Source organism: Ochotona princeps, chromosome 26 (genome assembly GCF_030435755.1).
Source record: "Ochotona princeps isolate mOchPri1 chromosome 26, mOchPri1.hap1, whole genome shotgun sequence".
In the NCBI taxonomy this organism is placed as follows: domain Eukaryota; kingdom Metazoa; phylum Chordata; class Mammalia; order Lagomorpha; family Ochotonidae; genus Ochotona; species Ochotona princeps.
The window spans coordinates 6,035,068-6,179,246 of NC_080857.1; the positions used below are offsets into that span (position 1 = coordinate 6,035,068).

The 144,179-nt window shown below is 46.5% G+C and overlaps 4 protein-coding genes across 8 annotated transcripts; 1 reads left to right on the forward strand and 3 right to left on the reverse strand.

Annotated features, from left to right (window-relative positions):
• Positions 1 to 9,360: 9,360 nt before the first annotated feature.
• Positions 9,361 to 15,600, forward strand: LOC101530772 (corticosteroid-binding globulin). Its single transcript, XM_012926773.2, has 4 exons — positions 9,361 to 9,973; positions 13,028 to 13,298; positions 13,925 to 14,072; positions 15,294 to 15,600. The coding sequence occupies exons 1-4, from the start codon at positions 9,361 to 9,363 to the stop codon at positions 15,477 to 15,479; spliced, it is 1,218 nt and encodes a 405-aa protein (XP_012782227.2). The 3' UTR covers positions 15,480 to 15,600.
• Positions 15,601 to 20,756: 5,156 nt separating this feature from the next.
• Positions 20,757 to 102,883, reverse strand: PPP4R4 (protein phosphatase 4 regulatory subunit 4). 5 transcript variants are annotated; one of them, XM_058655274.1, is made up of 26 exons: positions 102,629 to 102,883; positions 101,332 to 101,405; positions 77,960 to 78,062; positions 65,462 to 65,609; positions 64,721 to 64,794; positions 61,376 to 61,482; positions 60,284 to 60,391; positions 57,467 to 57,588; positions 55,277 to 55,399; positions 54,149 to 54,318; positions 53,703 to 53,822; positions 52,694 to 52,771; positions 51,861 to 51,944; positions 51,077 to 51,259; positions 43,574 to 43,679; positions 37,933 to 38,080; positions 34,172 to 34,316; positions 31,705 to 31,746; positions 31,534 to 31,608; positions 27,827 to 27,896; positions 27,269 to 27,355; positions 26,905 to 26,998; positions 25,776 to 25,846; positions 23,886 to 24,033; positions 21,366 to 21,432; positions 20,757 to 21,174 (listed from the first exon to the last, which is right to left on the reverse strand). In XM_058655274.1, the coding sequence occupies exons 1-25, from the start codon at positions 102,740 to 102,742 to the stop codon at positions 21,408 to 21,410; spliced, it is 2,619 nt and encodes an 872-aa protein (XP_058511257.1). In that variant the 5' UTR covers positions 102,743 to 102,883; the 3' UTR covers positions 20,757 to 21,174; positions 21,366 to 21,407. The 5 variants fall into 5 exon arrangements, with proteins under 5 accessions (XP_058511257.1, XP_058511255.1, XP_058511258.1 ...); XM_058655272.1 differs by having other exon boundaries at positions 20,757 to 21,432; XM_058655275.1 differs by lacking the exon at positions 31,705 to 31,746 and having other exon boundaries at positions 20,757 to 21,432.
• Positions 102,884 to 123,872: 20,989 nt separating this feature from the next.
• Positions 123,873 to 124,557, reverse strand: LOC101527052 (interferon alpha-inducible protein 27-like protein 2A). Its single transcript, XM_012926789.2, has 3 exons — positions 124,518 to 124,557; positions 124,144 to 124,305; positions 123,873 to 124,051 (listed from the first exon to the last, which is right to left on the reverse strand). The coding sequence occupies exons 2-3, from the start codon at positions 124,280 to 124,282 to the stop codon at positions 123,873 to 123,875; spliced, it is 318 nt and encodes a 105-aa protein (XP_012782243.2). The 5' UTR covers positions 124,283 to 124,305; positions 124,518 to 124,557.
• Positions 124,558 to 128,417: 3,860 nt separating this feature from the next.
• LOC131478035 (interferon alpha-inducible protein 27-like protein 2) lies at positions 128,418 to 129,018 on the reverse strand. The gene is made up of 2 exons (XM_058655338.1): positions 128,857 to 129,018; positions 128,418 to 128,764 (listed from the first exon to the last, which is right to left on the reverse strand). Exons 1-2 carry the CDS (start codon positions 128,993 to 128,995, stop codon positions 128,433 to 128,435), a joined length of 471 nt encoding a protein of 156 aa, XP_058511321.1. The 5' UTR covers positions 128,996 to 129,018; the 3' UTR covers positions 128,418 to 128,432.
• Positions 129,019 to 144,179: the final 15,161 nt, after the last annotated feature.

Sequence of the window (144,179 nt, forward strand, 5' to 3'; positions counted from 1 at the left end):
ATAAACAAGGTGTGAAGAATTGGATAGCTGTCCACAGACGTGAGTACACACCTGTCGTGGATAGCAGATAGAATAAACACAGGGATCACTTACAAAGGCTGGAAGTCATTCAGAAAGTCTCAATGACAACCAAACGTTCAAGATCATCTTTGACAACACACTTCAACCAAAATGAAACAAAATTAGAATCTAATATCACAAGCGTTGCTGCTGGGGTTCACACCCAGGAGTGCGGGGCGGGTGGTGCAATCGTCAAGGGGTGGGGCCAGTGGGAGCGCACGAGGTCATGGGAGTGCTCCTTTGGAGGGTGTTCAGGTGGTTTTCGAAAGAGCTGCCATTTATAAGAACAAGTCCCGAGCTCCAGCCTGTACCTGAGTCGCTCCCTGGAGCCGGGTCCTGTTCCCTGGAGCCGGGTCCGGTTCCCTGGAGCTGGGTCCCGTGGTGGGTTCCCATCCTCCTGTACTTGGTCTCACAGGGAGACCCACCTCTACAAGGACCTCGTGGGAGGCTTGTCAATGAGACTGCTGAATCTTGATTTTCAGCCTCCAGCACCACAAGCTAAGTGAACTGCTTTTCTTCATGAAGACACAGTGTCAGGCTCTTCATCATAGTAACAGAATTCTAAATATATTAGATGACATAGCACTAAATTATCATCGGGTTAGAAAGGGAATTGGGGGTGGGGAGGGCCAGTACGATTGACTAATCTTCTGCCTTTCAAATGGGCATTGGTTTGTGTTCCAACTGCTCCACTTTCCATTCAGCTCTCTGCTTATGGTCAGAGAAACCAGTAGAAGGTGGCCCAAAGCCTTGGGACCCAGCACCCACACGGAAGACTTGGAAAAAGCTCTTGGCTCCTGGCTGCAGATTGGCTCAGTTCTAGCCATTGCGAACATTAGGGGAGTGAACCAGCAAATGAAACATCTTTCTGTCTCTCCTTCTCACCATAAATCTGCCTTTCCAATAAAAACAAATCTTTTTTTTTAAAGGGGAGAAAGGGATGGGAAACACAGCAAAAATAGTAGTTGTCAAATATATTTCTAAGATGTGGCAAATCAGTAGATGAGGATCCCAAATGCATTTATAAGGAGATTGGAAATGCTAAAACATAAGGAAGCTAGGCATTAATCTCAATAAAATATCAAAAGAGCCACACATCAAAACTCAGAGAATGTTTTTAAGTGGTAAAAACACAAAGATAAAAATAGAAATTAATGAAATATAATTTTTTAAAGTAACTATGACACAGAAATCTGTGCCTCTGGAAAAAAATTAACTAGCTGGACAGATTTTCCTTACAAGACTTATCAAAGAGGAAAGAAAGAGAAAATGTATAAACACAACATAGAGCCCAAAATAGAGAAACATATTAGGTTAAAATTAGAATGAGGAGGAGTTACAAATACCCTTTGAGGTTCTGTTAGAAAGCTTACATTGAAATAGACACACCTCTGGATAAAAATTGCAGAATCTGCTGCAGGAATAGAAAAGTAAGCCTATGTTGCGCAGACAGCACGGCAGGGCACGCCAAACTGCAGGCCTTCTCGCTGCAGCCCCTCTGCAGCCCCTCTACTCCCCTCTGCTTCCCTGGTGATGCCAGCCAGGCTGAGCACAGGCCTCAGGGCTGCGTCCTCCTGGCCTTTCTCCTCAGGCCAAGGATGGACCAGGAGGCAGCATCTGGTGGGAGGCTGGCGTGAACACTGAGACAGAGGCTGTGTTTCCTTCAACAGCAAATCACCAAGTGGAATGAATCAGCCTGGAGACGCAGCAAAGAAAGCAGGAGAGAAGAAACCGGGCGACAGAAAAGAGGGAGCAGCTAGGGCGTCCCTGGTTCCAGCTGTTCCTGAAACCCATCCCACCCGCTGAGACCCAGAAAGTCCTTTAGGTTTGAGAGCCCTTTGGGCTTGATTTCTGTCCCTTAAGATCAGGAGAACTGACAGATAAAACCATGGGGAAGTGGGGCAGGTGTGAGACCTCAGAGTGGAGTAAAGTTCAGCTGGGAGAGCAGGCTTGTCACCTCCAGGGCACTAGGCTGCTCGGTTTCCTCAGCTACAGAGGCCCATTGTGGGAGCGCTCTCACTAAGTTGGGCCCAAGCTTCTGCCAGCTAGAGGTCAGCCACATCTCTCTCTCCCTCCAAACGGGGGCCTCCTGAAGACAGCCCCCAGCAGCTTCACCCCCAGCTGGAGCTGAGAATCTAGGTGGATGCTGATGAAGGGCTCCCAGGACTTCTCTGCCAGTTGCTACCAGGCACCCTGCAAACAGTGATGCAACATCAACCTGGACTGATGTCAAAAATAGCATTCCAAGGAACTGCCTGCAGAGAGATGTTAATTTACAGTAGAAGCACCTTATTGACTCAAGTTGCCTGCCTCCCATTGGTTAATGGCTGGGGGAGGGGGCCAGTGAATGGTAAAGGCCATGGCCCCCTCTAACCATTAACCAGCAGGGGATTTAGCAGCTGCATCCTGTCTCCTGGGGCTTTTACTGTATGCACCCTGGGCTCCAGGACTCAGCCTCGATCCAGCAGAAGAGCCCCAGTGCCTGCACACAGTGAGTAACACCAAGAAGCAGGTGCTTCCTGCTTCCACCCACCCCTCAGAACCATCCTGTGAGTAGCGCTTGCTTGTTTGTTTCAGCTGGGTGTTTTTATCAGGGGGGTTGAACATCAGAGGAGCCAGCAGTGAGTATGAGGCAATCCCAGGGACGGTGTCTCAAATCCCAGACTCTGTGGGTCGTGCGTGGGCTCCCGCCTCACAGCCAGGAGTCAGGGCCACAGGCCTCCACAGCCAGTGCTGCAAAGCCCTGGCTGAACAGTGACTGCAGCTGCAGAGCAGGGGTGGGAAGGCAGGGCTGAGCCAGTGCCAGGCAGGACCCCTGACGGAGGGGGAGGATGGCCCACTAGCACAGCATGAGGCATCTATAGATTTCACTCCTGCCTGTCACAGCTCTTGGCTCAGTGACCTGGGGCAAGGATAACACGCACAGCAGAACCAGCCATGTCACTAAATCCAGCAAAGTCCAGGACTACACCTGCTTGCAAGTCCACCTGCAAGAACCGAGGACACAGTCGGCATTTTCTCATGAGCAACTTCAGGGATAGTGGACTGGGAGGATGTGGTTGAAATCGCAGCACCTGCTTTCTTAGAAGCCTCGGAACTTCTAAGAGCTGTTGGATTCATCATTGTGCTTTCTGTAGAGAGGCAGTAGCCACGGGCTCTGAGATCAGATGACTGGATCCTTAGCTCTGTCAGGGTTACTCTGTCTCCTCGGGCCTCAGTTTTCTCATCTGTGAAATGGCCCCTAAGATGACCAATGAAGGGAGAGCACAGAAGCCAAGCATTGACCAGCACAGCCATGACCAACCCTCATGACAGTCACATAAAACGGGTAGCGTTTCATCCTCTGATGCTGCAGGAGTCAGGTGCACCACCTCCCCAGAGCCTGCAGGAAGGAGGGGTGGGAAGGCCTCCCTGCTCTGGGCCCAGGAGTTGTATGGGGCCAAGGGTAGGAGGCCTTGCCCAGTAGGGGCTCACAGTATGGCATTGACCCCTGCCTCAGCACAGATTAGGGGGCAGGGGAGAATGGGGTTGGAGAAGGACAGAGGACTTCCTGGAGGCGGGGACCTGTGACCAGAGTATCAAAGGCCAGGCACAGCAGACAGGCTCACATGATAGGCCTGGGGCAGATGCATTTTCCCCCCAGCTCTCAGTAGACAGCTGTTCTCAGCAAATACAGGGGAATGCCCTGCCCTGCCCTGCCTGCTCTGGCCCACTCAGCCACAGCTGGGAGGAGCCTCTGATACCAACAGCTGCTGGGAGTCTGGGGAGCCAGATTTGAGGCTGGTGGCTGGGATTGTCAGCAGAGATCGGGCCACAAGGACCTCCTAGGCTGTGTTAGTGACATGCAGCCTCTTCCGCGGGCAGCGGGCAGCCATCGGACGCTCACCAGCCCCAGGCTGCCAAGGGGAGACAGGGACCCTGCTCAGCCCTGGTCCACTTAGGCTGCACCCTGGGACAGGGGACAGGACGCTGAGCCAGGCAAGCGGGTAAGCCTAGAGGTTGGTATCGGCTCTAATATTTTTAATGTATTTATTTTTTATTAGAAAAGCAGATATACAGAGAGAAGGAGAGACGGGGAAATTTTTCCATCTGCTAGTTCAATCTCCAGCCTCAACAGTTGGAGCTGAGCTGATCTGAAGCCAGCAGCCAGAAGCTTCTTCTGGGTCTCCCACGTGGGTGTAGAGGCCCAAAGACCTGGGCTATCCTCTGCTGCTTTCACAGGCCACAGGCAGGGGGCTGGATTGAAACTAGAGCAGCCAGGACCCAAATGGGATGCTGGCACTGGGCAGGCAGAGGGTTAGCTGATTGAGCCATTGTGTCAGCCCCTCAGCTCTATTTTATACCAAAGAAACTGAGTTTCAACAGTCCTACTTCCCCCTCCCGGTCTCAGATTCTGACTGTGGGTTGCTCTTACCATACTCCTTCTATGGGAATAGTGTGGACATTTTCCCCAGACTTATTGCAGCGAAACGTCTTAACTTTTACCATTTTAAGCACACGATACTAAAGCTCTAAGTAATTCATGTCGCTATGAAGTCTTACTATTATCCATTTCCAGAATGTTTGCAGCACCCCAGATGGAAACTCCATATCCGCTAATAACATGACCCTCCGTCCCCTCCGCCCCAGCAGCCCGTCACCTCTCCTCCACTTTCTGGCCCCATGTATTCTGCTTGTCTGGGTGTGGAACTACACTTCATTTGTGCTTTTGCATCTGGCTTATTTTACTCGGCACAATGTCTTCAGGGTTCACCCGTTTGTCCCATGGTCCCAATCTCGCCTTGCATGCGATGTCACATTTGCTGTGTTCATTCCATGAACATCTGGGTGCAAGATGTTAAGGAAGGCTGCTGTGACATTTGTGTCAAATACCTGTTCGAGCCTCTGCTGCTGGTTCTTTAGTGAATCAAAATAATGTTACTGGTTCAACTGCAATGCTAGGTCTAACTTTTAAAATTTATTTATTTACTTTTTAAAGATTTATTTGTTTTTATTGAAAAGGCAGATTTACAGAGAGAAGGAGAGACACAGAGAAAGATTTTCTACTCACTGGTTCACTTCCCAAATGACCACAATGCCCAGAGCTGAGGCAATCCCACGCAGGTGCAGGGTCCAAGGCTTTGGGCCATCCTCCATAGCTTTCCCACTCCATAAGCAGAGAGCTGCATGGGAAGTGGAGCAGCTGGGACACAAACTAGTGCCCATATGGGATGCCATTGCTTGCAAACAGAGCCAATTGAGCCATCAGACTAGTCTCAGATTTGTTTGAATGGCAAAGTAACAGAGAGAGACAGGAGAGAGTGAGTGAGAGAGAGAGATCTTCCATCTGCTGGGTCCCTCCCTAAAGGAGCACAACAGGTAGGCCAGGGCAAGGCCAGGAGCCAGAAACCCCTTCCTGGTCTCCTATGTGGGCGGCAGGAGCCCAAGTGCTTGGGCCAGTTTCCAGTGACTTCTCAGCTGCATTAGCAGGCAGCCTGATGGGAAGTGGAATAACCAACATGAGCTGCAATGGTTGCAAGCAATGCACTTAACCTGCTGTCCCACACACTGGTCTAGGTTTAAGTGGGTTTTTTGTTTTGTGTTTTAAATGCATGTTAGTGTCCAAATTCCTGCCAGTTTCTCTTTTGCCCACATTCATGCTCAGGGGGTTTCTTTTGTCCACATCCATGTCAACACTGCTGCTTGCTTGCTTGTAGTAGCCATCCTCACAGGAGGGAGTGGTCTCTCACTATGGGTTTGACTTGCGTTTGTCTAATCATTGAGCAACCTCTCCTGTTCTGCTCACAGGATTTTTATAGCAACTCTGGGTCCATTCTTGAATTAGTTTCTTTGCTTGGGTTTGGTTTGGGTCTTCAGTTGTAGTTTTTCCAGTTTTGGGGCACAGCTGTGGTTTCAGCTGGGGAATGTGTGAATGTCTTCCTCATTTTTGAAGGATAGTTTTGCAGAATGTAGCATTCTTGGTTGGCAGTGCTCATTGAGCAGATATTTGACATAAATTCAGATCAAATATCTTTTTTTTAAATTTTTATTGTTTTTTTATTTTATTGTATTGTTGTTGACAATCTTTACATAGTTAATTGTGGTTTTAAAAAAAAGGTTCAGAGGGTATAGGGAAGTGGGTAATACTATTATGTCCATATTGTTTCCATCATGTATCTGAGGTAAAGGGGGATATTGAGGGAGAAGCCCCACCCGGTTTCCCGCCCACCCCAAGTCCCGGATGTGGGGCATGCTCTGAGATATTTGCTCAAGTGGTTTTAACAGTTCTCCAGTTATGAATCGCTGCCAGTTTCGCTCGATGAGGTCGTCCACTGATTGATATGGTCCATCATAAAGTCTCCGTTTACCCCATATTTCGCTGCCAACATATAGCTGAGATGAATGATTGACCTGTTCTGTCTTCTGTCTTTTCTTGGTTAGAGTTCTGAGTCCAGCAGTTCGATTGGGGAGCTCTCCAAAGAAACCTTGAGGTATTCCCAGACCAGATTATTGTATGTTCTAGCAAGTACAGGGCCCGGCACAGTCCATCACCCCGATCAGCTGGTGGTTGCAATTGCTGGGTTGGTTCTGTTTTCAGTCCCGAGTTGCACTGGAACCAATGGGTGTTGCAGTCCAGTCTGGTTCTGCCCAGCACATACTCGGCCTTTACATCAACCAGTGGGAGCTGCAGCCTAGTTGGGGCGACCCACAATAACCCCCATCAGGCCCACCCCCTACCCTGGTTTGCCAGTATGTGTAGCAGTAGACCAGTCTGTCCCCCATCCCATTTGGCTCTTGTACTTGTCAATGGGTATTAAAGCTTAGTTCCATCTAACCAACTCAACCATCCAGCCCTCACGGGTGTTGTTGAGTGCCTCTCTATCTAGCCATCCCAGCCCCCATCCTAGTTTTCATGCCCTCCCGCAGGACTAGTGACCCAGGAAGGGGGAACCCACTTTTTCCCTCCCAGGTCTCTCTCAGTCCCGGTTTATGCACTCTTTAGGTGGTTCTGTGATTTGACTTGACAGAATTAGTCCCCAGTGCCAGCTTTTGCCAGCTGATGCTGCGGCCAAGCCCAAACATCCCTCACCCACTCTAATTTATGCTTGCATCCATAGGAATAATCAGCCCAGCCTGGCTTTTCCCTGATCTAGTCCACATGCAGCGCACAGGTGTTGTAGCCTTGCTTAGTCTGGCCTGTCCCCATCCCAGCCCATGCTATCCAGTGGGAGTAGCTGTCCGGCGAGGGGACCAGCCCCTTAATCCCCCTGCCAGCTCTGTCCCTCCCTCCCTGGATCTCACGTGTGCTGGTTGGGTGCTGCAGTCAAATCCAGTACAGGCAACCTCACCCTGGCATTCCATAATGTGTACTGGTTTTGTCGCAACCAAACCCGGCTCAACCCACACTCTGTTCTGGTGTTCGGATTTGCCAGAGGATGACATGAACTGATTCAGCCTGGTCTGCCCCTGACCCATGCCAAATGTGTGCCAGTGGGAAACTTTCCATGGCCTATTCTGGGCTGTTTCCTATCATGCTTCTTGCGCTTACCTGCAGGGACTGTGTCCTGCCAGAGGAGTTGCCCAGGCTCCTCCATCAGAACCCCTCCCAATGCCAGATTTTGCGCCTACCAGGGGGTCCTTGAGCCAACCCTACTCAGTTCACCTCCTGTCCTAGCAGGAACAGTGGCTTTTCCCGGCTGGCTTTCACCCCATTCTGGTTCTTGTTGTTGGATGTTTCAGCCCAGCCATGGCTCGTCCATACCCATGTATAGCTCACACATGGCTCAGTAGGGGGTTGAGACCCAGCCTAGTCAGTCCCACATCTATCCTGGTTCTCCATGACACCAGATGGTGTTGGGGTCTGAACTGGCCTGGTGCATCCAATCCCAGCCCACACTAGTGCCTCGGGTGACTACAACTGTTTCCTAGATAGAACGCATCCCCCATTCCAGCACACGCACCCCTTGGTGGGAACCTCAACCCTGTTAGGGTGTCCAACTAGGGAAACTTGTATTTCCACAGGGTTGGGCCCACACAACCCTATAGAGTCTACCCCCAGACCAAGTTCTCTCGCGTGCTGGATACAGTCTTGACCCTGCCAAATGTGACCACTCCACCACTCCGCCAAACAGTTGGGTAATGGTACCCATCACTGCCAAAGAGGCCCCCATCCATAGTATTGGTGTGGGCTGGTGTGTGGTGATCAGTGATGTTCTAGGCAAACAGGCCGTTTCTGCATTCCAAATTGGGTTGGTGTATCTGACTAACCGTAATTGTCTCCTGGGTACTTCCCTCCAAACCACCAGGTCTCAGTCCCCGCGCATGCCTAAAACTTCCATGACGCTGTCACTGGGAATCACCCAAGATTCACTACTCACCTACACTAAAATTGGACTTAGTCATGGGTGTCCCCAGAAAGCAAACATATCTTAAAAAACCCCAGAGCAGGCCGCCGGATGGCCAGCAGGCAAAGCCTGGCACCACATGGTGCACTGGCTGCCCTGGGTGAGGCCAAGGACTCATTCACTGCCTTGCAGCAGTGTCTTTGGCATGAGCCCCCAGCATTGGGTCTGACCAGCAGGGGCACCCCCCACAGCTGCCACACTGTGAGGAGCGGTACTTGCCCCCAAACCCAAGGCCCGAGCCCCTCCCAAACTCACCCTGCCACAAGATATTAGCAGCTGGGCGGAGTTAGGAATTTTAACCCAGTTCCCAAGTTCCCTCATGGCGTACTTACCCTGAGGGAAGAGCTCTCTTGGGTCCTGGGGGAGGCCGAGGACTCGTTCACTGCCTTGCAGCAGTGTCTTTGGCATGAGCCCCCAGCATTGGGTCCGACCCAGCAGGGGCACCCCCCACAGCCGCCACACTGTGAGGAGCGGCACTTTCCCCCAAACCCCAGATCAAATATCTTCTTCCTGCCTAAAATCATGTCAACAATTTTTAAAATTGTTTTGTTTTACGATACAGTTTAATAGGCTCTGGGGTCTCTCCTCCCCCTCCTCAAGTTCACCCCCCTCCCCACTCTTCTCCCCTCCAGTTTCACAATGGGTGTCTTTCGTGAACTTTGGTATTTTGGTGAGGATTAAATAAAAGAATGTAGGTAAAATAAGATCAGGGCTGGGTGTCTAGTAGGCAATGAGTCACAACGGGTCCTCAAATGAGGACACTGAGGCTATCCCGGCTGGGCTTGGTCCCAGTGGAGGAAGGAACTCCAGGAGGGTTTCTTGCAAGCCTCCTAGGACACCAGCTCCCATTGAATCAGGGGCTACCACGTCTCCTAACAAGTATTTCTGATTTGGCAGGGCCTGGCCACACTGGACAATGCCTCTTGCCGCATACACCTGTCTCCTCTGGCTGTTAACCAACGGCCTCTGGACCACTCAGGCTGAAGACCCCTCAGATGACGGCATCTATACCAGGAGCCCGCACCGGGGCCTGGCTCCAGCCAATGTAGACTTCGCCTTCAGCCTCTTTCGGCAGCTCGTGGCCTCAGCTCCAGACAAGAACATGTTCATCTCCCCCGTGAGCATCTCCATGGCCTTGGCCATGCTGTCCTTGGGTGCCTCTGGCCACACCCGGACCCAGCTTCTCCAGGGCCTGGGCTTTAACCTCACGGAGATCCCTGAGGCTGAAATCCTCCAGGGCTTCCAGCACCTGCACCGTCTCCTTGGGGAGTTGGGTACCAGCTTGGACATGACCCTGGGCAATGCCTTGTTCTTTGACCACCGCCTGGAGCTGCTGGAGTCATTCTCAGTGGATATCAAGCGTTACTATGAGTCCAAGTCCTTGGCCACAGATTTCCAGGACTGGGACGGAGCCAGCAGGCAGATCAACAAGTACATAGAGAATAAGACACAGGGGAAGATTGTGCACGTATTCTCGGGCGTGGAGAGCCCTGCCACCCTCATTCTGGTCAACTACATCTTCTTCAAAGGTAGCCCTCCCCTCCCTGCTCTGCCGGGACCCCTCCACCATTGCCAAGGATAGCACCAGCTGTCCATGGTGTGTAGTCCAGCTGGGGTTTCCATTTCACGTCTGGGAGACCTGGTCTTCACCACGGTCCTGCCAGGATGGTGGAATTGCTAAAGTTCATAAAAAGCAAAATGATGCCCAACAGTGCTGAGGGCTTTGCCCATATCCTAGTAGGTTAGCTCAAGGCCTGTCCCATCACTGTGGCCAGTCTGGCTGCCTTATGGTCTAGAATATTGACCAGGCACTGGCACATGGCACTAGAGACTAGACACAGTCAAGAACCTGCAAGCCCTGCTTGCATCCATGGGGCACACGCTACCCGAGATGTCCCACTCAGCTCTGACCAGTCTCTGTCCCATCCCACTCCAGTCCCACTCACCCCAGACCCACTGAAAGTCCTAGAATTTGTGTTTTTAAAAGCAATTTTATTTGAAAGACAGAGAGAGACAGCAGTCATCCACTGGTTCATCCCCTCAAAATCTACAACAGCTTGATGTCTACATCAAGCCATCTATAACAGCCAAAAGTCTAGAACATAATCTGAGCCTTCTGTGGTGAGTGATGGGACCCAGTTACTTGGGCCCTCACCTGTTACCTCCCAGAGTATGTTATCCAGAAGCAGGAATCCGTAACATGGCCAGGACTCAATCCTAATCATTCCATCATGGACTATTGGACACTCCAGCAGGTGGCTTAACTGCTATGCCAAGCACTACACCCACCAGTACTATCACCACCCCCCAGTGTCACTAGGGCCACCCACAATCTGGCTACCCCCTACCACCTGCCCTCCTGCAGCCCCCACCTGCCCCCCCCCCAGGCCCTCCTAGCACCTGTTAGTGCTCTTCCACCTTACCTGTCTCAGGCACCAGGCAGCGACTGCCCTCTGGGAAGGTGTGTTAACTTCACACTCTTATTTCCAGCATCCGTGTCCCTCTGAGGGCCCAGGACCTTTGCATGGTGCTTGGTGCCTGGCAGGAGCCCAGGATGGGTTCCAGAGGTTTTGGCAGCATAGCTTTGTGTCCCAGGAGCAGGAGACAGGGGAGAGTGAGCCTGCTGAGAATGAGGGAAGCCTGCGCCCTGCTAGGCAGGCCGGTGGCACAGGGGAAGGCAGGTGTGGCTCTACACACATTTTCTTAGCCCTCTCAGCACCACAGCAGGTCTCTTTGTCAGACCAAAGAAACTTGGCAGATCTGAACATGGTACCAGTCACCGGCAGTGGGGAGGGACCTCACTGCACACAGATCTATGGAACCACAGAACTCTGCAGCAAGGCCTCGGTTCAACTGGGGGAGATAGCAATATCTCCCACAAGCCAGGAGTGATGTCACCACAGTCCCTGGAGTTAGAACATGTAACATCATGGCCCAGGCATGTTCCTTATTTAAATACATACATTTGAAAGGCAAAGTGACCGAAAGGGAGAGAGAGACAGAGATTTTTCCACATGCTATCCCACTCCCCAGGTGGTGGCAGTAGCTCCCTAGAGTTCCTTCCTAGTCTCCCTTGCAGTTGCAGGGGCCTAAGCACTTGGGACGTCTTCATCTGCCTTTCTAGGTGCATTAGTAGGGGGCTGGATTAAAAGTAGAGCAGCCAGCACTCAATCAGCACCCCAACATGGGATGCTGGCAACACAAGCAACAGTTTAACACACTTCACTAGTGTCAGCCCGAGGGTTCATTCCTTAGTGGACTCTCTCAACAACTCCTTTTTAACAGAACACTAAAATCTTGCTAAAAGATTGTCCAGAGGAATCAACTTTGCTCTCTTCAACTCCCTCCTCTCCCCTAAATGCTTCCATTTCTCTGCCACCATATTCCTAAGAATGTTCAAAAAGGTGTCCTGGAGTGGTTACTAACTATGCTATGCCTTGTTTTATGCTGAGCTCTTTTTTGGTGGGCACAATAGCTCAAGCTGCTAATTTGCATGAGCTGGCATCCCATATGGGCACCGGTTCAAGTCCCGGCTGCTCTAATTCCAATCCTGCTCCGTTTGTAGCCTAGAAAAGCAATGGATAACCTGCAGGTGACTCCAGCTCATGTGCCGTGGGGAGGCAGAGGCAGGGAGTTCACGCTCAGCACCTGCAGGCACCAAGGGTGAAGGTGTCCAGGGCTGCCGAGGCCCGAGGCCCGCTTCTAGACTTTCTTCAGCCCTTCCCCATCATCAGTGGACAGGACAGGGATTCTTACGCTGTGACCCACAGATCCTGCAGGCAGTTGCCTAGGCAAGGGTCTCCCAGAACCTCTGTCCTGGCCACTTGCCAACAGCCACACAAGGGCTTCTGGGCTCAAGGTCAAGGATAACTGGCACCTGGAGGGGCCTCCGTCCTCTGCAGACCTAGGGCAACTTAGAGCAGAGGAGAACCTGGGCTTTTCTGGGATCAGCCCAGAGGCAGAGAAGGGCTCTGTGGGAGGCATAGCCATCAGAAGATTGACTCGACCTGAAGGGCTAGCAGCAAAGTTTTCCCTGTCCTCAGGCAAGCACACAAACTGGCTGATACCATTGGTGAGCTGAGTTGTAGGGAAAATCCTGGCTCCCTCTAGGGCATCCTGAAATCTCACAGCGACTCTATATTGGGACATGGGATTGGAATGCAGGACCATGGAAGGCAGGACAGTGAGCAATTTCCACTGGGCCTGCCAGGCCGCCAGGTGGAGATGGACAAAATGCTCCAGCCCCCAAACTGGCCCTCCTCGCCCCCAACCAGGGACCTAGGGTTTGGCAGCCAAAACTGCCAAATCGTGGTCCAGAGCCATGACCCAGCTCCCTCCTGCCCCTGCCCCCTTCCCTGGACAGAAGCCAAGCTCGGAACAGGATACATCCTCTGCCACCCTGACAGGCGAGGACCAGAGCAGCCTTTAAGGCTCTGGGAGCTTTCCCTTCTTCCTGGAAAACCCTGGCAGTCAATGCAGGACCTGCCTGGTGACCAGCTACACCCGGCACCCTGCTGCCCCTCTCCCCACCCGCAGCATGAGATCACCTGCCCTACCAGGCTATGTCCTGCTTTCCCTCACAGGCACATGGGCACACTCTTTTGACCCAGAAGGCACCAGGGAAAAGAACTTTTATGTGAACGAGACGACCACAGTATTGGTGCCCATGATGTTCCAGTCCAGCGTCATCAAATACCTGCACGACTCAGTGCTGCCCTGCCGGCTGGTCCAGCTGGACTACATGGGCAACGGCACTGCATTCTTCATCCTTCCTGATGAAGGCAAGATGGACACGGTGATCGCTGCCCTGAGCCGGGACACCATTCAGCGGTGGTCCAACTTCTTGACCAGCAGGTAAGCCTGGGCAGCTGCAGCAGCTTCTCAATTCATGTGACTTCAGAAAAGGAAGGGCGGCTGACCCTCCTGCCGTCCCCTCGGCCTCAGTTTCAGGCACTCTCACTCCTTCTGGGATGTTTAAGAACGAAACTCTTCATCTGGTGACAAGTATAGATTCCCAGCCCGGCTGTGGAGTCCGTCCCCCTTCACCTTTCTAGAAAAACATTGGTACTAGCCCAAGCCAGGCGCCGACTGCATCAGCCCGAACATGTGCTAATTTCCTGCAGGATCCCAGAGCTTAGCCCCAGAGGCCCTGAGCAGCCGTGACCCACTCACTGCCTTGTTCGCAAGGGTACGTGGCTCACAGAACGCAGTGGTATCTGCCAGGCTGGCCAGCTGCTCCTTCTACTCCTCTGCTGCTGGTGGGGGCTGACTGGTCTTTGGGGGCACATCCAACCCTGAATGCCCCCTTGGTCCAGCTGTGTCACAGGTAGTATCAGCTTGGAGGCCTGAAGAGGAAGCTGTCTGTGTGCTACCTCCTGCCCATCCGCTCCCCTGGGCCCAGGAACACATCCGTGTAGGAGGTGGGAGCAGGAAGGATCCCAGTGGCCTGGGGACTGAGTCCACCTGCCTGTCCCATGCAGCTGGGTGCACCTGTACATCCCGAAGGTCTCCATCACCGGGGACCATAAGTTCAGAGGTGTGCTGGCGGCCATGGGCATCTCAGACCTGTTCACCAACCAGGCGAATTTCTCCAACCTTGCCCAGGAGGCCCAGCTGAAGGTATCAGAGGTAAGCATCTTGGGAACCCAGCTTTATTTTTTGCCTCCAAATTTCACCATGAAAAAGATAACAGCCAGTGCTGAGCCCATTCATGTACAGCTTCCTAGTTCTGAGGCTAAGAGCCCAGGGTCTGCCCGGGCTCTTCATCGCACAACAGGGTAGAGAGGCTTGGCAAAATAGTGTGTTGTCCCCCAGATCACCCAAGAAGATATCAACGAGGGTGGCAGTCACAGCCCAGGCACCTGCCAGCCCTGCTCCCCACCAAAGGGCCCTGTGGTTTCAGGGCAAAGTGCAAACAGTCCCTGGCCAGAAGGATGAGGGAACATGGTGACTGTCCAACCGGGCTTACACTGAGCCTCCTCGCCAGTGCACCCTGCACCCTCGCTCTCAGCTTGATGTTGCTTCTTTCATCGATTCCAAACACTTGGACACAGCGCCTCCTCCTGCCAGCAGCTGTGCAGAGCTCTGGGTCTCCATGACGGGTGCCCTGCTGTCTCTGGGCCCCGTGTGGGGCTGTGTAAACAGGCTGGTTTGTGGATATTGTCCAGTTTCGTCAAGGGGAACCTCTCATCCAGAAGCACAAAGAGCTCACCAGTGCTCACTGAGCTGATAAAGGGTGAGGTGACATTGAACCTCACATCTGTTGACTCACAACTGTGTACCGTCAGCACAGCTGCCCTCGGCTGTAGCTGTAACACCAGATGTCACCGGTTGCTTCATTAGCCAGGTAGCAGGTTGCCAAAGGCTTCTGTGTGAGCCAACAGATCTTTTATTCATTTCAGAATTTCTTATTTTGAAACCAACCAGGGGATGCACTAAGAAAAATTCACCTGTTAGCTAGTGGGCTTTGCTGGACAGAGCAGGGGTGTCTTACATAAATCCCATCCCAGTATCTCCCTAGCAGAGAGAAAGGTGGGGACTGTTGGGGATGAAGTCTCCCTCTACTAACCCCAGATCCAGAAGCCGAGTTCTATCCACGGAGCCTTAAGCTCTGCATGTGTGCTCATGCTGCCTTTTCTGGAAGGAGGTAACAAAGATGCAGCTGGGTTCTGGAGGGCAACAGCGCTGTGCTCTACACCTAGGGCTGCTGCTTAGATAAGGAGGCAGCAAGGGACTCTCTGAGCCTCAGCTTCCCCATCCATCAAGCAAAGGATGTAAGCAATCCTTTGCCATGGGAAGTGCCTGACATGCAGAAGGTACCCACCATCATCCCTGGCGCACTCCTAACAGGTGGTCCATAAAGCTGTTCTACAACTGGACGAGAAGGGAGCGGAGGCTGCTGTCAGCCCTGGAAGGACTCTGCAGCTGGTGTCTGAACCCCTCACCATCAGTTTCAACCGGCCCTTCCTCATCATGATCTTCGACCACTTCACCTGGAGTAGCCTGTTCCTGGGCAAGATTGTGAGCCCAGCCTAAGGATGGGCCCAGCCTGGGGCCACTGCTCCGTCTGACTTTGGACACCTGCAGGAGTAGGTTTCTGCCGATTTCTCTCAGTTCTCCTCCCACAAGCCAGAGTTGCCCACCTCTGTGCATCTTGTAATAAATACCCATCACTGTGAGTCTGCCCACAAGTACAGCAGAAGGAGATGTGGGGACATAGAGGACAAACCCCCGGACCCTGTGTCTCAGACTCTCCAGGTTATTCTAACAAATCCCACAGGCAAGGTAGCTGATAGACAACAGGGATTAGCGTCTCACCATTGAGGAAGTTGGAAGCCCAGCGGGAGGGCACCTGCCTGGCCAGGTTCTGATGACAGTCAGCTTGCCGGCTTGCACACAGTTGACTCCTTGGTGTGTCCTCACACATAAAATAGAGTTCAGATCTGGACAGGACTCTTCAATGAGGGCACGAAACCTGTCACCAGCCTCCACTGTGGCCTCATGATCTCCCATTTCTTCATGTTTTCATCTGGGGTTGAGTGTCAGTGGAGGAGTTTGGGGGATGGGAGGACACAGACCTTCAGGTCATGATATCTTGGCTCCCGTAAGATCCCAGCCCTCATGGCACTTGTCACACTGTCTGCTTGGCAGGTGATAGAATTCAATCGGTTGGGTTTTGCTTTGGTAGTATGGTTTTTATGGTGCTCATTTTTACAAGGCAAACAACATGGCATTTATCAGCTCCCCTACTCTGGTTCCTCTCTGCTGAAAACAATCCACATCTTAGTATTGGATGTGTGTGTTTCCAAATATAAGAGTATTTCCAAAAGTTTGTGGAAAATGTACATTATGACTCCAAACCACCCTCTTTGTTGCCTCCAGCTCCTGGAGAAGGAGACCTGTCCTTGCCCCTCTGGGAGAGATCAGAACAGATAGGAAACCGGAGACCATGAGCTATCCAGGCCTGGAAGGACTAGGGGATGGAGGCTGACCTGCTCTGGAGCCCAATGGGACACTGCTTGTTGCAGGTCTTGCTGGGGCTGAGCTCAGCCACAGCAGGTCCCCCCACCTGGGTGACTGGTGCAATGTGGACGGTTGGGAGGACAGGGCTGAGGGGTAAAGTTTATCGGGTTTCCTTACCTTTCTGTCGCATCTCTGCATCTCCATGGTAACTGATGTCATGGTAACCAACAGGCTCACTGACTTGGCTAGCTGCCCCTACCATTGTCTATGAGCTTGTGTAAGTAACTGGGGGACATGGTTAGGGCAGCTGTGGGTGGCTGTGCAGATGTATGCCTGTTGGCAGATGGACGTGGTATCTCCAAGAGGTGCCACAGCAATGCAGTCTTCTCCCTGCTTGGTGTGTCCTTGGCCATGGCAGGCTCAGTGCTGGGCACCAGAGGGCAGGCAGAAGCCCCCAGCTTGAGAGCTGCTCCACCCACAGGCCAAGAACCCATCCAAGTCCCACTCCCTTGCTGGTGCTTTTTAAGCCACTCTGGGCTGCACCAGGAGTGAGGATTCCAAGGCTGGAGATCTTGATCAATCTCACCAAGAGCTATTTGGACAGTGTGTGCACCTGCCTATGGGTGCTTGGAATACCTCACACACCAAAGCATGCATGAATCATTGCATTAAGAGATGTCAGAGAGAACCAAGCTCTTTGATGAGCTTGACCCCAAAGCTGATTAGCTCTCACAGATTCCACTCTGTTCAACAACACTCTAATCACCCCAAGCCAATCCCCTCCACCACCACCACCACCACCTCACTCTTCCTCCCCTCCCACTTGGTCAGCATGGGCCTAGTGCTTGTAGATTTTCTAGACACCCCTCACCAGGTTCCATCCACAGATGGAATCAGGTACCGAGAAGGGCTGGTCAGGTTCCCTTAAGGCCCAGCCATGCAGCCCCGTGGAGTTTTTAAAGGGCAGCCATGCAGCCCCTTAGAGTTTTGAGATTGCACCATCCTCTTTCAACCCCTGGGGGAGGTGGCAGTATCAGAAATTCTCCAGACACATGTGCATTCTCTGAGGATAGGGCTGCATCAAAGCTCTTCTATTCTCCATTTTTGTGACCTGGGACAAGTGACGTCTCTGCCCTTGGATCCTTAGCATGGAAAATGGGGACACTCCCACCTGCTGTATAGTTAGGAGGCTAAATGACATAACAAACATATGCTGTCTGGTGGTGTTTGGCACACTGCTATCTAACATGTGCATTGGGTAGAGAAGAAGTGGCTGTGACCCGTCTAAAGGAGACGAGAATGAAACATAGAGGGGTGCTTGATCCATGTCACAGTGACAGAGGCCAGACACAAGCATCACCTGACTCTTGATCCGAGTTCCTCCTGGCCCAGCACCGTAAGCTAAGCTTCAGCTTGTGGTGTCAGCACCCCACAACGGCACCAATTTAACTCCCGGCTGCTGTACCTTTGAGCCAGCTCTCTGCTAGTGTGCCTGGGAATGCTGCAGAGGATGGTGCACCTTGCATATCCCAAGTCGGAAAGCATCTTTGTGGGCACTTGAAGCATCATGGCTGGCAGCCCTGCCTCTGCACCGACCAGCTCAGTTGTACCTTCCACTTCTGGGCAGGGAGATGCTTATCCAGGGCCACCCCAGATGGCAAAGATGGAGAGTTAGAGACTGGCCTCTCCTGCATCCGCTCCCCAGGCCCGCTTCTCTCATCCTTTGCCTTGTCTGAGACAGCCAATGGCATATTCTTACACAGGCAGCATCGCTCACCCAACCACCATGGTAACACAGAATTTAACATGCATCTCATCATATGGAAAAGCAGCAAATGCACCTGACACATCCTTGGGCAGCCAATTTCTGACACAGGGAAGAGCAATTAGGAGTGAACTCACAGAATCATGAGAACTAACTGGTCGTGGGAGGTCAAGTGTGCAGACTGCATGCCTAACTAGATTCTGATCGAGCTACTAAGTGCATCTAACATCATTTATTGATTAGTTCACTTGAATACTTGATGTTAATTCCCTCCTGCATTCTCTCCAAGACAACCAACTGATGCCTATGAAGGGCCAGCCTATCCTCAGCTCCTGGGGAAGAGAAGCAAACTCCACATGACACCATCAGTGGCTCGTTGTGTTTATTTTGTCAGATATGTTTGTGAAAAAACAGTGGAAAAAGGAATAAAAGAGGGTCTAAATTCCCCACTTAGAAAAGGTAAAATCTCAGGAACAAAGTCTAGGAGAACACAATGTCCCTTAAATGAAGCAGGGTCAAACCCAGCTATGACAAGACTTATGATGGAAAGGCATACAGCACCAAGCATGCAAAGCCACAGCATGACGACTCAATCTCACAGTACTCCGTGGGTCTCTTCTTGAAGAGAGATTTAGTGTATCCTCACATTCTCTTCAAGTTCCCAAGACACTGGGTTTTGCACTTTCCCAGGTACACACCAATGGTGAAAAAATGCAGAAGGGTGACACACATAGTTGACGTCTCTCACACATAAATCAAGAGTTCCGACTGAGTGGGGGATCTGAACACGGCACGAGGCCTGAGTGTCACGTGTTAGAAGTTATGACTACACAGACACACTCACTCATACACGCACAGAATCATGCCAGGGTGATTGGGAGCAGGTGACTAGATTCATCTTGCCATAAAATTCCTACTCAAGCTGAAGAGACCATTTCAGTTTGGTTCAGACACTGCCCAACGGCTCACCAACTGCAAGACCAAATGGGCTCATGCTTTCAGAACACAATCCTCAGAGAAAGAGAGGATCTTTGAAATGTTTGTGAGGTCACAGGGGAAAAATTCTGCACATGCCTCGCTTTACCACTACCAGATAAAACTCTTCTTTGCTCTGCCTCCACTTCCGCCATAAATTTGAGCTCTCTGGGCCTGGTTTTGATTTACTGAAATTCTAAACTTAACTATGCAAAGTTTTAATCATTCACAGAAAAATGAAGGCGAAGTCTGCTTGTGGCTACAGATGGAGAGAAACTGTTATCATCCAACCATTAAAGGATCCATTTGATAAGCTGTTAAACTGGAAAATCCTGAAAGACTGGCAGTCTAGTTTCTGATATGACTTGACAGAATGGGTGGAACTTCACAGCTATCCCCAGCTTCTATTAATTAGACATGTATGCTCTTGGAAGTATAATTTTAATAAGTATTTAAAAAATCCTAGAAATTATGTTTTGTGGAAAAAAAAAAAGGCTCCCAGAGGAACTCATCCAGCTTGTTTCACTGGTAAGTTGGCACCTAGAATAAGACCATCACACAAGTCTCAGCACACCTGATTTTTGTAAGCATCAGGTAGGTTTCCCCAAGTCACTTTCACCATCTCCCAGTGCATCATGGGAAAATAAAAGCTTCTAACTACTGAGGATGTTTACTTAACAAGTGACTGGAAAGCAACAGAGTCAGGAGTGTGAGTCAACGGGGGAGAACCTAGGAGGCCTCCTGTGTGCCATCGCAGACAGATCTAACATGCCAGATTCCACCACATGGAGGCTGCTGGGATACATGATCCAAACAGTGCCATGAAATCCACAAAGAATGAACTGGGTAGCTCATGACGCTTCTCCTATCTACTGGATTTTCACAACTGACAGAATGAGTTGAACAATTCCATTTACCTGTCTGTCATTTGAGGAAGGATATTAAGAATAATTTGATAGCCACAAAGAGCCTATGTGGAAGGAGAAGGGGAAAGAGACAGCTTAAGGAAGTCTCGTACTGCGCACTGTGCCCTGAGTCATTTACAGGAGACACTGGGATCCTTTTCTTACTCAGTGCTTAAAAAGGAACTGCTTTACTCATCAGTCACAGAAGAAAAACTGCAAGAAAGTGTTTAAAACTTTTTTCACCAGCACAGGTATCTCATTGACCTATGTTTTATTTTGCTTAAACTCATTATTTATTATTTCACATTATAAAAAGTAACCGCACACGCATATGCATTCACAAATTAGATCATCTTTATCACACATCAATATATTTTAAAAAACAAATGTTCTCTAATATCAATATAGATATATGCTGATTGCATCTTAAAATATAGAAGCTGACAATAGCTTCATACAGTATTATCTCAAGAACTGACATTTTTTAAATTAAGAACTGCATATGTTCCACAGGCAAATTGTGATGGACATATTTGTATTAATACAAATAAATGCTGTTGACATAGCTTAAGCATGATGGCTTGGAATAACAGCTGATTCAAACTAGACTCATCATTTTAAATTAAATGAGGACAAATACAACCTAAAGTGCAAACAAATTATTTATAAAATAAATTCTAAGAAATAAAGAAAATCACCCGTCTATCATTTTTAAGGTATTTATAGCTCAAAGTTTTCAGAAATCCTGGTAGAATTTTCATTGTCAAATTCAAGTTTGGGAATGGCCAGGTACAATAGGTCATGACAATGGCAGGGCTGATCATATCACACTCATCGCTTGCACCCCTTTTAGGGAGGACTTTCCCAGTGAGCTTGGAGGGTCCTGAGAAAACACAGTACCTTTCCGACCTCCTCCGTGCCAAGACCCCCTTCAAATGATTATCCTGTCACAGTAATTTCAGCTAACTGGGACTTTTATACAATCGTTAAAAGGCAAAAACTACAGGACTGTTGTTAACTGGCTGGTTTCCTGCACAGGTAGAGACCACTTGTCTCTTCTGTGGCCGTAGTAAGCACAAACTTGAAACTGTTTCACACTGCATTTCACTCTGACGTGGGAATTCTGTAACTACATTATTTTTTGAGAAATGTATATTACACCTCCTAGGGAATCTAATGTCAAAAATGGAAAGTTTAACATCAGATGCCATTCTTTTTCCATTCATTAAAAAAAGAAAGAAAGAAATGTTAAAGAAAATAAAGAACAAGAAAACAGAGGGTCCCGCATCATTTCAGTTTTAGTCCTTCAGTCACCTCGTCAGCTCTTGGATTCGCCTCCTTCATCGAGCAGCTGATCTAAGGGTTGGATTTTCTGGATTTTCTTCAGGAAGGAAGGACAGGCAGTGGGGGAGGAGGGAGAGAAAGAACAAGAAAATGGAGAAATATGGAAAGAATTGGTGGGGGAGGAGACAGGAAAAGAGAAAGAAAAAAGAAAACAATAAATTTTACACATTTTATGTTTACAAAGTAAATAAGCACAGACATATGCTTTGAAGAAATCTAGTATCTGACAATGATGATCGAGGGAAAAATAAATTACACATGAAAACAACATGAAATGACCTTGAATTACCAAAAAGCCTGTGTGCTCCTTAGCATTTAATTCATAGAATTTTCCTACAATTTTAACTTTTTATAACCACAACAGAAATGACACAGGCCTAAGATATATCACCTGTCCAATCCTAGGGTAATGTCCACCTGTACTTTTACTTGGAGACCCCAGCATTTACTTCTAAGTACCAGATGTGTCCTTCTCCAAAGCTGCAGAAGGCGCTGCACACAATTTCCCTGATTAGCAACAACTAACATGATACTCTCTGAAATCACATCAGAAATTGATTTGTGATAAGACTGGGCATTTTCATCTGGACATGGCATAGCTGGGAACTGTGGAGAAGGCTTTGCACAACAAAAGGCCATGTCTCACGGCTCAGGGGCAGGGCACACTCAGGAGGGACCGGATGAGAGCCGCAGCAGAGGGACATGTGGTCAGACACTGGCATCTCCAGGCCCAGGGGTGAACCACAGGGATTGTGGAATACTCAGAAAATAAGAAGCAAGCCAGGGGCGATTTGCTATCAGATCAGGTTGATTCATTTTTTAACCATCAATTACACATACCCCTCAGATTATATATTTATATTGAGAAAGAACAATTTTGTCTTAAAAAAAATAAAGTTGGGGGGTGGCAAGAGGCAGACACCCTCCTGGTTCCAGCTGTTGGGGCAGCAGATGGGAGCTGTCTGATCCCTTTCCCTCCCTGCCTCTCTATCTTTTAAAACACATGAAGTAACATAAAAAGGAAACCCATCTTCAACAATGAAAACAGATCAAGAGAGTAAGCAGAAAAGAGAAGCTACAAACTACATTCTTTGGCCCAGACATCGCAGGGCAAGGCTGAGAGCAGGAGGGTTCCAGGCGGCAGAGGGGGTGTTCAGGATGGGGAGCCCCACATTTCCACATCTCCTCAGAAGAGAAACCTTGAGCTGGGTGCACACACGAGGCCCCAGTGCTGAACTGAACGATAGCAGCTCCTCAGCGGCTGCTGGAAGAGGGGCTCGAGGATCAAGCTCAGAGCTCCCCAGACCACTGCCAAGTCCTCACTCAGAACACAGAACTTCATAGGATAACCACCACAGCAGTAACTGTGCGAAGAAAGGAGACCTCGCAGTACCCTCCTCGGGCACCCCTCCAGGACCTCCGTGCCCTTCTCTGTTCACATGCTAACAGAAGGCTCTTGGCAGGCTCAGATCTTTACAGACTTCCAGGCTTGGTCTCTGGACCCCCAAGCTGCCCTGGCTGTCACTTCCAGCACAGCACACTCTCCCTGTTCTGGCTTCCTGTTCCAATATTTAACACAGAAGGAAAAGCATGCCCTGTACGGTCAGCAAGTTTTATTCTGTTACTGCTACTTTTTCCCATAATACAGTCCACTCTTTCTTCAAGAAGCATATTCCTAAATCTGGAAAATACCCATCTATGCTTGCACACCTGCAGTGGCAAATTAAAAGTGGGAATTATAATCCAATTGGGTGCTTATACGAAGTTCCAATACAAAAAATACATCTGAGCAAATTTATTTGAAAATGTTCATGTAGTAAGTGAGATAAGATTAAAAGAATTCTGAATTTTTATTCTGTTTGGTCAGAAGATGCAGTGTCCTACATGAGGAGCAAGCCTGTCACAACAGGTGTCTTCACAGGTCAGTCACTCATGTAGAGTCTCTCAACGGTGCTTTTTAAGCAAAACCACATGCTTCAATCCCAACAAGATGCAAACAACATGTGTGAAGGAAGACAGGAAGACAAGGACAGAGGTCCCCCAGAACCTCAACTCAAAGACACACAGGTTTTGCTGTAAATCACCTCAGCATGCAGCACCCCAACCTGGAGTTCAAGAGACACAGCTGTACCCATGGTTCTGAGCAGTGGGCAGTTAGACACCATGTTCAAGAGACACAGCTGTACCCATGGTTCTGAGCAGTGGGCAGTTAGACACCATGTTCAAGCCGGTGTTTGAAGGGATGTCATGATAAGCAGCATCTTCACAGAGATAAAAAGTCTCTGCCTACAGACAAGTACTTCCCAAGAGAACAAAACAGATCTCACATATTAGTGGGAGCCAGTGAAAGGTTTCGTGCTGATTCCCTAACATCAGAGTGTCCTATATAAACCATCCTGCCCGGCACCGTGACAGCCCCTTGCTTCAGACGTCTCATGGGAAGGCAAGGACACTGAGCGAAGGGTGGGGCACCAGCACCTCACTACTTACAAGGTGGCCTTCCGCGCCTGCGTGTCTTTACTTCCAGTGCTTTTTGGGTCAACCGGGTTAGCTGTCCCACGGGAGGTACTTGGTAGGGGAGGATTGGGAGAAAAGGAACTTGGAACAGTACTGGCATTACGAGTCCGGAATGAATCATCTGGAAGAAAAGCAAGTAGTCAGACCTGGCGGGAACGCCAAGATGCTAACTGAAGAAGGAAAAGATTAATGACAGCCAAGTGCTTCTCACTGAAAATCTGTTCTGCGACAGACTAATTCATACAGAGGAAACTGCCCAGAGTTAAGGCTTTGAAAACTGTCAACCCTATGAAGCCATCAGCATAGCTCCCAGGAAGGGACCCATCATCATCTAACAAGTCCTCACAACCCTGACCTCTCCAGTCCCCTCCAGCCTTCTCCAAACCATCTGCTTGTTCCTGTCACTATAGGCTAATTTGCATTTTCTAGAATTTTATGTAAATGAATGATACAAGTATATGCTCTTTTTTTTTAGCAGTCTTCCTTCTTTCTGTATAATTACTTTGAGGTTCATTCATGTTGCATACATCAAGACTCCATCCCTTTTATTTCTGTCTGATACTGAATGAATATGCCGAAGTTACTGACAGCTATAACTATATGCCCATTAGCTCCAAGTTGAGCTGACTGAAACTCATTCTGCACACACACTTACAATTTTTAAAGGAACTCTGTATCAAAGATCTCAAATGCTGAATGTTTCTTAGTCCTTCCTAAAAATTCATTCCTTTGTTGAAATCAAATAAACAGTTTTTGTATTTTTGCCCTAACTACATCTTGACTCTGGTTCAGCAACTTTGTTGCTGTCTCACTATGCTTTATCTTGTCATGTTAGATGTCTCATAATAATCAGTCTGCTTTGTAGAGCTACTGTACATACTGTATGTGGATGGCAGTGATTTCATTTTAGAAAGATTACTTTGGAAAATAATTTTGGAAATTTGGAAAAAGATTATTTTCAAAATCCTGTTTACAGTATGGCCAAATATACAAATGTGTTTTTTGATAATAATAAGAAGAACAAAGTAATTAATAATAAGAGGATAGCAATTCTCAAAATGTAACCTAACAAAGGAAAAAGTAACTAAGCTTTTGAAATATTCAGCTCTTTTATCAGATTCCTTTATACATATTTTTAACTTACCATTAATCAATACTATCATTCTCACCGAATATTCCCAAAGCAGAAAGTTAAAAATAGAGCCACTGGTAAATTTTTTTAGCAACATTCCTAGTAAAGTTGTCTGTTCTATTCAGTAGGAGAACCTGGCCTGCGGGTGAGTCCTCCCTGCTACCTGATTGTGGAAATTAAGTCCTGCCACAGGGGGCTACTTCCCCTAGCTGCATGCCAGCAATTGTGTCCTGCCAGAGGCTGGCCACACCCACTGGCTGCTCCCCACCTGTGGCCCTGGACCCCTCCACAGCACACATGAGTAACTGTAACAGCCTGGCCAGGGACAAAGACCCGCAGGACAAAGCTTATTTACTTTGTCACTTCACAGCTTGCTGGCCCCTGGAACAAACCTTCCGATATGTAACACCAAACCCCTGCTGTTTTTCACATTCTTAAACCTTAACGGTAAAAACTTTCTGTTACTCAACAGGCCCTCAGACTATGAAAAACCCGTCCCATCATTTTGTCTTTTAGCTCTTTCCAAATGATTAAATTCTGGTTGTTAACACAGTGAAGACAAAGCAGTATCATCAAACATTTTCTCAAAAGCTAAAAAAAGTGTAATTTCACAGAGATTTGACAAATTTGGTGGGGAGGGAACCACTGATTCTATGAGTAAATAGGCCATTTTTATAAAATCTTATTTTATTAAGTTCAGTGACTTTTGTTTGTTTTGTTTTGTTACTTACCAGTTAAGGAAAGTATAGCAGTTTTTGCTAGCCCTGAGGCAGAAGGTGTGTAAGCTGCTGGAGAACTCTTACTGGAAGAGAACACAACTTAGATGAACACCAAGAACAAGCTCCTCTGGATGCTGCCCGTCTGGCACCTGTACCCTCTGGATGCTGCCCATCTAGCACCTGGTACCCTCTGGATGCTGCCCGTCTGGCACCTGGCACATGAGTCTCGGTAAAGCCTTCTTCCCCGTCTGGAGAACATGCCCACTCCCTTTCTCCTCCCTTGTCTGTTCACGCCATGCCTCAGGACACTTCATGTGTCTAAAACGTAAAAGCGTTTCCTAGAATTTTCATGTCATCAGAATTACGGTTTTTCCTTCGATGCTCAGCAGATCTTCATTGTCGGGAGAATTCTGCTGTGCCCACTTGGCCATGTGACTGTGCGAGGGGCAGCTTTGCCCCATGGGACCAGCACAGTAGCTGCCCACATCCCCTGAGCACGGGCACGTTCACCTGGCAGCGAGGCAGTGTTGGACCCGTGGCCCTCCCCACAGGATGACACGTGGACTCTGTGAGACAGTGTAGACACTGTGCTTCCAAGAATGCCAGGCCACCAATTGTTACGCAAACCAGATTTCTTTTAAAAAAAAAACCAAAGTTTTACAAGAAAAGAAAATGACAAATTATCACCCTCTCACAAAACTCAACATTAATTCTAAATTTGATAACTATGTAACTATTTCACATAACAAAGTTTGATTGCAAAATTAAAAATGTAGGGCCCGGCGGCGTGGCCTAGCGGCTAAAGTCCTCGCCTTGAAAGCCCCGGGATCCCATATGGGCGCCGGTTCTAATCCCGGCAGCTCCACTTCCCATCCAGCTCCCTGCTTGTGGCCTGGGAAAGCAGTTGAGGACGGCCCAATGCATTGGGACACTGCACCCGCGTGGGAGACCCGGAGGAGGTTCCAGGTTCCCGGCTTCGGATCGGTGCGCATCGGCCCGTTGCGGCTCACTTGGGGAGTGAATCATCGGATGGAAGATCTTCCTCTCTGTCTCTCCTCCTCTGTATATCTGACTGTAATAAAATGAATAAATCTTTAAAAAAAAAAATTAAAAATGTAGTTAAAAAGCTGACAGATCATACCTAGCACACTTGTCTAAGTTGCCATATTTTGCCTGAAAAGCTTGATTATTAAAAGACTGGCTTCGAATCAATTTGGATTTCTTGATTTCTTTGCCTAGAGAAGCAAAAGAAAAAATTAGAACATGTAGTTGTTTGGTTGATCCATCCCCTGTGCTCCCCAACTACCACCATAGTCAGCTCAGCAGAGGCAGGTCTGGGTGCACTGTCTCTTCCTGATGGGAGCTACCTGGCATCTCACCACACGGTCCATTAACAACCCAGAAAAACTCTGGTAAAGGGCCACAGAGACGTCCGTGTAAGACATCTCATCTAACAGAGAGGGCTTTGGCTGGAGTGTTTGCAAGACACGAAAAGAAGCTCTTACTTGTTGATGGGTTGCCAGAAGAAGGTCCAGGCACAGAAACTGGGATGCTCTTGGGCAGATTTGGCATGGGTGTTTTAGTGTCTCTACCTAAAATAAACTCTGTTTTAGGAAGGGTCATTTTCTCTGAGTCCCTATTCATGTGCAAAGAAATCCACAGTAAGGCTGAGAACACCTCTCCCTGCCTCAGCACTCTGCAGATAGCCTTACCCTGCTCCCATATTTCAGCCGCTGCTACACACTGGACTCTCCACCGGCTCCCACTGCCCCACACACTGGCCCCTCCACCGGCTCCCACTGCCCCACACACTGGCCCCTCCACCGGCTCCCACTGCCCTACACACTAAGCTTTCCTTCTGAAAGCTCTGACCCTCCCCATTCCCAACAAGTGTACCACACAATTCTCAAAAACAACCTTGGAAACATAAAAAAAAAGTGAAGCAATTTGAAAATGAAGCAATTTTAAATACCAAATTACAAACTCAGCATAGTCTTTGAGAATACTAAGGGGAAGCATTAATTAATAGAAGTAAGTGGTAAAAGCAGAGGAAAGCTGCTTACGTTTCTTTTCAAAGATTTGATCACTCACAGGCCTTCCATCATTCTGTTGCTTCTCTTTTTCCAACTGTTCCTGTTATTAGAATATCAGCTTAGTATTTAGATTCAGGAAACTGTTCCAATGAGACACTATGCTTAGCTTTAGAAATAAATACAAGCACAGTTCACAAAAAATGTCTAAAGAAAGTATGCCTTTCCCCAGCAGCGTCCACAGAATTCAGACTGGGTTCAGACCTGTGCTCTTTGAAAAGCTGCACGATAGTGCGGGGATGGGTCAGACTTAAAGAATGAATGTGGTATCTTTGTCACAGAGGACCTTTAAGTTCTGTTCATTGATTCTCATCAGAAAAATATTTTGTTGCCACTGGTTATTTTGATTTCTGCTTGGTAAAAGGCAAAATGCTATTTTTCTGTTAAAAGAGAAAACGGTGTATTGGATTTCTGGGTCTTACTGATATAAAATACATAAAAAAGAAATTTGTAAGTGTTTTAACTCGATGAATTTTCCTAAACTAAACCAGCTTAACTATGGTAAAATATAACATCACCAAAATTTGGAGGCCCATTTTCCCTCAGGTTAAAAAAGAAATCAGTGGATAAAATACATTCTGACCAAATCTGCCATAAGTGACATGGACGCAAATGGAGAACATTCTTACAAGAGCTCATGGAAAAAAGAGAAAATTGACAAGGTAGAATTTCCACAAAGACCTGGACTACATAAACGCATAAATTAGAAAATGTTTAGGTGGGCTTAGCAAGGAATCTGTTTTCTCCAGCTTTTCCCCTATTAGCTTCATCCTATTAATTACAGTTATCTTTAAGTCCCTGCTTACTAATTCCTGTAGTAAAATCAGCCTGATTTCTACCTTGTGTTTAGGTCATTCAGTCCTAAAGATGTCTGAGTTCTTCTTCTCACCCCCTTCCAACACTGGCATTGTGAACTCTAACTTCGCCCTAGGATGCACCTTGCCTCTCAGAGGATTTCCACTAGTCTTTTCAATCTCACAGCACATGGATTCTCAGTAGAGGAATAAAGATACACAACATGTAACTGGACCACGTGAAAATCTGAGAAGCAAGAAGTACCACATGGAAGATATAAGTCCCTGGAGAGGCTCAGCAGACAAATGCAGGGGATAGAGAAAGACCTGGAGACACTGAACATGGCACAACAGACATGACTCACTTCAACACAGGTGCTATTGCTTTTTTAAGTTTTCACTTATTTTTCAAAGATATATATTTTTTACTTGAAAGTCAGAGCTGCAAGGAGAGAGAGAGAGAGAATATAAGAGTTCTCCTATCAATGGATCACTCTCCAAATTGTCACAACAGTGGCAGCAGGAGTTGGGCCAATCCAAAGCCAGGAGCCAGGAGCCTCCTCTTGGTCTCCCATGTGGGTGCAGAGGTCTAATACTCTGCGCCATCCTCCACTGCTTTTCCAGGCCATAGCTGGGGGAGCTGGATGAGAAGTGAACATGAACCAGTGCCCATATGGGATGCCAGCACCACAGACTGGAGAATTTGCAAACTATACCACTGCGCCAGCCACAGAGAGGCATAGGCTTTAAAACATTGGCCTGAGGGATAATGACAGAGGATCTAACATGAGTTAAGAGAGAGAAATCAGAACAGGACATGCATTTAAATAGCAATGGCTCAAATCTTTCCAAATTTGGGGGTGAGGTGGGATGAGGAATATTTATAGATTTAATAAAATCAGCAAAGCCACAACAGTACAAACTAGTCAGTCATGCCAACACACATCCAAGTAAATTGCTCAAAGTAAAAGAGAGAAGAAAAAAATCCTGAAGAAAGCCAGAAAAAACCTCCATGTACAAAAGAGCAACACATTCAAATGCCAGCAGATTTTCTACTGGGTTCAACTGCGCAGGAAGAAAAAGCTGCCAGCCCAGAATTTTATATCCAATAAAGATATTCTTCAAGAATGTAGGTAAAAACAAAATATTTTTAGATAAAGGAAAATGAAAAGAATCAGTCACCAGAAAACCCGCACTTGAAAATTTCCTAAGGAGAATTCTTCAGCCTGAAGGGGAAAAGATGTGGCTCTTCCGCAGCGCAGGGAGAGGGCCGAGACTAACAAGCACCGAGTAAAACAGCAACGCTTACTCTACTGCATGCCGCTCAACACACACAGCAAATCAGCAGAAAACACTGAGCGCTGTGTGACACATGTGCAATGCAGGTGGAGCCCATCTGACTACTGTAACACGGAGCAAGGTGTGGAGTGGGGACAGGGACCTACGTCACTGCTAAGGGAGGCGGTACGAGATTAACAATCATTTGAGAGACCGTCAAAAATAATTCCTCAAAAAACTACAAATCGTTATTATAAGAATCAGAAAGAGGTTATTACCTTACATTCAAAAGATAATATGAGGGGCCCGGTGGCATGGCCTAGCGGCTAAAGTCCTCGCCTTGAAAGCCCCGGGATCCCATATGGGCGCCGGTTCTAATCCCGGCAGCTCCACTTCCCATCCAGCTCCCTGCTTGTGGCCTGGGAAAGCAGTCGAGGACGGCCCAAACCTTTGGGACCCTGCACCCGCATGGGAGACCCAGAAGAGGTTCCTGGCTCCTGGCATCGGATCGGCGCGCACCGGCCCGTTGCGGCTCACTTGGGGAGTGAAAACATCAGATGGAAGATCTTCCTCTCTGTCTCTCCTCCTCTCTGTATATCTGGCTTTCCAATAATAATAATAAAATCTTAAAAAAAAAAAATAAAAAGATAATATGAGAATATCACAAACAACTTTAGACCAACATATTTGACAGCTTGGATAGAATGGATATGTCTATTAGGAGGTGACAGATAAACAAGTTATGATATATCCACAATATGAATATTATTCAAAAATAAAAAGGAGTGACCTAATGACATATGTAACAACAGAGATGAGTCTTTAATTATACTGATGGAAAGAAGCATTAAAAAAGACAGAGCTCCTTTATATAAAAAAATAAAGGAAAGATGCAAATCTACAGTGACAGAAACGAGATCAGTGGATGTTGGGCCTGGAGAAGACAATACAGGGAACTTTCAGAAGAGTGAAAATGTTTGATATTTTGATTGTGGTGATGGGTCCATGAATACGTTCCAGTGTCAGAAGCCATCCAATTGAGGTTTGGATGGCAGCACGGTGCTGAGCAAGCCTACAGCCCATACCACGGTGCCTGGGTTTGGGTACTGGCTCTGCTTCTAAATCTTTCTTCCTACTAACGCGCACCTGTGAGGCAGCAAGTGATCCGCGCACCTGATCTGGCCCAAGGTCTTGGATCATTGATACCCCTGTGGCAGACCCAGAGAAAGTTCTAGAACTCTGACTGGCTCGAGCCAACCCTGGCTGTTGAGGACATTTCAGGAGTAAAACAGCTGATGAAACTATCCCTCTCTCTGTCTCTCTCCACCTTTCAAACAGATAAAAATAAATTTAAACTAATTACACTGTACATTTAAAATGTAGTTCATTTTCTATTAATTTTACTTTAGCATATCAGGTTTTTTTCAGTGATGTTTTCAAACGCAGTTTTTATTCTTGTTCATATCAAATTGCAGAAATCAGTACTCTTTAGTCATTTAAGAAGAAATACAGGGATGCAGACTTGTAAAGGGTTTTAAGTTTAACAGCAGAGCACAGCTACTTGTGGTCAGAAAAAAGAATTTGTGTGTGCATGTGAAAGCAACATACCATTTCCAAAAGAAGTAGTTCTTCTCTTTCTTTCTCTTGGTCCAACAAATCTTTTTCATAAAACTTTTTTTGAAACTGTTTAAAATTTAGAACAAAAGTTGTGACATATTAATGATGAGTTTCTGCCAACTTTTAAGTACCTCTTCAATGCCAGGTAGAGAGTCTACTCACAGCATCCATAGACATTTCCATTCTGTCCAATTCTAAGACGGTCTACAAAGAAAAATGTTTCCATCACTCAATCAAATCAGCCAGTAATTGCTAAAGGAGATACTTTTCCAGAGGGAAGTGCAAGGAAGACTACATCAGACAACTCTCCGGCTTTGCCCCATGGTAGATTACACTGGTGCTCAACCTCTACAGATCAGCACCAGGATCCATTTTAACTTCCTAGGCGTGAAAGCAGCAAGCCCAGAAATAACGGCAAATATGTGACACACGTAATTTAACTCCCAATAATCTCAGTGCCAATATTTCTGACTTTTTAAAATTTTCAATTTTAAAATTCTTAATTTAACAATACAAATGGAGCAAGCTATGATTTGGCTTAAAATCCAGCTGTGCTAAAATCCCACTTTATTCTCCTGCACTGTCCTTTTACAGTAACAGCTTCTTCCATCTTGACATGTTGGCTCCACCCCTTCTCTGCACCCTCCCTTCGAAGTAACAGTAAGGTCTATGAAAAATGTATAATGTATGCCATGAAATATTCTCTTTAAAAAATCACTTTTCATATTGAAAAACTGATTAGGTCAGCTATTCTATTTTTTAAAGATTTTGTTCACTTGAAAGACAGAACTGCAGAGAGAGGGAGAAAGAGAGAGACAGACAGATCTTCCACTCACTGTGCACTCCCCGGACAGTTCAAGAGCCAGGACTGGACCAAGCCAAAGCCAGGAGTCAGACGCCTCATCCAGGTCTCCCACGTGAGCGCAAGGGCCAAGCACTTGGTCCATTCTCTGCTTCTTTTTCATGCACATTAGCAGGGAGGTAAATAAGAAGTGAGACTCAAACCTGCACCAACATGGCATCACAAGGCAGCAGCTTAATGTGCTATACCACACAATGCTCACACCAGCTGTTCCATTTTAATCTGAGATTTGTACAGCTTCCTCATGAGTCCCTGTACTGACACCTCAGTTTGGTAATCATACTACAGAATTCTTACGGGACACATGGACATCATTATGGGAAACATACTTGAGAGCTGTACTCCAGAGCCTGGTGTGATGACTCAATGGCTAAATCCTCACTTTACAAGTGCTGGCATCCCATATGGGTGCCAGTTCATGCCCTGGCAGTTCCACTTTCCATCCAGATCCCTGCTTGTGGTCTGGGAAAACAGCAGAGCATGGCCCAAGGCCTTGGCACCCTGCACTTGCGTTGGAGACCCTGAAGAAGCTCCTGGCTCCTGGCTTTGGATTGTCTGAGCTCCAGCCATTGCAGCCATTTGGGAAGTGAACCAGCACAGCAGATGAAAGATCTTTGTCTCTCCTTGGTGTAAATCAGACCTTTACTTTCCAGTAAAAGCAAATAGATACTTTTTTTTAAAAAAAGCTATACTCCACAATATCCCATTGCAGATTAACAATCCAATAATTTAATTGTATCGTGTTAGATCTATTTATTGTGCTAGTCTGTATTATATCTTGAATTAACAAATTGTCTTTAGAAAAGCAAATAAGCTTGTGATTATTATCTTAACAACTAAACTATTACCTAAATTTCTTATTTAAAAACAATAACAGAAATATTTGATAAAAACAATTGTATGTGAGTGATGGGATGTGGCAGGGGCGGGGTGGTGTTTAGATTCAAACGGATGTCCAGCACTGAGCATTTCTGGATATTTCATCCATGAAAGAGGAATTCATATTTCAGGAAAATAAAATCATACTAATTAGTACCAAGTTATCAAGTCAATTAAATTTTTTTTCAGGGCATATGACAATGATCTGTAGGGAAAAAAATTAATGCTAATTTATATAACATAATTAATCTCTCACTAGAAGTAAATGTTCAAAGACTATTCTGAAATTCAGATATTTACAAAAGTGATCACTTTTAAGTGACCTGCTCTTATAAAAATATTAATTATAGCTCCACTGTAGCAGCTTTTGAAGGCTATAAAGCATATTAAGATTTGATCTCACGAACCCAAATTTTTACTGTTTTCAGTTTTCCATGATTCCCAAAAAGTCATATAACATCTCATGCTAAAACAAAACAAAACCATAAAGCACAATGTCATATCACTATAGAAGACTGTGCTCTGGGCTAGGAAAGAGATCTTTACCCCAGTTCAGACTCTGCTCCATGATGAGCCCCCTAAGAGCTGTATTACTAGGCCCTGCAGCAAAGCTTTCCTGGGGTGCAGTGACCTGTGAACAGAGCCTGGTGAACACAGCCCGAAGATCATTACAGAACACTTCCCACCCCATGCCAGCTAGTCCTGGTGGGCATTAGACTTGGACCAGTAACACCTTAGGGTCCTTTGAAAGCAGCTTCCACATCCACTCATATACTGGTACAGCTCCAGCAAGCACTGCCCCACACTGCTGTCCCTCGGCTGAGGCAGGAAAGCAAGGATGAATCCCATCTCGCAAGCAATGAGGCTCCATGGCAATGGGCTACTTACCCGCTTCACAATAGCCAGGACATCTTTGTCTTTCTCTTGACACAGGAGCTTCCTCACACACATTTCTAGCTGCTGAAGGAGATGCTTGTCTGCAGGGATCTTCAGAGTAGATTTCACTTTGGGCAACAGGTAGCAAAGCTTCATTCTATAACAAATCATTAACTTTTGAGTAAATTCAATAACTATGAACAATGGTAACAAAAAGCTAAAAAAAAAAAAAAAAGTTTTAGGTAGCCTTCAAGTTCATTTACTCCCATTACAGATATTTCTGGAATGCCTATGATGTGTCAAGCTGCCACCACAGGGAATCCTCTCTGCACAGGGAGCTCATGCTCTTTCATGGGACCAGGGACTTGAGCATAAGTAAGTAAAATGTCACCATGTGGGGGCAAGCGCTGTGGGGAGGAAGATGAGAGAGTGCTAGAGGAGAAGGATTCAACCATTTCAAAGTAGGTGGTCAGAGAGGGCCAATGAAGGTTCCACCAAGTCAGCCTTGAAGTGGCAACCCAAAGACAGGAAACGAGTAGTGTGGATACCAGGAAAGGAAGAGCATAGGCAGAGGGGGTTTGCCTCCAGTGACACCTCGCCTGCGATGGACTGCTGTCTGCACAGTCCTAAGCACAGTTAGCACACGGTGCTGCACTGGCAGATGCCTAGCCTGGACAGTGAGAACTGAGACAAACTGGGGTACAACGGTCTCAGAGCCTTTCTAATCCCCAAAATTCATGGTGTGATATCCAGTTAATCTTCACTGGATTTCTCTGTGTAGCTACTCAGATGGATCAGAGTAGAAATGACTTCATCTTCTTCTAGTTACTTCTGTCAACTACTCAGCAAGTGATGATCCACCACACTAGAAGTATCTCAACAGCAGCAGCGGGAAGCCACACTAGCTCACCGCCTCACCAACTACTCCGACTTAAAAATATCAAAGTGTTTTACATATTGCCTGCCACTCATGCCAGTCATCTAGAAAAGATGAACATATGCTACATGTACAAACAACTAGATATGGCTAACATGGGAAGACGGCAGGGAGCGCTAGAAGGTTGCCAAAGAAAGGCATTAGCCAACTCAATCTAACTGTTGCAGATCTGACTTCAAGTTCAGAATGGAGTCATCAAGCTTCAAACACAAACTAACAGCTGGGGGTTTAGAATTCCCACTACCAAAGGTATAAGTATTAGTACACATGTACTTAATGCTATTGAACTACACATCTAAAAAGCACTAAAACATTAAATTTTATGTTAAAATTATTTTACAATTTAAAAAAAGGAAACAATATGCTTGTTTGGAGGAAAAGAAAGGCAATACATATATATATTTTTTTAATTTCTAAGCAATTTATTTTATAAATCATACACACAACTAGAAAAGAGAAACTGGAAAGCTTCCAACATGAATAAATAAGGAAAGAGAAATATTAATTATCCCGATTTGAACAGTATACATTAAATACAGGTAATAAGTTATACTATACTTCATAAACATGTATAATTATTATGTGGCAATTTTTTAAAATACTATTTACTAAGAATTTCAAAGCAACTATAAATGTTTCACCTGATTTTTTTAATTGATTAAGAAACATTTTAAAAGAAGTTACTATAGAGGATATAGAAGACCCACCTGCCAGGTAGCCACGGTGGGAAGACCCAAGTCGGGCCTGGCCTGGGAACTTCTGACCAGCCTGCCTTGGCACCTGGGCCACACCCTCAGACTGCCCAGTGGCAAAGCTCTGCGGACTTGGGGACGTGGGCTTACAGGGGGCCTGAGAGATGGCACAAGTGGGTGTGAGCAGGGACCTGAGGGTTCATGTCCGGGTAAGGAATGACTGTTGAGGAACTTCCATGGACAGGGTCACTGTACCTGCAGGTAAGCAAGGGGGCTGAGACTGAGCAAGTAGGAGGGGAGAACGGGAAGACATTTAAGGGTCAGATCAAATACCAGCACATGTGGGAGACCTGAGCCGGGGTAGTTAGCATCAACCATCATCAAATACCACTCACTGGCACACACTAAAGCTAGGGCTGGGGGGGCTTACCTGACAAGACCACATCACAGCACTCACCAGTAAGAGTCGGAACAGAGGGCATGCTAGACTGGGCCGTGACACTAACCAGCACATGAGATAATCAGGTCTGGGGGAAGAATCTTGGGGGGTGGTATGTGGATCCACCCCTATGGAATTCAATCTCTACTGATATACACAAGATCTATGGCTGGGAACAGATCTTGTTGGGGAGCTAAGAGGATGTCCCAGCTGGATTGTGGTTCCCATGGGGAGTGCGAGAGCTGGAATGAGGCCAGCAGGCTGGGCTGGACATGGCTGCAGTCTCCCTTGGTATGGGTGTGGACTGGGTCTGGGAAGCACCAGACTGACCTAGACTAGCACCCACTGGTACTTGTGAGAGACAGGTTGGGTGTAGAACAGACTGGGCTGGGTCTTGGCTCCCACTGAACCAAGTGAGAGTGTCTGGGTGCAGACCAGGTATGGCTGGGTTGTTAACACCCAACAGTAAGAAATGGTTGGGCAAAGCCACTGGCTACTGGCTACTGTTCCTGCCAGAACAAGAGGTGGACAGTCAACCTGGGCCAAGGACCCTCTGGTGTATGCAAGATCTGCTACTGGGAGGAGATCTGATAGAGGAGCTTAGAGAATTCCTTTGTCCGGCACAGTCCCTGCAGGTGAGCTCAAGAATCAAGGCAAGGAGCAGCCCAGACTAGGCCAGGTTACAGAATCCATTGGTTTTCATGTGGATAAGGTCTGGGGGCGGGCCAGGCTGAACCAGTTCTTAATACCCACAGGCAGATCTGAAAACCAGGATGGGGTGGTAGGAGGGGCTGGGTGGGGCTGCAACACCAGTTCGCATTAGTGCCAAAACTGGAGGCCAACTGGGTTGGGCTGCGCTAGGCTGCAGCACCCACCAGCAGGAGCTGGGAACAGGGGCAGGCTGGACCAAGCCAGGCCACAGCACTCTCTGGTGAATGCCAGGGTGAGGCGAGCTATGCCAATCAGCGGACAGTGGGTGCCAGGTTCATAAACCCCAGGGGCAGGGCTGCCTGACTGTGGTCCTTGGGCCTGCCTGTGTGGTGGGTGCCAGGTTCATGGGTTATGGGTCTGGTGGGTCCCAGGTGACCTGGCTCGGGCCCTTAGGCCCACCTATGAGAACCAGTCCCCTCAGTGGAAAAAATGGAGCAGTGGGTGTCAGGCCCTGATGTACATGGAGGTTATGGCAGCCTACTGGGGCCTGCAGAGCACATCTGGTACCACAGCAGAGGAAGTAGAACAGAACAAGTTGGACAACTGCCCCAGCAAAACATTGACAGCAAATATCTGGGCAAATGGACACTCTAAGGTCAACTATGTCAGGGAACAGATATTGGCAGGGTTTCCTTATCCTTGGATCGGCCAAGATTGACAGCTTTTCAGAACCATCAAAACCACCAGGGCAAAACACTTGCAGCATGCACCACATCAGGACCCTGGGTTGATACTGGGTGGCTGTTCCCCATTCCAGGGTACTTGGCAGTTGGGAGGCTGGGTATGGCTTCTCCCCTTATCTCCCCCCTTCCTCCAGAAACAGGAAGGCGAAATAGAAAAGTTGAAAACAATGATTACACCCACTTTACCCTAACCTTTGATCTGTCCCACCCTGATTAACTGTGTAAACATCATCTAAAATAAAGCCAAAAAATTTTTATAAAAGAAGATATATAAGAAATGGTTTCAAGTGTTTATTTAGACCAATACATACCTCACATTTGCTACTGGATCATGTGTCAGTTCAATAGCAGGTAGAAAGAAATATTTACAGAAAAATGATTTGGAAAAGATCTCTATAATAAATTCACAGGTGTCCAAAAATCGAAGTCTATTCCAATAACTTTTTCCTTGACCCAGTTCTAGAAACAATTACAAAAATTATCAAGTTAAATTTTCCTACATGAAACTACATGTGAGAAAATTAAATATACAAAGTCAATGGCAAGTTTCTTTATATGAACATAAATAAAAGAAAAAAGAATATGATACTCCAGTTGGCAACTCCAAAATGATTAGCATCTTTTAAAAAACAACAAAAAGTTTTAGTAACATCTGTTGGTTCCATATAAATTTATTAACTATTGAATGGCTATACCTTGTACTTTCAGTAATTCACTATATATGGTAAGTGCTTAACACGTAAAATCTCATTTAATGGTAAAAGGCAATCTAAGCAAATAGACACATTTATCCCTCCTAAGAGAGAAGCCTGGGATTCTAGGGTGGGAGCCAAGAGGCTGGCAAAGCACAGAGACAGAATTCAAAGGCAGAGATGCATCACTCCAAAACAGCTTAATCAATTTGTAGTGGACAAAGTCATAAGCAAACAGTATTATGACAATATTTCACTAAATACTTGAAGGATAATTTTCTCCTTTTCATATAAGCAATCAAAAGCAAACTTCTTAATATTTTAAACCACACAGAATCTTTTTCCAATACAAAACTTATTCTGAATGTGAGGTCCTACCATCAGAAAATGAAAAACTCAGAGTAGCTTACAAAAAGCAATACAGTTAAGTCTAGTGAACATAATTTTTCTTCAATGGATTTTTTAAAGCACTCTGATTTTTTGAAAGTGGCAATCCAAACTTAAAAGGCTAAATTCCAGTAACAAGAAAATCTGATTATCTGCTATGCTGGGTAACAGAGTCCAGTGAAAAGTTACATTCAAAAAGTTGTATTCAAAACAACTGTGTAAAATTAACAAATTTACTAAGTACAAGGTTCTTCAAAAGTTAGTGGAAAATGGAATTAAAAGACAACGTGCATCTTCCACAAAGTTTTTGAAGTTTACAGTATGCCACTACTTCTGAAATTAAACCTTAATTTGTTATGAATCACGTTTTTGCCTTCCTGCTCCTGCAGAGCTTGGGAAGGCCTGCTGAGGAGTCCTAGACAACATTTCTGGCTGCCATCCTGGGAGAGAACTCACAAATGGGAGTATTTTTTCTTTCTTTCTGTTTCTCAAATAAATAAACAATTCAAAATAAGAAAAAATGCTTGGGGTGGTGTGTCTGCCTATGATGCCAGAATAGATCTCTCTAAATAAATAAATCTGCCTCTCTGATAAAAATACATAAATTTTAAAATCAAGACAATACCAATATCCATATAAGCACTTCATATTTGGGAACTGAGCAGTAACCCTGTTTTCTTAATAGGACTTAAGACACTAAATGGTGGTAAAATAAACGAATGTATGATGTTTAATAACGTTTTTAGAATCCTAAAAAAAAAAGTTTCGAATGACACTAGTATATCCTTTTCACAAACAAAAAGGTTATGTTAAACCAGCAAGGAATTGAAGGTAACCTGGGACTTAGTTTAAGAAAAAAACATTTCCATTATACTATTGGGTGAATAATGAGTATCTGAGTTAAATTTACATACTTATTTATAAAGGTTATCTTATTAAAAGCAATAATCTTTAATTTGTATACTTGCCATTAAACAAAAAAGTACTCACTAATGAAGTTTCTCTTGAGGGTAAACTGTATGTCTCAAAGATTCTTTAACCTATTTGGGCAGCTTATTTTAAAAACAAAAGTACCCTATTGGATTCCTTTGGCCCAACTCTGTGAGAGGAGCAGAGACTATGGACGACAGGAGTATCAGGAAATGAACTTTTCCAGTGCAGAAGAGTAGGAAGTGGCCATGATGCCTTTGGATAGAATTAACTCTGGACAAAATTGGTTTCTTTCATTTCCACAGTGCAGAGTAGGAGACTGATTTATTAATGTTATGTTGCAATTACATCTTTTCATTGCTCCCCAACTTACTTCCCTGAATCACAGACAATGTAAATATTTTTGAAATAATGGCCATGCTTCATGATAAGTCCCATGGAAAACAAAGATGTTAATCTTGTATTCTGCTGGAAAAAAAAAAAAAACTACTTCCTTTCGAAGTGCAGTTACCCTCAAAACTGTTTACAGTTGTGTTCCTTTTGGGTGATAAAACAATGTTTTCATACTCTGGGAGGCCAAATCCTACCCTGTGGTTTATATGCATAATCACCTCTCATTTGATCCAGGCAATAAAGGCACAAAATATCAACCTCGGGTCTTAGAGAAACACTCACTACTACCTCCATCCATCCGTGAGTCCTCTCCTTGTCTGAAGTTAGATAAATACCTAGCTGGTCAGCACTCACATTCCTTGCCAGGGGGCTTGAAATGTTTAATATAGAAATAACTTTAGGTTGGAGATAAAGAACTAAAGCACATGCTACAACAACCAGGAAAATATTTTTAAGAAAGATTGGATTTTCTTACCTATAGAGAATTGAAGTCATTCAACGTAAAAAAAAATCATTTTGTGATGATATTTATCACTAGTTCAGATGAGTGGTTAAGGGAGGGGGCCTCCTTGTCATTTTCATTATAACTCAATTCCCTTTTACTTGATCCTTTAGTTGAGTCATAAATTTATAATAATTTATGAATTATCACAGTAAGCCAACACTAGAAACTATCCACCTTCTGACACCCTGTCAAATATCAAATAATGGTAAGATGGAAAAAATAACTTATTTTAAAATGGGTTATAACTTTTAAAATTCTAAATTTATTTAACTTTCTAAAACATAAAAATAAATATATAGATGAGGGCGAACCGGGAGCTGGACTAAACTAGCTCCGTTCTGCCGCCACGGTGGCAGGACCAATCAGGGCGGATTCCTTTCTTAGGGCTGGGACGGACTGAACCACTCTGCAGGTTGGCAGCTGCGCGGTGGCATCTTGGCTAAGCGGGATCCGGCTAAGGGCTCTAGCCAAAAACACCCCGCAAGGAGGTGGAAGCTCTGCCTGCTGGCCGCCTGGCGGCGAGCTCTGGGTTTTTTTAAATTGTAAAAGCTGCTCAGGGAGTCTCATGAATTAGACCAACTTTTGTATAGGTGAAACATGAATTCAAGGCGATTACCAGTGATGGGGCATGTAACTTTGTGCTTACACCGGCAAGTCTACTTAAGTCAGGGATGCTGGGCCACAGTGTCTTGGGCAGAGGCCAGGACAAGTGTGGGAATGAGATAAGCTGAGTCAGAGCAGCCACTGTCAGATGCAGGATCTGCAGTTAGGAACAGGCCAATTTGGGGAGCTGGGGGGACACCCTAAATGGGATGAGGTTCCCACTAAGGAGCAAGTGTGCTGGAATGGGGGCTGCGTTCTGGCTAGGCAACAGTTGTACTCTCCCGTGGCACTAGTGTGGCTGGGATTGGTTGCGCCAGGCCGGGCCAAACACCAACACCAACTGGTGTCCTGGGGAACCAGGGTAGACGTGGGACTGACTAGGCAAGGTCTCAATCCCCTACTGAGCCATCTGTGAGCTATACATGGGTATGGACGAGCCATGGCCAGGCCAATACGTCCAACAAGAACCAGAACGGGGTGAAAGCCAGCCAGAAAAACCACTGTCCCTGCTAGGACAGAAGGTGAACTGAGTAGGGCTGGCTCATGGACCCCCTGGTTTGTGCAAAAGAAGCACAAGAAGCAGGATAGGAAACTGCCCAGAATAGGCCATGGAAAGTTTCCCACCGACATACATTTGGCATGGGTCAGGGGTGGACCAGGCTGAAACGGTTCATGTCATCCACTGGCAAACCCAGGCGCCAGAACAGAGTGTGGGTCGGGCCGGGTTTGGTTGCGACAAGAACTACACAAGACAGCAAGCCAAGGTGAGGTTACCTGTACTAGATTTGAATGCAGCACCCAACCAGCACATGTGAGAACCAGGAAGGGAGAGGGCTGGTCCCCTCGCCGGATAGCTACTCCCACTAGATAGCATGGGCAGGGATGGCGACAGACCAGACTAGGGAAGTGGTGGGTTCCCCCCTCTTGGGTCACTACTCCCACGAGAGGACATCAGAACTAGGGCAAAGGCTGGGGTGGCTAGATGGAGAGGCACTCAGCAACATCCGTGAGGGCTAGATGGTTGAGTTGGTTAGAAGGAACTAAGCTTTAATACCCATTCCATTGATAGGTATAGGAGCCAAATGGGAGGCGGGACAGACTGGACTAGTCGGCTATGCACATTGGCAGGCCAGGGTGGGAGGTGTGGCTGGAGGGGGTTATTGTGGGTCGCCCCCACTGGGCTGCAGCTCCCACTAGTTGATAAAAGGGTCGAGTACGTGCTGGGCAGAATCAGGTTGGACTACAACACCCATTGGTTCCAGTGCAAGTCGGGACTGAGAACAGAACCAACCCAGCAACTGCAACCACCAGCTGATCGTGGAGATGGACTGTGCCAGGCCCTGTGCTTACTAGAACATACGGGAATCTGATCTGGGAATACCTCAAAGTTTCTTTGAAGATCTCCCCAACCGAACTGCTGGACTCAGAACCCTAGCCAAGAAAAGACAGAGGACAGAACAAGTCAATCAACCACCTCAACTATATGTTGGCAGCGAAATACTGGGCGGATAAAGACTTTATGATGGACTATGACAATCAATGGATTCTTCAATGACCTCATTGAGCTGGAAGTGGCGAGATTGGCAGCGATTCACAACTGGAGAACTATTACAACCACTTGAGCAGGTATCTCAGAGCATGCCCCAAATCCGGGACTTTGGGCGGGTGGGAAACTGGGTGGGGCTTCTCCCTCAATATCCCCCTTTACCTCAGATACATGAAGGAAACAATATGGACATGAAAATCTTACCCACGTCCCTCTAGCCCCTAAACCTTTACACCGTACTTAATTATGTAAGATTGTTAACAATAAAAAATAAATAAATATATAACTGAATCATTCATTGGACTGTTTCCAAATCTTCCCTCACATTTCTTAAGGGGTAGTTTTCCTCTATTTATTTTCTTTAAAGCAACAGTTTCCAACCTGTGACGTTGAAGATAGACTCACAAAACCAACACAGCAGCAGAGGTATGAAGCAACTTTCCCAAAAGTTGCTTGGGATGTGTATGTAAGCTGTGAGTTTTATTGAATTTGTAGGATACAAGTTTTGTTTTTAAATTGCATTTCCAACTGTTTCACAAAAATGTTTTTCAAATAGAGCAAAATATTCCAGGATAAAGGCTGTGTCAGTTGTACTTGACACATTAAATGCACAAATGAACAATGTATACTATCGGCTGTACATTAACTTACATGTACAACTTTTGGCATCTGTGTGCACAAATGTATGTTTTTATAAATCACTTTTATTTATAAGTGACAGTAAGTTAACGATACAAAGAAACCAGCACTTGTAGTCCAGACAACTGGTCTATCATACAATGTATGGAAATGTGAAGGACAATTTTGTGTATTTGTTTGCTACTAACTCAGATTATTAAAATGAAAACAATTTTTAAACAATGAAATAAATAATATTTACAACAATAATTACTTACGTTCAATTAACTTTTGAATGACCTCATGTCTCTGTTCCTGCTTGCGGTTATAACGTAGAAAAATACATAGAGTTCGTGAAGCTGCCTTCTGGACAGGTAAGACATTCTTAGAGAAACAGAAAGGAAAAGCAATTACAACCAAATATTACGTGTTTTGGGAAAACTGGCCCAACCAAACCAACTGTGTTGGTTAAAAATAGAATTTTGTTGCTCATCAATCTCTGAACTTAGATCCTTCAAGAACTGTCTTCATAACTTAATGTCAATGTCATCCTGACAAATGAACACATCACGTTACACAGTAACCTGGTGCAGTCATGCTCACATCATCTAGACTTGTCATCTCCTTGTAGGTGGCATTATCCTCAAGTAAACTTCAGCATCCAACCTTTCAGCCATTCCTGGGACTCTGTCACAGTCAATAAACACTTACTAGAACACACCACATTATCAAGTGAATCATCAAAATCATACCACTTCTAAAATACAAATTGGGAGACCCCACTCCTGAGGTTCTCTGGCTTAAATCTGACCCTTCAACCTCAGTGTTATCGCTGAGATCTTTGTCTAAGACAGTTTGGAATGCAAAGAAAACCATGCCAAAAATTCTCACCAAGATTCCAAACCTGTTTGTCCCTTGAATTTCTGCAATAAACTGGACAGAACCTTAATTCTAAATCAATTATATCATTTACCTTTACCGAATCTCAGTTCAAACCATGTACTGGGTAAAAAATCTCTCAACTAAATACATTGTATCTACTATAAAAAGTACATTGTATGGTTCGGGCCTTGGGATTCGGGGGCAACTGCCGCTCCTCACAGTGTGGCGGCTGTGGGGGGTGCCCCTGCCGGGTCGGACCCAATGCTGGGGGCTCACGCCAAAGACACTGCCGCAAGGCAGTGAACGAGTCCTCGGCCTCATCCAGGACCCAAGAGAGCTCAGTCCTCAGGGTAAGTGCACCATGTGGGAACTTGGGAACTGGCTTAAAATTCCTAGCTCCACCCAGCCGCTAATATCTGGCAGCTAGGTGAGTCTGGGAGGGGTTCGGGCCTTGGGATTCGGGGGCAACTGCCGCTCCTCACAGTGTGGCGGCTGTGGGGGGTGCCCCTGCCGGGTCGGACCCAATGCTGGGGGCTCACGCCAAAGACACTGCCGCAAGGCAGTGAACGAGTCCTCGGCCTCATCCAGGACCCAAGAGAGCTCAGTCCTCAGGGTAAGTGCACCATGTGGGAACTTGGGAACTGGCTTAAAATTCCTAGCTCCACCCAGCCGCCAATATCTGGCAGCTAGGTGAGTCTGGGAGGGGTTCGGGCCTTGGGATTCGGGGGCAACTGCCGCTCCTCACAGTGTGGCGGCTGTGGGGGGTGCCCCTGCCGGGTCGGACCCAATGCTGGGGGCTCACGCCAAAGACACTGCCGCAAGGCAGTGAACGAGTCCTCGGCCTCATCCAGGACCCAAGAGAGCTCAGTCCTCAGGGTAAGTGCACCATGTGGGAACTTGGGAACTGGCTTAAAATTCCTAGCTCCACCCAGCCGCCAATATCTGGCAGCTAGGTGAGTCTGGGAGGGGTTCGGGCCTTGGGATTTGGGGGCAACTGCCGCTCCTCACAGTGTGGCGGCTGTGGGGGGTGCCCCTGCCGGGTCGGACCCAATGCTGGGGGCTCACGCCAAAGACACTGCCACAAGACAGTGAACGAGTCCTCGGCCTCATCCAGGGCGGCCAGTGCACCATGTGGTGCCAGGCTTTGCCTGCTGGCCGCCCAGCCGGGAAGCTCTGGGGTAATGGATGTCCGAATTGCTGCTTAGATAGCTCTAGGGTGACCCCACTGTTTCTGGGTTCTGAGTCAATCCTAAAGATTCCCAACGCCAGTAACTCTTCTTTTGGAGAACTTCTAATCACTCAATAATGCTGAGCTTTGAACACCTATAATGCAAAAGATAAACCCCGGATTGTCTAGCAGGATATTTTTTTGCCTGACATGATGTTGGTTCAGGAGACTGGTCACATCAGGCAGGTCCATAATTTTAACTAGCACTCTAGAACCTTATACTGGGGTAGACTCTGTGCAGGATGTGTGGGCCACACCCTGTAGAAAGTTTGGCCCCACTGGTAAACCTAAATTTTAGGTGGTTATGGACTAAGCTAGGTGTGACCAAGGAGCCTGCCATCAATCACAGGTAAAGGGATCCACCATAGACTGGACTGGGCAAGGCAGCAGCACCCATATGTGCATCCTGAATAGGCTGTGGGGTGGGCCGGGCTGCAACATTCACCAGCTCATACAAAGCCAAATGGGAGGCCAGAGTACACCGGGCACTGGCCTAAAAACCAATGGCATGTATGTAAACTGGGTTTGGGAGTGGATCAAGTGGAGGTACTTGGGAAGCTCCCCTGGCGAGTCATAGCTCTCGCTGGTGAACATGCCGTCCAAATCTGGGGGTCAGACTAGCAGGGCATAGTAGCTCCAAAATGTGTAACTTGGTAATGGACCGTAATGTACTGGGCAGGACTGAACAAACCTTTGTTTACAAGCAAAACTAGAAACCAGCATGGAACACAGGTCATACCGAGCTAGGCTCTTGCACCTACTGGTCCCCAGAGCAACCACAGGCAGGTGCATGATTTACAGCTAGGAACAAGCCCAATCGGGGAGGTAACGGGACACCCTACCTAGGTTGAGGTTCCCACCAAGGGGCGTATGTGCTAGAATTGGAGCTGCGTTCTATCTAGGAAACAGTTGCAGTCACCCGAGGCACTAGTGTGGGCTGGGATTGGATGCACCAGGCCAGTTCAGACCCCAACACCATCTGGTGGCATGGAGAACCAGGGGGTAGATGTGGGACTGACTAGGCTGGGTCTCAACCCCCTACTGAGCCATGCGTGAGCTGTATGTGGGTAAGGACGAGCCATGGCTGGGCTGAAACATCCAATAACAAGAACCAGAATGGGGTGAAAGCCAGCCAGGAAAAGCCACTGTTCCTGCTAGGGCAGGAGGTGAACTGAGTTGGGTTGGCTCAAGGACCCCCTGGCATGCGCAAAACCTGCCTTTGGGAGGGGATCTGATGGAGGAGCCTGGGCAACTCCTCTGGCAGGACACAGTCCCTGCAGGTAAGCGCAAGAAGCATGATAGGAAACAGCCCAGAATAGGCCATGGAAAGTTTCCCACTGGCACACATTCAGCATGGGTCAGGAGCAGAACAGGCTGAATCAGTCCGTATCACCCACTGGCAAATCCGATCACCAGATCAGAGTGTGGGATGAGCCGGGTTTGGTCGCGACAAAACCAGTACACATTATGGAATGCCAGGGCGTGGTTGCCTGTACTGGATATGAATGCAGCACCCAACCAGCACACATGAGATCCAGGAAGGAAGGGAGGGGCAGAACTGGCGGGGGGGGATTAAGGGGCTGGTTCCCTCGCCGGACAGCTACTCCCAATGGAGAGCGTGGGCTGGGATAGAGACAGACTAGACTATGCAAGGCTACAACGCCTGTGCACTGCATGTGGACTAGATCAGGGAAAAGCCAGGCTGGGCTGACTATTCCTGCTGGTGCAAGCATAAATTAGAGTGGGTGAGGGATGTTTGGACATAGCCGCAGAAGCTGGCACTGGGGACCAATTCTGTCAAGTCAAATCACAGAACCACCTAAAGAGTGCATAAACCGGGACAGAGAGACCTGGGAGGGAAAAAGTGGGTTCCCCCTTCTTGGGTCACTATTCCCGTGGGAGGGCATGAAGACTGGGACGGGGGCTGGGATGGCTAGATAGAGAGGCACTCAACAACACCCGTGAGGGCTGGATGGTTGAGTTGGTTAGATAGAACTAAGCTTTAATACCCATTGACACGTACAAGAGTCAAACGGGATGGGGGACAGACTGGTCTTCTGCTACACATACTGGCAAACCAGGGTAGGGGGCGGGCCTGGTGGGGGTTATTGTGGGTCACCCCGACTAGGCTGCAGCTCCCACTGGTATGTGTGAGGGCCGAGTACGTGCTGGGCAGAACCAGACTGGACTGCAACACCCATTGGTTCCAGTGCAACTCGGGACTGAAAACAGAACCAACCCAGCAATTGCAACCACCAGCTGATCGTGGTGATGGACTGTGCCGGGCCCTGTGCTTGCTAGAGCATACAAGAAACTAGTCTGGGAATACCTCAAAGTTTCTTTGGAGATCTCCCTAATCGAACTGCTGGACTCAGAACTCTAATCAAGAAAAGACAGAAGACAGAGCAGATCAATCATTCATCTCAGCTATATGTTGGCAGCGATATATGGGGCAAACGGAGACTTTATGATGGACCATATCAATCAGTGGACGACCTCATCGAGCGAAACTGGCAGCGATTCATAACCAGAGAACTATTAACACCACTCGAGCACATATCTCAGAGCATGCCCCACATCCGGGACTCGGGGTGGGCGGGAAACTGGGTGGGGCTTCCCCCTCAATATCCCCCTTTACCTCAGATACAAGATGGAAACAATGTGGACATAATAGTATTACCCACTTCCCTATCCCCCTGAACCTTTTTTTTTTCTTTTCTTTTTCTTTCTTTAACTGTAATTAACTATGTAAAGATTGTCAACAACACAATAAAATAGATTATAAAAAAAAAAAAAAAAAAGAAAAAAAAAAAAAAAAAAAAAGTACATTGTATCTACATTCACATTTAAGTATTAAATATTAAAATAGCCTGAAGACCCAGAGTATTACAGTGGCAATCCCTGAAGTAAAATATAATAAAATTTTACACTCCTGTTAGAGTATAGCTTACACTTCCTCTCATATTTTATATAAGCTATTTTTATCCTCTTGAGTAATATCCCTTCCAGTGTATCTAAAGTGTTGAATGAAAAAATATCTGGGGAATAGGGTAAGGACACATTTAAGCAGAAGGAGAAACATTAGCCAGTGTGAAACACAGTGTGCACATTCCAGGAAACAGGACAGGACAGAACAACAGCAGAGGGGTACCTGGAGACTGACAGACACAGGAAAGCAGCGGACACAACGGTGTGTTGTTGCAGTGACTGAAACTCCAGCAGCATTCAAATATCAGAGTTATGGGAGTCCCAGAAGGCAAAGAAAGAGAAGCTGGGTTTACAAATGTATTTAATGAAATAATAAGGGAAAATTTCCCTAATCTAGAGAAAGACTTGGGAAACAACATCCAGGAGGGGTACAGATCTCCCAACAGAGTTGACCAAAAGCGATCTTCACCAAGACACATGATAATCAAGCTCTCTTCAATAGAAATAAGGAAAAGATCCTTAAATGTGCATGTGAAAAAAATCAACTGACTTATAAAGGAATGCCAAGTAAACTCACAGGAGATCTCTCACAGGAAACTTTACAAGCCAGAAGAGAATGGAGCAACAAATTCCAGATTCTAAAAGGAAAAAATTGTCAGCCCAATATAATGTACCCAGCAAAGCTTTCCTTTGTCTTTGAAAATGAAATAAAATTCTTCCACAGTAAATAAAATTAGAAGAATTTGCCTCTTCTAAATCTGCCCTACAAATGATACTTCAAGATGTCCTCTTGACAAGAGAAGAGGAATAGTGCCCACCAAAACCAAAGGCATTCGGGATCCTGGCATACGCAAAGTGAGGACCACTGCACTGGTCTCAGAAACTATCTTAAAGAAGTGACTATTTGAGCACAAAACATAAGGACTGTAATTTATTAAAACATTATTTAACATTCTTAAAATGAGCTTGAGATAAAATGAAAAGAAAAATTAATTTGTCACCATTAAAAGTGGCTAGTGCAACAACTCCTAACTCAGAAAATTTATAATCACAGTGAAAGAATTAAGAAGTTATCCTGTCTTTATATTACAAAATATACCTCACAGTAATCAAATAACCCACATCCTGATGGAAAACACATTTTCCCACAAGAATGCCATCAAAAATGCCCCAAGAAAAATGGAATTTAAAACTGTCCTTTTGTCGGTTCTAATGAAATCAAGAATCAGCGATGACCATTAGAAGCAGTGGGCACAGGGTGTCCCCTGCGGAGCTGTCAGTTGCAGGCTCAAATGCAGAGCACAGGGAGAAAGCTGGCAGCCGCAGCAAACCCAAAAGGCCTTTGCCACAACAGAACCCTCCCAGCGCATTGCTAGTGAGACAACGGCTGAAACGGGTAAAATATAAACTAGACAGCAGTGCTTACGAGGTATTCCTGTCAAAATGTTTAAGCAAAATCTCACAGTCCTTTAGCTCAAAGTTGCAGCTTGCAAGAAATACAGAGAACAGATGAGCACTTAGATAGAAAGACCTGGAATATCCTACAGGGCAACTGCCTAGTCTCCTTCACAACTCAGTGTTACAAAAACAAACAAACAAGTGAAAAGAGGTGGAACAATACAAACGCTTACATTAAAATAATTCAGAGATGCAACCAAAAGCAAGGTTTTTAGATCCAAGATGGAATAAAGCAATCATAAAACAGATTTGGGGGATAGCTAACAAAATTCAACATGGACTAGATATCAAAGGGTACTAGTTTTGTTGTATGTCTCCAATACAATGTAAATCCTCAGAGAATGGATCCTGTGTCTCATGTTCACTGCTTGTTACTGGAATCTAGAATGCTGGTTGTTTCCAGCAAGAAAACAACATATTTTGTTGAAGAAAAAGAGTGGAAATCATTAAGTATGGAACTAAAAATCAGTTCTTCCATATGTGTCTCCTCTTTGAAAACTGCTCTACAATCAGCAGGCACTTCCTTTACAGTGTGGAATTAGGTTCTTGTAAAAAAAAAAAAAGGCCAAAAAGCACTCATTCACACCCTCTATTATTTATAAATCATTTCTCTTTCTCAATAAGGGAAGCTAAAAATATGGAATAATTATGTATTAGCCTCCTAAGTACAAACATACTTCATAAATGTTAGGCTGAACCCAACAAATAAGATCAGGCCGCGTGGCGCTTACGTGCACCTGCTAGTGTAGTTCACCTCCAACTCCCTTAAAATCAATCCTGCTGTCACTTCTACAGATTGCAAGTGCAAGCTCCGAGTTCTCCACCTCTTACAACAGTGCCTGACACATAGTACCACTCAGTTCAGTAACTGCTGAAACAAATCACCAGTATTTTCTGCTTGACTTTAAGCAAAACATTCTGCTTGGTTTATTCATGCAAATGCAACATTCATAAGGACGCTATTGTCAGAAATTATTTGCTGTCCAGATCCCTGGATCCTGTCAACTTCCTCTTTCATCTGCTTACACTGTCCCGGCGGGTAGCATGTTAACAAGGGCAAGCGGAAGCACCGCCTGTTCTCGCTCCACCTAGGCAGGAGTTGACCACACAGAGGACCAGAGGAGGAGCACAGAGGGGGCCGAGCTCCCCCCTCCACGAGCAGGGAAAACGGTGTCCTCCTACAGAACAGGACGAACCCACGTGCTGCACCACCGTGAGACCATGCAGAGTCGGGCAACCCCCAAAGTAACCACGAGCTGAGAGGACAGGAAGCTGCAGGGCTTACATTTGTCATCATGATTGTGAACATTCTTTGCAAGAAACGATAATAAATCTGATCACTTGATATGACGTGTGGCAGACAGGCATATTTCTGCAATAGTTTCTCGTGAGTTCTCCATTTTAAAGAGGCTGCTGCTCGCTGTTCCGCGGCAGCAAGTGCTGGAATCAAGTCTGGCAGAGCCGACAGCTGAAAAAAGGGGCAATGATAATTAAGCAAACCAAACCTGCAACATTCAATAAAGTTATTCATTCTCATAACACATTGAGGAGGAGACGAATTCTGCTCATTTCTGAGGTTAAAAAGCTTCTGAGTTATAACAGGGAAATAATTACCTGGTAAAACCAAATCACTCTCTGAAACTTGGTGAGCAAAATTTATGGAAACCAAATTTTGAACTAGAAACTGGGGTTCATTATTCTTCCCATAAGACTACTTTTCATAGCAACTCCTTTGATCATTGCTAAATACATTACATGTTGCTCTCAGCAAGCTCTGACCTGACAAAATTCAGGCCCTCTGTCCTCATTTTTTGTTCTGGAATAATCATTACTACAATGAACACCAAAGAAGTGAACATGAACTTCCAAGAATGCTGGTGCTAGAAGAATCATGAAGAACTACAGAGGAAATCCAAGCTGCACAAGCCGCTAGGGACTTGCACTGGGCACCTGCCACATGGCTAGCACCATCTGAACCGTCTTCCACACATTCCTTCACTGACTGCACCACTGCCCTGCAGGGCAGGAAAAAACATCGTTGTAAAGCTTTTGGATGACAAGGTGTTTACCTTATTTTCCTGCACACTGCTTTCCCCACCAGTAGACATAAGCTCCAAGATTTCCGGAAGATGGTCTATCAGAGCATCTAGTACCTTTTAACAAAGATATTGATTACTCTTACGTTGACCTATGTGTTCTAGGTTAGCCAACTCAACATGGCAGTTTTTACAAAGAAATAGTGTTGTGTACCAGATGCATTTTGTTAATTCCAGCTTCCCTATTCTATAATCTCCTTGCTAGAAAAGTCTTGATCAAGCTACCATTAAAAAGTGTATCCATCTCAATATGGTTCAGTCTAATCTGACACCGCGGCTTCTATAACTAATACACTCTAAAACTAGTTCCTGACTTTCAAAGGTGACTTAAATCAGATAATACAATCAACAATATCAAAATATTGATGAGTTGAACTATGGCAACTTGAGTCACTCAAGTGAATGGTATATACTAAATACAATATCAAAATGAAGTATTTCAAGAAGTCTTCACAGTTATACAGTAGATGGTAAAGTAATCCCCAAACAATACCAAGGTGTACACATGGACATACATTCACATTTATATAGAAACAGAAAAGATTTATATAGAAATATAAAATGGAAAAATTGCAGAACAGTAACAGTGATAGGAATTAAAGGTACTCTTTTACCTGTTTGTATATATAGAAATGTATACACATACATTTTTAATTGAATATTTTAAGTCCTAATTTTTTTAAAAGACCTTTCCAGTATTCTGTCACAGCTGAAAGAATATGCAACTACCAAGAGCTGAGGAAAATGGCCCTGACCTATGTGAACTTAACATGAAAGAAGTACAAAGCAGAGTAAGAAGATATTACCTCCAGTGATTCATCTTGTAACAATGCTATTAGTTCTTTATGTATTAAATATACTCCAGAATTCAGAAGTTTAGATACCTAAAATGTAGTGATAAAATCCCTCAGACTTGAGACAACTAAAAATGTAAAGTTAAAATATTAATTTGAAAAAAATGCATCCTTTTCCGACAATAAAACTAGGTTACAATACATGTATAAAGCCAGACTTCTAGAAAAAGTAGTTGCATATATAACCATTTTTTTAGTTTACTTCATATCATACTAGGGGAGCACAGTATTAGGGAAGAGATGAAATCTACTGAGAATAAGATTTTATGATGCTGCTCAGAGAAAAGGTGGAGATTTTATTATTCCACTTAAAGAGTTACTCTGAGACAGCTTTAAAACTGGCGAGCAATGGCTGCCATGTTAACTACAACTATAATACATGTGTGCTTATTAGAATTGCATAAAAACATGTTCTACATTTCAACCTCAAGAGTTTAACAGCTAACTATACTCATCACAAAAGTTTTAATTCACTTTTGCTCTTATCTGATGAAGAGCTGTAATAGCTGAAGCTAAGAGCTATACTCAACTACATGCAATCCATTTGCAACAAAAATACATTTAAAGAATTCATCTCAATTTTCCATTTGTTTTAAAGTGCTTAGATTTAGATGCAAAGTTTAATTATTACAAAGCACAGGAAAGCTGACCTTACTTCCAAATGAGAAACACCCATATAGATACAACATCTAGCTTAAATGCTTAGTATAGATATGCTAAACAAATGCATTCATAAATAAATGAACATAATGTATTATGTAATGAATTCTGCAAACATACTAAAAAGAGAAGGCAAATGTAGGAATTTTAAAATAAGATTTAACACCAAAACATGCAAGAGATACGGAGTCGAACCCTTACAATAAATCTGTAAATAGAAGCATACAAAGTACCAAAATAGCATCTAGCACACTATGAAAATAACAACAAATGAAAAGGGATATCAATTCTTTAGACTTACTTCATAAAAGCAAATAGCAATAGTGTATCTGACTGGCACTTCAGGGTCATGACAAAGGCAGAAGAATGTAGAATAGAGTTCCATGTGGAAGTTTTTGGGATCAACAAAAACAGTCATGGCCTGGTGAAGGTGGAGAGGAGATGAATGGGAGAAGAGAACATGCATCAATACCTAGTAGGAGAATCATTTCATTTAAACACGAATCATGTTCTCTGAATCCTAAGTTAATTGGAAATCAAATCTTGAAGATATCAATGTATGCACATAATTTCAATTTACACAGAGAAATATATATTTCACAAATAGTTACTTTGAACCTGCTACTTGTACCAGACACAGTGGTAAGCAGCTAGAGTCACATAGGACAATATATTTAATGCTATTCAATCACATGTTGTAAAGCTATAGTTAAGCTGCCCAGTAAATGGAGATATATAGTTCATTACCGGAAAGTTATAAGCACAATTCTTCCGTACTGATACATATTTCTTCTCCTGTTCTAGGACTTGGGTGGGAATCTGGTTTTCATTGTGTCCATTTTCTTCTTGCAAACCCAGTATACAAAGTTTCTTATAAAACTCCAAAAATCGCAAGTGTTGATCTGGAGTAAAAATTCCTAAAACAAATATGAAACTCTTGTTTCATTTGAAAACAAAAATTAAGAAAAGAACATGAAAGTATAGTGAAACCAAATAGTTAAATAACTTGTTATATATTGCTAATAAATACAGCAGTTGAGAGAATAAATGTTACCAAAAAATCAAATGTAATGCTAACTTTAATACTATTTTAATTTCAAAAATGTAAACTCTGTAATGCAGAAATTAGGCCTATATTCTTACTAATCTCTGTAACAGGCCTGATACTATAAACCACCAAGTCACTATAATTATCATGTGTGCCAATTTATATACATAACTAATTACCTCTGGCAAATATTACAAAATTGTCTGAAAAAATACATGTATGCATGAGCAGAGAAGGAGCTTACAACTTGAATGTGGACGGCGGCCCAGCGGGTTCAAAACAATGCAATGGTTACACATTCCTTAACTACCTCCAGGAGCTAACAACTCATAAACATTGAAATGCAATATTTAGAGTCTACTAATGTCTATAATTCACATCAATAAAATATTTTGCTATCCTAGATAGCTTATAACTTAATTCTCACTTTATTGTAGCAAGTTTAGAACTCAGTAATATGCTCAAAATGCCGAGTTACAGGCATTTTTCTATATTGAGTTAAATTTCTTATATTAATTGTCCAACAAATGGTTAAATAGTACACTTGCTACTGATCAATACCTGAACTTCTACTAACACATACCAGCTAGTACATAAATATTTAAAAAATCAAGAGGCAATAATTAATTTCTTTCAAATAGGTTTAACTGGTAAAAATATTATTCCTAAATGTAGTCTAAATTACTCCATCCAAGTTCCAAGACCTTGTAAGATTTTATACACTTAAAGAAAAGGTTTTACAACTAAGAGCTAAAGTCTATTTGCTAACATAGAAGAAAAAGGGAAAAAATTGAGCACAACCTTAAATTTTTTAGGATATATCATACCATATAATCCATGGCATAGTTTTCCTAAATGGAAAGATAAAGAAATGAGAATTGATTCATCTGCTTTGAAAGATTTTTCACAAAATGATTTCACTAAGGGAAGTATAGTTTGACTTCTGTCATCTGGAAAATAGAACAAAATAACACATAATTTAGATTGAGCTGTCCACATTGCACAAGTAGAAACTAATACACAAATAGATTTCACAAAGAACAATTACTAGGTAGCCTCAGGGTACCAGGAAACATCTACCAACAATGATGATGGAGATGGGTGGTGAGGAAGGGGTAGGAAAGGGGCGGGAACTGTCAGGAACTTCAATGTCCGGTTAAGGGGCTTGCACTTCATACAGGGCCACAGGAAATCAAGAGTGAGTATTGCAAATCAAAAACCTAAGATGACACAATTCTGATCCGAATAACTGGAAGAAAATTTAACTCCTACTAGAAGTAGAGGAGTAGGATGTGGGTGAAATGCTGGTTCTCATACCACGCTGTGGCTTAAGCTCACACTATTGTTTCAGTGAGCTCACGGTATGTTCTCTACCTTGAACTTGATCATGTTTTCTTGTTTGATGACTCCTCCTTTAGAAGCTAAATCTTTCACTACATCAGCTCAGCTCATAAGTACCTGACATACTAACAATATTTAAAACTTAATTATAAATATGATCTAAATTTTCCACAGAGCAATTAAACATCCCAAATAAATCACTACTTTATCAAGTGTCTTAACAAATACTGAGGAAGGCTTTGCAACAGGCGGATTAAAGCTACTGTTACTGTTCACCCTCATCATCACTTTTCAGAGTGGGATCTGTTTGTGTATTTGTTCAACCTGCAGTGAATGTCTTACCAAAAAAGTATTATACAAAGTCACAGGAGTAACGAGATCAGTAATAAACGTGTCACTGAAACTGAGAAACCTAAACCAGCAGAGGGCCCAACAGCAAAAGAAAAGGTAATGTTATCACTGTTGGAACAATTGATATAAGGCAGGAATCTGCAAACTTTTTTCCCCCCAAAGTTCTACACTTTGCAGGCCACCACTCAACTATCTCCCTATAGAGAAAACACAGTCACAGACACTACATAAACAAATGAGTTTGGCTATGCTTCAGTAAATTTTATTTATAAAAAAAAAGGTTGGCAAACTGTGCTGGTATAGGAGGTTTAGAAAGACATCAGAGAGCAAAGTGTATTGACACTGGGAGGAGAAGCTGGCTGGAAGAAGCACAGAGAAAGGAACATCAGGGAGAACCAAGAGCATGGGGAAGGCCACAGGAGAGAAGCTGCTGACTGCAGGTGAGGCCAGAGGTCGTAGGAGCAGAAGGAAGGGGAGCGTGAAGTCAGGACACATGGTGAGCCCCAAGCTGTGGGGCAGTGACCGGAAAGAGATCAAGATGATGGCAGGTTCCTGGTTTAGGGGTGCCCCACCATGAGGGAACAGTAAGATTCATTTATTCTTTGATCAGCACTGCAGCTTTGCTCCACCAATTCCTCAAGGTGGCTAAACATGTATTCTGCAACATCCCTACACAATTACTGTCCAATAAAAATGACCTTTAAGAGGCGAATGTATTATCTAATTAAAACACTGACAATCCAAGTAAACAGAAACATAATCCTGTAACTACACAGTAGCTTGGTCTTAAGTGCTTGACACTTTCATTTCATCCTATCACAGTGCTTATAATTACTGAATACCCAACATCCAACATGCATAAAGATCTGCTCATACACAGTAGCTGAGTGCCTTTGAGACTCTCCCTGCCTGATGCTAAGAAATACTGCCTATGTACCCCACTTAACACCCCACACCAAAGTTCTTCAACAAACACAAGATTTCTAGCATTATTAAGCAGAGGAAATTCATTTAGACATTTTTTATTCATGTCAAACAGTTGAGAAATTTAAAAGGTAACTCCCAAACCAAGTTCTTAGTCCTAAACATAAGTCAGTTAAATTTTGATGAGAGAAAAGAGAGGTACATAAGATATGGCAACACTAAACATCATTAGAGTGAAAGTAGGAACAGAGAAGATACCAAAAGAAGAATCGTGGCGACAGAGAGGAATGCAAGCTTAACACTTTATCATAAAACTTCACACATCCTAACTTTCTTCTTATAATACAAAACATATGCGAACATTGCTTGAAGCTGCAAAGAGGCACCATGTGAGCATTTACCTGCGTCAAAAATTTCGAGCAGATTAACCAAAGTTTCAAAAGCTGCCAGTCGCACACTGCTGCCTTCGTCCCTAGAGAGTTCTATTAATTCAGGGAGCACTACACTTTTTGTAAGTTCTGTCCTGCACAATAAGCAACAGAAAAAAAATAAACCAAATCAATACACTTCCAACCAAAACTTGCTGGGAGCTGCAGAAAATGTTAGAAGTCACAGAGGCAATGGTTCCAGCTCTCTAGCATCTTGCTCGGGTTAGGAATGACATCAACACAAACAAAGATAGTGAACGGATAATTACTGACATGGATTCTATTCCTCCCTGCATGTATTGCTGCCCACAAAGATCTTAAGGACCAGGTATTTAAACTGTATGAACTGGCATGCAATTTTTAATTTTAAGCAACTTTAATGAATGATTTGGATTACTTAGAAAAAAAACACAAATAACTGTAGAAACCCAAATAAAATATTATTACCTGGTTCACAACACAAACTATTTTCTAGTTCATAAAAAATGATATTATAACAGTTAATCTCTATATAAAAGAATAATATATGACACTAGATGTTCCATCTAAAAATGAAGTTAAAATATGAACGATAAAACATCAAACTAGAACACAGAATTTACAATATTTTCACTGTAAAGAAATGTTAAATACTTGGGAAGACAGCTCCATTTATCCTGATGCAGTGGTGTAGCCAGCTAATCCTTCGCCCTGCAGTGCCAGCATCCATTATGGGTGCTAGTTTCTGTCCCAGCTGTTCCACTTTGAATCCAGCCCTCTGTTTATGAACTGAGAAAGTGGCAAAGGATGGCCCAAGTCCTTTGCACCCACAGAAGCTCCTGGCTCCCAGTTCCAGATCAGCTCAGCTCTGGCCATACGGTCATGTGAGGAGTGATGCAGCAGCCAGAAGATCTGTCTCTGCTCTCTTTGTAAAATCTGCTGCTCTGGAGCATTCACAGTGGCTTAACTGGCTAACACTCCACCTCCAAGTGCAGATATCCCATTTACATGCCAGCTTGTGTCCCAACTCCATTTCCAATCCAGCTATCTGCTTATGGTCTGGGAAAGCAGCAGTGGAATGAGTGGATGACCAAGTTCTTAGGACCCTGAACCCATATGGGAAACCCAGAAAAAGCTTGGTTCCTGGCTTTCTCTGAGTCTCCCATAGAGATTCAGGGCTCAAGGAATTAGGCCATCTTCTGCTGCTTTCCTAGGCATTTAGCAGGGAGCTGGATTAAAAATAAAGTAGCCAGGACATGAACCAATATGGGATAGCCATATGGGATACCATTATTAAAGGTGGAAGCCTAACAACCCTGCCATAACCCAACCCCTAGTACAATTTTATTACAGCTAACACTAAGTATAATTTTATTAGAGGTAAAATAAATCACATTTATTAGTTATTTAAAGTATATAATTGGGCCTAGCACTCACCTTGCATCTGCCAGGATCCCATATGGGTGCCAGTTTGTGTCCCAGCTGCCCCAGTTCCCATCCAGCTCCCTGCTTGTGGTCCTGAAAAGCAGTTAAGCAAAGCCCAAAGCTTGGGACCCTGCACCTGTATGGAACACCCGAAAGAAGCTCCAAACTCCTTGCTTCGGATCAGCTCAGCTCTAGCCTTTGGCAGCCACTTGGGGAGTGAATCAGAGGATGGAAGATCATTCCTCTCTGCCTGACTTTCCAATAAAAATAAATAAATCTTTTTTAATTAAAAAAATAAAGCATATACTTATTAGGGTGGGCATCTGGGGCTGTAGACACATTCCTACTTGGGATGCCCGCATTCCTCATTGGAATGCCTGGTTCAATGCCTGGGTTCCTTTTTTTTTTTTTTTAAGATTTTTTTTTTTTTTTTTACAAAGTCAGATATAGAGAGGAGGAGAGACAGAGGAAGATCTTCCGTCCGATGATTCACTCCCCAAGTGACCGCAACGGCCGGTGCTGTGCCGATCCAAAGCTGGGAACTAGGAACCTCTTCCAGGTCTCCCAAGCAGGTACAGTGTCCCAAAGCTTGGGCTGTCCTCGACTGCCTTCCCAGGCCACAAGCAAGCAGCTGGATGGGAAGTGGAGTTGCTGGGATTAGAATCAGTACCCATATGGGATCCCGGGCACGTTCAAGGTGAGGACTTTAGCTGCTAGGCCACGCCACCGGGCCCAATGCCTGGGCTTCTAATATAGCTTGCTAATGCACACACTGGCAGGAAGCGGATGATGGCTCAAGCACTTGGGTCCCTACACCCACAGAGGAGACCTGAGTTCCAGTCTCCTAGGTGATGGATCCATTAGGAAAGTAAACCAACACACAAAACATCTCACTCCATATTTCTCTTTCTCTTTCTCTATCTTTCTACCCTTCACATTGAGAAAAGACATAACAAAGCATCCATTTATGGATGAGTTTTGGCGGCTGTGAAATGCTTGGGACAATACCACCAAGACCAAGCCAGAGCATTTCCGTCACCTTGCCACGTTCCAGTCTTCTCTAACAGGTCAGCTTTTAGCCACTACTTGTGAGCTTGCATGTGTCATGCAGTAAATGGTCTCTCATGTTTGACTTCTTTCCTTTAACATACTGAATCTGAGATTTACACAAAGCACCTTGTATGCACAGTGTTCCACTAAATGGACATACCACTGGTTTATCCACTCGCAGGCTGACAGCCGTGCGGACTGCTCATAAAGCTGCTGCGGATCTGTGTGCACAGTGAGTTTGTCGTTGTGAATGCACTTTCATTTGTTGTAGAACACAGGGAGAAGACACGCTTGTTTGACAGTCTGCATGTAAAGTGATGGCATCGGTGTACTCACCCAACACCCTGAGCTATATTCTCCAATTGCCGGCACATGCAAGATCGAACTTCATGCTCTACATCTTGACAGAGTGATTTTACCACGGGCAGGATTTCTCTCTTGATGCTGAGTGAAGGGAAAAAAGAAAAACGCAACTGAGTGTTTTAAATCAACATCAAAAACCTTACCTTAACAATAACAAATTTTAACAACAGCCTATTTATAGCTTACAACGTATTTTTACACGTTACTAAATTTAGATGCTATCATCATCCACTTATAAATTGCATACGTCTTGTAAAAACAACAGTTAACTTTGGGTTGGCACTTAAATCTACAACTAAAATGAAAGGCCATCTTCGTGGAGTATTTAATTCTACCAACCATCAATCAAAAAATCTTCAATTCTGTACTTTATTCTCGTAAAACACAACCTTCTGTTAAATGTCATCTAACATTAGTCACCTGAGAGTAGCATGCAAACTTTAAACATCCTCCATAAAACCTCAAAAAGATAAGTTATTAGAAATAATGAACTTATAACAATAACATGGGAAAAAACAGAATTCTACCTTTGCTATTTTAACTAATCTGGAAAGTCTACATGAAGATACCCAGAGTATCTTCAAAAATACACTGGGTAGGGATGGGAAGAAAAAAAATGGTAATTCTGAAAAGCCATAAGATTGAGAAAAATGCCTTTTTAAAAATGTATTTATTTATCTGAAGGGCAGAGTTGCAGAAAGAAAGAATCAGAGTGAGAAAGATCTTCTATCCATTGTTTCCCTCCCCAAAGGACCCCAACAGACAGGCCTTTTTTCAAGCTTTCCCAGCAGGAAACTGGATCAGAAGTGGAGCAGCTGGAACATGAACTGGTGGTTCCCATATGGGACATCAGCGTCACAGGTGGCAGCTTAGCCTACCACACCACAATGCTGGTTACAAAACGCATCTTAGTAAGTAAACTTCTGAGAATTCTATAAAGTTAAAACAGCTAAACTTGTGTACATTATGCAATATTGCAAATCCAAAGCAACTGCTAATTATAAAGTAATTATACACTTACAAAAAGAACAGAAAATAAGCCAAATATTAAGTACAAATACTCACGTATGGGCATCAAATTTGTTGGTCAATTTTCCTAAAATTTTACAGCTAACTAAACGGGACTGGACTGTTTGAGAAAGTTGTGCCTTGGAAACAAGTGGATTCAAAATCTAAAAGGAAAACAGCCAGAGTACATTACACAAGTGTACACTTTCTTGCCATAAATGTGAACTTTTTAATGTTGCAAATATTTTTAAAGAACCTGAATTAGAACTGCAGGCGCATGGATATTCATAACCTGGATCACTTAAGGTCAAGATGACACATCATGCAATTCACAACAAACAGGAACAACAAAACATAGGGGTGGGCATTGTGGTGGAGTGGGTTAAACACCTGCTTGGGATGCCCACGACCCCCGTATCAGAGTGCCTCCATCAAGTCCTGGCTATTCTGTGCTCATTAATACACCTGAGATGAGGCAGTAGCCAGGCAACTTAAAAAGAATAAACAGAACTAATATAAACACATGGAAAAATATTCTACAATAATTTTTTAATTCGCATCAAAATGTAATCCCACATGTTGACCATGAAAAATTAACTTGGAACACTGTTGTTGGTAGATATCCAGAGAAACAACATTTTCACATACTATTATTAGTCAAAAACTAAAGAATATTAATGCTGTCTGACTCAGTGATTGTATTTTTTCAGGGAAATCACACAAAAGAAATCCCCTGAAAAACAGAAAAAGCTCTACAGAGATGTTCATTAATGCCTTAGTCTTAAGAGTAAAATTTCAAACTGAAAACAGGCTTGAAAAAACAAAAGAATAAAATAAAATAAACAGGCTTGAACATTCAACAAGTATTTTGAGTGAGTTTAAAATACAGGAAAATGACTCCTAGAGAAAAATAATCACATGTAAATTGAAATATCACTAATCTGGCAAGAAGCAACCATATATATGGAAAAATTTGAAAGGCAATATATCAGAATCTTAAAATAACAAATTATTGTTCTTCCTTCTAGTTTCTGTATTACTCAAATTTTCTACAATGAATATGCATTGTTTTCAAAATGGAAAACTCTATTCCCTTATTTTAAAAACTTAAAAAATTACTAACACATCCTTGCACATTTTTGTGGGGTACAGTACAGTGAGATACTTCAACACATACACACACCATAAACCAACTGAAACAGTCAACCTTATGTTTTTCCATTTCCTTATCTTTTGCTTGTATTTGCACCTACTAGATTCTGTCCTCCAGTTCTTTAGACAGAATAGAAAACTCTGCTGTGGACCGCAGTCGCCACACCAGGCTATGGAGCACTCTCTACAGAGGGACTACTCTCTACCCCATTTTGGCACTCAATATCCAACCTTCCCCCCAATTTTCCTTTCCTGCCCCATACCTTTCCCAAATGCCGCTAATCACTATTCTAAGTTCAGATGGAGTTCTTTAAATTTCCATGTGAGAGTACAATTAGTTGAACTTGTTTCTGTGTGTCTGGCTTACTTTACAAAATACAATCACCTCCAATTCTGTCCATTTCATTATGGGTGCCGGGATTTCACACTACTCGTGCCCGACTCACTCCACTGTGTGGTGTCTGTGTCCATTGGTTTACTGCTGGACACCTGGGCTGACTCCCTGACCTGGCGACTACCAAGCCTGCTGCAGCGAACAAGGAATGCAGGCAGGGGTCTCCTTGGTGTGCTGCCTTCCTCTCCTGTGGACACATGCCCAGAAAAGCAGGAACTGGGTCTCCTTTTCTGTTCCCGGACAACCTCCACATGGATACCTCAATTTGCACCCCCACTAATCATACAGGGGTTCCTACTTTTTTTATAATAGCCATTCTAACTATAATGAGGCAATATTTCCTAGTGGTGTGGATTAATGTAGTTCCGTGAAGGTTGGTGATATTAAGCAGTATTTTTATATTAAAAAAATTTTTTGGCAACAACCTTACACCTTCTCAGTGATGCCCTAGAAGGTGTGAGGAAGACGGGAAATATAACCTATCAGGATCACAACTGGTAACTCATAGACAACAGACTCGAATTAGCATTAGACAATAGCAAAACTACAAAGGCAAATGGGGGAATCAGTAGTAGTCCTAACAACCTCTTAACAGGAGGTCATGCGCATAGAGCAGGGAGGGGTCCCCAGAGTGGAGCAGGCAGACAGAAGGAGGCTTTTATCCCAAACCTGAAGACTCCTAGATCCTCACCAAGGACTATCAGTATGAGCACCGAGGACTACATCCCTACTGCCAAGGAGACCACGGGGAAATGGAGTGCCTTCGGAGACCGAGAACTCTGAGGTCACCCACCCCCATTTGGATCTACCACATGGGATGGAAGAAGCCCAAATCCTGCCTTGCAGGATCCAAGGTCATTGGAACAACAACCAGGATCCCTGAGCGGTCCGCAGAAACAGAAGAACAGTAAACTTCCTTCAGGACTAGGGAGAGGAGCTTTCTCTGGTCCTTGTCTGCTTCCAATTTTGGGTCCCCACCCCCTCTCATAACAACCATCAGGAGCGCTCCAGAAACCCCTCAAAACAAACAAACAAACAAAACTAGAATAGATAGACAGAGAACAACAAGGAAAGCTTAGAAACAGACAGGAAACGGTCAGCGGGGATGCACTTAAAACTCACTGGGTGGGACACAAAGATTAGTTACTCCTCACTGGGGTATGGAAGATTTCTCTGCACACCCCTCCTAAACATGCTCACCTAAACAGTTGACATATATCCTGTTAGAATTATAGAGTTAGACCACCTGAAAAACAGCCAGGTTCAGCGAAAACATGCTTCAATGCTATAAACTGCTAAAGACTAAAATTAAAATAGGCATGAGACAGCTGAATAGCAATCTATAGCCATTTTAAGGTGTATAGAACACGGTTGAATATAAACCAAAATTGAAATGTCTATGAAGAAGTCACAGGTTGTGGTTGAGAACCTGCATTTTCCTATTAACATATTGGTTAACCAATACCATGTCAGTTAATGCCATAATGTTGTAAATGGTTGGAAATGTTGTGTTGGGGCTTTAAATTGATTGGGATGATGCTCTGCTGGCTCTACCTTCGGACCAGAGATGGTCTCACCAACAAACCATTGAACTTACCAGGACAATGGGATGCTGGACTTTATGCTTGGTAAATACCTCCAATGAAAGAATGTCAACTGAATTTGAATTATGGAAATGCAACAAGGTGGAGCAATCTGCCATGGGGGGAGGGTGTGGGGGGGGGCGGGGGGAATCCCAGTGCATAAAAAATGTGTCACATAATGCAATGTAATTAATTTTTAAAAAATGAAATGCAATAAAAATATGTTTAAAAAAAAAAAAACACCTTCTCAGTGATGGAGTGAGGAGACCTTACCTCATGCCTTAGGGTTTCTTTTGGCAAAACGTCTATCACAGACAGGAGAGTTTCCAGCCATGCATTGCTGACACCTGATTGACCAAATGAGAACATGCTGGATTAAATCTCACAAATCTCACCAATTCAGTCATTCATAGTTACGACAGCATTTAATGATAAAATAAGAACAATTATTTTATTACCACTCTAACAAGACTTTATTTTTTGTCTTAGCTAACATCTAGGAAGTTTTTATATTTTTAAAAGTAATATTAAAAATATCGTCAAGTGGTGCTTTCTTACTGTATAATAATGGAATCACAAATATTGTTTCAGAAAAAAGAATCTGAAGGTATAATCATAAGATGAATGAGTGGGTCTTCAACTTTGATGGACACTGAGTTCACGTTTTCACACTTTTTTTAAGGAGACAGAGTGACCCCTGGGAATCCTCTCGCCGCTGCTGAACCGCTTGCAGCGAAGCCCCACTTGGACAGTCACCTGACCAATGACCAACGGGACGAGGTGGCCCCCCAGCCCACCACCCAGTCACCCGACCAATGACCAACGAGACGGGGCGGCCCCCCAGCCCACCACCCAGTCACCCGACCAATGACCAACGAGACGGGGCGGCCCCCCAGCCCACCACCCAGTCACCCGACCAATGACCAACGAGACGGGGCGGCCCCCCAGCCCACCACCCAGTCACCCGACCAATGACCAACGAGACGGGGCGGCCCCCCAGCCCGCCACCCTGACCTGCGTCCCTGTGCTCCAGATACAGCAGAATGATCTGCAGGAAGGCGTGGGCGTAGGTATGAACCGACACGGATTCTTCCTGCAGGATGGTCAGGAACGACACAGCAGCTGTCAGCTGCATGTCCACTCCCGCGACGTGGAGCACTTCCTGTGCAATCAGAAAGAGTTTGCTATTTACTCAGAGGAGAGGTCAGAAACTGCAATTTTTTAAATCCACGGCTATTGAAATAGTCCATAAAATTACTACACGTGAACTTTTAAAATATGTACTTCTTCTCAAGAGAACTGTCTTGTAATAATCTGTTCCTGGTCATTTAACTCATTTGATCACATAAAGTTTAAATGTTTTGAAATTCATAAACTGAGTAACATCCCATTGCTTTACTGAATACAAACCATAAACAGCACACAAACCTTTCAACACAGCAGTTTTGACAGTTCTCAATTTCTACTTTGCTATCAGCATTGTATAATTTGCTATCCCACTTAGAGTACGGATGTCAAAACTCAGACAATCATGTGTTTTCAACACTTGTATATCTACTTCAAAAACAAACATTGTGTACTCTACTATAAAAACAAACACACTTAGCAGTGTGTGAACAAATTTTTCCCTTAAACAACTGCTAAGAGCATAAATTACTTTATGAAGTGTTTCTACAAGAATTTAAATATATAAGAATTTCATGTAAAACTAATAATGTGGATACCATCCTCATTCACCTGTTAAAGAATTCAAACTATATTTTCAAAAATATTTTCAAAAAATATTTTCAAACTATATTTTCAAAAATGGGAAGTGGAGCTGCCGGGATTAGAACCAGCGTCCATATGGGATCCCGGGCACTTCAAGGCGAGGATTTTAGCTGCTAGGCCACGCTGCTGGGCCCTAAAATTCTGTATTTTCAATGATTCTGCATTAAATACATCCATTGGTCTGGGGTGCACTGATGTCTTAACAGCACTGGTTCTTCAGCTCCACAAACATGATACACTCACAGCTCTGCATGCATTTAGGTCTCCTGTTTTCTCTCAGGAATGCTCTACACTTTTCAGTATGTAAGTCTTGTCAGTCTTAGAGAATTTGTCAATTTTTCAGAAACTAGTATACACTAATGAAATTGTGATGGTTTAAGAAAAATTCAGTTTGCAATTGTTTTTGCCTGACACAGAGATTCCTATATTTTGATTCTTTCATAGATGCCTGCATAAATTATCATGTGATCTTGTAGGATTTTGGTTTTTGTTGATGTTCTGCGGTATAGATGCTTTTGAAAATTATTTTATTTATTTGAAAGCAGTGTCAGAGAGAGAGAGAGAGAATCATCCATCCGCAGGTTCACTCGTCAAATGGCTGTGACAGTAAGTGCTGGGTATTTACCGGAAGCTTCTCCAGGTCTCATATGTGGGTGACCAGAACTCAAGTACTTGCCCATTTTCCCATTCTCAGACCATTAGCAAGAAGCTGGACTGGAAGTGAAGTGGCCGAGACACGAACTGATAGCCCTGTGGGATGCCAGCACTGCAGGCAGCAGCTTAACGCACTGCACCACAATGCTGGTCCCAGTGTAACGCCTTTGATTTCTCTTTGCTGCATTCCTGTCGTTTTGATTTGCCCTTTGTTGGAGTATATATGAATGGTAGTGTCCTCAGTGGTGTCTGTGTCCCATTAGGGTATCCAGGTAATGCAGAGCCTCTCAGACTGACCTGTCATTTCTTACGGCCTCTCTTATTTTCCAGCATTTCAGAACTATCAAAACCACTTGGGCAGAACTCTCGGACTGTGTGCCACATCAAAACCCTAGGTTGATACTGGGTGACCAGTCCCCAACCCCAAGTATTGGGGCAGTTGGGAGGCTGGCTATGACTTCACCCCTCGTCTCCTCCCTTCCCCCAGATATAGGAAGAAGAAATGGAAAAAGTGGAAACGATTATCACACCCTTTTCCCCCAATCCTCAATCTCTCCCACCCTGATCAACAATGTCAACATTAAAAATAAAAACTTAAAAAATGTGCAAAACTGTTATAATTCCTTCTACAACAGTGGCCTTTTGGTGCTTTTGATTTATTTGTATCAACTCAAATTCTGAGCTGGTATCCTGTTACCAAATTTCTTGTGGTCCAGCTCAGGTACAACCCATTCTTCCAATCTGCTTGTTTAAAACAAGCATGCGCAGGGTGAGCTCGGCCTTCCAGCCAGGAAAGATGCCAGTGAATCTGCTTATGCCCCCGTCAGAGTGCCTGGGTCCATCTGCCCCAGCTTCCTGTGAGGCGACCTCGAGAGCAGACAGTGATTGCTCACGGAGTCACTGAGGGCCACCCCTATGGGAGACTGGGTTGAGTTCCTGGTGCCAGCTCTGGTCATCAGGAGAATTTAGGGGTTGAAGTGATGAATGGGAGCGGCAAGTGTGTATTTGTGTGTATGCATTTGTGTGTCTTGAACAAACTCTTCTCTTGTTTTCTCCCCAGCTGTTTTCATCTTTTTATTTCAGTTTGGATAATTTTGATTGTCCTTGCCTCTCAAACTGAAAAAAAAAAATTTTGCCTTCATTTATAAAAGATACTTTCACGAGGTGGGTATTTGGCACAGCAGCTCAAAGCCCACTGGGAACTACGTGGTAGGTCCAGCCCCAGATGTCATGGGAATTTGGGGAATAAACTGGCAGGTGAGATAGCACTTTCTCCATCTCTTTATCAAGTTAATATACATAAATGTTTCAAGGTATTTCTGTTGGGTACAGATTCCTGATTTATCTGTTCATTTGCTTTGCTTTCAGTCCTTTTAACAGGACATTGTCTAACCCTCTAGACTGCAGTTTCCGACATGACTGCTTTAATTTTCCCCTTTGCTTCTCCATACACAATGCTTCTCTCTTCACTAGCTGCACGCAGACTGCCTCTTCCTAAGCAGTGTGAGCATGCTGCACCCGGCAGAGAACACCTGAGTGTCTGTGCATACTTACCCTGCTGGGGTCCTCCAAGCTTACTGTATTTTCAAATTGTTCTTCCGTTCATTTCAGAAAACTCCTATTCTTCAAGCAGTTTTTCCCTATCCTCACTTTTCAGAGAGTCCAATTTACATGTATATCACATCGTACAGTTTGAAAGCACTAAATGCTCTCTTTTGGATTTTTTTTCCCTCATTTTTATCTTTGCTTCAATTTGAATAATTTCAATCTTCTAATTCACTGATTCTTCCCCAGCTGTGTCTAAACTGATATGCTTCATCTCACCATTATCATCCTTTTTCTTTCCAGCCATTTTATTTAATTGCCTTACAGAACTCTTTTTTTCGCAAAGAAGTGAGTATATACCCATGTATGTTGCTTTTTAACTTATTAATCATAGTTATTTTAAATCCCTTAATACTTACAACATCTGAGTCATCTCTGATACTACAGCAAATGTGCTGTATGTCTTCGTAATGTCTGTCCTGATTTTGGGTGCCTGGGAATCTTTGAGTGCTGGATATCCCGTGAAGACAGCGGCAACAGTATGCTCAGCTGTTACTGTGTGGGAGGCTGAATCAGCCTACTCAGTAATCAAGCTGGGCTGAAGTTTTGCTGTTGCTATGGTGACTTCCAAAGCACCCCATTTGCAAACTCCTCAGCAGTGGGCCACTCTATCTTGTGCTCCACCTGCAGCCAGAGGAGATGCCACAGGGTTTCCTGGGGGGTGGCGGTCAGGCTCGATCCTCGGCTGTCAGCAGCCAGCTCTCTCCACTCTGGTTGGCTCCTATCAACAGACTCCTGTCCTTCATTACTATGTGATGAGCTGCTGAAGAAGGTATGAAAGTCTCTATTTTAATTTTGGTCCAGTCTCATTGCAGGCAGGGTCTTTGAATCTGGGTCTGGAAGACGAGCTTTCTCAGGGTTCTCATCCTGTGACCTTCTGTCTTAGGGAGGAGGAGATCTTTGGAAAGGTCAGATTTCTTGCCCCGTCCCCACTGATGACAAACCTCTGCCCTCTATCAGTTCTGGGTCTAACATTTCCTGCTCCTCCCCGAGGTTCCCTGACTCGGAGTGCTCCACTAGGCGTGGACCACAGGAGTAAGTGTCTCCCACCTCTCTTCCACAGGCCTGGGGGTCTTGCATCTCCCACTCCTGTGGAAGGAATGGATCCCCTGGGTCCTGGAAGCAGGAAGGGTCACTGCTGTCCTAGAAGATTAGCGTTCTCCTTCATAAGAGAGAAGGCTCTGAGGAAGGACAGAGCTGGTTCCAGTGCCTCAGCAACAGCCAATCACCATTGTACCCTCAGGTCAGCAAGGGGCATGCTCCGCAGTCTCCTCTGCCTCCCAGCCTTTCTGGTGAACCAACCTGCAGAGAAGGACTCACAGGAGTGTGCAAAGCACCTTTGTGTGGAGAGCTCCAAGTTACTATACACTAACGTAGACTTGCTATCCCAGTCAACCCACAAAGCTGTTAACATTTTAGTTGATCTTTCTCTAACCTGGCAGCCATCTCTGCCTCAAGCCAGTGTCCTGTGCCCCATCTTTCCTCAGAGGGCTTTGTTACCCTTTTGAACTCAATTCACTCAGTTGCCTTGCGATGGGATATAACTGTGTGGACTTTGTGGACTAGAATGAGAGTCACGTTCCCTTCTAGCTTTTCATAGCTCAAGCGAATGGAGAACTGATTGTTTCAGTTTTGTCCCCTAAAATTATCCCATACTCTCCTCAAGCTTTACCACACATTTAAAAGCCAGTAAGAAATTATACTTCATTTTTATTACAAGTACGTAAAACAACAAATCACTAGATGACTAAAAAGAACATGTAGTAACACGGGTCTCTACCAGAATTTGCGGAAAGGTGAAGTTGAGGTTTGTTGGGCATATTAGTTCCTATTAACTCTATACACAGAAAAACTTACACATTCAGTAAGTGTTTCCATAGAACTTAGATCATCATTGTAAAGTAATTAGCAATGTCTATTTATAAATATACATATACACATAAAAAAGAAAAGAATTCCATGACTATTATTAATCTCTGAGTGCTCTACACCTATTCTACACTCTACACCTATTTTAAAAAGAGCTTCACATCATAGAAGAAGATACAATCTGAATGCCCTGTCACACTCACTAATTCCTTTGGTTAATGCTACTTTCCTTTTTCTTTTGCTTAGTAAACTAGAAGAATACATTATCTACATTATATAATTACATTTCTTCCAGACCATAAAACCATCTAATGAAGTCAACTCTGACACTGGTAACTATTTCCCACCAATCTTACATAATAGGAATTACTTCACCTTCCCTATTACCATTCTGGAAATATCCCTAAATATCTAGGGTGTCAACAGACTACTGGACTGGGTGTTTTTATGATCTGTCGGGAGGCTGGAACATCCTGTCCTGCTTATTATGTGTAACTGTGCTGCTTTCACAAGTCCTTCTGCTTTTCACACAATTTAACTTGTAGCTTAGAAAATGTCATCTATCAGAAGGGAGATCAGGGCTTCCCATTATCTGCAAACAAAAGAAGAAAGTAACGTGTACCATCTGGTGATGCTCTTTCATTTTTAAGACTATTTCCTGGGATGGGCACCATAGTGTAGCAAGTAAGTCTTCACCTGTGACCCCGGCAACCCAAATGATTACCAGTTCAAGTGCCAGCAGCTCCACTTTCCATTTAGCTCCTGGCTAATGGCCTGGGAAGCAGCAGAGGAAAGCCTAAGTGCTTGGGATCCTATCCCTACATGGGAGACCCGGAAGAAGCTCCTGGCTTCTGCTTGGCCCAGTGGCCTTAGGGGAGTGAACCAGTGGAAGGAAGATCTCTCTTGCACTCCTGCTCTATCTATCTTCCCTTCTTTGTCTCAACTCCTCTGCCTTTCAAATGAAAATAAATAAATCTTTTTTAAAATGACTATTTCTTAAAGAACTGTTAAGGATAAATTATATAATGTTATGCTTCCTGGAGACCTCCCAACAAATTATGCACAACCATTAAATTTTGAAGGTTCTACCATAGAACGAAGGTCATAAGTATAGAGTTATAGAAAATTCTGAAAAGATGCCTCTACAACATTAAACCCAGCACCCACCCCACAGTGTCACCACGTTAGGACTGCTGGTCCATTTAACTACACCACTCAAAACAGGACTTTAAAAAGTATACAGTTAAGCTTTTCATTCACAAATATGTTTATTGACAAAGTAAATCACACCAGCAGCCCACCACTGTCTCACAGTTCTGGAAGCCCAACATTCTTTTTTTTTTTTTTTTTTTTTTTTTATTACAAAGTCAGATATACAGAGAGAGGAGGAGAGACAGAGAGGAAGATCCTCCGTCCGACGATCCACTCCCCAAGTGAGCCACAACGGGCCGATGCGCGCCAATCCGAAGCCGGGAACCAGGAACCTCTTCCAGGTCTCCCACACGGGTGCAGTGTCCCAATGCACTGGGCCGTCCTCGACTGCTTTTCCCAGGCCACAAGCAGGGAGCTGGATGGGAAGTGGAGCTGCCGGGACTAGAACCAGCGCCCATATGGGATCCCGGGGCGCTCGAGGCGAGGACCCCAGTCGCTAGGCTACGCCGCCGGGCCCAAGCCCAACATTCTTAACCATGGTCACTTGGCCCCAGACAAAATGTGGGCAGGACCACATTCCCTTCAGCGGCTCTCCAACCCTCAACGCCTTGCTCTTCCACCTTCTAGTGTTGCTATCAGTCCATGGCTGTGGCCAAATGACTACAATCTTTGTACCCATCTTCACACTACCTTCTTCTCGGGGTGTCACAGCCCCCCTCTGCCATCTTTGAAGAATACGTGTGACAGCATTCACGGCTCACTCTATTTACCAGACAGAATCCCCCTATCTCAAGATCCTTAATCACATTTAGAGTCTTTTTCCAAATAACGTAAAGTTCATCATTCCTATAACTAAGGCTTCACATTAAATTCACTGAACTAGGGGATTCTTAATCTTCATGTCATATTGTTTAAGTAATTCAGATGTAAAAGAGCAAGAAGATATAACTGATGTACTTAAAAGACCTCTCATATGCCACTGTTGTGCTCCAGTATGTCAACATCATACCAGCATCTCATACCAGAGCCCAAGTTCAAGTTCTGCCACCCATGTGGGAGACAGTGACGTACTTCCCTGCTGCTTGGCCATTTCAGTCTTTTGGGAAAGAAACCAGCAGATGGAAAATCTCTTTTTGTCTCTGTCTCTCTCTGTCTTCCAAATAAATAAATCTTGGAAAAGAAAAAAAAAGAAAGATATGAGTGAGAAGGCTCCAAAGAGGCCAAGCAGCAGCAGCACTGGGTAAAGAGGGGAGGATGTGGCAAAGACCAGCTGGCGGATGACTACGGCTTGAGAGGTGAGCCATGCATTCAGGAATCTTTTGTAACCATGATAAGTTAGTGAATGCTGAATAGTAGTTCAAAGGGAGGGCTCAGGAATCAGACTTCCTACTCAAACACTTACTTGCTTGTTGGTTGGTTTGAAAGGCAGAGTGATGGACAGGGCGGGGAGGACAATTGTGTGGAGAACCAGAGTGTGAGATCTTTCATCTACTATTTTATTCCCCAAATAACTGCAATGCCCAGGGCTGGGCCAGGCTAAAGCTTGGAGCCAGAAACTCCCACTGGGTCTCCCACGTGGGTGGCAGGGATCCAGGCACTTGGGTCATCACCCACTGCCTTCCCAGGTGCATCAGCACAGCAGCGAGCACCCAGGACTTGCAGGAGTGCGCTGATGCAGGGTAACAGAGTCACAAGCAGCAGCTGAGCCCACGGCATCACATCATCAGGCCCCCGTTGAAGCTTTATTACCCCTCCTGCTGCTTCGTGACATGGGCAAGTTTAATGAAGCTGTTTCTTCCTCTATTAAGTGACCTTACATGGTCACTTAATACATTACAATTTTATATTTTATAAAAGACTACAGAATTCTATAAACTTATCTTGTCAATGACAATTCTTTCACTTTTACATAATTAGAAACTCAAATTTTTAAAAATGAAATTTAACATCTCAGATTTTAATTGAATATATGTAGAAAAAGAATTTAAACTCCGGGGACCTGTGGGACAGCACCTTGGGCTGCCTCCTACAGCTGCAGCTCAAGTCCAGGCTGGCCCACTTCCAGCCCAGCTCCCTCCTAAAGCTTCTGTAGAAGCAGCGAAAATGATCAAGTCCTCTGCCTCCTCTCTCTCCCTCTCCCTCTCTGTAATTCTGCCTTTCAAAGCAATAATTCTTAAAAAGAGTAGGAGAAGAAAAGAAACTCAACCCTATTCATTTAAAAGAAAGAATTAAAACCTAATTAGAAAGACTCTGGGAAAACAATTCTCTCTCTTTCAAAATGTACCTTAGGGTTAAATCACGTAACATGAATACATAAGCACTGTAGTAATTATATTTTAAAATATCCCCACACTTCGGGAGTTTAAGTAGGAGGTCAAAATATTTCTTTTCCAGATTCTTACTTAAATTTAACCCTGCGATGAGTTTACCTAATTACACCATTCATTGTCCCTAAGGATGCATCTTAGACAGGAAAGCACAGAAATACACAGAATTGTTCAATTCCTATCTTAACTGTTTCTATAATTTTATTTTTAACCTTAAATCCCTTCATCTCCAAAACTATGAAAATAGCAATCTATTTTAAAATAATTTCAGTTCATTAATATAAGAATTAAGTAAAATGAAAATGCAATAAAAAGAAAATATCAGTGGGAAGAATTTAGAATATTTAAAACAAGAAAACTCTCCATCACTTTATCTGGTGTTCTTTAAGGTAAACACAAGGTAAAAGGTGAACACAGTCTAAAAGCTGCTTATGCGTCTGTTATAAATGTGGCAGAAATCTTAGGATTCCTTGTTGAATGAATTACTCCCCGTTCACAGTTTCAGATCCTCTAAATCAGCCATGGAAGACCAGGACTAGCTGGAAGAGCTCAGACTGTCTCCCCCTGACTTGGGCAGACCATCACCAAGACACCAAAAACCAGCAGAAGCATGTGGCTATGCAGCTGCAAACCTGAAATCATCCCCCTTTCCCAAGTGCAACCGGTTCCAATAAGTTCTGTTCATTGCACCTCAAAGTGTGTTCCCTGCTCTCCACTGTTCTAACTAGTTGGCTTGATCTAAAGCACCATCAGATATCATGAAGTCAGTGCTGGAAGCTTCCAGGTTGTTCTATTCAATCCACTCCTCACTGTCCTGCTTAAAGGCTTCCATTGCATTCTACTATTCTAAGAATGAAAACCAACTCTTGGATGATCTCTGACAATTTCTCTCATCTCTTTTCAAGCACAGGACCCCCACACTCACCCACTAAATTCCCACCATGCTAGCCTCCTCTCTAGTTCCTCGAGGCTCTCACTCTGGCAGCTGTCTGCTGCTCTGATGGCGGTTACTTCTTCATCCCCTCGGTCATCACCCCCTCAACCAGCCTCTCCTAGAGCTCGCCACTCACACTGGGTCTCCTTGTTATTTATGACTCTTCTTTGCTGTTCCCAAAGTCCTCCTCACAAACTACAGGTATTTTTTTTTTTATTCCTTCTTTTTTTCCTTTTCTCATGTAATGTCACTTACCCCTCTGGACTACAGCTTCCTTTTAGTCACCTCAATTTCCCAGCACTTTCAACAATGCCTGCCTCATGCAAAATACTCAGTAGATATTTCTGAATGAGTAAGAATGCCATTATTGCTAAATGCTCACTTTGGGACACAAGATTGCTTGTGTACAAAATTAAGCTGTGCCTCAGTGAAAGGTGAAAAACCAAGTGACTGTATGAGATTTTTGTCACGGTTTTATGGCCAGAAAGTAACCACTTACAGGTGCAAGACAGAAGAGAAGTCCTAGCCAGAAACACCAGTGAAGTCTTAACAACATCCAGATACAATGATTCTTACATGGTTTGTACAAAAACTTGGGTATTATTGCCTGAAATGGGGTCACTCAAATGTTTGGCCACCTGAATTCTATGTCAAACACTGTAAAGACCATCATTATTGGAGCCATCCAGAGACCCTCCTCCTTTGTTTCATTGTCAGCAAGTGTCGATCAAAGTCACATATACCCTACAGTCATGAAGGCTAGCAGTACAGCATGCAGGGGACTCAAACGCCCAGTGACCTTGGTCCCACCAGGGCCCCTCCCAACTCCTACAGTTTGGTTTGAAAGGCAGACAGGAGGCACTGTATGCAAAGAACAGCTGATAAGATTCCAGGAGAGGAGGAAGATCTGGGAGGTCTCACCTCCTACCTGTCTCTCCCATGTTCACTGTCATGTAACAAAATATATGTCTCCCCACACGAACCCACTCTGACCCTCTTCCCTTTAGCAGACAGCCTGAGTATGTGCAACTCTGGATATGCTAACATCCTAAACCAACTTTCTCCCTTTTTTCCCTAAAACCCAGTCCTCTGAGTTTCTGACTTTACTCCAGCCTCAATAACATCACTACATGTACTTCTTCCTTATTTCTCATAGTCCTCACCTTAATCCAAGACACTTATATTTGTAATTCTTTCAAAGTTAGTATAGATCAAGGTCTATGATGACCCTAATAGTTGCTTGTTGATGAGCAAGAGAAATGGGAAAAAAATATCATTCAACAATAAAGGGGTTTTTTAAGTTTATATTCCTTAGTACACATTTTACACATTTTCTTAATCCTTAGTCTTATGAATTAATTTTAATTACATTAGAAGCTTATTAAAACCATATTGGCTATAACTCAGCCATATCTTATAGTTTCCAATGACACGTTTGATTATTTGTATAAACCTGACAAATTTATAGGCATATATAAGATGCTTTATACAGGCTTATGAAATGAAGGTTTTTGGCAAAGGTTATCTAATCTCCTTTATTGTAAAACAAAGAGCAAAAGGTATTTTGCAAAACAACATGGAGACCACTAAAGATCAGTCATTCCTTATGTTACATTTTTTTTATTCTAGCTTTTTGAGCCCATTTGTTCTCTGTGGACCAGGTCTACCTGGCTCAACAAGGATGCAGCCTACTCAATATCTTTGACTTTGAATCTAATTTGCTTGTTTGCATCGACTCTGCAGTCATGATGCCTAACCACCCATTAGTATTGATTAACTGGCACCTCACAGGTGTCATTCTAACAAGCTGAGGTTTTCTAAGTCACAAACATCTAATGTGAAAATCAATGGGGTCTGTGTAGGTTCAATTCCTTGGAAATTATGACATGCATTTTGGAAAAATACATATGAAGAAGTTTTATTCACTTGTGAATCATGTGATGTCAAAATAAACATGAACATCTCAATCCACCGTTGTAACCATTTAAGAAAATCAAATGGCCTGCACAGAAACATGAGCACCTCACAAGAAGACACATATCCCTGACTCAAAGGCAGTGACTGGAGCCAGGCTACATAATCAAACATGGAGGAATTCTAATAATTTTAAGTAAGTGTAAATCCATGAAAAACTATAAAAAAGTTAAAAGCCAAACAGAAAGCCAAAGCAAAGTGTACAAATCCCCCCGTTAGCAGTCTTGATTAGCACATAATCTGCTTGACGCCAGCGGTTGCTAAGTTTCTCTTTTCTTCATTTAGGCTTTAAAATAAAATAGCATTGGGCCCGGCGGCGTGGCCTAGCAGCTAAAGTCCTTGCCTTGAAAGCCCCGGGATCCCATATGGGCGCCGGTTCTAGTCCCGGCAGCTCCACTTCCCATCCAGTTCCCTGCTTGTGGCCTGGGAAAGCAGTCAAGGACGGCCCAAGGCTTTGGGACCCTGCACCTGTGTGGGAGACCTGGAGGAGGTTCCAGGTTCCCGGCTTCGGATCGGAATAGCACTGGCCGCTGAGGCTCACTTGGGGAGTGAATCATTGTATGGAAGATCTTCCTCTCTGTCTCTCCTCCTCTCTGTATATCTGACTTTGTAATAAAATAAATAAATCTTTTTTAAAAAATAGCATTATGCACAAAGGTGCAAATGAAAAACATTTCATTTATTAAATACTGAATATAATAAATTAACCATTAAATATTAAATAGACTGTGACAGCAGATCAAACACTTTTGTTCACAGCAGGAAAAGCAATTTTAAGTTCATTTAGCAAACAATAAAATACAAAATTCAAGCTGCTATGGCTTTAATTCAATCTTCATTGGCTGATTCCTCAGAAGTCACTACAGGGTCTTTATATAAAGATTGTATTTTGATTCTATTATTGATATTGCATAAATAGACTGATATATTAATATGGATTTTAGTCAACAGAACACCAAATCAGATATCCATGATTTTCTAAGAATAATTAAGATTATTTTACATTACTAGAAAGCTAACCAGATTAAAGTGTTCATATTGAGAAAATGACTAAAGAAATCTTTACATCTCATCTCTTTAAATATCTTCATTGTTATTAAAAAATACATAATATTTCCTCCAATCAACTATCAGGTGTAATAATCAGCCAACAAAGTCCTAAAAGTTTCTGCAAACCACATGATATGGGGAAATGGAAAATTCAAATCTTATTTCATACCAACTTACTCTAACTTTTGGCAAGACTCTCCGAAGTGTCTCAGCAGGATTTTGTCGCATCAAAAACGGAAGATTTGCAATCACACTTGTTCCCTGGATGTCTTGACCAGCACTTTACAAAGAAAACACAAACTTATAAGTATGATTTTTCATCTTATGATTAGAAAAGTAACATATAAACTTGGAAGTAACTGCTCTTACTAACTTCTTACATACAAAGTCTTAAGAACATCCCTGAAGTACTTTAAAATGCCAAAGCTGAACTTTCATTAAGTAAATCTTATAAAAATGCATCAAGAGGGCCCGGCGGCGTGGTCTAGCGGCTAAAGTCCTCGCCTTGAAAGCCCCAGGTTCCCATATGGGCGCCGGTTCTAATCCCGGCAGCTCCACTTCCCATCCAGCTCCCTGCTTGTGGCCTGGGAAAGCAGTTGAGGACGGCCCAATGCTTTGGGACACTGCACCCGCGTGGGAGACCCGGAAGAGGTTCCAGGTTCCCGGCATCGGATCGGCGCGCACCGGCCCGTTGCGGCTTACTTGGGGAGTGAATCATCGGACGGAAGATCTTCCTCTCTGTCTCTCCTCCTCTGTGTATATCTGGCTGTAATAAAATGAATAAATCTTTAAAAAAAAAATGCATCAAGATAATTATGCTTGTGGTAAAGCAATGCTCACTTTAAACACATGTTTAAGTCTAAAAGTCTTGAGATAATTAACACTTTCAAATTGTATCTTTTTTTGCCCATAACCTACCAATTTTCTGTGGCTTATGAAAAATAAATAATGCACTGCAATAAAATGGTGCAATAAAACAAGCATGGCAATAACAGAACAGCAGTAAAGTCAACCACAACAGATTACACAGCGTCCCTTTGGTTCAGTGAGATCACCGCTGTTCTCGCCTCCTGACAGCATCACTTGTCAGACCTCTACAAACTCACTCCACACTCTGAAACGGCACAGGGTGCATTTATACAATTTTTTTTTGACAAACCATTCATTAAGGTTTTCCCAAAACAATCTCTGTCGTACTCAAGTAGTGCAAATACCTTGGGCAAAGTGTATTCTTTTGAGAAATGATTTCTACGACCCACAAAAAAAGTGTTTTCAAGATAAGTTCTGTAAATACTTGACACACATCTCAAAAACATGCTAGTGAGTGAGTGACACCAGAGGAAAATTAGACCCATTATTAATTGATATCAACTTAAACACTGACTGTTGACAATATATTTACTCATTTACTTAGTCTAAATCATTTTACTTATCTCTTCAGATGTATAACCATTTGTAGTTACATATACATGAAACTTTACTATATATATTTTAAAATAATATATTTTTGCTCCAAAGTTTTCAAGTTCAGTTAATAAGAAGCATATTCTGAGGTCAGCACTGGGATGTAGAAGGTCAAGCCACCACCTGCAATTCAGGCATCACACATCAACACAGGTTTGAATCCTGGCTCTGTGTGTGTGTGTGTGTGTGTGTGTACTCCAACTCTAAAAGAAGCTGTCTTGCTGTGAAGAAATGCTTCCTCTAGGCCCGGCGTGGTATCCTAGTGGCTAATCTTGGCCTTTCATGTCCTGGGATCCCATACAGGTGCCAGTTGGTGATCCAGATACTCCACTTCCCATCCAGCTCCCTGCTTGGGGCCTGGGAAAGCAGTCAATGACAACCCAAAGCCTTGGGACCCTGCACCCGCGTGGGAAACCCAGAAGAAGCTCCTGGCTCCTGGCTCCAGATAAGCTCAGCTCTGGCCATTGCAGCCACTTGGGGAGTGAACCAGCATATGGAAGAACTTTCTATCTTTCCTACTCTCTGTTAATCTGTCTTTCCAATAAAAATTCAAAAATTTTAAAAAGACTTCTTCCCTATTGAGTACAGCAGGCTGTGAAACATAACACCATAACCATTCCACTGTGTTCACATTCCAAGTGAATTATTTGAAGACAAAAACCAGAATGAAAGAGAAGGACACGCTATAGGGCACCATGTCAAAAGGGAAGAAAATCACAAAGGAAATTAAAGCTGCATACAAAAATTCTACCTGTGGGGGTGGAATGATGGCCCATAAGAGATGTGTACATCCTAATCCTGGAACCTGGAGGAAAGTGGTCTTAACTGTAAAAAGAATGTGAAGATGTAGAGGTCATTCTGGGTTAGCCAAGCAGGCCCCAAATCCGGTAAAAAGTGTCCTCAAAACAGACACTGGGAGAAGACAGAAGAGGAGAAGGAAGGCTGCGCACAACTGAAGAGATATGAGCGATGTGGCCACAGGCCAAGGGAAGCTGGGATTCTCCTCCAGAGCTCTGCTGGCGTCTCCACGTCAGACTCTGGCGGCCAGAACTGTGAGAGTAAATCTTCGTTGTTTGAAGCCACCTACCGCAGCCCGAAACAAATAAATACACTAGGAGAACACTGACAGAAAAGAGAATTATCTGAAAAAGCTTAATATGACACATCTAGCCCAGAGGGGAGGTTCAGTAATATCTCTGGAAAGAACTGAAGAATAAATGGCTAGCTGAAAGAATGCATGTCAAGAACATATAATACCAAACATTCATTCTCTGAATTTTACTAACACACAATCAGAAAAAAGAAAGAACATGATCTTAAATATCTCATAGATATGCAGACAAAACATTTCAGAGGAAAGCAATAAAAAACAAAGGAATATAAAATATAAACTGCCAGATTTTAGCCATAAAATGCTAACAATTACATTAAGTACAAATAGCCTAAGAACATTAACTAAAAGGAAAGATGAGTAGAATGGATTTTTAAAAAGCATGAATCAATTATTTACAGTCTAGAAGCTGACCTCAAAATCATATCCTCAGGGTGAGAGTAAAAAATGGAAAATGATACATCATGGAAAAAGTGAGTCAAAAGGAAGCAGGAGCGGCCATGCCAACATCAGATAAAGTAAAGCTCAGAGAAAAGAACATCTACACAAATAGAAAAGAACATCACATAGTGACACAAGAGGCGGTCACCCAAAGAAGTAGCCATTTTCAATGTATAGACACCAAACAGAATTGCAACCAGTTTGAAGCCCAAACTGACAGAACTGAAAGGAGAAACAACACAGATGGAGATTTCAACATCACTCTCTTAACTTTCAGAATAACTTCAAAGAAAAACTCAACAAGAACATTCAAGGGTCCTTCAAAAAATTTCAGAGGAAATGAAATGAAGATAAGTTTGTGGTATAAAAAACTTTCTGTAAGTCCATGCATATAAGGAATCTTCAGAAGGTTGAGAAAAGTGAGCATTACTAAAGACCAAAGATATGCAGATTGTAAATGTTTTGAGTTCCAAAATAAACATCTTATAATTCAATTTTCCATGTACTTTTTAAAAATGTTCTTAGTTTAGGACTCACCAGTATCTTCATTCACCAAGATATAATAGACATTTCTGAAATACCAACAACAGCAGAGTACACATTCCCTTAAAATACCCAAAGAACACTTACAAACAAAATCCATATTGTTTCATAAACTTCAACAAATTTCTAGAAGCTGAATTTATGCAAAGGTAGTTTTCCAACTGCATGGTATCAAACCAGAAATCAACAGGAAAGGTAACAGAAACTCATGAAAACTAAACCACACAATTTGATATTCTCCAAAGATGGTCAAAGAAAAACTCTCAACAAACATTTAAAGACAGCGAGTTGAACTGTGAACAGGAATCTGTGTTCACAGCAAGTGCAGGGCAGAGGGACAATGACACATATTGAAGAACAGAAGGACGGCAGTAAGCCATCAGATCGTGAACAGAGCCGGGGTGGCGCAGAGTTCCCCTTCCTTCCTCCTGGGTCCCTCTGCTTTTCCCAGAGCTTCCAATGGGGGCCTGTGGGGATGGAGCATCCGGAGGTCACAACCTCTGGGGTCTGAGGAGTCACTAGGAAGGGCCCAGGAAAGAATTTATCATTTTCAGTGGAAAACAAGTGGAGATTTCGACCTTGAATCCGGACTTGCCACACCTTTCTTCAGGTCTGACACCTGCTGCTGCAGGAGTAAGGATGTTTTAGTTCATCCACTTTACAGGTAACACACAGCATTTCAGGTGATGCAGTGTCTTTGAAAAAGGGACCAAATCCAAGAACTCATGCCATATGAGACATATTTCTAAATAAATTCATGACACAAAAAAAGAGAAAAATCCCAAACCAATAATATAACTGTCCACTTCAAAAACCTAGAAAAATAATAAGACAAGCTGGAAGAAGTGTAACACAGTGGTATATAAAAGGAATAGTTACAGGGCTCGGCAGCGTGGCCTAGTGGCTAAGGTCCTCGCCTTGATCCCATATGGCCGCTGGTTCTAATCCCGGCAGCTCCACTTCCTCTCTATCTCTCCTCCTCTCAGTATATCTGACTTTGTAATAAAAATTAAAAAATAAACAAATCTTAAAAAAAAAAGACTACACGGAAAAAAAAAAAGAATAGTTACATACCATGATCAATTAAGGTTTATACCAAGATTGCAAGGTCATTTCATTAGTCAAAGTGAATGAAACCCATTATCTTAACAAACTAAAGGTAAAAAAAGTCATGTGATCATATCAAGGTAGAAAAAAATCAGACAAAATTCAATATGGACAGTAAACTTAAAACTCACTATCACAAGCACTCAAAAATACTAACAAAATATGTAAAAGACTTGTGGACTAATAATTATACAACAGTGATAAAAGAAACCTAAACAATGAGAAAGACTTGGTATGTTCATGGATCAGGCAATTCAACACAGTGAATATGTCATTCCAAAATGGTTTACAGCTTTAACACAATCCTAACAAAATCACAACAAGAATTTTGGGAGATCCAGGCAATATTTTTCTACAATTAGTATGGTAAATCAAAAGAATGATAATACATGTAACAACTTTGAAAAAGAAGAATCAAGTGGAGAAATCCATTAACCCAATTTAAAGATTTATTCTATAGTTACGGTATCCAAGACTGCATAGTACTGGTGGGCAGAGAAAGACACAAATCAGCCAAACACGAGAGAGAGCCCGGAAATAGAATTCCCAAAATGATGCCCAACTGAATACCCACTGGCAACAAAAAAAAAAAAAAAAAAGAAAGAAAGAAACAGAGAGAGAGAGAGATCATGCTAACTCAAAAGGAATTACAGACTTAAATATAAAACATAAAACTGTCACTTGTGAGGTCAGTATGCCATCCTGGAGTACAGGTTTGAGTCTCAGCTTCTCACTTTCAGTACAACACTCTGCTAACCCATCCAGGAAAACAGTAACAAGGCCCAACTCGGGCCAGCACACTCCCACAGGAGACCCAAATGGAATGCCTCTCTCCTGGCTCTGTGCCATGTGGAGAAGGAACCAGCAGATGAAAGATCTCTTATCTCTACTTTGGTTTCTTTCAGCCTTTCAAATAAAATTAAATGTCTCATTAAAAACAAAGTGTAACATCACCTACTATTGACTCTGTGGTCTCTGTGACCTATACTACCATCATCACTACCTGTCCTGTGGACTCTGGTCTCCATGATCTATGCTACCATCACTGCCTGTCCTGTGGACTCTGGTCTCCATGATCTATGCTAACATTACTAGCCAGGAACAATCAGCACAGAATCACTAACCCAAAAACAATCCACATAGGTAGAAGTATAAATAATAAATACAATTTGATGTGGTATCTGCCATTTCTAAATAAATTCTTTATCAATGTTACATTTTTCTTTTAATAAAGGAGATTTCCCAGACTTCAAATCCTACAGCTTTTCAACAAAAACCCAGGCACAAGAAGCAATCATCATGGACACAACTCTTGGCCCCAATTGTGAAAGTCTTTGGTCCACGTTCCTTTTCTGGGATACTTACTCCAAAACATAAAGGACACAAACCCACTCAGCAAACCATTCTTTTAAAGTGAAAAAGAACTGGGTTAATCATCTGATATGTGCACTCATGGCTAAAAAGGAAAGGGAGGGAAAAAAATCAGACTAGTTAAATAAATGAATTTAGGACAGCTACCGTTCAAATTCTAAATTAATGTTACTAATTATTTTATTCCCATTGGGAGATGCACTTATTTTAAAGAGCCATTTATGGTAACAGATTAAACCAATGAAAAACAAGTGAATCACTCAAGCATCCTTTACTGTAATAAAGTATTTCACAGTCTTCCTCATTGTTTCAGCTTCTACCACTGCCAGGCAATCAATAGTGAGTTTCTGACATCCCTGCAAACCAAGGATGTCTTGCCCAGATTTCATATTTCACAATGCCTAGCACAGTAACATACAGCAGGTGTCCAGAAATATTTGTGAATTGAAGTTCGAATTTGTTTACTTTTCACATCACCAACTCATTCCTATTATCTTATTACCTGGGAATCTATCCTTTATTTTGAATCCGTTGCACTCTCCAGGCTCTAACCTTTCTCCCAGCTTGACTGGCCTGAGTATCAGCCTGAGCTTCCCTATTGCTTCACTTAGACCCTCATCAATTGCCTTACATCTTCAATGCTCCCCCTCCTAACAACAAAATAAAAAAAAAAGTACCCTATCACTATATGCCAGGCATTGTGCTGATAAGTACCTTGCTTCAATCCTTTTTTTTCTCACAATAATCTTACAGTGTGGGTAGATATTATTAGCCCCATTTTACGCATGAGGGGATTTGGGCACAGAGAAAAGATATTTGCCCTTAGGAAGAAGAGATACAGCCTACACACACCCACGCTGCTACTGCACTGTCCTATCTCCCTTCCAAATCACACACTCAGCTGCTTCTCCACCCTACTCCTGCTCCTCAGTCATGCCTAACACTCTCCAAAGCATGCAGTGAGGGGAGCGGAAAACTGGACCTTAATAATGCTGGGATAAAATACAAAATGATAACCAATTTGTGGGCAATCAAGGAAGGGATGGAAATACAGTAATGTGAAGCTGCCTTAAACATTTTCAAATGTTAGCTTTCAAAATGAAGCTATCTGTGGTAGTTGATGAAATTCTTGTTATTCCCCAAAAAGAATAAGCTACACATTAGGACAGCTCCAGCAGCCAATAACACTGTGTTCTGTTGTACCTTGCTCCTACCATCTAAGAACACAAAATACACTAAGCAAGAAGATTCACACAATAAGAATTCCAACTGTGCAGCAGAAAGCTCCAGTTCTCTTCCAATCTTCAATGTAGTTTAGCAAATCCTAAACCAAGTGGAGAAGGAGCCGATGTTACTCAAGAGATGCTAATGAGGCCAGCCACCCCTGCACCTGAGAATCCAGCATTGCTATAGTTTGGCATGTGCAAGATATTAGATGATGTGCATTTATTTATACAGAGCCAGCTATTCTAGCCCCAGCTGCTCCCACAGAAGATCCAAAGGCACACATAATATTCAGACTGCCATCACTGGGCTCTAATGTACAACCACGGGGCAGACATCACACAGACCTGCCTTTGAGTTCATGATGAAAACTAAACTTCATGTAGTTCTTATTTAAGATTTATTTACTCAAGTAACTTGCTTTAACAAACAGGATGAAATAAGAGAGCAACCTTAGTGTATGAACCTTCCACAAAAGGCAAAGCCATCTTGTCAGGTAGGGGCCGTCCAATGGTGAGCTGCCCAAGGACCATGAAATTATTTCATCTGGCCCTGCCAGGGCAGTCACAGGCAGGACTCAGAATTCAATCAAAGCACAGCAGGCTCACTTTTAAGTTGATAATTTTGTATAGGCTGTAAATGATGTTTTAAATATCCGAACAGCCCTTGACACAAATAAAAGTTCCCCCCCCCCAAGGCAAAGCTGACTGATAGAGTCAATAACCTAAAGCTGAAGACCCTGAACAGCAATCCCCAGCAGCAGCAGCAAGTGTTCAAATACAAAACACTGCCATATGAGTACCAGAAACTCAAGCCCAGTGTGAAATCTTCACAACACTACCTTCAAAGTCGGTAAGGTGAGAGACCCGTTCAAAACCTGACTACACTCATCATGCTTAGGATCACAAAGGAACAAATTACATTTTTTAAAAAGATTTTATTTATTTTTATTGGAAAGGCAGATTTACAGAGAGAAGGAGAGACAGAGAAGATCTTCCATCCACAGGTTCACTCTCCAAATGGTCACAAGAGCCAGAGCCAACCCGAAGCCAGGAGCCAGGAGCATCTCCAAGGTCTCCCACGCAAATGCAGGACCCCAAAGCTTTGGGGCATCCTCTGCTGCTTTCCCAGGACACAACAGGGAGCTGGATGGGAAATGGGGTACCCGCGTGGGAAACTCAGAAGAGGCTCCAGGCTTCAGATTGGGGCAGCTCTAGCCACTGCAGCCATTTGGGGAGTGAACCAGTAGACGAAGGATCTTCCTCTCTGTCTCTCCTCCTCTCTGTATATCTGAATTTCCAATAAAAATAAAATACATTCTTTAAAAAAAAATAGAGAGCTGCATTGGAATATGGTAGGGGAATAGGACTAGAAACTTGGGAGGGAAAATAGTAAACAACACCTATAAAAGAGATCAAAGCAGGCCAAATGTTTGGCGCCCAAAAGGACAGCATTGAAGAGCCATTACAGCAGGGAAGACCCAGTTACCTAACCCACAGAAAGCAGGTGGATTAGCAAGTTCAGCCATTGAGTACAAGGACTGCCTGGCGCAGGGCAATGGGTCCAATTCTCCAGCAAATCTAGTATTGCCTCATGCCAGACACAGAATGTGTCAGACAACAAATACTGAGCAAATACTTAAGAATACTGAGAAAAAAAGAAAAGGAAAAAAAAAAGAGTACTGAGAAAAAAGATTATGAAATTATTCCCAGGTTTTCCTCAAGAATGATTTCAGGTTTCCCTAAGAAGTGGAGGTTTACTGATACCAAAAACGATGGCTTCTGTCCCAGGCCACCGAACCTGAACATGCGGTGCAGGAACCTGGTCTTAGGTTCAGGAGGCGGCTGACTGCAGCCAGACTGGGAAGTCGCCCCACGGAGCTGAGGACTGAGACTGGGAACAGATAACGTGACCCAGAAAGAGTCCCAGAGCGCTTCCTATCTGTTCACTTGACGGATATTACTGTAAGAGAGGCACTGACTCAGAAGAAACAGAATTCAAATACATCAATTATAATACATAAAAGCTTATTAGTCACCCAAAAAAACCAATCTGTAAAAGCTGTGTAGAATAAAAAACAAGCTGTGTACAATATGACTCCTTTTCTTTAATGCTTAAGAGAGGCTACTATGGCACTGTAGGGTAAAGAGAGCTTCAGGGACATCCCTGGTCTCCCGTACACTGGGGAAATGAAGAAGTCAACCTCTGCAGACACTAAAACCTGCTCCAGATCAACCCAATACTACTGTCAAGGGTGAAACATAACCTCCGGGGCCTGGTGCAATAGCTCAGCAGTTAAAGTCCTCCCCTTGCATGTGCTGGAATCCCATATGGGCGCCGGTTCTAATCCCAGTGGCTCCACTTTCCATCCAGCTCCCTGCTTGTGGCCTGGGAAAGCAGTTGAGGACAACCCAAAGCCTCGGGACCCTGCACCCATGTGGGAGAAACAGAAGAGACTCTGGGCTCCTGGCTTCAGATCAGTGCAGTTCCAGCCACTGCGGCCACTTGGGGAGTGAATCAGTGGACAGATCTTCCTCTCCTCCTCTCTGTATATCTGACTTTGCAACAAAAAATCTTTTAAAAAATAACCTCCACAAAGCAACACACTGATTTTTAAATACCTATTGATCCTATAAGATCTCTCATGGATTTCAAAACAACAATCATGAAAATTAACTTTTTAGACATTCCCATTATTCCTTTTTGCAATATATGAATTAGCAGACCTCTAGATATCCTAAAAATTTTACCAAGTTATTAGTAACAAAAGTTGTATATATTCAATTACATACAATCTGATTTTTAGTAAATTGCAAATTGATGAATTCTAAATATATATATTTATGAATACAAAGTGATCATGATATTTTGGTGTATGTATACATTGTGAAATGCTTATCACAATCAAGCTACTTGAATTTTTCTATGACATACATGTCACGTGCCACGTCGAGGACCACAGGCACCCAAACAATTGAACTGTCTGTTGGTCGTCTCTGTAAGAGTACTGATGCCAACAGCCAAATGACACTTTCCTCAGGACATGCCCCATTAGTAAGCAACACATGACTACTCAAGAGATTTACTCTCTTGGCAGATTTTGAGGATACAAGTATCTAAGGATATATCACCTCATATACAATCCAAAGAGTAAATAATTCAAGTGGAATACTCAGACCTAAGGATATAGATGCATCCCCTCGTAACCACATATTCTAGGTAATACCTACATATTCTACATATTCTAGGTAAGACACACACACCCTGAAATGCCAAGAGTCTAATACACTGTCCACAACACTAGGTCCTCACACTATTTATGTGTGAATCACGATGAAACTAAGCAGAATACCAGATTTTCTAAATCATAATAGGTTTTGATCTTTACAACAAAATATGTTTTGATAAAGCAAGTCATTCTATTATGTATATACTATTGACCTGAACAAAGCAAAGATTCAGAAATGCACACATTAAGCACACAAATAACTGAAAATGGTGCAGTATTTTTTAAAAGATAGTGATTAAAAGAATCAGAGATGTCCCATTCCCCTTGAGCTCTTTTTGGGACTGGAGAAAGCAAATATTTCTGAAGGGATGGGAAACTGATGTACTAATGTTTGAAGATCATTTATAATTGGGGTAACAGTCACAATGCAAGAAGAAATCTTAGCTTGACTAACAGCTCCCTCTCTCTTTCTCTCACTCATTGTATTGACACAATACAGTGAGGCTAAATGATGTGCCCCAGGTCACACAGCTGGCTGGTGGCCATGCTCCGTGTTTCTTAGCAACAAGAACGAAAAGAACACTAGCTTATAATTCCCACCACCTAATAAAAGAAACAAAAATGGTCATATGTTGATCATAGTAAACATGAGACTAGAGGTGAGTCAAAAAATACTAATTATTTTGGAATATTGATGTGTGTGTACTGAAAAAAAAAAACAGCAGCCGCATCTATGATCCTACTAGTACACACACACACACACACAAAGTTTTCCAAAGTAAAAATACTAAAATTTTGAAGACCCAAATGAATCTCCTATCTCCTGGCTACAGCTTGGCCCAGTGCTGGCTTCGACCTGGCCAAGTCCCAGCTGTTGCAGTCATCTGGGGAGTGAGCCAGTGAGCCAGCAGAGGTAGATCTCTCTCTCTCTCTCCCCCTCTGTGTGTGTGTGTGTCTGTGTGTAACTTTCAAGTAAATAAGCCTGAGATGACCAACTATTAGCATCAGAAGAAACCAGCAACAGCGTATGAGAACTGTCTAAACCATTTTTGCAACTTTTTAAAAAATCTAGATACATTCCAAAATTTAAAGTCTATTTCCAAAATAAGAGGGTGGAAGGGCAGAAAAAGATGTGCTTTGTGAAGGTAACCAAAAGAAGCTGAAATAAAAGGGCATGTGACCTGCTGGTTCAGATGCCAGTGGGCATACCCACATCCCAAGGCATCCCACACCGAGGGTCCATGAGGTCCTGGGCTGAGCCTACTTCCAGCTTCCTGTGAGTACACAATCAGGAGCACAGCAGGTGCTGACTCAAGTACTCGGGCCCTGCCATGTACCTAGGAGACCTGGACTGAGTGCCCAGCCCCAGGCTTCAGCCTGGTCCAGCGTGGCCAGGAGGGCATTTGGGAAGTAAACAAGTGAATGGCAATGCTTTCTTTCCCTCTCTTGGTCTCCCTCTCTGCCTCTCAAAACTTTTTTGGAGAGTTTTTTGATTTTGTTTTGTTTTGTTTTGTTTTTTGTTTTTGTTTTGGAAAGGTAAATATACGGAGAGGAGGAGAGACAGAGGAAGATCTTCCGTCCGATGATTCACTCCCCAGGTGACTGCAATGGCCAGACCTGAGCCTATCCGAAGCCAGGAGCTCTTCCAGGTCTCCCACACAGGTGCAGGGTCCCAAGGCTTTGGGCCGTCCTCAACTGCTTTCCCAAGCCACAAGCAGGGAGCTGGATGGCAAGTGGGGCTGCCAGGATTAGAACTGGCACCCACATGGGATCCCAGTGCATGCAAGGTAAGGACACTGGTTAGTTCCTACTGCTCTGCTTTCAACCCAGCTTCCTGATAACATGCCTAGGAAAGCAGCAGGAGATGGCCCACATATTTAGATCCCTGCCATCCCCATGGGAGACCTAGAACAGACCCAGATTCCTGGCTTTGGCTTGGCCAGTCCTGGCTGTTGTAGCCATTTGGGGAGTGAACCAGTAGATGAAAGGTGTCTCTCTGTAATTATTTTTAGGTAAATAAATAAACAAACCTTCAAAAAATACACAAGCTGGAACATATTAATATGAGATAAAGTACATTTCAAAGTAAAGAATAATTCAAGAGATAAACATTACAGCCATTCAAATATGAAGTTTCAACATACATGAACTCACAATAAAAATGACAGATTTGATAGGAGGAATAGACAAATTCACAATTAGAGTCTTGGCTACTTTTCCATAACCAACAGAACAAGCAGACAGGAGACACAGAAAACTTCAACAGTACAATAGCCAACTTGTCCAAAATGCCACCTATAGAAAATTCTATCCAGCACCAGAACACACCTTTCTTTTCCAGTGTCCACAGAATATTCACCAAGATCAATGACATTCGGGGCCATAAAACCTCCACAAAAACTAGTCAGGCAAAGTAGGTTTGGTGACCTTTATGTACAGAACTGAGCTTTCTGGAAGCCAATTGAAAAAAAAAAAAAAAAGATTTCTAAGAGCTGTCACACAACTACAGGAAGTAACGCATACATACACTGTGTCCACATGTGTCCTCCTCTGCCCCGTTGCATCACAGCCACAGGGAGCGCAACTCTCCCTGAACACAGTGCTTCCCTCCACAGGCTTGCAAACACACTTCATGGATTTACAACTGATAGAATTTCCAAACAAATACATTTATGAACATGATTTAGAAAACCTGCACCCTTACTGCCATGCAAACACAGCTTATAAATATACTACACAGAGACTATGAATTCTAAGTCTATTAGACTTCTCAGATTCACTTTTCAAACCTGAACATACATTTTTATGCAGCTAAAAACTTGTCCTGCCCAAACCATTCACAACCCAATTACAACGTGTAAAACTCTTTATCCAAAGAAAATATTGTTCAACTCCAATTCTTTTTTCAGTTTGCCAAAATGAAAGATATTTTTGCTTTATTATTTATTATCTATTTTTGCAGCCAATCCTTAATGAAACACACAAGCTTTTTACATATGATTTTTTAAAGACTCTGAACAATTAACTACCCAAAGACCAAAAAAAAAAAAAAAGGAAAAAGGAAATGAGCCAAACTTCCATCCACCAATGAATGAATCAATAAAATGTGCTATATGCACAAAATGGAAGAGTCATCAATAATAAATAGGAGTAAATTATTGATTCATGCAACATCATGGATAATTTCAAAATAATTTCAAAATAATGATGTTGAGTGAATGAGAATGGATGGAGTAGACACTGTGGGAATCATTTCTATAGATTTCCAGAAGCTGCGAGCTCATCTATGGCTAACGGCAGACCTGCCATTCTGAACCAGGAAGAAGCTCCGAGAGGAGGTGAGGTATGACACAGGGACACAAAGTCACATTTTCAGAGGATGAGTATGTTCATTGTATGAACAATGATGGTTTTACATGTGTGTACATATGTCAATATTCATCAAATTGCCCAGCTTATATGTCATTTATTGAATGCTAATTATGCCTCAACAAAGCTGCAAAGTGGGGGAAAAGGCATACCATTTGACCCTGCATTCTATTCTTAAGCATTTACACAAAAAATAAAGAAAACATGTGTCTACATTCTAACACAGGCAGAATCAATCCACAGTAACACAGAGGAGATCAGGGGTCCCTCAGGGTTAGGGGGAACGGGTGATTTTTTCCAATGGAATGGGAAAATTCTACATTCTTACTAGAGTGCTGGTCATACCACTGGGTACATTTGTCAGAATTCATAAAACCACAAATTATTTAAATTATACCTCAATAAAATAATTTTCAAAAAACTGGACGGTGGAGTGGGTAGCAGAGGCTTTGATGACCCAACCCAGAAAACTAATATCTGGAGAGAAACGTTGACAACCTCATGAAGTTGCTGAATGAGAAATGTCCTATACATCCAAAGTCAACTACGCTTTGAACTGCAAGCAGATGATTTTTTTAAAAAACCAGCTATCCTGCTGGACTCTATGTATGGTGTGTGCTTGTAATGAGGGAATCCCAACGGAACTTGAGCTATGGTTATGCATCAAGGTGAAGGAATCCACCATGGGGGAAGGGTTTGGGGTGAAGGGGGGAGAATCCCAGTACCTATGAAATTGTGTCATGTAATACAAAGTAATTAATGAATAAATGAGTAGAGGAAAAAAAAAACAGCTATCCTTCAGTGCACATAACTCGGGGTCCTCCACATGCATTTCCTCCACTTGCCTCAAGAACCCAAAGACAGAAACATTGGCATATGCATTTCAGATAGGAGATCTGGGCTTAAAGAAGTTAAGCCCGAGATCTGTAAAAAGGAGGGGGAGTGCCTCCACCTCCAAGGAAAATTCTGGGTCTCAGTATTAAGCACTTCCAGCTCAACATTTAGATTCTCAATGTCGAGGGTTAACCGGGGTTGATCACTATTCTAGTGAGAACTAATAAAATGCATTTTTCCTTAAATTATTTTCTGGTCTACTAATACGTGCTGCTACAACATCATTAATTTCCTGGGAAACTCCTAGCACATAAGCACTTCTAAATATTTTCTATATTGTAAATGTTTTTGTAACATGAGGAGTTAACATTTTTAATGTAAATATATGCTTATATAAAATTCAATGTAAAGCATTACAAACAATTTCCATCACTAAAATTTCTGATCAAGAAGGAAAATATGTTATAATGTATACCCAAGACACAAAGTATAGTAGGTTTTCCAATTATTTCTGAACTGACTGCCTCATGCTAATATCATATAAGAATAAACTAAAAGAACTGAGCCAGAACATTTTCTCCAGGCCCCTCACATTAGGCGGCCAACACGATCAGTGCAAAATAGTACAATAACGTTAACAAAAGCCAAAAACCAAAAATGCAAGATAAGCAGATTTAGAAATTCGCTGGGCCTTAAGCACTTCATGCAATCCTAATTCTGTCAGAGTTATAATTTTCACAACCAACATTTCTATTTTTTCTTTCAGATACAGGCAGATGTGCAGAGAGAGGGAAAGATAGAAGATCTTCCATCCACTGGTTCACTCAGGGCCAGGAGCCAAGAGCTTCATCTGGATCTCCCATGTGGTTTGGGCCATCTTCCACTGCTTTCCCAGGTCTAGTAGCAGGGAGCTGGATCAGAAGTGAAGCAACTGGGATTCAAACCAGTGCCCATACAAGATGCTGGCGTCACAGGCAGCAGCTTAACCTGTGATGCCACAAAATCAGCCCCAACATTTCTTTAATGAATTCTTCTAAAAATCCACTACAAAACACAAGGATGAGTGTCAGTGGGGGCCAGGAAGTGGCATAGCAAGCTAATCCTCTACCTGCAGTGGCCGACATCCCATATGGCCCAGTTTGAGTCCTGGCTACTTCATTTTTGATCTAGCTCCCTGATAATAGCCTGAGAAAGCAGTAGAGGATAGCCCAAGGCCCTTGGGCCCTGCAACCACATAATGGGAAACCCTGAAGAAGCTCCTGGCTCGTGGTTTCAGACTGGCCCATTTCTGGCCATTATGGCCGTTTGGGGAGTGAACCTGTGGTTGGAAGACCTCTCTGTGTCTCTGTCTCTCATGTGCTCTCTCGTTCTCTCTCTAACTCTTTCAAGTAAAATGAATAAATCTTTTTTAAAGAAATTTAAGGTTAGAGTCAAGCAATACAATTCCAACTTTTTAACTGGGAATTAATTAGCTATGATTAGGATAAGACTCACCCTCCCTGTGTTGGTACGAATTACCTATTCATCAATTGCCCATGAACTTCCTGAAGTATCCCTACATATTCTGTCCTACATACATTATAGTTATATAACTTACCCCATAACTTAGTCAAACTTATATAATTACTTATTTTAATTTTATAATGTTTTATAGAAATGTAAAGATATTGTAAATAAGTAACTCAGTAATTCTAAGTCAGCCTTGTGGCGTGGCAAGTAACCCATGACCTGCAGTGCTGGCATCCCACTTGGGTGCCAGCTCATGTCCTGGGGGCTCTGTTTCTGATCCAGCTCCCTAATGGCCTGCCAAAGTACTAAAAAAAAAAAAAAAAAGACCCACACACAGGGCTCCTGCTACTCATGTGCAAGACCCAAAGAAGCTCCCAGCTCCTGGCTTCAGCCTGGCCCCATGCCGGCACTGAAGCCATCTGGGGAAAGAATCCATGGATGGATTCTCTCTCTCCTTCTCTGAGTCTCTCTGTAACTCTTTCCAAAATAAATAAGTCTTTATAAGCAGGAATCCTTACAACATGAAACCTTCGCTCCACTCTCCAAAATCTCTAGATGCCTTCAATGACATTATATGGGTCACTTCTACATGGGTGAAAATAGTTTACTTTTTATTTCTAAGCTTTGTGTACAGATCTTCACAAAATATTCTGCTTTCTACTGATGTCACAGAGAGCCTTCTGGAGTGTCAGTAAATGGGGAAAAGAAACAGATGCCTCCCAGGGCTGTTCTCCTAACAAAAGACCAGGAAAAGGAGATAGGAAACAATCCCTACGCCCCTGATATTCCAAGACCTGGTATTTTCCCAAAACACAGAATTTATAGCTTGCTGAGGACTTCAGTCATATGTCCCTATCGGTAATGGAAGATAACTGACTGAAATCCACTATATACTCCTCTTAATACGTGAAACAGTGATCCCTCTGTCTAAAACACTGAAAAATGAAGATGCCTGCATTTTGACAGAAAGGCAAGTCATTCATACATCACTGTCACAGAGAATGACAACCTGAGCAATTATGTTAAAATAAGATCTCTTGAGACCAGCATTGTAGCACACCGAGTTAGGCCAGTACCCATGATGCCAGCATCCCATATCACATCACGACCTGGTTTCTCTCCCTCGGACCCAGCTCCCTGCTAAGGCAACTGGCAAGGCAGCGGAGCACGGCACAGACTCTTGCCCCCGTGATACTAACACACAGGAGGACCCGCGTGGAGTTTCCAGCTCTGGGCTTCAGCCTGGCACAACCTTGGCCATTGCAGCTACTTGGACAGTGAATCAATAAATGGAAGACTTTTTTCTCTTTGTCCCTGCTCCTGCCAGCCACTCTCACCTACCTCTGGCTCTGTCACTCTGACTTTTAAGTGAAACAAAGTAAGTCTTAAAAGAAACGATAAAATAAAATGACCCTTTGAATCATTAAAAGTGTAGGGTCTAGGGGTGGTTCTAGGAAGAGATCAAGACTCCAGTATCCACTTCGTCTTTCTTTCTTTTTTTTTTAATAAATCTTTTTTATTTTTTTTTAAAGATTTATTTATCTTTATTACAAAGTCAGATATACAGAGAGGAGGAGAGACAGAGAGGAAGATCTTCCATCCAATGATTCATTCCCCAAGTGACCGCAATGGCCGGTGCTATGCCGATCCAAAGCCGGGAACCAGGAACCTCTTCCAGGTCTCCCACGCGGGTGCAGGATCCCAAAGCTTTGGGCTGTCCTCGACTGCTTTCCCAGGCCACAAGCAGGGAGCTGGATGGGAAGTGGAGCTGCCGGGATTAGAACCGGCGCCCATATGGGATCCCGGGGCGCTGGGGGCTTATCCAGCTCTTCTAAGAGCGGGGCTTTGGTAGCCCAATCCAGCCCAGCTACCCCCTCGCCCCCCGCCTGCTGAGTCACCACAGAACCACTTCACACGAGCTCCGCCATCTCCAGCCTCCCAAGCACCACAGCAACGGGGCCCCCTGATCTTGGGCTGTGAACCTCCAAATCTAAGCAAAGACCAACATTCTTCCTCCTCAGTTACTCCTCTCAAGGATTTCAGTGAAAATATCACAATCGCACAAATAAAACAGTTTAAACAATTTATGGGATGAGCTAACCAGCTAGCCATCCTGAGAGATTCCTAAAAGTCCCCTGTAGATCACCAAAGAAAACTGGCCAAGCGATACTGACCACACACACACACATATACATACATGTGTGTGGCCTCTTGGTCTCTCACAAACACACACACATACACACCCCTCATCCACCCACTGAAACAGAAAACTTGCCGAAGGCATCAAAACTAGTAACAAAATGAGTCTAAAATATAAGCACACATACATAAGCTTTACACACAGCGTTTCACTCTTGAACTAGCTAACGGGATAGGTATTTTCAAAAGACAAAAAGCGAGCTGAGTTAGCAAAGCCGACTTCTGGAAGTCTCCCTTACTGCCTCGTAGCTACCCTCTGGTCCTGACCACAGAAGAGGCATGCCAGGGCAGGGCTCGGCTGCAACCAGTGATATGGCTGCAGGAATCTGTTACGTCAATAGGTGGAGCACTTACACCTTAACACACACACACACACACACACACACACACACACACACACACACACACACACACACACACACACACACACACACACACACACACACACACACACACACACACACACACACACACACACACACACACACACACACACACACACACACACACACACACACACACACGATCCCAGTTAAAGATATACTTCATCTGACAGCCCGGGAGAGCCAAAATGTAAGCTGCTTTACCACTTACAGCACAAAGTGAAACAAACTGTAAAGGCCACATGGAACTTCAGGAGCAACAGCAAATACTGCTTCAGACAAGGTCATGTGTGAGAAAACGCAAACCTGTAAAACAGGTTGATCTTACTCAGGCTCAACGTAAAATGCTTAGTTACAATTTATGAAGAATTTAGCTTTTGATAAATACTAACAGCAAAAGCAATGAGACAATACCTCTCATAATCTTCACTTGATAATTTCCTGGCCTGTTACCTTATGAATTTCCTGGAAGACAGAATCAATGCCATTTCTCTTTAAAAGTCTGAGATGTACGTTGGCCACCTAAGCAGCTTGGAAATGGGGCGACACAGGAGGGAACTAGCATTGATTGGCTATCAATCTTGTATGTGGCAGGTGCCTAACTTATAATGCAAACACCACAAGTAACTCACTCACAGTCACACAGATGGCAAACAGCAGAATGAGATCTAACCTAAGCCTGCCGGATTCTATTGCCCACAATTTAAAAAAAAAAAAGTTCTTAATTGACTGAGTATTTTCATCATCTTACATACATTGCATTCCATTACGAGACACATATTTATATCCCAGCCAAGAACAAGAGTGAGATAAGAAAAGAAGCAACATAAAATAAGGCTTATCTGGGCCCAGCACAGTAGTCTAATGGCTGAATCTTTGCTTGCAACCACCAGGATTCCATATGGGCACCAGTTTGTGTCCCAACTGCTCCACTTCCCATCCAGCTCCCTGCTTGTGGCCTGGGAAAACAGCTGAGGACGACCCAAGTCTTGGGACCCTGCACCTGCATGGCAGACCTGGAAGAAATTCCAGGTTCCTGGCTCTGGATTGGCTCAGCTCCAGCTGTTGCGGTCACTTGGGGAGTGAACCAGCAGATGGAAGGTCCTCCTCTCTGTATCTCCTTCCTGTAAACCTGCCTTTCCCATTTAAAAAAAAAAAATCTTTAAAAACATATATATATGGTTTATCTTCCAAGACCTCTTACAATCTATTCAGGCAAACATAAGCACAAAAGCGCAGGGTTGAGCCTAGAGTAACAATGAACTGCCAGCTAAACAGCACAGCCACAGAGTGACAGGCAAGCTCAGAGCAGCCCGGAATCCATGTGTATTGAGCAGTTGGAGAGGACCTGGTGACAGAAACAGGGTTATAGGTGGATCTTGGGGGCAGCAAATCCTGCCAGGACAGTGAATGCCAGCTCGACTGCTTGCCAAAGTGAGCACCAACAGAGTTACCAGCACGTGGAAACACGACTGACCCAGGCTATAGCACAGCTGAATCTTAGAAACAGTCAAGACCAAGCCAGAAAGCAGGCGAGAACTGCCAGAAGATGGAAGGGTTGGGAAATGAGGCAGGATTACTAACAGTGCAGGATTTCTTCAGGGGTAACTAGAAGTCTTTTGAAATTGACTACAGAAATGGTTCTACAATTCCGTGACTATGGAGTCTGTCTGTGGCTCAGTGGGGTAAGCTTCCGTCTACAATGCCAGCATCCCTTGGGAACGCCTGTTCAACTCCCAGTTGCTCCACTTCTGATCCAGCTCCCTACTAATGCACCTGGGAAGGCATCAGATAACGGCCCACACATTTAGATTCCTACCACCCACGTGTGCGACGTGAATGTTCCAGGCTCCTGGCTTCTACGTGGCCCAAACCTGGCAGTGGAAGTCAGTTAGGAAGATCTCGCTCCCCTTTCTGCATAACTCTGCCTTTAAAATAGTTTTTTTTTAATTTTACAAATACACTCTAAACCACTAAATTGTACAATTTAAATGAGTGGACTAGATGTAACGTGAATCCTATCTCAACTAAAGCCATTTAGGAAGTGAAGGACTCTTGGGATGTCACAGCGTCCAGCTGGAATGCAGTCACGCAGGCAGATTGCAGAATGTCAGACTTAGGAATCGGGAGTTTTATCTGGCAGTGGTTAGACATCAATAAAGGCTTACGTAATTAAAACACAATATACATACATAGGACTCTAATACAATTTTTTCACATATTTTTTAAGTACATTCTTAAAATATATGCCAAAATCACAGAGAGAACAGAGAAAAAAAATGCCATGCTATGATTTTGACTAAGACACAAGCTGTGACTATTAGGAAAGCTGTTTTGCTTCAGTGCTAAATGCCACAGCTGGGTATATCAGCATCCTATTCATGCAAAACCACAATTTCATCTGTGTCAAATCTCCAAATGCCATAATGTTCTAAACTTAATTGTGAAAACAGCATTAACAACTGACCTGCCATGTCCTGGTCAGGCAGTTTCATGCTCAGCGGGTAGCAGGGCTCTGTACATCACTCCTTCCGCAGATACTTGGAACCAATTTAAACTGTAGCCACCAGCACCCCACTGACATGAAGCACTCCCTATCAGTGCTCACACATTTGGCTCTGAATTCTAATCTAACATAGTGGTCCTGAGTAGTTTTCCACATTCCAAATAAGAAAACAAACAAACAAAAATCAAACCCAAAGCAGAAACGCAGACAGTAAATATACCCACGGATGTCTGTGTGAATATTAAATATCCAACACAGGGGAAAAAATTTAAAAATTCCAAAATAAACCTGAAAATCACCAACAGAAGAAAAAACAAACTATAGATTTAGGACCGGGTTCCATGGAACCCAACAAAACAAGGAAGGGGGTGGGGTGACGACTAAATGACACCGAACAGAGCTCAAGCAGCAGATGGTGAGGCTTTCAGAGCAGCCCCTCTCCCCGAATCCAAGGAAAGAAAGAAGCCTTCACGCAGCCTTGGCCCCCAGAAGCTGGCCTCCAGCTGAAGTTCCACATCCCCGCCCCGCCCGGAAGGTATAAGATGGTAGCAACACAAAAGCCAGCCCCGCTGCCGAGGCCACACACAACCAAACCAGTGTTCCCCTTCCAAGTCATCATGCAGGCCTCCTTCAACAAGGTGAGCCCCAAGAAACGCGAGGAGCGGGCGGATCTCTTTCAAAGCTCTGGTCGGACATGGCCCATCTGTCTCCCCAAGGGTTCTGTGAGTGAGAACTATGCTCGCGCTCTAGAAAACAAAACCCACTCGGACAACTCACCCCACTCACAAACAATACAAGGAAAATGGAAAACAAAGAAGCTCTCCTCCACTAGAAACCTTAGCACTGCTATCTGGAGAAAGGTGTAAGTAGAACAAGATCCTCCATTTCCTCAGTGTAAGCAGGGCTTACACTACAGAGAATACGGCGGGAAGAGGATTGTCCATCATTAACTCCCCACCGCGCTTCACTTGCCTTCACTTCAAGTCAAAGAATCATGGGAAAAGGGAAATGTTGGCAATTGTTGGAAGCATGCTCATGATTAAGGGATAATAAGTAATCAATAAAATGTCAAGATGGGCTAAAAGGTGTGAGTAAACAGCTCTAAGCAAACAGCAAACATACATTCCGTTGGTACTACAGAGGAGTTAATTAAACAGGTGGAAACACTACGAGCAAAAAGAGATGGTGAAAACCACTTGAACCTGAAGCCCAAGACGGGGGATCACCGGGGAATGGTCTCCACGAGAAGCATGCTGCTCTGCCAACCAGGCCACCAGCTGGCTAAAGAAGTAAGAAAACACGAGAGGGATTTAAAAAAAAAAAAGTATCATTCGTGACTATCACGGGACTGGAAACATGATCTGTGAACCAGAAAGGAAACTTGCCAGTACTTCCAACTGGCAAAGTCGACCTGAGCCGAGGAGAACAAAGACGACAAATACTCTGGAAGATAAATGGCCCCAGTATTCAAAATCTGATCCTGAGCCGAGAGTGGGACGGGGAGGGGGGGCCATCACTTGCCACCAGCTGGGGGTGGGGGTGGGGGAGGCGGGCGCTGTGCAAGTTAAGGAAAGTTTCAAAGTAATTACACACAAAATGCCTTAGGCGATTTTCTATGTCCGAAGTATATTCAGTTACACACTGTTACTATATTAATTTCCAAGAAACTAAATCTACAGCATAATTTTTAAATAATTCAGAAAAATACCTGCAAAGCTTTGCAATAATCATTTGCTGCAAGCAATTGTATGGAGCCTGTGAGCCGGCTTTAGACTTCAGTGACAGTAGGCTCGACAACACAAAAACCGTTCTCAGGGACACTTCCAGAGCCCAGGATGAGGAGCCATCCCAGCAGGACACCCTGGGCAGCTGGCTCAACCACCAGTCCTGGACGCTTCTTCTACACCGTAAAGGAGCCTACAATGTTCACGTTCTACAATGGACTTTAAAAACAGTCCCTGGATACTCTCAGACCTTGTTTAAATGTACTGAATCTTAAGTGAGAGAAGCCAACGCTGGGAAAGGGGGAAGGATGAACGTGAACAGAAGCCGTGTTCTGTAAATATTTATAAATTAAGACGTTTTCTTCGAGCTCAGTTGTGAAACCTCTTCAAGCCATGCTTAAGTCTACTTTGCAACACAGGTCAGCGCTAGGCGTGCTCGCCTCCCCTGCTGAAATGGGCTAAGCACGCACAGCCCGAACGGGCACTGCACCCTGTCTGCACGCAACCGCAAGGGAAGAGCGGGAAGAGCAAATACCTGAGAAGATAAACAGCCCTCTCGATATCACTGAGGTCTTCATCAACTGTCAGCTTTTCTATTTCTTCTGGTGTCTGTCAAATGAAAAATTTAAATATATATACACACACACACACACAAACACACACATATGTGTGCATGTAAACATCGAGTCTGTGTGCACGTCCCTCCCCCATCCCCCCAGGGCGAGTCCAGAGGAATCAGAAAGTTTCACAATTAATCAATGCAAAGGAATCAAGGGCCCCAGGATTCTGGGCCACATCCGTTGCGGAGGTCGCTAAACGGGTGGGCAAGTTTGGGGGTGCGTTTCAGCTGGTTTCTCGAGTTCGTGCGGTTGCGGCTCGCAGACTGCAGCGCACACACTCCATCCCTCAAGCCCCGCGCCGGCTTCTCCCGCGCCTTCCACTGCAGCGGATGCTCCCGGGGCTGGGGGCGGACGGATGAAGATTGAAAACGGGTGGGGATGAAAAGGACACGAACCAGCAGGGGTGGGGGGATAGACTCTGTGGCTAGCAGGAAATCCAAGAAGCCAGGCATTGCGGCAGGTGGGCGTGGGGCAGGCTATCGGAGCTGGTAGGGGTCGACAGGCAGAGGAGGGGTCGGGGAGCCGGAGTCGGCGGGGGAGCAAGCTGGAGGCGGACTCCCCCCCAAAGGGCAGGGCGCAGGTCCCAGGCAGAGTCCTGGGGCGGGGGTGGGGGCTGGGAGGAAAGGACGAGCGGTGACTCAGGATGGGCCCGAGGAGTCCGGAGAGCTTTGAAAAACCACCCCGGGAACGGAGGCTGACTGGGGAGGCCGAGGAAAGCCGCGCTGGGGCCAGGGGGGCAGAGTTTGACCTGACTTGGGGTGGATGGGACCTGGGGCCTTTCACGGAGTGGTGGGGGACGCAGTAGGGGCAGAGTAGTAGTGTGGACAGAGGAGTGAGCCCGGGACCAGACTCCAGGGTCCAGGGTCCAGAGAGACCCGGGATACCCCAGCAGAGGCGGGCTGAGGGGACAGCTCAGGAGCGGGCTAAGGAGAGCAAGCCCCGAGGGGCCGCGGCTGCCCGGAGAGGGAGGTCGCTGGGGTCAGCAGCTCGGCCGTTCCCGGCGTGGGCCGTGGGTCAGGCGACCACCAGTCCCCCACCGGCAGGAGCCCGCCTCTCGGGGAGCCGGGACCACGCCGAGCAAGGGGCCCCGGGGAGAGCCGGCTTAAGGTGGCCGGCGCCGGGGCTGGCGAGAACCCTACCCTCCTCGACCCGCCCGACTAGGGAGGCGCCGGCCGGCCGGGCGCCCACGGGGCGTTTCTCGGCGGGGCGCACCTTGAGGCTCCGGCGGACCGGCCTCTCGATGATGGTGAGCTCCTGCAGGTCATCCATGTAGCCGAACAGGCTGTTCTGACTGAAATCCATGGCGGCGGGCGGCGGCGGATGCATGGACCGCCGGGCCCCCCTCGCCGCCCGGGCCCGAGCGGCCCCGGGATGCCGGACGCGCGCAGCCCCGCGGCCGCCCGCCCACCGGCCAGGACTTCGCGAAGCCGCTCTCCGCCGCCGCCGCCGCCGCGGGAGCCCAGCGGGGAGGCGGGCGCAGCGGCGCGGCCCGCCGAGGGGGCGGGGCTGGGGCGGGGCGACGCAGCCACGCCCGCCTCGGCCCCGCCCCCTCCGGGTGCCGCCAGCGCGCGCCCGCGACCGAACGCAACTGCCGCGCAACGTCGCCCTGGGCTCCCGCTCGGCCCCGCCCCGCCCCCTCGGCGCGTGCGCGGCGCAGGCCGCCGGCGACCCACGAGCGAGGCCCAGAGGAGGACGTTCGGAGCCGCGGGCGGCGGGCTGGGCTCTGCCGACCAGGTTATAAATCAAGCTTTATCTTAGGTGTGTGAGTCTTTGGAAACTACCTAGCGTAAATAGAATTGGTTACTGACTGAGGTTTCAAACCTCCCCTGTGGCCCTTAAACCCTGAGGATAAGGGCGCTGAACGTCCTAATAATACGGTCAATCTCCCCACACTTTGCTTTCTCCAGTATTGCCTTTGGCATTGAAAGTGGAAATAGCCCTTGGCGACCAGTTCCCTTGCACTCTGATGGGCCAGTGGAAGGGCTCGAGCTGTGGTGGGGTGAGGACGGGAAAGAGGCCAGGACACGGGGAAAGTGGCTTCCCTGTCCTTCTGTCCTTCCGCGGGCGTTAGTGAGGTCCCTGCTGATTTGTGACTGATGATGCATTTCACTTGCCACGTCTGCCCAGCCCAGGAACGTAGATGCGATCCGACTTAAGCCTGGATGACCAGCCCTTGTAGTGGATATTGGAATGACTGCAGACAGAGTCGTGAAGGTGGCTTGCAGGGAACAGCAGGTTGGTGCTGGGAAAATGCAGTTTGACAGTGGAATCCAAAACTCGGCTAATTATTGCCTGGAGCCTGGCTGCCCAGAACCTTGAGGTCCAGGCCTGGCTCTGCCAGGACATATGGTAGAAAAGCCCTCACAGACTGCTTCCTTAGTTGAGCTGCTTCTGTGTGGCACTGTGTCTCAAGGTGTTACAATGCAGCTGAGGCCCCGAGACTGCAGAGAGAGCCGGGGCTAGCCATTCTGTGTGTTCCTTTAACAGCTGCTGCATGTGGACTTGAGCCTAAATGCCAATTCCCAGCTTCACCAAGACACATAACCTCTCTGCCCCTCCCTTTCCTCAGCTCTAAGATAGGAATGGGAGTGGCACTCAGCACCAAGTGTTGTTGGGAAAATTAAATGAAGTGATGCTTCGAAAAATTCCTGGCACAAGTATTTACTGGTATGGTTAATAATACCACAAGACCAGTGTCCCGCTAGGCCCCTGGTTTAAAAGATACAGTTAATTGTGCTGAGAGGCAAAATAATACTTCCCCAAAGATGGCAGTGTCGTAATCCCCTGAGCCTGTAACTGTGTCCACTGGTCAGGAAAAGGAACTTGGATGTGACAGGTTGGAGGGTTTTGAGAGGAGGAGATGATCCTGGGTTCTCCAGGTGGGCCTCACGTCAACAGAAGCTTCCTTCTGTGTGGCAGAGGGAGACGGAAGGGTTGTATCAGGGAATACAAGAGAGACTTGTCCCGCCATGGCTGGCTTCCAAGATGGAGGGGAGCCATGAGCCAGCAGCATGGGACAAAGAGGGTGTAAAAACAGAAAAGGACCTTGTAAATTATCTGCTGAAGCCTTGATCTCAGCCCCGGGGGCCCTTCAGACTCCTGACATCTAGAATGGTGAGAGAATCTAGGTGAGCTGTTCTGGGCCTCAAGGTCCTGTTACGGCAGCCAAGGGGTGCATGCAAGCATCTGTACAGGGAAAAGACATGAGTTTGCTTTGTACCTCAGACCAGTCATATACAAAAATAATCTTGAGTGAAAAAAGCCCAAAGCATGAATTGCAAATCTTCCAATCTTCTGGAAGAAAATATAATAAAGTGGTTCTACCACATGTGAATAGCAATTCTTTTTTTTTTTTAAAGGAGGTGTATACTATATAAAACGAATAAATTTTGATGCTTTTTTTAGATTTATTTTTATTAGAAAGGCATATCCGACTTAGGGAGATAAAGAGAGACAGAAAGATCTTCCATCTGCTGGTTCACGTCCCAGATGGCCAAAGCTGAGTCTATCTGAAATCAAAATCCAGCAGCTTCTTCTGAGTGTCCCACATGAGTGCAGGGTCCCAGGGTTTTGGTCCATTTTCTACTGTTCTCCCGAATAATAAGCAGGGAGCTGGATGAGAAGTGGAACAGCCGGGACACGAACCAGAGTCCCTATGGGATCCCAGTACTTGCAAGGTGAGGATTTGGCCATTGAGCTACCATGCTGGACCCAAATCTAGATATTTATATTTTAAAATGAAGAACTTGGATTCATCATAGACCATGACAAGACCAATCATGGCCTGAGAAAAAATGCTTACAGCAACTTAATCATCAAAGGAGGACTGACTAGAAGCCAGAGCTCTCAAAAAATTCAGCAAGAAAACAACTCAACAAAAAAATGTTCAATATATACTTTATAAAAGACTCACCAATATATCTTTGAAAATGGTTCAAGCTCAATCCTTCATTAGTGATTATAAAGCCTTAATCATAATTAAGTTTAATTCTGATTAATGAAAATGAGAAGGTAAATTTACACATCCACCAGATGGACGAAGAGCTGACCACACAAAGTATTGTGTAGATGTGGAGAATATACTGGTAGAAGTATCAACAGGTGCAGTAACCTTGGAAATTAATTTGTCATGTACTTGAAAATGGAATTAGCAATCTTACAATCATATGTAACTACAAATTATGATAACATCTATGAAACATGCAGAGAGTTCTGATCCGACACTAATGGACGAGGGCAACCCCACCTAGTTATGCATCAGTGAGAAACAAACGTTATGTTTAGCCTCTATCCCGTGTAATAAGATTATAGGATGGCTACATGACATCATGGAGCAGGTAGGACATGACAACAGTGCGAGCTAGAGTCACTAGGATAGAGATGAGGAGAAATGGGGGTGGTGATGTCCAGAGATGAATTAGTGTTGGAGGGCTGGAGGTCAGGAGACAGGTGGCTTAAGGATGATTCCCAAGTTCTTGGCTTTAACGAATGGAGACATTACTTGGCTGTGCTCATCTGCACTTTCTGCCAACCCCACAGCCCTTCATTTGCAGCCCTAAAGGGGCCTTCCAAGCCAGCAGCTTCTGCTGCACCCAGATCTCCACATTTGGTTCTTGGGTGAACTCAACCAGGTTCCCAGAGGGCCTTGGCTGTTGGAATATGCCTGATGCGAGAGAGAAAAACACACAAAGATTTCCCATCTATTAGTTCACACTCCCCAATGCCTGCAAGAGCCAAGGCTGGGCCACATCAAACCTGAACACTAGAACCTCAATTCAGGTGCCATCCAAATGGGTGGCAAGAACTCTATCACTTGATCCATCAACCAGTTGCCTCCCAGGTGTGCTTTAGCAAGAGGCTGGATCAGAAGCAAAGCCAGGACTTACATAGGATGTGCATAGGATGTGAGCATCCCAAGCAGCATCTTAGCCATGGTACAAAACTTTTTGTTATAAAGACACCAATAAAATTGGACTAAGGCCTCTCTTAGCTTATTTACCTCTTTAAAGCCTTTATCTCCAAACATAGGCCCATTTGGGTAGTGGAGAGAGCTTCAACGGTGACTCTGGGAAGATTCAGGGCAGCCTGTAACATCCATCGTCCCCCCACCGAGCAGTCTCTAACATCCTGAATGTCCTGCTTACTCGTCGTAATTGTGGTCCTCTTAATTCTCCACCACAATTCTGTGTTCCATTTCATGGGTTCTTGCCCATTTTATTCATCACGTGGTGCCTAGAATAACGCCTAGTAGAGGCTTACTTACTGCTTATTACAGGCTTGGTCTCTTTGCTAACAAGCTGTATGCTTGGGGAAACCAATAACTTCCCTTTGCTCAGTTCTGACTCTCAAATAAGGGAATGATGCTAGATGGTATGGAGTGAGCATTCTGTCCTGTTTGCATGTGGGAGCCAACAGAGCCCAGGTTCCCTGGAAATCAGAGGCAAAGTTTTTAAGTGCCAAAACGGTACTTCCCTGTTAGGTACCATCCCCAGGGCAGCCAGTGGGAAGGAGAGTTACCTGAGGTGAGCGAGATGAGAAGCAAGACTGTGCTGACAAGCTGGCATCACTTCATGAAGAGGCCGTGTGCTCTACCATGGGGCACGTCTGTAGGTGGGCCTCAGAGAACACCATAGCAGGGTGGGCAGCAGGTAAGGCTGCCTCCTGCCCTCTGCCTCCATGGGCAGGGAGAATTAACACTCTAGCCCTAAAATGGTCTCACCTGGCTCTTTCCACAAGCTTTCTAGAAGCCTGAGCAGTTAGGAGGACAATTTCACCAATCGGGAAGTGGGTGGAAGAAAATAGGTCATTAAGAGCCCACCCTACACCCTTGGGTGCTGAGCAAGTATTTTAGCACCTGGAAGGCAATGGAGACCCAGAGAAACTTAGACAGCCCAGGATGCACTTGAGACAGGCAGGGTGGGGAAGAGGGAAGTGGGAGAAGCAATCAGAGCTTTTGCAACAGAGGCAAGGACCAAGCAGCATGGAAGCCCCACGGGCCCAGGCAGCTGAGGAAGGGGCTCAGATGAGTGCTGGATGGTGTGCTCCACAGGCCAAGGGCACTGGATGGAATCAGTCCTTATAATGTCCTGATGGAGAACACAGGTCCCCAGCAGCCTAGGGCTCATGAGGATGGTTAACAGTTCTAACTGGGATGTCGGAGTGCCCACTCACTACTTGTCAGCTCAGTGCCCAGGGGTCCATAACCTCCATGAGGGCTCTGATGTCTGCAGGGAGCCCGAGGACTGGGTGGGCAGCTGGGAGCTGCATCAACAGCATCAGACAGTGGACACCCAGCTCCCGCAAGCCCTCTACCCCCGCTAATGCTGCAGCCTCCCATCTGATGTCACTGTGCGCGCTCCCTCTAAACTCTAGCCGCTTCCTCAGCTGTCTCTGGAAGAGAGAGGGTGTTTGCTCCAGGAGGGGATGCTTTTTCTCCTGTGTGGGCCGAGAGCGTTGGGGTGTGCCTCCACTCCAGGGCACATGCCATCCTCACACCCCCTGCCGAGATGATGATACATTCTGGGAGCAGATTGCACATTTGTCTCCTGGGAGGCTGTGGGCGAGGGAGGCGGCTCTCCGCGTGTGAGCGTGGGGAGGGGTGTCTGCAGAACTGTGATGGGGTGATGGGCACGGAGAGCGGGAGCTGCTGTCACTGCCGGCTGCCCGCAGAGGCAACGGGAGGCAGATTATAGGGCTGAGTCCCGTGGCCCTGGATGTGGGTGCAAGAAGCTGCATGCATACACACTTGGCTGTCAAAGTGGCGATGTTGGTTGCCCTGGTGACTGGGCTGGGAAGAGGGCTGGCCTTGCAAACAGCAGCAATGCTGCAAAGAAAATATAGGAAGCACCAGTTAGGGCTTATGCTTGCTCTTTTTCTTTTTTTATTGGAGCCCAGTTGAATGGAGTCCGAGCACCATAAATGAAGGACATGGCTCATTGGTAGGATCCACACTCGAAGCCTGCTGAACTGGCATAGAAGACATGGATCTTAACTAGTTAGCTCCAGGACCCAGGATAAGTCACTGCTCCTCTCTAAGTCTCCCTTAGACCAGTCACCCTCCAAGATCCCATTGTGAAACACTGACTCTTGCGCCCTGCCTGGAGACATTGTGACTCAATCCATCCAGTCTGGAACTGGACCTTAAAATCCCCTTGTGAGCCGTCAGCCTCATACCCACTGTACCTGCGTTTCAAAACCAGCCCTGCCCAGCCTGGAGGGTCCCATCTGTGGGATCAGAGGAGATGCCTGGGCCTCGGTCTCCTTACCTCTGCAGAGACGGCAGTTAGCACAGGCAAGTTATCGTGAGGCCCAGACAGGCTGAGGCTGTAAGCACAGCCCAGAGCCCAGTGCACCAGGAGGGGCTGTCACTCCACAGGAATCCATAGTGTGGCTGGGGGCCTCCCCCCGCCCCGAAGCTCCCTCTGGCTGTGCATGCTCCTCCAGCCAAATCCCACACCCAGGAAAATAGTCCCTGGCAGAAGAGGCAGAAACAGTGCTCACAGCTGGGGTGCTCATGCCCAGTTGTAGTTCTGTTTACTCCGTTGCCATGACAATCCTAACTACACCAACCTCTGGGACAGAACAACTTCCTCTAACATCCAAGGCAGCAGGAGCCAAGAGGGCTCACAACCCCCACCTGGTCACAGCTCCATCGATCATATCAGGGCTCTGTTGGATCTCCCTTCAAAGTCCCACCACATAATGCATGATGCAGCATACGACAGGCACTCTGCAAATGCCCATCAAGCTCATAAAAATTTAGTTCTCTTGAATCTCTGGACAGTGAACTTGTTTTAGGAAAGAGGTCAAGAAGAATTAGGACTCCAGGCATCTGTCATTTGATTAACTCTCCATCTGTCTCCTTTGGAAAAGCTGCCTGTCAGTCTCTTTCCTTTTTAAAATTTATCTATTTGAAAGGCAGGGTCAGTAGGAGAAGGAGAGAGAGAGATTGTGCGGCTGCTGGTTCCTCCCCAATTTGCTATAATGGCTGGGACTGAGCTAGACTGAAACTAGGAGCCAGGAACTCCAACCAAGCCTCCTGTGTGGGTGGCAGGGACCCACACACTCAGGTTGTCCGTCTCTGCCTTCTCAGGCACATTACCAAGGAGCAGGATGGGAAGTGGAGCACTCCAATATGCACCACAGGCAGTGGCTTAACCCACTGTAATCCCTTGCAGTGGCATTTAGTTACCTTGATGTTAATATGGGGAACCTGCCACCCCAGGAAAGCCTGGAGCATGCAGATCCAATCTACCAGGCCCTGAAACTTCTAGGTAGTGTTAGCTCAACATGTTTGTTCTTGGAACCTCATCTGAAGCAGAGTGGTTATTAATACATCAAATCCTGACACGATGCTGCTTCCAGAAACATGCTTCCCCTACCATGAATTTCTCGTGCCTCATCAATCTCTGTCCTCTTGTTTCTGGAGGACTGCCTGTCTCTAGCAAGGAATGGGACTGATGGACTCAAATGTGCTCAGCTTTAAAGCTGACGAAACAGTCTTGTATAATTAACCTTCTTGGCTCAGACATTTGGAAAAATTACTTGAGGGATTGATCGATTCTGTTTGCCATTAATGGGAAATTCAGTTAATGGGACCTATGCTTAAGAAGTCACCTGTATTGGAGGCCTGGGCCCATCAGCCTGCCAGGTGCTCAGAGCTGGAGGAGCTGACTAGCCCCAGAATGGGCTCCCTGGAAGTAGGGCTTGGATAGGATGCCCGAATACCAGAGGTGCTGGGGGAAGCCCTTGGGCCATCCAGCAGTGTGATCTTGAGAGAGAAACATGAAACCTTTAAGGTCCAGACCAAAGTACCAGCTCATGTGAGAGACCAGAGTTGGGTAAGTTAGGACTGAACAATGCTGAATATCACACCAAAGCTAGATCTGGGGACCTACCTGACAGGCTAGATCACTGTATCTACCAGTGAGAGTACGAACAGGGGACAGGTAATGTTAGTCTGGACCATGGAACTAACAGATAGGCAAGAGAACTAGATCTGGAGGCAGATTCTGTGGGAGATGTGTGGGCCCACCCCTGTGATCTGAAATTTCAGTTGGTTTGCTTGGCAGCTGGGGAAGGTGATAGGCTGAGCTAGGCAAGACCATGGACCCCTCCGACACTCATGAGTACTAGGGTTGGGTACAGGCTGGGTTGACTCAGTCTGCAGCACCTGTATACACACCCAAGAATACAGCATAGGGCAGGCCGGGCCATAACATCCACCACTCATTCATAGGCCAGGACGGAGTGGATAGTCTATGACCGATAAGGGCATAGCACCTGCTGGCATGTGTAAGGTCTGGGCCTGGCGGGGGTGGGGGCGGTGGGGGAACTTGGGAAATTCTCCTAGTGGGCTGTAGCTCCCACTGGTGAGCATATGATTCAGCACAGGTGTTGGTCAGATCAGACAGAGTAGCTCCACCCATTAGAAAGTGTGTGAGTTGGTTTTGGAAGGGGGTGGATTGGCCAGGGCCAGGTCAACCTTAGCTCACTGGCAAGTGCAGGAGCCAGGCTGAAATGTGGGCCATGCCAGGCTGTAGCACTTTACGGTTGGGAGTGGGGGCAGGCTGCAGCATCTGATGGTAAAGGTCAAGACAGTGGATGGGCTATGCTGAGTTGGGTCAGAGCAACCACTGGCATACACAAGATCTATGACTGGGAACAGGCCTGGTTGGGGAGTTAAGGGGATACCCTGCTAGGTTGTGGTTTTCACTGGTGAGTGCAAGGGCCAGAATGGGGGAGGTGGTCTGGGTTGGACATGACTGCAGTGTCTCTTAGCATGGGTGTGGACACGGTCTGGGGCACACCAGACAGGGCTAGACTCCAGCACCCACTGGTGCTCGTTGATCTAGGTTTCAGCTCCCACTGAAAGGGCCACCTGAGAGCTGTGTTAAGGCATGGACTAGGTATTACTGGGCTATAACACCCAACAGTAAGAACTGGGTTGGGTGTGGGCCAGTTGGGCAAGGCTACTGTTCCAGCCAGGACAAGAGGTGGACTAAGTCAGGCTGGGCCAAGGATCCACCAGTGGGCATGAGATCTGCCACTCAGAGGAGACCCAGTGGAGGAGCTTAGGGAACTCTTTTGTCATGGTGCAGTCCCTGCAGACGAGTGCAAGAACCAAGGGAAGAAGCAGCCCAGCCCAGGCCAGGTTACAGTACCTGCTAGCATATGAGTAGTTCAGATCTGAGGGCAGGCCAGGCTGGGCTAGTACATAAAACCCACTAGCAGGTATGAGAACCACAATGGGGTGCAGGACATGCTGGGTCTGGCTGCAGCACCAGCCAGTTCACACTAGGGCTGGGACTGGGGGCTGACTACAGGAGAATTGGGTGGCAGCAGGAGCCAGTGCAAGCTAGAACAGGGGCAGACTGGGCCTGGCCAGGTTACAGTACCCACCAGCAAATGCCGAGGTAAGACGGGCCATACCAGGCTGGGCCGCAGCACACACAAGACCAGGGAGGTAGGGGTGATTGTGAACCAGGTAGGGGAGTAGTGGGGATCTCACTGCTGGGTCACTACTCCTGTTGATGATCATGAAAGCTGGGACTGGGGGGATAAACTAAGCTGGGCAGGGTTACAACACCTGTTGGCCTACATGTGAACTGGATTGGGGGAGAACCAAGCTGGGCTAACTGTATCCACTGGTACAGTCATGAGCCAGAATAAGAGCAGGTTGGTCGGCCTTTGCTATAGCATCAGCTGGCAAATGCTGGGACTGGGTACAAGTCCTGTCGAGCTAGACTGCAGAATCACCTGGAGAGTGCAATATCTGGGACAGGGTGTGGGTCCAGTGGGGAGGCTGTGGGCACCTCTGGTGGGCTGCAACTCCCACTGGTGAACATGAGAACCAGCACTGGGGACGAGCCTGGCAGGACCCACCGCATGAGTGTGGGCTGGAGGGTTGAGTCAGCTGGGCTGAGTTAGTCTTCAATACCTAACGGTATATATGAGGTCTGAATGGAATATGAGACAGACTGGACCAGTCCACTGCTCAAGCTGAAAGGCACAGAAGCTAGAGCTGGGGGCGGTTCAGTGAGGGTTACTGGGCTTCGGCTCCCCCTGGTGTATTTGAGGGCTAAGTGTGTGGTGGGCAGAGTTGGGCTGGGCTACAGCACCCACTGGTTTGCAGAGGAAGGAGGGCAGAACAAACTGATCAACTACAGCAAGGAAGCTTGACAACAAACTTCTGGGTGAATGGAGACTCAGAGTTGGACTGTATCAGCCAATTGGAAGGAGTTCCTTGTCCTTGGAGTGGCAGTATCAACAACAACTCAGAACTATCAGAGCCACTTGAGCAGAACCCTCAGAACACGCTCCACAAAGGAGACCCTGGGATGCCATCAGGTAATGAGGTGGTTGAGAGGCTGGATGTGGTCTCTCCCCTTGTAACTCCCTCTCCACCAGATACAGGAAAAAGAAAAGAAAATATGTAAACAATGGCCTCGCCCTTTTCCCCCTAATTCTCGACACTAATCAACTAAGTAAATATCATCATAAATAAATATTTTTTTAAAAGTCACCTGTTGGGCCTAGCATAATAGCCTAGTGGCTGAAGTCCTCACCTTGCACATACTGGGATCTCATGCAGATGCCGATTCTAATCCTGGCTGCTCCACTTCCCTTTTAGCTCCCTGCTTGTGGCCTGGAAAAGCAGTTGAGGATGGTCCAAAGTCTTGGGACACTGCACCTGCATGGGAGACCTGGAAAAGGCTTCTGGCTCCTGGCTTTGGATCGGTGCAGCTCTGGCTGTTGCAGCCACTTGGGCAGTGAATCAGCGGACGAAGGATCTTCCTCTCTGTCTCTCCTCCTCTCTGTATGTATCACTTTCCAATAAAAATTAAATGAATCTTAAAAAAATTAAAGATAAATTCCCTATACAGCCACGGGCTTAACAACCCCTTAATTAGTTTGAAAGCATGTTTTACAGTGTTAGTACAAACATCCTTGAGCTCTTCCAGCCAAAGGGTCATGGGAGTGAGTGGCCAGGACAACATAAATTGTTAAAGGCCGCTCACCAAGATGTTGTTAATGGCATTAGTTCCGAAGCTCACATCAGTTCCAGGGACCATCTCACAAGGGCTAACAACAGTGCATCAGCAGGTTCCAGGGGTAGCTGAGTGTCCGTGAAACTGCACTCAAGTAGCTGGAAAGGGATTTACCAGGCTGGCCCTACAACTGGGGAGCCGTTCTCTTCACACCTTTGTGTGCCCCAGGGACGCAAAAGCTGCGAGGCCTTGGCTCCCGGCACTCTGCTGCGTATTTTCTACTCAGTAAAAATAGTTATAAAGCTTCACATGACTAAGCTAGAGCTAGGAGAGGCGTTTAAAGGGGTCTAAAGGAGACGCACCGTGTGTGTGTGTGTGTGTGTGTGTGTGTGTGAGAGAGAGAGAGAGAGAGAGAGTGACCCAAGTCTCCTGAGAAGAGACACGAGCGCCACAACCTTTTTACAAGCGCGGCTTCATGCAGTACACATAGCCAAGCTTGTCAAAAGGATCAGGAAAACATGAAATTAAAAGATGGCTCTTTGAGGGGCTGGTGCAGAGGCCTATCAAGCTAATCCTCCACCTGTGATGCTGGCATCCCTTATGGTCACCAGTTCAAGTCCTGGCTGCTCCACTTTTGATCTAACTCCCTGCTAATGGTCTAGGAAAGCAGTGAAGGATGGCCCAAGGCCTTGGGAATGAGCCAGCAGGTGGAAGATCTTTCTCTGTAACTCTGGTATTTAAGTAAAAGATGAGCATTTTGTTTATTATTACTGAATTGATTTTCAAACAACTTTTTTTTTCATAGAATGCATTTTCTCTGAGTAAGCCAGAACTGAGTATGGCTACTCAGAAATTACTTCCGGGGGCATGCACTGGGCTAGCAGTTATGATGCCACGTAGGATGCCTGTATCCCCAGTCGAGTGCCTGGCTCGGCTGGGCCTTCCGTGGTTTCTGATTCCAGCTCTCTGCTAACTCAGAGAGTTAGCCCTGAGAACTCGGCCTGATGGAGTTCTAGGCTTCTGGCTTTGGCCTGGCCCAGCACTGGCAACTGTGGATGCTTAGGGAGTAAGCTAAGATATGGAAGATCTCCTTCTGTCTCTCCTTTTCAAATGAAATAAAAAGTGAAAATTTAAAATACTTATAAGGCATAGCACGAGATTCAGGGGGAGGAGAAAGCACGTGCAGTAGGCTTCCGCACCACCAGGACTTGGCTTTGCATCTGCCAGTAAAAGCTCCTGATGATGCCTTTTGATGACGACAGAAAACATGGGAGAGAGGCTCAATGAGTAGACATCAGAGAGAGTGAACACTGATTGTTCGTCCAAAGCTCTAACCCTCGCTGCTGGACACAGCCTGGAGACACAGGTGGGCCGCTGTGCAAGGCTTCCTGAGGTTGCAAGCTGCACAGGAGGGACAGGCAGTTTTTGTTCATTTCTAGTGAAGACCCAGCTTACACACACCCATGGTATGGCCCAAAGCTGCGAAGCCCTCAGAAGCGAGCCCGAGCCGGAACATCTCACGTTCGGGTTGAAGCCGACGGAGCTGGCATCCGAGTGTTTCCCACCACGTCTCAGCGAGACCATGCAAGGATCTATAAAGCTGTGCACTGGCATTTGTCTTGGCAAACAGAACTGGAGGCAGCCCGTTGCCACCTGTTTTGCCACAACACCCGCTAATGCTCATTCCTGACTCACACTGTCTTGCTGTTTCATAAGAGGGGGCAGGTCCATTTCTCTCCCTGTGTCACCACAATAATTATCGAGAACCATAATTTGAACAATGAGAACTTATAATCCTTGAGTAATGTGCAAAAGTGATATTGTTTTTTGGAAAAAAAAATAATCTCCAGGGCATTGGGTAATGAAAACCATTATGTTCAGCCTTGGTTGCACAGCAAGCGTAAGGTGTGGTTGTGAATGGAATTACAATCACTCATTCACTCAGCACATCTTGACAGCACACAGGTGACCTGGCACACGGTGTCAAGACTGGCTTTCCTCACTCCCACATCCCGAACCAAGATGGCTGGATGCTGGGCTTTGGACTAGGGGTAACATGTGTCACACCCTAGCTATCACAGAGAGGGGTCACTCTAGCAGTCCACAGTGTAGGCAGATCTGGAGCTGTGTGCCCTTGGCCTTGTGTCTTCTCCTCTCCGGCCCTCTACTGCAGGGGATAATGTGGAAATGAAACGTGTCCACAGAACACTCCAGCAACAGAACCCAGAAGAGAAGCATGGGCTGTAGAAGCTAAGGCAGATCTTAGGAATAGCTGTTCTGGGCCCAGTGTGGTAGTCTAGCAGCTAAAGTCCTCACCTTGCACACGCCGGGATCCCATATCGGTGCCGGTTCTAATCTTGGCGGCTCCACTTCCCTTCCAGCTCCCTGCTTGTGACCTAGGAGAGCAGTCAAGGACGGCCCAAAGCCTTGGGACTCTGCACCCGTGTGGGAGACCTGGAAGAGCTCCTGGCTCCTGGCTTCGGATCAGCACAGCACCAGCCGTTGTGGTCACTTGGGGAGTGAATCATTGCATGAAAGATATTTCTCTCTGTCTCTCCTCCTCTCTCTCTCTCTCTCTCTCTCTCTCTCTCTCTATATATATATATATATATATATATATATATATATATATATATATATATATGACTTTGCAATAAAAATAAATAAATCTTAAAAAAAAAAAAAAGAATAGTTGTTCTGGGGACCTACATGGTGGCACAGCAAGCTACTCCTCTGCCCTGTGAAGCTAGCATTCCATACAGGTCCCAGTTCAAGTCCTAGTTACTCCACTTCCAATCTAGTTCTCTTCTTCCAGCCTGGAAACACAGCAGAGTATGGTTCAAGGCCTTGGGACCCTGCGCCTTCTGTGTAAGTCCAGAGAAAGCTCCTGGCTCCTGGTTTCAGATCAGCTCAGCTCTGACTGTTGTAGCCACTTGGAGAGAGAGCTGGAGGAGGGAAGATCTTTCTCTTTGTCTCTCCCTCTCTTCCTGTAAATCTGCCTTTCCAATAAAAATAAATAAATATCAAATTTTTAAAGAGTTGTTCTGTGCTACTCCAGGAAGAGTGCTTTAACTCAAAGCGTAATAGACGCTAGATAGTGTAGGCAGGTAAGACTCGCTCCTCTTCAAGCCACCTGCAGACCAACCTGCGGAGCAGTTCCAGAATGCTACAGCTCTGCACAGGCTCCATGTCATGTGGCTGCTTTGCGAGAGCTGGAGGGAGCCTGGAGGCAGGCACAGAACAGCTCTGCGTACTCAACTCCAGTTCTGCACACACAGGAACCTGGACACAAACAAGACCTGCCTCACATCGGATCCAGCAGGTTGCTAAGCGACCACTGCTGCCTGGCAGGAACGTGTGACCACTGTTTCTTGTGTCAACTCATTTTGCTAACATAATTAGAACTGAGGACTCAAACACAGCGTTTCATTATGCATCCCCTGCACAGTTAAGTCCATTATTATCTAGGGGCCCCAAGAGTGCTTGTCAGAGCAGGGCAAAGGAACAGAGAGGTCAAGGGAGAGCCGAGGCCCTGGAGAAGGGCAGAGGCAAATGTGATTCATCACATCTCAAGGCAGAGGCGTGGCAAGGACCACAAGCCAGCCTGTGTGCTCACTCCATCCAGAGAACCTGGAGTGCTGTCACCCATGGGTGCAGGCACCCAAGTCCTTGAGCCCTCAGGTGCTGTCCCCAAGCCCCAGGCAGCTCATTTACAGGAAGCTGGGATCTGGAGCAAAACCAGGACTTTTACCCAGGGACTTTGACCTTGGATGCAGATGATCAAGTGAGGTCAGAGCCACCATGTCAAACACCTGCCCTTGAATGTATTTTTTGAAAAAGCTATTTTAGAGGTGGGCATCAGGTACAGTGGGTTAAGCCTCTGCTCCAACGCCCACACAGCATACCACAGCCTGTGGGATCAAGCCCTGTGACTGTTCACGTGGGCCCTACTGTGCATCCTGGGAGGCAGCAGCTGATGTTGGAGTCCAGGCAGAGATAGCCAGATAGTAAACTTGAAATGGGAAAAATAGGAGGGGAGGAGACATGATGCCACAGCAGGCTAATCCCCTGCTTGCAGCACCAGCATCTCATATGGGTGCCGGTTCAAGTCCCAGTTGCTCCACTTCCCAGCTCCCTGCTTATGGCCTGAGAAAGCAGTGGAAGATGGCCCAAGACGTTGGGACTCTGTACCTATGTGGGAGACCCAGAAGAAGCTTCTGGCTGCTGACTTCAGATCACACCACCCCTTGCTGTGCTGCCATTTTGGAAGGGACCTAGCAGATGGAAGATTTCTCTGTCTCTCTCCCTCTCTCTGCAATTCTGACTTCCAAATAAATAAATCTTTGCAACTAAATAAAAAATTTCAAAGATGTAAAGGTAAAACCAACCTCCAAACTAATAAATTGAACAAGAAAACAAATATTACAACTTTTACTTGTTACTTTTTGAAACATGTATCAAGTTGAAAGATAGCACCTCCCAAGCACAGGAGCGTGGATCTGCTGGGGTGGGGGGTACGGTGAAGTGGGGATCTGCTGGAAGTCAGGGGATACGATGATGTGGGAATCCCGAGGGACTGTGTGGACCATGGTACCTGGCACATCAGCAGGGAGCTGGATCAGAAGTGGAGCAGCTGGTGCTCCAACCAGCACCCATATTGCACCTTGATGCCAGTCTCATGGAAAAACAGATTAGTCAGTCAAGGTCTGGGTCATGAGAAGGCACAAGCATGACTAAGGTGAAGAAGCCCAGATGGCAGCAGGCCACACCTGGCCGCATGGCCCTGGGCCTCCGTTTCCCCACACCTGGCTGCAGGGCCCTGGGCCTCTGTTTCCCCACATCTGGCCCCACAGCCCTGGGCCTCCGTTTTCCCACACCTGGCCCCAAGGCCCTGGGCCTCCGTTTCCCCACACCTGGCCGCACGGCCCTGGGCCTCCGTTTCCCCACACCTGGCCCCACGGCCCTGGGCCTCAGTTTCCCCACACCTGGCCCCACGGCCCTGAGCCGCTGTTTCCCCACACCTGGCCCCAAGGCCCTGGGCCTCCGTTTCCCCACACCTGGCCCCAAGGCCCTGGGCCTCAGTTTCCCCACACCTGGCCCCACAGCCCTGGGCCTCAGTTTCCCCACACCTGGCCCCACGGCCCTGGGCCTCAGTTTCCCCACACCTGGCCGCACGGCCCTGAGCCGCTGTTTCCCCACACCTGGCCGCATGGCCCTGGGCCTCCGTTTCCCCACACCTGGCTGCAGGGCCCTGGGCCTCTGTTTCCCCACACCTGGCCCCAAGGCCCTGGGCCTCCGTTTCCCCACACCTGGCTGCAGGGCCCTGGGCCTCCGTTTCCCCACACCTGGCCGCACGGCCCTGGGCCTCCGTTTCCCCACACCTGGCCCCAAGGCCCTGGGCCTCAGTTTCCCCACACCTGGCCCCACGGCCCTGAGCCGCTGTTTCCCCACACCTGGCCCCACAGCCCTGAGCCGCTGTTTCCCCAGCTGCTCTGCAAATGAATCCAGACTCCCTGGCCTCTCCCCTCCCCAGAGTCGAGTGGCCCAGGCAGTACTGTGACACAGGGACTGGATCTCTCTGCACTCTCCTCCTGCCAAGACTTGAAAGCCTGACTGAGCAAGCTGCTCCCTTGTCAGTGGCCAGTGAGCCAGTGGTGCCCACAGGCCTCCTTGTTCTTTGGCAGCCCACAGGCTGAGTGTCCCATCCCCACCTTCCCACCTGTTTTGTGCCCTGGGGCCGGTAGACAGCCCTGCCTCCATCTGGAAGCCCGTCTTGGCCACCAGCGCAGACCCGACCTGCCCTGCCAGAAGACAGCAGCAGCCTCTGTGCTCAATGTATAATTGATGTGCCCCATTTCCATTGCCAAGGGCAGCCCAGAAAGCACACTTGATCCTGCACAGCGACACAGCCCTCTGGGATGGGTGTACTCCACCCACAGCCACAGGCAACTTTAGGGAAGAACTGTGTTTTACTGGGCCTCTTCACTAGGCCAGGGACTGAAGAACCACAGCACAATTTCTTCTTCTTTTTATTTGAAAGACTGAATTACAAAGAGAGAGAGAGAGAGATCTTCCATTCACAAGTTCACCCCCCAAAAGGCCACAATGACTGGAGCTGGGCCAGTCAAGGGATTGAAGCCACAGCCCCCGCCCCCCGGGACCATGAGCGTAGCTCTGGGTAGCAGGGCAAGGCTGGTCCGAGTCCTAGCCTTAGGTTAAGACAGTAACAGGGCGCCCACTTTCCAGCCCTTCAGCCTCCAGAACCACAGGGGGGCATACATTTTTCTTTAAATCCCCCCAGTTGGAGCCAGAAGGAGCCAAGTCCACCAGGGGACTAATGCAGCCCCGAAAGCAGTGGAAGATGGCACACATGCTTGGGTGCCTGCACCAACATGGGACCCCCTGATGGAGCCCCTCCTTTGGCCTGGTCCAGCCCCAGCTGTTGTGGCCATTTGGAGAGTCAACCAGCAGATGGAAGATCTGTGTGTGTGTGTGTGTGTGAGAGAGAGAGAGAGAGAGAGAGAGAGACAGAGAGAGAGACAGAGAGAGAGAGAGAGTGTGTCCCTCCTTTCCTTTAACTCTGCCTTTCAAATAAATAAATAAACACATCTTTAAAAAATAATAATAATGCAGATGACCGTGCAGGCAGCCAGTGAGTGGTTATGCAGGGAGTTGCCAGACGCCCTAGGAGGGGATGTTTGTTCTCACACTGTGGTTTGGGGTTAGGTCTCCAGCAGCGCAACTGGGGCGCAGGCACCCCACGCAGTACCTCACAGTGCTCAGCAGAAGGCGCTGCTGAACCTGGCTTCACTCACAGCCCTGCAACTCCCCCACCCCCTATCCCTGTCTGCCAATCAGACAACAGATCAACAGGCTCTACTTTGGCCCAGACTCCAGTCGCCCCGCTGTGGGACCCCAGATGTGTGGCTGCTTGGCCCCACTTCCCTAGATGGCAGGCACAGAAACTGGAGCTCTGAAGTCAGCTCACCCCGCCAGGACAGAGAAGGGCTGGAAGCTAAGGAGGGCAGGAAGCAACCAGGACGCCTGTGCACAGGGACAAGGAACCCCGGGCAGTGCCTGTGGGTGGCACCCATGCAGAGCTGGGCTGGATTGGTTTTCCTCAGCATCAAGCACAACTTTTCATCCAATCAAAAGGAGGGCAAGGAGCATGGCACTGGGAGGTCCCATGTGCCTGTGACTTGCATCACGAATGCCAGGACACTTCCCCATGGATGGATTATCCCGTCTGTCTCACCACCTGCCCTCCCCCCCAGCCCCCCCCCCCCGTTGTTCCACAGATGTCACGCAGGGCGCTGTCCCCGAGCAAGATCAAAAAAGGCCTGCCTTTTTGCTCTCGGTCCTGCTGAGGGAGAAAGACGGACACTCCCACATGGTAACAAGTCAAACGTACAGGTGGCCGGCAGTCAGGCCCAGTGTGTTTGCGAGTGAGGTCCTCTCCTTCCCACCAGGTGTCTAGCTGCTGCCAAGGACCAGGATGGGCGCACGCTGGGGTTTGGGGTGGGGGTGCCCAGCAGCCCTGGGAATGCCTCCAAAGCTGCAGATTGTCTTCTTCCAAAAAAACACATTCGCTCTGCTGGCCGGTGGGTTTAACGCTCTTCTCCACCACGGGCAGCCCCAACTTCTTCCTGTCTATTACTCGAAGCCCCAGTTGTGCAGCAACGGTGGTCACGCAGGAGATCACGCTGAAGACTTACGAGGGAATATAGCGGATCAGGAGTGCAAGAAACCACCCCCAAGAAGGGGTCAGTGGGATTCCATGGGGAGGCAGTAACAAGGTCGGGAGCGGCTCAGCACCCAGATCCAACTGCAGCCAGCTCTGGGGAGGATATGGAAATGAGAGCCCAGGAAGAAACCGCCTCCCACCACACCTGTGCCCCACTTGGCTGCCTCAGAGCCCCTCTTCCTCTCGCTCAGCCCACATGGAGGGCTGACTCTCCTGCTGCTCCCTGCTGAACACCCAACCACCTGGCAGAGCCTCTTTGTCTTACTCTCTCTCCCACTACCCCATCCCAAATTCCAGAGGAGCCAGTAAAGGCTATGGATGAGACCAGAGGAATGGAAAGAGCTTGGAGGGGCCTGGACAGACGCGGGGGACACAGGGCCTTGTAGGTATTCCAAAGAACTTAGACTTTGTTCCAAGATGGAGCACCGTTAGAGGTTTTTAAATAGATGGTATGACTTCAGCATATATTTTTTAAGATGAAAAGCAGACATTGGTGTTCATTTTGGGAACCTGGAATGATCCAGAAAAAAAAAAAACACACACACACCTTTGATCCAGGTTTGCCAAGCACCCTTTGATCCAGGTTTGCCAAGCACCCTTTCCCAGATAAGTGAGGTCATGTCCCCCTTCAGGGTTTCCAGGAACAAAGGGACATTAAGGGCATGGGTGAGAGCCTTCTGCAAGAAGGTACTGCCTAACTTCTTCCCGTGCGAGACCTGAGGTTCAGACAAGCCTTCCCCAGGCCTGGCCCAGGACAGCCTGGCCACACCCACGCTACAAGCATCAGCCCACCTGCCTGCAATGGGGCGTGTACCTTGGAACAAAGTCCACCAGAGGGCGCTGTAGCTGTAGTCCTTCAGCCGACCACCCTTCCCCAGACCTCCCAACACGCCCCTCAAAACAATCTGTCCCGGGAGCACCCCACCTCAAAACGCCCACAACAGTCGGAATCCGGCCAGTTGGAAGACGGCATCCTGGAACTCAATTCAGATGTCCAGCCTTGGGTGGCAGGGTGTGTGAGCTGCCACCTGCTGTCCCCGGAGCTGCAGGTAGCAGGAAGCTGGACAGGAAGCGGAGGTAGCTGGGCTTGAACCCCCACGGTGGGAGCCCCAGGTAGCAATTAGACGCTCTACCACACATCCGCCCCAGTGAACAAGCTAAGGCAAAAATATGAATATCGGTGATTATATTTACTGATTGATTTCACTTTATTCACTTTCCAAATGATTCGAAATGTTCTTCGATTTTTAAAGCCACTTTTCAAGTTTTTTAAAAAGGATGCTACCGCCCTCTAGGGGACGTTTTGTAAAGCCCATCCGAGGAGGGACGCTCTATTGACACACTAGATACTAAGTAAATCCGAGGGCTTTTGTTTTGTTTTGTTTGCTTTAACCGCAAAGTTGATGGCTGGTTGAAAAAGAGTGTAAACCAACACAGCACTCCCGTGGCGCCTAGCTGACAAGAACTGAGCAAAGAGGAAAGCGCTTCCCCGCAGGCTCCCACAGCCCCAGGCACTCGGAGGTCCAGCCTGACTGCTGGCTGAGGCCTGGCTGAGGCCCGGGTGCAGGGACAGGCGAGCCAAGCAGCGTCCCCAGGAGCCAGGGCGCAGGGGGGATCTCACGCCAGACATATCGTCCAGGCCTCCGTTGGCCAGGAGGGCCCAGACTGAGGATCAGCGGTGGCGGCCTCTTCTGGGGCCCGGGAAGTCCTCCTCCCCTGCGGATGCACAGCCCGATTCTCTGCCCACGGTGACCGACGTGGCTACTTGTGTACGTGAGCTATAGGATCTATAGGATCGGGACTGGGGATCAGAGAGAGAGCACCTAGCTCCTCCTCACACGACGCTTCTGCCGCTTCCCTCCCCAGTCCCCAGTCCCCAGTCCCCAGTCGCCAGTGACTAAGCCCAGTGGCTGGGAGCTGCTCTGCGTTTGACACCATTCTCCTCTGCCAGACTTGCAGCCAGCATTCAGTGCCCCACTCGCCTGCTCATCCTCCTCCAGGAAGCCCCACAGCCATCCCACAGGACAGCGCCCTGCCTCCTCTGTGCTCTCAGCTCTGTCTGGACCCCTGAGGCCCCCATGGCACACTCACCATGTCCTCCTGATGATGTAACCCAGGGCAGGGCAGGGTAGACCCTTCCTGTCCACCACAGCATCGATCCCAGGGCCACCACCAGGCTTTGGGTTGAGGGGTTGAGTCAGGGCTTCAGAGCTTGGTGCAAAAATCTGCCCAGTCCAATTGCCCACACTCAGAAGCAGTGACCCAACCTGAGTCAGCGCCCCACAGGAGCACTGGGTACACACATCTCCCAGGACACCTCTGGACAAGGGGCACATAAGTGGGCAGGCCACAGGACGAGCTGTTCTGCCTGCGAGGTCTGGTGCTGTTCATGCAGATGGATCCGGGGCTCTGGGGACAGTGGCTGCTGCTCACCCACAGGAGCCTCTCTCACCTCAAGCCCTGAATGAAGGGTGCACGGAGGCCCGCACAGGTCCCCTCTGCCCACTGTTCCAGGGTCCTGGAGATAAGGCCTTGTAAGCCTGGGCCCAAACAAAGCATGCCATCTACTGCTTCCGGGCCTGGTCCACCTGCCATCTCCCCTGGTCCCTCCACGACAGCTGGGACAAGGGGACAAAGTCCACAGGAGACAGCCCAACCCTGTCCTGCCTCCCCCCACCCACATGGAAGTGAAGACAGGAGCCATGTTTGCATATGACTGTATTCATGTTTCTCTGAGCTCCAGGGATGTGGTAGGGTGAAGGTTTGCCAGGAGATCCTCTTCAACATCCGGCTCTGATGGAGGGGGCTTGTCTTTGTTTGTTATACGCGCTATCAGGGCACCCAAACCTGCCCCAGCTGCACCCAGGATGGCCTTGGTTGATGCGGCGAGTCCTGCAGCACCTACAGAAGAGACAGAGGGTGAGCCCTGAGCTGAACAGGGAGACAGGCAGCAGCACCCAGGCTTTGAGGCTGATGACACCCTGGACACTCACCCGCGGACTGCAGCGTGGCCACCAGGCTGCCCGCAGCCACTCCACCCCCATTGGCCACGGCCGCGGCAGACATCATGCTGGAAGCGATGGAGGAGGCAGCGATGCCCCCCGCGGTGAAGCCCAAAGCGCCCAGGACCATGGGCGCGGCTGCCACTGTAACAGCTACAAGAATAAAAAGGGCCTGATGGGGTCTCTGAGAAACCACTGTCAGCTCCTGCGGGCTGCGAGCAGACAGGTGAAGGGGACGCTCCCTTCCCTATGCCACCGGTCCTCCCTGCCACTCTCCAACCGCCTTCCGCCCCACCACCTGCCACCACACCCCACTGACAACGGTCAGTGAATGACTGGCCACGGCTTGGAGTTGGACAACTCACTTGCTCCAACAGCAGCACCAACTCCTTCTCGAAGTCCTAGAACGAGACAGAGAAAAAGGGACAAAGGCAGGAATGGGTCAGAAAGTGACCGAACTGCCCTCACTGCCCAGGGCGGGAGAGACACTCACCAACCATTGTAGAGCTGAGCCTGTTCCAACACTAATGAGGAAAGTCAAGAACGGGCGGGGATTTATTTGTAGCTCCGGGTGACACCCCTGACGCTGCCCGCCCCAGGTGGACTCCACCCACCTCCCCGCCTCTACTCACTGGTTGGCCGGCACTTCCAGAAACTGGCTTGGAAGGTGGGAAAGGGCTTCGCGAGCACGGGGTGACTGTGTAAAAGGAAACGGAGCTTACTGATAACAGAAGATTACATACAGACTTATTTATGGGTGCTGGGGTGCATTTCCCGAGGGGCAGAGCAAGCAAGCCTGACATCACAATCAGCTCTTGGAACACAATCACTCTGGAAGGGACGCAGTGCCGCAAGCCTCCTCAAGGTGGCGAGCGAGGCGAGCTAGGCACTGATCACCTGCCCGGCTTCCCTGCAGCTGAGGCTGCACCTGCTAGCAGCCTCCCCCAGCTCCCAGGCTGTTTTCCTGCTCTGCAAGGGGTCAGCCGCCCCACCTCGCGGAACAGATGCAGAAGATCCCCTGGAAGTCTCCACATGGCTCTGAGGCTCCTGTCACTCCATGCTCCCCATGACCTGATACCACTGGACACCTCTGCCCAGGGTCCTGGCACACACCCCAGAGGAAATGATGAAAGTTACACTTCTGTCCTTTCTTGCAGGGATGACGGTAGGCTTTGTGTTGAGTCTCGTGATGAGGACATTTATAAAAGGAGCAATGAGGATGGCAGGGAGAACACAAGTTTGGGGGCCAGTGTTGTGGTGTAGTGGTCAAAGCCAACACCTGCAATGCTGCCGTCTCATGGGGGCACTGGTTTGTGTCCCACGTCTGATCCTGTTCCCTGATAATGACCTGCAGAAAGCAGCTGCCCCATGGGAGACACGGATGAAACTCCTGACGCCACTGCAGGCATCTGAGGAGTGAGCCAGTGAATGGTAAAGAAATCTTCATGAAACACAGTGTTACTCAGAAATAGCCTTGTAGGTGTTTGAGGAGCAAGCCTCCCACTGTCCACAAGAGGTGTGCAGGGGAAGGCTCCAGCAAGATGTGGGGGTTGGGGCCCAGCACTGCGGCACAGCTGGAAAACTCCTGCCTTCCATGCCAGCATGCCCTGGGGATGCCGACTGGAGGCCCAGCTGCTCCCCTCTGGATCCAGCTCCCTGCTAATGTGCCTGGGAAAGGGGTGGAGGATGGCCCAAGTGCTTGGATCCCTGCAGCCACATGGAAGGCTGGGAAGAAGCTCCTGGCTTCTCTCTGGCCCAGCCTTGGTCATTTTGATTTGGGGGGAGTCAAGCAGCACATAGAAGACTGTCTCTCTCTGTGTGTGTGTCTATTTCACTCTCTACCTGGTTCCACATTCATGCAGGGGCCTTGCCTACCTGCCTACCTGCCCTTCGAACTGAACTCCTCACACTTGTGTTCTCACCTGAGCCTCTTTGATAGCACTGGGACCTCACACTCAGGCAAATACCAGGAGACAACAGACAAACAAACAAATAAACAAACAGAAAGCCTCTCCCTTGGGGAGTGACCAGAAACAGCCCAGGGCCCAGGCTGGGACCCAGTGATCCTGGGAGAGTGGCAGATGATGTGATGCCATGCCAGGTGCCCCACTCACCGCAGGTGCCCAGGTACACAGGATCCACCCAGGCTAAGACTAAAGGACCACCACGGAAAGCCTGTCCCTAAAGCAGCAGGTGTCAGCCTTCGTAGAGAGAATGTGAGGAGGCCCTGTGCACGACCAGGCACCAAACAGAAGCCTGAAGCCACTGAGCTGCATGCTCTGCCAGGACAGGCTCCACGCTGGGCACAGCGGCTGCTGACTGGAGCTGGGGTGCCCGGACAGGCAGGCAGCTCCTGTGCCCAGAACACAGTACTACCAACAGGACTCATGGCTCCGGCCTCAGCCAGGCCCAGTCCTGTCCACCGCAGCTGGAATCTTGGCGAGTAAACCAGCTGTTAATAGAACTATCTGTTTGTGTCTGGGCTCAGAGGATGACAGGATGGTGTGCTGGGATTGTGAAGCCATTCTGAGGAGTGGGACACACTCCCCCTCTGCTTTCTCTGCACTTCCAGGGAAGGTTACCGTTGGTCAGCCTTCCCTGCGGAGGACTGACCCGGGGTCCCGTGGCTTTGTTCTCCGTAGCAGCTGAGCCGACCAGTGGTGTCGACGATGCAGACATGCTGGACGGAGGCAGGACAGAGAGCGGCAGTGTGGACAGAGGGAGCAGGGACTTCTGACCTTCCAAACTGTGAGAGAAGAGGTCTCCACTGTGTGCAGTTATCCACTCAGGGGCATCTCTTAGCAAGGTCTTCCCTCTCCCACTGTGTGTGGGCCCATCGGGCAAGGCCACCTTTCCTGCCAGGACAGGAGGTGGACTAAGTCAGGCTGGGCCAAGGACCCACCGTTGTGTGCACAAGACACAAGATCTGCCACTGACAGGAGACCTGACAGAGGAACTTGAAGAACTCCTTTGTCAGGATGCAGTCCCTGCAGGTGAGCATAAGAGCCAATGGTGCAGGTTATAGCCTGCGCAAGAACAGCCCAGACCAGCAGGTTGTGGTACCGGGTACCCACCAGTGTTCATGTACCCACCAGGGATGGGTTAAGGCGATGATGGGCAAGTTCATAACACACAAACACAGATCTCAGAACCAGGACAGGGTGCAAGGCACCCGGATTGTATTGCAACACAACCCAGTTCACACCAGGGCCAGGAATGTGGCCTAGCTTTTCTGCACAAGGCACAGCACGCACCAGCATGAGAGGATGCTTGGGGGAGCCCGGTCTGGGCCAGGATATAGCACCTGCATCAAAAGCTGAGGTGCTACATGCCATGCCGGGTTGGGCCACAGCACCCAACCAGCACACGTGGACCTGGAAGGCAGGGGATGTGAGCCCCGTAAGCGGGCTCTGGGGCTTTCATGCTGGGCCACTGCCCCCACTGATGAGAGTGAGATCTGGCTGACGCATCTCCCAGGCAGCCCCTGGACAATGCTCCTAAGTCAGGTTGTCGAAGGACCTGGCTCAAGTGAATGCAAGGTGCGGTGCTGTTCCCTCCCTGCCCCCAGACACCCAGCTCCGTAATGGGGAGCTGCCCCCCCCAGACATGACTGCTTTCGGCACCACCTTCCTCTGCCAGACTTGCAGCCAGCATTCAGTGCCCCACTCGCCTGCTCATCCTCCTCCAGGAAGCCCCACAGCCATCCCACAGGACAGCGCCCTGCCTCCTCTGTGCTCTCAGCTCTGTCTGGACCCCTGAGGCCCCCATGGCACACTCACCATGTCCTCCTGATGATGTAACCCAGGGCAGGGCAGGGCAGGGTAGACCCTTCCTGTCCACCACAGTATCGATCCCAGGGCCACCACCAGGCTTTGGGTTGAGGGGTTGAGTCAGGACTTCAGAGCTTGGTGCAAAAATCTGCCCAGTCCAATTGCCCACACTCAGAAGCAGTGACCCAACCTGAGTCAGGCTCCCATCCCTGCACTGCCGAGCGCCCCACAGGAGCACTGGGTACACACATCTCCCAGAACACCTCTGGACAAGGGGCACATAAGTGGGCAGGCCACAGGACGAGCTGTTCTGCCTGCGAGGTCTGGTGCTGTTCATGCAGATGGATCCGGGGCTCTGGGGACAGTGGCTGCTGCTCACCCACAGGAGCCTCTCTCACCTCAAGCCCTGAATGAAGGGTGCACGGAGGCCCACACAGGTCCCCTCTGCCCACTGTTCCAGGGTCCTGGAGATAAGGCCTTGTAAGCCTGGGCCCAAACAAAGCATGCCATCTACTGCTTCCGGGCCTGGTCCACCTGCCATCTCCCCTGGTCCCTCCACGACAGCTGGGACAAGGGGACAAAGTCCACAGGAGACAGCCCAACCCTGTCCTGCCTCCCCCCACCCACATGGAAGTGAAGACAGGAGCCATGTTTGCATATGACTGTATTCATGTTTGATCTCCAGGGTCGTGTAGGGTGGGGGTTTGCCAGGAGATCCTCTTCAGCAGTGTGCTTCACTGCAGGGAGAATGTCTCCTCTTCCTACACGCGCTGTCAGGGCACCCAAACCTGCCCCAGCTGCACCCAGGATGGCCTTGGTTGATGCGGCGAGTCCTGCAGCACCTACAGAAGAGACAGAGGGTGAGCCCTGAGCTGAACAGGGAGACAGGCAGCAGCACCCAGGCTTTGAGGCTGATGACACCCTGGACACTCACCCGCGGACTGCAGCGTGGCCACCAGGCTGCCCGCAGCCACTCCACCCCCATTGGCCACGGCCGCGGCAGACATCATGCTGGAAGCGATGGAGGAGGCAGCGATGCCCCCCGCGGTGAAGCCCAAAGCGCCCAGGACCATGGGCGCGGCTGCCACTGTAACAGCTACAAGGGAAGAAGAGCATCAAAGGGTCTCTGAGAGACCACACGCACATCTTGGGGGCTGTGAGCAGGCGGGTTAACGGGTCTCCTCCTTGCCCGATGCCTGATACCCAATATTGCCTCCTGCCATACCCACCGCCAACATTGGCCTGCATCTCGGGTCTGTGAAGGACTGGCCATGGCTTTTGGACCGAAATACTCACTTGCTCCAACAGCAGCGCCAATTCCTTTCCGCAGCCATAGGACCAGGAGGAGAGGGGAAGGCCCGATGGCATGAGTGGGTCATCAAGTGGCCGCGCTGCCCACGCAGACCAGGATGGGAGTGCCAGTCAACCCTCATGGTGGAGCTGATCTTGTTCCAACACGAATAAGGAAACTTAAGTGGGCCTGAGGGATTTATACGCCAGTCAACACCCCGAGGCGCCGCCTGCCACCACCAGGACCCCACCCACCACGCCACCTCTACTCACTAGTTGGCCCGCCCCGCCCTGCACCTGCACTGAAAGGAGATCTCGCTCCCCACACACGAGGTGACTCTGTGGACGAGAACGCAGCTTGCATGTATCCGAGGACTAGGTAGAGGCCCACTCAGGGCTGCTGGGGTGCATTTCTCACAGGGACAGAGCAAACAAGCCTGGCACCGCGCCCGACCCCATTAGTGCACTTAAATCTCGGAGGGACGCAGTGCCGCCAGTCTCCGCCAGGAGGCGCGCTAGGCACTGATCACCTGCCCGGCTTCCCTGCAGCTGAGGCTGCACCTGCTAGCAGCCTCCCCCAGCTCCCAGGCTGTTTTCCTGCTCTGCAAGGGGTCAGCCGCCCCGCCTCGCGGAACAGATGCAGAAGATCCCCTGGAAGTCTCCACATGGCTCTGAGGCTCCTGTCACTCCATGCTCCCCATGACCTGATACCACTGGACACCTCTGCCCAGGGTCCTGGCACACACCCCAGAGGAAATGATGAAAGTTACACTTCTGTCCTTTCTTGCAGGGATGATGGTAGACTTTGTGTTGAGTCTCGTGACGAGGACATTTATAAAAGGAGCAATGAGGATGGCAGGGAGAACACAAGTTTGGGGGCCAGTGTTGTGGTGTAGTGGTCAAAGCCAACACCTGCAATGCTGCCGTCTCATGGGGGCACTGGTTTGTGTCCCACGTCTGATCCTGTTCCCTGATAATGACCTGCAGAAAGCAGCTGCCCCATGGGAGACACGGATGAAACTCCTGACGCCACTGCTGGCATCTGAGGAGTGAGCCAGTGAATGGTAAAGAAATCTTCATGAAACACAAAGTGTTACTCAGAAATAGCCTTGTAGGTGTTTGAGGAGCAAGCCTCCCACTGTCCATAAGAGGTGTGCAGGGGAAGGCTCCAGCCAGATGTGGGGGTTGGGGCCCAATGAAAACAAATATTCAGAATTAAGAGGCCAGAGGATTTAAGTTGCTTTTGCTTTCTATATTCTGCTAAAATGCTTTTTTGCCTTCTGTATTCTGCTTGCGGTAGAGAATAGTGAATAGCTGAACAAGCATTTTATGATTAGGGAGGGAAGTCGGGAAGTCTAAACATGGCCTGCAAGCCTGAGAGATAAGGGGCTCCTGCAGCTGCATCCTGATTAAGTCATGGGAAGGGTCTCAGGACAGGCATCTCAAGAAATATGGCCTGGGAGCGGAAAGCCCCTAATTGTGTGACTCCCCCCTCCCCGCTTGTGACTTAGCCTTTAAAAAGAATGTAATTAAATGACTCGGAGTCGGTGTGCCCAGTCTCCTGCGTGAGGAACTGTCCCCGGCCCCAGCGCGCTGGTGAACGATTAAAGCCTCCTGCTTTTGCATGAAGTCTCGTCTTCAGTGGTCGTTGGGGAAACTCACTCTCTCGAGACAGGCGGTAAGGTTTTCCCTGTTGGGGTGCCTTACACCAGCACTGCGGCACAGCTGGAAAACTCCTGCCTTCCATGCCAGCATGCCCTGCGGATGCCGACTGGAGGCCCAGCTGCTCCCCTCTGGATCCAGCTCCCTGCTAATGTGCCTGGGAAAGGGGTGGAGGATGGCCCAAGTGCTTGGGTCCCTGCAGCCACATGGAAGGCTGGGAAGAAGCTCCTGGCTTCTCTCTGGCCCAGTCTTGGTCAATTGGCCACAGTGCTTGAGGCCCTGCCACTCCTGTCGGAGACATAGAGGGAGTTCCAGGCTCCCAGCTTCCAACTGGCCAGCCCTACTTGTTGCACCCTTTTGGGCATGAAGCTTCAAATTGAGGATTCTCTCTCTAAGTTTTACTTTCTTTCTTTTTAAAATCAGTGTTTTTTTAAGGCAGATATACAGTAAGAGGAGACACTGAGAGGATGATCTTTCGTCCAATGGTTCACTCCCCAAGTGAACGCAACAGCTGGAGATGACCGAAGCCAGGAGCTTCTTCCGGGTCTCCCACCTGGGTGCAGAGTCCCAAAGCTTTGAGCCGTCTTGGACTGCTTTCCCAGGCCACAAGCAGGGAGCTGGATGGGAAGTGGAGCTGCCGGGATTAGAACCGGCACCCATATGGGATCCCGGGGCTTTCAAGGCGAGGACTTTAGCCGCTAGGCCACGCCGCTGGGCCCAACAGGTATTGTTAGTAGAGTTCTGAATGCAGGCCATTCTCAGTGAAGCAAGGTGGAACCTCAATGTGGTTTTCATTTGTAATTCCCTGAAAGCTAGGGAGCCTGTACAGTGTTTCATAAATTACCTATTCGAATTTGTTCTTTTGAAAAATGTCTGTTCAATTCCTTCACCCATTTCTTCATAGTGTTGTTTGTTTTGCAGCTGTTGAGTTTCTGAAAATCTTTGTTAATCCTGAATATTTGACCCCTATCAGGTTGTGTAGTGTGCAAAGATTTTCCCCCTTCTCTTGTTGATCATTTCCTTTGCCTGACAGAAACTTTATGTTAGATGTAGTTCCATTTCCTTATTTTGCCTGTGACTGCGTATGCTTCTGGAGTCTGTTCCAAGAAGTCTTTCCTAATTCCTGCATCTTAGAGAGTGCTTTCAATGTTTTCCACTAATAGTTTGATGATTTCTGGGTGTAGATTTTGGTCCTTGACCCATTTATAACTGAGTTTTGTAAAAGTGACAGGGAAATTAAATTTGCACATGATTTTTAAAAATGGGTTATCCTATATTTACAGCAGCACAATCTAAAAGAGCAGACATGGAAACAACCCAGATGCCCATCCAAGGAGGAGTGCATGATGCAACTGCGATACAGCTGCTCCATGAAACACTACTCAGCCATTAAAAAGAATGAAACTTCATCACTTGCAACCAAATGGTCCCAACCAGAGACCATTATACACAGTGAAATAAGTCAATCCCAAAAGGACAAACAGTGTATGTTTTCTCTAATATAAGACAATCAACATGCAAAATGTAAGATCAGTAGCTGTTTCAATAATGTTTTTGCTACATATCATGGGATATGATGTTCTCTCTGCCCTCTGTCTTCACTTCTACCCCATGGCCATCTTCTGCTCTGCTTTCTCTCCTTTATCCGCAGCCATGTCTCCCACTGTAATAAAGACCTCCTTTGTGACTCGCTGCATCAAGTATCTTGGGATAATGGTGAAAATTCCTAACATTTGGTGCCGTGACTCAGATCGGCTCTCCCACTGCCTAGCTTCCTCACCCTGGAACCAGAGCTGCTTCTGCATCTGGTTCCACCCAGCCATAAAACACAGACCTGCACGCCTGTGAGTCACCTTCTATTTTCTCAAATGCTTCACCATATTCAACGCCACCATAAATGAGTCTCCTCTCCCTCGTCCCTGGGGCTCTGAGAGTGAGTCAGTGCTATCATGACCCTATCATGACCCTGACAGGTCCAGTTCCCATTTTCTCATTTCACAGTTCAGTTTGTTCTCATTGTTGTTCCTGGGAGCACAGCGTGGGTGCTGAAATCCCTTGCTGTTTCCTATGCTCTGAAGTGTCAACTTCTGAGCATGGTGATGCCTACTTCAAGGCCCCCAAACTTGATGCAACATGGGTGACGACTCCCCACGATGGCTACCTACTCTCCTAACCTAGAAATCTGGTGATCGCTTGTCCCTCAATGCATCAGGCTCAACTGGACCTGTTAACCCTGGCGATTCCTGCCTTGTCTGCTCCGATATCGCATTGGGCTGTCTCTTAGCCAATTTAACAATCCTCTAATTGTATTCCTACCTAAAATAAAGCACTCTCATGTGCCTTTGTAATGTGGATTGGCCTCTTAGTTAATTCTTCCAGGAACCTCTTAATGGCTCTCTGGTCCCGAACACACTCTGAGATCTGGATCATTACTGTCAGTGATATAGAGGATGGAAGGAGGTCCCCTATGTCTAGGCTTTCCTCTATCTCTGATCCAGATCTACTCTTTGTTCTGCCTGCTCACCAGCCTAAGTGCCCTCTCCCAACTTGTTTTCTTCCCCTAAGCTCTCTTTTATTCTGAGGGAAATTGGAGGTGAGGGCCACAGGATGACTATCAAGAACACCCAGCCCCTGTGCACTCTACCCTCCTGGGAAAACCACCATGCAGGCTGTCCTACAAGGCCTGATCCTGTCTGCTATCTTGCCTTTTTCCCTCTCTTCTCTCTTTCATTCCCCTCTATTTGAATCTCTCATTTGCTCTCCCCAATGAGGATCTGAGCTGTCACTTCAAATTTTCTTACCTTGACTTGGAGTATTTGTGGGGAAACCTCTCGTAGCCTCTCAGCCACTGCTGACCCCACGTGCTACTCCAATCAGATTAGTGAAGACCACCAGCCTCTTCTGACCTCCCCCAACCACTGTGAGACCACTGTCTAGAGAATTCTACACCCACAGCCAGCCTGAAGAAGCTGCAGAAGAAAAACAATGCCCTTTTCCCTTGTATATATCACAAGGGAGAAATGTGAGTAGAGACTCGAACATTGGCCTGAAATTTGACCCCTGCCATTTTATACTTTTTATACATTTTTATACATTTTTTATACATTTTATGCCTTTTTAAATATTTGCTTCCCCTAGGTCTTGTTTTCCTTAAAGTTCATGACAATCTGCTATAACCACACAACCCCGTTCCCACCAATCCACTATAACTTTGTGGCACCGTACCTGATGGCCCTACCCACCAATCCCCTAGTTCCCACCTACTGCGGCATCTACCAACTTTCCACAGCCTTGATGCCCCTATCCACTGATCCCCCACAGTCCTGTGTGTGTACCCTCTCTCAGCTCTCTGCTCTCAGCTCTCTCTCTTTTCCTCCCTTGGAGCCCCCTCCTGTCACAATGGGAGGAGACCTCTCTCATCTCTCTCTGCCCTCTTCCTTCTCTCCCTTCCCATGGCCATCTTTCCCTGCTCTATTTTCTCTCCCTTCTCCTCAGCTGCCTCTCCTGCTGGAATAAAGACCTCCTGTGTCAGAATCTAACTTGGACTATGTCAGCCAGTGGAGTCTGGAGAGATTTCATTGAGACTGAAGTGGCAAGATGGGCAGCAATACAAAACTGTTGAACTACCACAACTGCTTGAGCAGGACCCTCAGATCATGCCCCACACTGGGCACCCTGGCATTGTTAGGAGGCTGGGTGTAGCTTCTCTCCTTATCTCTCCCCTTTCCCCAAATACAGAAAGGAAAAAGGAGAATATCAAAACAATGGTTACACCCACTTTTCTCTAGCCCTTGACCTTTGCACCCTAATCAATCAAATACGCAAAAACGATCAAAAATAACTTTTTAAATTTTTTATTTTTAAAAAAATACTTACAGAATTAAAAAAAAAGACCTCCTGTATGATATACTGCATCTAGCATCTTAGCTTAATTGCAAAAATCTGGACACTGTCTTTCCAATAAAAATAAATCTTTTAAAAAGGGGGTGTCCCTCACTACCACTGCTGGGCCACCAGGGGCTGAAGGCAGCCCCTGCTGCCATCAGCGGTGGGGGTGGATGATACAGCTGGCTCATGAGATCCTGGGAGTATGGGCATCCAGGGGCCAGAGAGATAGTACTGGCATGGGCATGCAGGACTTGGGGCTCATTTCCAGGCAGGCTGAGTGTGCCTAGATGTTTCCCCCAGGTGTTTGATGCCAGAGGGGCGGGCAGAGCCCAATGTTAGCATGCTGGCCTGGTGGGTTGGTTGACTGGGCTTGGGGAACTTCAAATGGGCCTGTATGGAGGGGTACAGTCCCAAGCCAGCACACTTGCCAGGAGCAGGAAGGCTAGGCTGGGGAAACCAGGTGCTCCTGGGCACAGAGACCGTTGATTGATCAGGGAAAGGACCAGGGGGTTGTGGTTAAGGAAGAACCACTGAGGGAGTGTGTTGCAGGTGAGGAATGACTTCTGAGAGACTCTCAACAACGCCTCTGTACTTGCAGGTAATCAAGGGGGCTGAGACCAGGGAGTTTGGAGGGAAGAGGCCAGAGGTTTTTATGGGTCAGACTGATGCGCCAACCCACGTGGGAGACTGGAGCTGGGCTAGTTAGCATTGATCACAGCTAATCACCACTCCCTGGTATACACTAAAGCTAAGGCTGAGGGTCTGGCTGGTAGGACTAGATCACAGAACCTGCCAGTGAGGGTCAGAACAGAGGACAGGTCATGTGAGACTTGGCCATGACATTAACCAGCGTGAGAGACTTGGCCATGACATTAACCAGCATGTGAGACTTGGCCATGACATTAACCAGCATGAGAGAACCAGGTCCATGGGCAGATCCTCTGTGGGGATAAGTGGGCTCACTCCTTTGGAACTGCAATTTCTACTAGTTTAAGAGCTGGGGGTACGATAGGCTAAGCTAGGCATCACCGTGGAATGATTTGACATTCATGGGTGCTGAGGATGGGAACAGCCATGCTGGCCGAGGCTGTAGCACCCACAGGCTCCCCCAAGAATAGGATGTGGGCAGGCCAGGCTACAACATCCACCAGCTCATACAAAGGCCAGGACAGAGGGGGCAGGTCTCCCACATTGGGGCAGAATCCTAAGGCTATGGACTATCCTCTGCTTTCCCAGGTCACAAGCAGGAAGCTGGATGGGAAGTGGAGCAGCCAGGACTTGAATCAGTAGCCATATAGGATCCCAGCACCACATGCAAGGTATAGATTTAGCCACTAAGCTATTATGCCAGGCCCTCTCTGTCACTCCTTAAATGAATAAAGCTTTTAAAATAAATAAATAAAAGGAGATGGCATCATGTCCTGCCCTGCCTTAGCGTCAGCAGTGTTCCGTGTGAGCGGCACGGCCTTACTGACAGTTCCCAAGGCAGCAAGGGAGAAGCACCTGAAGAAACAAACTCACCCAGGGCCTATATAGTGCATGAACTGTATCTGGCAGCGGGGTTGATCTGAACCTTGCCCCTGGCACGCCAGGAGCCTGAGTCAGCTGATGTTGGCAAAGATCATAAACTCTATGCCAGCCCCACTGGATAGGACCTGGGGCAGAGTCACCTAATCCTGTCCCTGAACTTAGCACTATAGTAATAAATGCCCAGAAACTAGAAAGACAAACTCTCCTCTCCCCTCATGCACACACTCCTCTCCTGAGAGTGTAGGTGTGGCGGAAACTCCACCAGGGTCTGCCCCTTAACCTCCATCACACGTAAGGTTGAGCTGAGCAGTGGGGTGGGGCTAGGCCTGGAGGACTGGCTCTCAGAGACCACCATGTACCACATAGGAGCAATTCCTGCCCCATGGCATGGGGTCAGGGCCAGGTCTGGTTGGCCCGAGGGCCCCCACACAAGTAGAACCATGGAGGCCTTGATCACACCCTGGTGGCTGAGACAGTTCCTCCTCTGTGAGGTCAGAGGCTCCAGGTTTCCCAGTAGGCCCAGCAGGTACTCTCCTCCATTCCTCAAACCCCCAAAAACTTGACTCTGGGGAGAGGGAGCAGGAACAGGTATGCTGAAAACAGACAGAAACACTTAGAGGTGAGCTCAGAAGGACCTGAGGAGGAGACTCAGCCCCCAACTGAGAGCCTGCAGGTTCCTGGCTCACCCCCCAGAGTAGGAGGCTGAAGCCCAGGAACAGGCCATCTGCAGTGGCTCAGGGCAAGTTAGTGGCCCCAACCCAGACGCTCATGCCCTGAGCCCCAGCTCCTGTCCCTCAGGTCCCCAGTCCTGGGTCCCAGCTCCTGTCCCCCAGGTCCCCACGCCCTGGGCCATTCCCTACCCCCAGTGCTCCATGAGGACACTGACAGTCGGGCTGAGAGGCCTACAGAGGGGAGCGAGCAGCAGCGGACTCTTTTCTATGGCTCCAGTTATCTTGGTGGCAATGTGGGATCACTTTGTACCCAGAGGTTAAGGTCACTGCTCTCTCTCTCTCTTTCTCTCTCTCTCTCAGAAAAGCATGGAAGACAGGCAGTACTCTACTGATGGGTGACACGTAAGACCTCAGAACCCTGCCTTCTGTCCCACACAGTGTGGGGGCCATTTCCCACACTGGCATAGACCACAGATCTTCATGTGGATGACAGCTTGTGCTCCAAGTCTCCAGGCTTCTGTCCATCCATCCTGACCTGGTGCCCACCTCCACTCATCAAGCCAAGGTCATAGGTCTTAACAGAAGCTGAGTTAGGAGCAGGCTGGTTGTTACCAAGGACTCAGGCCTTGGGCATGGTCAGAGCACTAGTAGCCCTGGGTGCAGGGCATGGAGCACCTGCTGCTCCCTCCCTGGTCCCTTGCCCAGGGGCTTGCCCACCCTGGGGAGATATGCACTGAGAATGCAGATGGGCCCTGCACACTGAGGGAGGAGCTCAACTGTAGATGGCTAAAGAGGCCCAGTGGGAGGGAAGCCAATCTGCAAGAGCAACAGAAACCAGCAAGTCTCTGTCGCGCGCGCGTGTGTGTGTGTGTGTGTGTGTGTGTGTGTGTGTGTCGGGAGGTGCAGTCAAAGCTCAACACTGCCTTGCTAATGTGGGCATGGGCCATCTTCTTCAGTCCAATTCCAGGGAGTCCCAGGGCCGGGAGCGTGTCATTCTCTATCAAAAGCCTCTCCCTGGATATGTAAGGAATCAAGATCTGTCTTTTTCCTGACCTTTTGCTGCCACGAAACCATCGAGTCTTCCCCACCTCTGATGTAGAGTCAAAGCATTGCAGAAGAGCTGACCAACAGCGTGGAACCCTAATCCCACATGGGAGGTAAGTGGCGAGAACAGGACAGCACTCTTTTGGACTAAGCTCTTGCACTGGGCTCCCACAGACTGGGTGAGAACCAAGAGGGAGTCACTTCCGTTCAAGTTTCACATCACCCAGCTGGAGCTAAGCTGTGATTTGTTCTTCCGGGGAGTCAGAGAGCTTAAAGCTGAATTTCTCAGGAAGGCCAGCTTCAGTCAGTGGGACAATAAGCTTGCTGTTTCATCCTTAGCAAACAAACACAAACCAACAAAGCAGGGGAACTTGAGATAACCTGATAATAAACCTAGGAAAATAAATATTGAAATGGCCTACTGGTGTTTTCTTTTTTGTTTCTGCTTTCATCAGCCCTTTTCTGTTTAGAAAACCAACAGCCTCTGCTGAGTGTGTTGGAATACCTCTGTTTCCACAGAGCAAGGTGTTGTGTGACTCTGGAGTTGTAAATAAAATTATAAATAAGGGAAGGTCTTGGCACTAAATTGGTGTCATTTTCTTTTGAAATCACTGCTAACCAGAAGAACATTGCAAGGGATCTGAGAAACACAAGGGCACAAAGAAGCAAGATTAACTCCATCTTAGATCAGCCCTTCCTCTCACAGTCCTCAACCTGCATGGACAGCCTGCATGGAGGCAGCCGCTGCTGCAAAAACAGGATACACAGTTCCACTTGCAACTGACCCCAGAGGGTCCTGGATCGGCCAAAACAGGAAATAGTTTGCTAGACACACAGAAGTCATGCTTTCCCTAGTAACAGCAGAGGTCAACAATTGCCCCATCATTTTGCCCTAAAACACATCAAACTTAATTGCCACAGAACATCCGAACTGGGCATTACAGACATCAGGGTGGTGGAAGAACATAGGTGTTCATTGGAAAGTGCAGAGCAAGGAGCTGGGTAACTACTGCTCAACTCCCAGGCTCCTCGAGAAGCCACAGGTAAAGCTTCTCACAGGATGAAGTGCTTCCCGAGAGGTGCACGATTACATGTCAACTGCTGGTTGGTCAGTTGTGCTCATGACCTCCAGGGAATTTATCCTGGCCAGGGGGACTGCAGTTGGTCTGGGGCTTCTGGAAAAGTGACAGCTACATTCTGCCCAGACCTGGAATTCCCCTAAAGAAACCACTCTGGACAACAATGGTCAGCAAAGGCTTTTATCTACTGGAGAAGCAAATGAACCCTTGGGTTCGGTGACAGTAACCCTGTAGGGCTTAAGACAGTGGATTATTTTTGATAAAAGACAGGCAATATCTGGGGCTATGGGAGACATGGAAGGCTGAGTTCTACTTTCACTTTACTTTTCACTTTTCTACTTTCTACTTTTCTACTTTCACTCTACTTTTCACTTTTGTTTCAGTAGGCCTTCAGGATCAACTCACTTAGCTATACACATCCCAGCACCTGCAAATTTGCCTCCTTTCCACCAGCCCAGGCCTCTATCCCTCCCTGGCAGGAAGCTTTTCTATTTCCTACTGCTACACAGTTTTGACTCTCTTCTCACCAGTTATCTGGTCTCCACACTCTTCTCTGACTCTTGGACACTAATCCGATCCAATCTACAAACCTCCCCGCAACAACAGGTTGACAGCTAATGAAAGGATGGCTGGGTGTCGTGACACCAGCATCCACGCAAGTGCCAGACCAAGTCCTGTCTACTTTACTTCCCATTCACCTCCCTGCTAATGGGCCTGGGAAGGCAGCAGAGGATGACTCAAGCACCTGGGGTCCTGTTCAAAACGCCAAGCTGAAGTTCCTGGCTCCTGAGTTTGGCCTGGTCCAGCCAGAGCTGTTGCAGCCACTTAGAAAATGGCTATTGCATGGAAGATTACTGTCTTCACAGCTCTGTTCTGCCTAACTTTTGGGGGCAGGAGAGGCAGTAAAATAACTTTAAAAAAATCTAATAAGTGCATTATAAGACCTCAGCTGCAGACAATTGCCTAGGTTGCTTTGTATCTAGGCAGAGAAGTAGCCAATAGCTGGTAGGCATTCTGGGCCTGGCTGATGTTAAATTTGTGTTAGTTCTGCCAGTATGCCAGCATGCCAGCATAGTTGATTACTCTTGTTCTTTTTTCTTTTCTTTCTTTCTTCTTCTTTTTTAAGATGATGGGGGAAGGTGGGACACTTCAGGCCAGGATATGATTGCCCGGGGAAGGGGTCTGAGACGTACTGGAGTACGTACTGGAGGGCATGTTTGACAGGGAAGGAATGACGTCTAGGGTCTCGCACGGACTGGGCTACTGTACTTGCAAGTAGGCACACAGACTGAGACAGAATGTTTTGCAGGGGAGGAAACAGAGAGCACTTCTGGATCAGGCCAAGGCACCCACCCATGTGAGAGACTTGAAAAAAAGCATATTTATTTATTTGAAAGGCAACGTTAGAGAGGAGAAATAGAGAGGTCTGTCTAGGGTTCACTCCGCAGAGAGCTGCAATAGCCGGAGCTGAGCCAATCTGAAGCCAGGAGCTTCTTCCAGATTTCCCACATGAATGCAGAGTCCCAAGCACTTGGGCATGCCCCATTGTTCTCCCAGGCGCATTAACAGGGAGCTGGATCAGAAGTGGAGTATCTGTGACTTGAACCAGTTTCCATATGGGATGCTGATGCCGCTAGCTATGCCGCAACACAGGCACACACACCCATTGCAACAAGAATGGGATTATATGAAGTGTATGGATCATATTTCTTCACACTTTATCAATATTTACCAAGTCAAAACTCCCAAAGCTGTGTTAGTATTTTGACAATCAAAAACACACTACACCAACTCAATCTGTAAGAAAAAATATAATTGTCATTTTTTGGGGTGGGGACAAATACTTTGCTTAAAACAAAACAAAATGACCAAAAGGCCTCTAAACACAAGTGTTGTACAAGTTATAATTAATTAATACGCTACAGTCCTTTACTGTCCAATTTAAAACCACACACATAGCATGGTACATGAGTGGAAAGTTTATAAGAGAATTCATGGTCAGATTGGTGATACTGAAGCATTGACAAAGAAAAGCCATTCCCATATAGCCACTGATGTGTTCCTACAGCACGGCCAAAGGGAATACAGCCATCAGTGGCTCGTATCAAAATGTAAACTTTAATTCGGTACATCCCTCCTTCATGCCTGCTTCTGCCCCCTTGCTGCCAACCCCATGAGCAAGCCCTGAGACACACTGCTCAGAGGTGATTTCACAGATTCAGTTCCAAGATGTGTCTTTTCTATCAATTATAACACACACACACACACACACACACTAGCTAATTCACCAGCTCTACTTTTTACCACACACTGTCACAACCCCACAATATCTGTGAGACCTAGCTACTGCAAAGAATGAGTTTATCCATTATTGTGTTTATCAAGAATACACACATGGAGCAGGTGCAATGGCTCAATCGGCTAATCCTCCACCTGTAAGCACCAGCATCACATATAGGAGCCAGTTCATGTCCTGGCTGCTCCACTCCACTTCCCACCTAACTCCCTGCTCATGGACTGAGAAAGCAGCAGAGGATGGCCCAAAACCTTGGGATCCTGTATCCATCTAGGAGACCTGGAAAAAAGTCCTGGCTCCTGGCTTCAGATTGGCTCAGCTCTGACAATTGCAGCCACTTGGGGAGAAAACCAGCAGGATGGAAGATTTCTATTTCTCCTCTTTGTAAATTTGTCTTTCCAATGGAAAAAAAATTAAGAAAAAAGAATATACACACACTTCTACTGGTTTAATTTAAAACTGTCTTTTAGACACGGAGATCGTAGCAGCAAGCCCATCCCTTGACCCTTCCCTTCCTCCAGTCGCATGACTAAGCCAAGACTATGACATCTAGCTCCAAGAGGGCTAACAACAACAATCGCTTCCAAAAGATCATCCTTCCCATGAATCACCCAAGGGAGGATTTCCGCAGGGGTTATTTTACTACTTTTAACATACTTCGGGTGTTTGGACTTCCTTATCTTTACTCCATGGCAATGTGAACTCAAATGTACACACAGAACCATGGATACACAACCTGAACCAGCTGACTCTGGCCCACCTCGTGTCCAGGGCCACGCCCAGCGACCAGTCAGCCTTCTCTCCACAACACTGAGTTAATGTTAAACTACACTCCCTGAATGCAACCATTCCTACGAAAGAACAAAAGTACCTGCATGGATGTTACCTTTAGCACTTTTAGACATCTGGAGGTTCGATGTTTCCAGTAAGGACTTCACTGTCCACTAGCCACACAGTGACACCCAAAAATCTTCTACACGGAACAAAGGTTCTCATTTGACAGTGTCTTCTAGACAAGAATGTTTCTGGCCTAGATGCCACTCGCGACCCATCTCTTCCAGCCTGGTGGACAGGTTCAAATGTCTGTAATGCTGGGAGGGAATTTTACCAATTTCACTCCCACAGGTGCTTTTAAGATTTCCTATGAACTTCAATGCAAAGCACGCTCAATATATTCACCTTTGTCAAACACAAGCAACCCCTTTATCAAGTAGGAAGGCTAGGTGTTGTAAGGCTGCACTCATTTGCCCTTTGTGTGCACACAGCACTGTGCATGTCAGCACCTGATGGACACGGTTGCCCTGATGGACACGGTTGCCCCTGCCTTCCCACAGACCCAGGGCTGGAAAGTCCCTGGGACTTCCTCCCTTCCCTCGTGCCTGATGCAGCACAGATGTAACACTGTAGACTGCTCCGAGAAGAGGCTCATCATCCACTTCCAAAGACAGTAGTTCCTATGAGTTTAACAAAAGGATACCTACAAAATGTATTACTTACTACCTCTACTTTTAGCGTGCAGTATACACTTCTAAACAGCCTGAAAGACTAGATGCTTCAAATAAGGGCTTACGTTTGTCCACTTTATACACAGAAATGTCGAATAAACTGTACACATATAAACGGCTATACCAAAAGGTGTCTTCCAAACCGGAGTATTAGAATCCCTCATTTCTATCAACTCCTTTCTACCGCCACCTACAGGCAGATGTGGGCACAACGTCTGTGATAATGACAACGTCACCATTTCACAAATCCTTTTCAGAAAAGTCTTTCTGTGAATTTTAGCACAAACTATGCAAAAGAGTGTGTTTGTCTGCTCACTCTACTTTTGTCACACACTGGCAACCTCTCTGATATCTGGAGACTAGAAATTACAAACTTAGGACTCCTTTGTCCTATCTACACACATTAGGCCCCAGCAAAGTTAAATAAAATGCATAGAGGATTCTGGTCAGCGGGTAAGTTCAAAGTACCTAGCACACACAAACAGAACACATTTTGCAATTTATTCCTTCCCTCCTCCATCAACCTATTGTAAAAGTACAATAGACAGAGCCCGGTGCAATAGCGTAATGGTTAAGGTCCTCACCTTGAACACGCCGGGATTCCATATGGGCGCCAGTTCTAATTCTGGCAGCCCTGCTTCCCATCTAGCTCCCTGTTTGTGGTCTGGGAAAGCAGTTGAGGGTGGCCAAAAACCTTGGGACCCTGTGCCTGTGTGGGAGACCAGGAAAGAAGTTCCTGGCTCCTGCCTTTGGATCGGTGCAGCACCTGCCATTGTGGTCACTTGGGGAGTGAACCACTTGCATGGAAGATATTCCTCTTTGTCTCTCCTCCTCTTTGTACATCTGCCTTTCCAATAAAATAAATATTTTTCTAATAAATAAATCTTTTTTAAAAAGTACAATAGACAGTATACTACCAAAAGAGTAGCTTAACAATTCCATTTCCAGGGCCAAGTGCCATGGCTCAACAGGCTAATTCTCCACCTTCAAGTGCCAGCATCCCATATAAATATTGGTTTGTGTTCTGGCTACTCCACGTCCAATCCAGCTCCCTGCTTGTGGCCTGGGAAAGCAGCAGAGGATGGCCCAAAGCCTTGGGAGCCTGCATGCATGTGGGAGACCTGGAAGAAGCTCCAGGCTCCTGGCTTCAGATTAGTGCAGTTCCGGTTGTTGCAGCAGCATGCCCAGGAAAACAAAATGCATAAAAACATACAGGAAAATATTAGCAGAAACGTTCAAGGAGGACTGCAGCAGCGTATTGCCTTTCATGTTCCCTTCCCTCCACTTCCTTC

Bases quoted from the DNA above. Each gene is read 5' to 3' on its own strand.
- LOC101530772 (XM_012926773.2), top strand. From the start codon at position 9,361: ATGCCTCTTGCCGCATACACCTGTCTCCTCTGGCTGTTAACCAACGGC. The intron at 9,974-13,027 runs GTAGCCCTCCCC...TTTCCCTCACAG, and splicing joins CAACTACATCTTCTTCAAAG to GCACATGGGCACACTCTTTT. The intron at 13,299-13,924 runs GTAAGCCTGGGC...TGTCCCATGCAG, and splicing joins TCCAACTTCTTGACCAGCAG to CTGGGTGCACCTGTACATCC.
- PPP4R4 (XM_058655274.1), bottom strand. From the start codon at position 102,742: ATGCATCCGCCGCCGCCCGCCGCCATGGATTTCAGTCAGAACAGCCTG. The intron at 53,823-54,148 runs GTAATGAACTAT...CACCTTCACCAG, and splicing joins ATTGTGCTTATAACTTTCCG to GCCATGACTGTTTTTGTTGA. The intron at 52,772-53,702 runs GTAAGTCTAAAG...ACTACATTTTAG, and splicing joins TTGCTATTTGCTTTTATGAA to GTATCTAAACTTCTGAATTC.
- LOC101527052 (XM_012926789.2), bottom strand. From the start codon at position 124,282: ATGGTCCTGGGCGCTTTGGGCTTCACCGCGGGGGGCATCGCTGCCTCC. The intron at 124,052-124,143 runs GTGAGTGTCCAG...TCTCTTCTGTAG, and splicing joins GGCCACGCTGCAGTCCGCGG to GTGCTGCAGGACTCGCCGCA.
- LOC131478035 (XM_058655338.1), bottom strand. From the start codon at position 128,995: ATGGTCCTGGGCGCTTTGGGCTTCACCGCGGGGGGCATCGCTGCCTCC. The intron at 128,765-128,856 runs GTGAGTGTCCAG...TCTCTTCTGTAG, and splicing joins GGCCACGCTGCAGTCCGCGG to GTGCTGCAGGACTCGCCGCA.